Raw genomic sequence first — 106,491 nt, 5'->3', positions numbered from 1 at the left:
TGCTCTAGAAGGACCCCAGCCTGCACAACCCTGGGTATTGGCTACTGAGACTCAATTCAAGCTTCTATAAGAGTTATGTTTGTTTGTTTGTTTGTTTGTTTGTTTGTTTTAAACAACTAGTGTGGGAATACTTATAGCAGCTATAGGATTCTAATAAGACATTTATTCAATAAAATTTGTCTGAGGAAACCGAGTTTAAGCCTCTTCATTCATTAGGTTCCTTGGGTACCGAAATTTTATATTAAAGACACACATGAAGTAGAAAATAATTTTTAAATAGATTTTCAGTTGGTACAGTGAAGGCCTCACTGCATAAATGTAAATGGACTGTGCTGCCTCTGTGGCATTAAGATTTAAGGTACAACAGGTGACCTCTATTTCTCCATCTACATAACTATAGTGACTTTTTTCTCAGCCCCCTATATCTTTGCCTGGAAGTTGGCCAGTTCTCAATTTATATTCTGCAAGAACATGACAGAATTTCTCATTAAAAGTAGAGAATGCATGACCACTGGGGGAAAAGGCTGAGTGTGGGATAGGAATTCCTACTGGTTGTTAAAATAAGAAAGGATATGGATAAATAATCCAAGAATATATGCATCCTAGACAATAATAAAATAATTCAAAGCAAAACTATTTAGTATTCCTCTTTAGCCTTATTAAATAATATTTTCTCATATGAATAACCAGAATAAGAGGAGATACTGTGCTGGGATTCTTGTTCCAGAATTAAGAAGCGTTCAGCAATCTGGAGAAGGCTGTGCATAGATTAAATAGGAGTCCAGAGATGAAAGATAATTTTGAAAGGCATTTGAGGGTCAGAGGAGCCTAGTTTAAAGAAAACTAACATCTAAGTTCTAAGGTCTCCTCCTCTCAGGACCCCATACTTTTTATTAACACAACTTGTCCTGAGCCAAGGCAGAGATATACACTTCAAAGAGTATACACAAGCATTGTCAGAATGGAGAATTAGCCTACGACTGTTCAGGTGTTTTCCCAGTAGGAGGCAATAACATTTAGATTAAGATGCGCTGAGCTGTCTGGCAGCCAAGCAATCATTTTAATGGGGACCCAGGGCTCATACGGGGAGAAAGTGAACTGTCTGGCAGGCAGAACTCGGAACTTGAGGGCGGCTTTCCCTCAGAGGTACTTGCAGCAATTACCGGGACACTGAGAAGCTTGGCCCCTTAGGGCAGGGCTGAGGATCAACCATAGCTGCTTGCTCTGCCCTGTTGATTCCTAGACCCCGCCCCACCCAGGCTGTGGCAGAGGCTTTTGCGTATGAATGCCCTGGCCTTTTGCAACCTGAAAATTACCTAACAAATTGCAGCTGGGCCAGACAGACCCAGAACTTCCTAGAGAAGGCCCAAGACCTCACAGCAGTTTGCATTGCTTCACAGCTGGGCCTTATCTGGGCACCCCCAAACCCCCCAAAAGGAAGGGGAATCTTCAGATCTCTTTGTAGCTCCTGCTGGGGAACCTCAGGCAGAGGCTAAATTAGCACCTCCTTAGATCCAAGAGCCAGTGTACCCAGTGGTCAGAGTGGGACCATCCAGATTACAACTCCTCAGATCCATAAGAGACACACTCAGGGGGCAGACTCAGTGAGCACCAAAGCCCCACTGAAGCAAGTCTTGCCCCAGAAGGGTGTCTTCAGCACAGAAGTTCTCCCACTGCAGACACAGCTGATTCTCACAGCCAATTGGCCTGGAGGTCAATTCCTCCCAGTGATACCTACAACAATCAAGGCATAACTACAACAAGACTGTGCACAAAGCCCACAAGGGGGTGCACCAAGAGTGTCCACCTCAGGGAACTGGGGAGGCTGAGCCACTGGGCCCTATAGAGGTCACCTGTTGTACCTTAAATCTTAGCCACCTAGCACAAAAACACCACTCACCAACACAGGGAAGCATAAAAAATGCAGAGACAAAGAAACAGGTCACAAATGACAGAAATGGAGGAAAGCAAACTACTGGATATAGATTTCAAAACCACGTTTATAAGGTTTTTCAAGAATTTTCTGCAAACCGTCAATAAATTTAGTGAGACCCTGGAGGATATGAAAAAAGACCAACTAGAAATTAAGCATACACTGACTGAAATAAAGAATAATATACAGAGATCCAACAGCAGACAAGAGGATCCCAAGAATCAAGTCAAAGATTTGAAATACGAAGAAACAAAAAATAGCCAACCGAAAAAGAAAAAAGAAAAAAGAATCCAAAAATATGAAGATAGTGTAAGGAGCCTCTGGGACAAATTCAAGTGTACCAACATCTGAATTATAGGGGTGCCAGAAGAAGAGAGAGAGCAAGATATTGAAAACCTATTTGAAGAAATAATGACAGAAAACTTCCCCTACCTGGTGAAAGAAATAAACTTACAAGTCCAGGAAGCGCAGAGAACCCTAAGCAAAAGGAATCCAAAGAGGACCACACCAAGACACATCATAATTAAAATGCCAAGAGCAAAAGACAAAGAGAGAATCTTAAAAGCAGTAAGAGAAAAAAAGTCAGTTACCTACAAGGGAGTACCCATACTACTGTCAGCTGATTTCTCAACAGAAACCATGCAGGCCAGAAGAGAGTGGCAAGAAATATTCAAAGTGATGAATAGCAAGAACCTACAACCAAGATTACTTTATCCAGCAAAGCTATCATTCAGAATTGAAGGTCAGATAAAGAGCTTCACAGATAAGCAAAAGCTAAAGGAGTTCATCACCACCAAACCAGCATTATATGAAATGCTGAAAGGTATTCTTCAAGAAGAGGAAGAAGAAAAAGGAACTCTTACCATTTGCCACAGCATGGATGGAACTAGAGAGCATTATACTAAGTGAAATAAGCCAGCCAGAGAAGGATAAATAATACCACATGATCTCACTCATTTGTGGAATATAATGAACAACATAAACTGATGAACAAGGACTGATCCAGAGTCTGAGAGGCATTGATTGGACTGTCGGGCCTTGGAGGGAAGGTAGGGAAGGGTGGAGGTAAGGGGGAAAGATCAACCAAAGGACTTACATGCAAGCATATAGGTCTAACCAATGGACACGGACAATGGGGGGGTGAGGGCATGAGCGGGGGCAGGGGGTAGGGGGTAACATGGGGATAAGGACATATATGTAATATCTTAATCAATAAATGTTTTTTCAAAAGAAAAAAAAAAGAATTGTCTGATTTAATTCTTAGAAATATTCATTCTCTATTCCCCATTTCAGGAATAGGTCTCAAATGAGTTTACTGATCTTCTCAGAGGTTAAACTAATAAGAGATAGGGTTTTGAACGGAATTCTCTCAAGATGCCTCTAGCTTTCACTGTGGGACAGTGGTTCTCAAGTGGAGATGACTGTGCCTCAGGGGCTATTTGGCAATGTCTGATGGATGCTGCTGTACACCAACAATACCCAACACACATAATTATCCTGCCTCAATTGACAGCATGAAAAGGTGAGAACACCTAGTCCAGACAAGCACTTCTCCAACTTCACTGTGCTTACGAGTCACCCAGGAGTCTAGTTCAAAGGCAAAATCTGAATTATCAGGTCCCGGTGGACTTGAGATTCTGAGAATCACACAATCACCCAGGTGATAAGATGCTGCAGGTCCTGGTCTGAAAACCACTCTTTGAGTAGAAGGCTGTGGTTCTCTGTTAGTATCAGGTGCAGGTAGTTTTAGATTTCTGAACAACAACAAAATCATAGTTGCATGTAATTTTTAAAAAATAGGGTATTTAATAATTTGAGTGGCTGTTATAAATTCATTGTCCATTTACTTTATTTAAGGATTCTTGAAGAATACAATATGATATACTCCTGAAAATGCCTCCTTTAATTATTTTATGTAGGGTGCTTGAGAGACCAAATAATGTATAGTAGGCAGAATGAGCATGTCCAAAACATGCTAGCATCCTAGCCCCAGAAAATTGTAATATGTCATTTCCCATAGTATAGGACAATTAAGGTATTAAATGAGATATGTTTGCTAATCAGCTAACTTTAAGATAAAATTGGCCAGACATCAAAAACAAAAATAAACAAAAGGCAGAGGAGGGTGGGCAGATGAGAAGAGATCAACCAATGAACTTTTATGCATAGATGCATAATCCATGGACACAGACAATGCAGGGGTGGGCAAACATTTTTACTCGAGGGCCACAATGGATTCTTAAACTGGACCGGAGGGCCGGAACAAAAGCATGGATGGAGTGTTTGTGTGAATTAATATAAATTCAAAGTAAACATCATTACATAAAAGGGTACGGTCTTTTTTTTTTTTTTAGTTTTATTCATTTCAAACGAGCCGGATCCAGCCCACGGGCCATAGTTTGCCCACGGCTGCAATAGGGGGTTGGAGGCCTGGGGTTGGGGACAGGGAAGACTATACGTGGTCAATGGGGAAAAAATGGAACATGTGTAATACTTTCAACAATAAAGGTTTTATTTATTTATTTTTATTTTTTTTTAATTGCTTAAAGCATTACAAAGGGTATTACATATGTGTCCTTTTTTTTTCCCCCCCGCCCTTGACAATACCCCGGCTTCCCCTACACCCCAGTGTCTTATGTCCATTGGTTATGCTCATATGCATGCATACAAGCCCTTCAGTTGATCTCTTAACCCCCTCCCTCCTGCCCCCCAACCCTCCCCGGCCTTCCCGCTCCAGTTTGACAATCAGTTTGAGGCAGCTCTGCCTCTGTATCTATTATTGTTCAAAAGTTTATAATGGTCTCTATTATCCATGAATGAGTGAGATCATGTGGTATTTTTCCTTCATTGACTGGCTTATTTCACTTAGCATAATGCTCTCCAGCTCCATCCATGCCGTTGCAAATGGTAAGAGTATCTTCTTTCTTACAGCAGCATAGTATTCCATTGTGTAGATGTACCACAGTTTTCTAATCCACTCATCTACTGATGGGCATTTAGGCTGTTTCCAGATCTTAGCTATGGTGAATTGTGCTGCTATGAACATATAGGTGCATATATCCTTTCTGATTGGTGTTTCTGGTTTCTTGGGATAAATTCCTAGAAGTGGGATCACAGGGTCAAATGGGAGTTCCATTTCCAGTTTTTTGAGGAAACTCCATACTGTCTTCCATAGTGGCTGCACCAGTCTATATTCCCACCAGCAGTGCACAAGTGTTCCTTTTTCTCCACATCCTCTCCAGCACTTGTTGTTTGTTGATTTGTTGATGGTAGCCATTCTGACAGGTGTGAGATGGTACCTCATTGTTGTTTTGATTTGCATTTCTCGGATGATTAGTGACTTTGAGCATGTTTTCATATGTCTCTTGGCTTTCTGTATGTCCTCTTTTGAAAGGTGTCTATTTAGATCCTTTGCCCATTTTTTGATTGGATTGTTTATCTTCTTTTTCTTAAGTTGTAAGAGTTCCCTATAAATTTTGGAGGTTAGGCCCTTATCAGATATGACGTTGGCAAATATGTTTTCCCACGCAGTGGGTTTTCTTGTTGTTTTGTTGATGGTTTCTTTTGTTGTGCAGAAGCTTTTTATTTTGATGTAGTCCCATTTGTTCATTTTCTCTTTAGTTTCAACTGCTCTAGGAGCTGTATCAGTGAAGAAATTGCTTCGGCATATGTCTGAGATTTTGTTGCCCTTGGATTCTTCTAGAATTTTTATGGTTTCCTGTCGTACATTTAAGTCCTTTATCCATTTTGAGTTTATTCTTGTGTATGGTGTAAGTTGGTGGTCTAGTTTCATTTTCTTGCATATATCTGTCCAATTTTCCCAACACCATTTGTTGAAGAGACTATCTTGGCTCCATTGTATGTTCTTGCCTCCTTTGTCAAATATTAATTGAGCATATTGGTTCGGGCCGATTTCTGGGGTCTCTATTCTATTCCATTGATCTATATGTCTGTTCTTGTGCCAGTACCAGGCAGTTTTGAGAACAGTGGCTTTGTAATACAGCTTGATATCTGGTATTGAGATCCCACCTACTTTGTTCTTTCTCAGGATTGCTGCAGCTATTCGGGGTCTTTTTTTATTCCAGATGAATTTTTGGAGTGTTCGTTCTAGATCTGTGAAGTATGCCGTTGGTATTTTAATGGGAAGTGCGTTGAATTTATAGATTGCTTTGGGTAGTCTGGACATTTTAATGATGTTGATTCTACCAATCCATGAACACGGTATGTTCTTCCATCTGTTTATGTCTTCCTCTATCTCTTTTTTCAATGTCCTGTAGTTTTCTGAGTAGAGGTCTTTTACCTCTTTAGTTAAGTTTATTCCTAGGTAGCTTAATTTTTTTGGTGCGATGGTAAATGGGGTTGTTTTTCTAATCTCTCTTTCTGCAAGTTCACTATTGGTGTATAGAAATGCCTCAGGTTTCTTGGCATTAATTTTGTTTCCTGCTACTTTGCCAAATTCATGTATTAAGTCTAGTAGTTTTTTGACGGAGTCTCTAGGGTTTTTTATGTATAATATCATGTCATCTGCAAATAAGGACAGTTTTTCTTCCTCTTTTCCAATTTGGATGCCTTTTATTTCTTCTTCTTGCCTAATTGCAATGGCTAATACTTCCAGGACTATTCAACAATAAAGGTTTTAAAGAATAAATGTGACTAAATCAAACCAAAAAGCTTTGCACAGCACAAAACAACAACAGCAAAAACTAAAATACCAACAAGACAAAAAAGAAAAACCTAATAAATGCAAGAAGATATTTGCAAATGATATAGCTTGTAAGGGGTTAATGCAAAATATAGAAATAACTTATACAACTGAACATAAAAAACACAATTCAGTTAAAAAATTGAAAGCTACAAAAGAGACCCTATGCCCCTTTTCCCTGAAATAATTCACAGTAAAAAAAAATCCATAAGGGAAAATACAACAGGATAGGACAAATACAGTTCAACAATAAGACACCTTCCATATAAAACTAATTTCACAGATATGAGATGATTATACTAAATGAGACATGTAGTAAGAACAGGACCACAGTTGTCTAATGATTATTCACCTACTAACTATAGACAAAAGGTTTTCTTACAGACCCTGGGAAACAGACGGACATGTTACAAGGAGATCAGGCCCTGGAGACAAGGTATCCTGGAGCCCACATCAAGGATGGAACCTATCTGAAGGGAGAGAGCATTCCAGGGCTAATCTTTGCAAGGACAATGAAAGAAGGCAGACTCTGGGAATTCACTAGCTTTAGATTTTTCCCCACCCACTAACTCTATGTAAGAGTTTGTTTAAAATTAAATGTTAGAGCAGAATTTCCAGGGTGAGCAACTGCTCTCTCCATACTGCTAGCATGATTGAAATAAATGCTCATATATCTGTTTCAATAATAAATAGATGGTTTCATTTGGCTCAAGTAGTGATAGGCATCCTTGGACCCATTGTATCTGCTATTGTAACCGGACAAACAATAGGTTCTTGCTGCCTGTCACTACATGAGCCAATTAAGCAGAGACAGGGTTGAATCATATTTGATCATTTATTCCAATATTGCTGGCAGTATGGGAGAGCAGCAGGTTATCCATCAAAATCTGCTCTGCAGCCCACCATAAACCAGCTGCTTATATAGGTAGAACTACAAAGGAAGTCTGCAAAAGGGCAGTTTACAGATATGCAAAAGGACTAGGGGGGTCTTCAAAGGCTTAGTGATATGCAAGGGCTGGGGTTACATAGGGAAATAGCCAAAGGGAGTGCCAAAATTAACATAAAAGCAGGATGGAGATAGACAAAGGCCTGCAGGTATGCAAAAAAAAGGCTGAGATCTTCAAAGGGCTGGAGATTCTGGTTTCTGTCACAAATCTTTGTTTATCTTTAAATGTAATAGGCAGCTCCAAATGGGGAGGAAGTGCTGCATCTCCAGGTCAGCTCCAGCCAGGGTAGAATGTGCCTTCTTTAATCAGAATAAAACACTCATGGTTAACAGAGCATGATTACTATTTCTTACAATACTAGCTGGTTCCCAACATTCTATTGCTGCCCCCTTTCAGTACCACAGTCATGTATTTCAGCTAAAATCCAAGCTCTGCTTAACATTTATTAGTTGGCTAGTCTAGCAATTTTAATAGTTCAAGTTCACATGAGGAAGAAAGTAAATATCTAATGTTATTTTCACAAAATTAGTAATACTAGAGAAATAATTGAAGTCCAAGTGTGTGGATTCCCTAAGACCTTGAACCAGCTCTCCCTGTTTACCCTTCGTAATCTTTACCATCAAGCACTGCCTCTGGGTAATGCTGCATCCCTTCAGCTTAGTCAGAATGCAATGGCAGCTGTTATGCTAGCTTTTACCAATGTCTGGAATATCAGATTTGGTAGTCTGCTTAAAGAAACATGTCTCTTTATACTATACTCTTTTCCAATTTCAAATGAAAGTCTAACTTGCTCTACTCCAGGCTTATGAGCTAAGACTAACTTGCAAAACATTGTTTTGCTTAAGTTATGATGGACTGAAATTTACACAACAACTTGAAACTCTCAGACAACATATAATACCCTATTTAGGACATAATACTGCAGAGGCTCTTAAGCTCCTCCTCCCCCTCTTCCTCCTCTTCCTCAAGTGTCCTTAACAGCAGAGGAGTGTGAAATCTTCAGGGGCTTGGAGTAGTTTGTCACCAGCTTTCAATACCTTTAAGGTGTTTTTTCTAATATGAAAATATCAAGTGTTTTTGCATATGACTTCATGATATGTTCATGTTTGTTTTGACATTTCAAAATATTTTACATTGTCAGGTAAATTATGTAACTTTTCCTTCTATATATTTTTTTCCTTCTTCAAATGTTTCTTTTTAATTAATTTTTTATTTTTTAAAATATATTTTATTGATATTTTACAGAGAAACATAGATGAGAGAGAAATGTTGATCAGCTGCTCCCTGCACACTCCCTAATGGGGATGTGCCCGCAACCAAGGCACATGCCCTCGACCAGAATCAAACCTGCGACCCTGCAGTACGTAGGCCATGAAAGGACAGTGCGGGACTGATTCCATTTTATACTGCGTCCTCCACCTTGTGTAGCTGTGTCCCTGACATGACCCCTCTTCCAAGAAAAACCACAGAATGTGTCAGTGACCCAGCCCGCCCTGAAATCAGTCAATGCGAATGCAAGGGGAACTTACCTAAGGCCAAAAGTATGCTGACCACCTCCTGCCTTTGTGTATCCAGACACTAGCTGCACCCTGCCTTTGCATCACTAGCCCCTAGCCCTCACCCAACCAATTGGAATCGGCCAACTCAGTGGTCCAAGTATGCCCCACCTCCCGACCCCAAGCCCTATAAAATCTTTGTTCTTTTGAAACTCGGGGCTCTCTTGCATCCTGCCGCTGCGGAGAGACCGAGCTCGAGCTTGAATAAAAGCTCTTTGCTTTTGCATCGGACTCGGCTCCCTGGTGGTCTTTGGGCATCTTGAAATCTGGGCATAACAGCCAATGCTCTATCCACTGAGCCAAATCAGCCAGGGCAAATGTTTCTTTTTTAAAATTTATTTTTATTCTTGAGAGTATTAAAGATGTCTGCCATTTCTCTCCCCCCGACCCCCCGCCTTCTGTCCCAGCTTCCACCTCACCACAAGCCTTCATTGCACTATGCCTGAGTCCTTGGCCTCTGCATATCTATAATAATAAAAGCATAATATGTAAATCAACTGAAGAGCTGAACGACCGTCCTGACGACCAAGGCGGGTGCAATGTGATTGGTCACGGCCCATGCCATCACCCCATGATCACCCCAAAGAGGGAGGCCCAGACCACCAACGCCCCCCCACCACCACCCACCGTTTGATTGCCCCACTGGCCTGAGCCTCCCTCTGCAGGGTGATCATGGGGTGATCAATCACATTGCACCTGCCTTGGCTGGCCTGGCGCCAGTGCATGTCATAGCATGGTGGTCCAGAAGGTCACTCTGCTATTCAGCCATTCGTTCAATTTGCATATTATGCTTTTACTATTATAGATAAATTAAATTTAAGTCTTTTATCCATTTTGAATTTATTGTTATGTGTGGTGTAAATTGGTGTTCTAGTGTCATTTATTTTGTATGTACCTGTCCAATTTCCCCACCATCATTTTTGAAGAGATTGTCTCTACTCCATTGTATGCTGTTGACTGCTTTGTGTAATACTAATAGACCAGAATGCTGTGGGTTGATTTATTGGGTTCTGTTCTCTTCCATTGATCTATATGACTGTCCTTATGGCAGTATAAGGCTGTTTTTATTACAGAAGCTTTGTAGTATAATTTGATATCAACTGTGTTCTTCTTTGTCAAGATTGCTAGGGTTATTCAGGGTCCTTTTTTGACATTGTTCATATAAAATTTCAGAATATTTGTTCTAGATGTGTGAAAAAAATTGATGGTGTTTTAAGAGAGATTGCATTGAATCTATAGATTGCTTTGGGTAGGTATGAACATTATAATGATGTTAATTCTTCCAATCCATGAACACAGTATATGTTTTCACTTATTTGTATTTTACTCTATTTCTTTTTTCAACATCCTGTAGTTTTTCAAATACAGATGTTTTAACTCTTTAGTTGAGTTTATTCCTAGATATCTTTTGTTGTTGTTGTTGCAATGGTAAATGGGAATATTTTTTTTAGTTTCTCTTTCTGAAAGTTCATTATTGATGTCTAAAACTGCCATTGATTTCTGCATGTTAATTTTGTATCCTACTGCTTTGCCGAATTCGTTTATTTAATCTAGTAGTTTTTTGGTGGTGTTTTTAGGGTTTTCTATGTACAATATGTAATCTGAAAATGACTACAGTTTTATTTTCTCCTTTCCAATTTGGATCCTATTATTTTTTTCTCCTTATCTGAGCATTGTGGCTAGGACTTCCAGTACTATGTTGAATAAGAGTTGTAAAAGTGAACAAGATGTCTTGTTCCCAGTTTTAAGTGAAACACTTTTAGTTTTTGCTAATTTAGCATGATATTAGCTGTAGATTTGTCATATATGACCTTTATTATATTGAGAAATGTTCCCTCTATTCCCATGTTGCTGGGGCCCAGCCCCAGCAGGTCCAGGGGTCCCCAAAGGTGTGGACGGAGTCGGCAAAGAAGGAATGACATGGAGAAAGCATTCAGTTGATCAGCAGCCTAGCCAGGATCTCTAGCCAAGTTCTGGTCAGGATCTCCAGCCAGGTTCTGTGTCCATGTTCTCTTGCTAGGTTCTCCAGCCAGGTTCTGTCCAGGTTCTCCAGCCAGGTTCAGTCACCCGGTTCTATCCAGGTTCTGTCTCTAGGTTCTTCAGCCAAGTTCTCTTGCTAGGTTCTGTTTCTAGGTTCTGTCTAGGATCTCCAGCCAAGTCCTGTCTCTAAGTTCTGTCTCTAGGTTCTTCAGCCAGGTTCTCTCGATAGGTTCTGTTTCTAGGTTCTGTCTCTAGGTTCTGTATAGGATCTCCAGCCAAGTCCTGTCTCTAGGTTCTGTGTCCTGTTGTCTTGTTACATCTGTATTTATACCAGTTGATTTTAATCCTATCAATTTCTATTCCAAAGGTTAGGGCATTTCTTATCTCTATTCCAGGGAGTAAAGATTATGTAGTTTAAGCGTGATTGTTCTTAGTTAAAGTGATTAACTACCCACCTGGCACTTAGTTAAGGGATTCTATTCCCTCCCTAACTTCAGGGAAAAATCCCTACGTGGGAAAACAACCTTTCTCAGAGAGGTGACCTTGGTTAAAACACATAGCGCTAAGGGGAAAAACATATTAAGAACAGTATGCCATATACGCCAGGTTCCTTGACACATATGCAGTGCAGATGTTTCTTCTCTGCAGCGACTGTGTCAAGCAGCAAGGATGGACTGGCTCCCGGCACCATGTTGCTGAGAGTTTTTATCAAAAATGTATACTGGATTTTTGGAATGCTTTTTTGTATCTATTTTTATAATCTTGTGATTTTTATGCTTCATTTTATTTATGTAATGTATCACTTTTATTGATTTGTGAATATTGTATCAGCCTTGCATTCCTGGAATAAATCCCAAGTGGTCATGGTATATTTTCCTTTTAATGTATTGTTGGATCTGATTTGCTAAAATTTTATTGAGAATTTTTGCATCCATGTTCATCAGGGATATTGACCTACAACTTTCTTTCTTTGTGGTGTCTTTATCTGGTTTTGAATTAAAATAATGCTGGCCTCATAAAAAGAGTATGGATGTCTTCCCTCCTCTTGCAATTTTTTTAAAAATATATTTTATTGATTTTTTACAGAGAGGAAGGGAGAGGGATAGAGAGTTAGAAACATCAATGAGAGAGAAACATCGATCAGCTGCCTCCTGCACACCCCCTATTGGGGATATGCCCTCAACCAAGGTACATGCCCTTGACAGGAATTGAACCCAGGACCCTTGAGTCCACAGGCCGATACTCTATCCACTGAGCCAAACTGGTTAGGGCTCCTCTTGTAATTTTTGAAATAGTTTGAGGATAGGTTTTAGTTCTTCTTTGAATGTTTGGTAAAACTCGTCTATAAATCCATCAAGTCCAGACTTTTATTTGCTGTGAGTTTTGTGATTACTGCTTCAATTTCCTCAGTTGTTACTAGCCTATTCAGGTCTTGTGATTCTTCCAGATTGAGTTTTGAAAGATTGCATTTTCCAGAAAGTTACCAATTTCACCCAGGTTGTTTAGTTTGTTCGCATATAGATATCCACAGCATTTCCTAACAATCCTTTGGGTTTCTGTGGTGTTAGTTGTTACTTCGCCCCTTTCTTTTATGATTTTATTTATTTGGGTCCTCTGACTTTGTTTCTTGATGAGTCTGGCTGTAGGTTCATCAATCTTGTTTATCTTTTCAAAAATGAGCTCTAGGATTCGTTGATCTTTCATATTGTTGTGGTGTTTTTATTTTTTAGTCTCTATGTCATTTATTTCCACTCAGATCTTTATTCTTTCCTTCCTTCTACTTACTCTGAGCCTTACTTGTTGTTCTCTTTCTGGTTTTTTTTTTTAAGTTATAGGGTTAGATAGTTTAATAGATATATTTCTTGTTCTTGAGGTAGATCTGTAATGCTCTGTACTTCCCTCTCAGGACCATTTTTGCTGTGTTCCATAGATTTGGGGTTGTTGCATGTTTATTTTCATTTGTTTCCAGGAAGTTCTTTATTTCTTCCTTGATATCATTAGTAACCCATTCATTGTTTAATAGCATGCTATTTATCCTCCATGTGTTTAAATGTTATTGAGAGTTTTTATTGATGTTGATTTCTAGTTTTATGCCATTGTGATCCAAGAAGATGGTTGGTATGATTTCAATCTTCTTGAAATTGTAGAGACTTGTTTTTTGTCATAACGTGGTATATCTTTGAGAATGTTTCATGTGCACTGGAGAAGAATGTATATTCTGCAGCTTTTGGATGAAATGTTCTATAATATCAATTAAATCCATCTGATGTAGTATGTCGTTAAGGTCACTGTTTCCTTTATAATTTTTTGTCTGGAAGATCTATCCAGTGTAGTCAGTGGGATGTTAAAGTCCCCTACTATGATTGCATTGCTGTCTATCTCTGCCTAAGTCCTGCAAGTGCTTTTTATATATTTAGGTGTTCCTATGTTGGGTGCATATATGTTTACCAATGTTATATCCTCTAGTTGGATTGATCCCTTTATTATTACTAGTACAGTGAGTCCTCGGGTTACATCGGAGATCTGTTCCTACAGCATGACATAACGCAATTTTCACTGTAAGTCAGAACCCACCTACATAAGCCCCTATGTCAATCACATGGAGCACATACATAGCAGTAAGGAAGTTAAACAGTAAAAAAACTAAAAGAAAGATAACAATTCCTGACCTTTACTTGTGGTAAATAAATAATAAAAAACATAAAGCACATATGTACATACATCAAAATGACGAAAAATTTTTTTTTATAAATAAATGGGAGATGGCGACGTAACCACAAAACGACATATGTCAAGTCCAATGTATCCCGAAGACTGCCTGTATGTAGTATTGTTCTCTGTCTCTTGGTATAACTTTTGTTTTCAAGTATTGCTTCTCAGATATAAGTATTGTTTCCCCAACTATTATATTGCATGGAATATATTTTTCCATCTCTTCACTTTCATCCTGTGAGTCTTTTGTTCTATGTTGAGTCTCTTGTAGACAGCATATATAGGCTTCATATTTTCTTAACCATTCGCCTACCCTATGTTTTTTTATTGAAGCATGTAATCTATTTACATTTAAGGTTACAATTTCTAGGTACTTATTTATTACCACGTTTATTCTTTACACCTATGTTCTTCTCTCTCTCTTTCTTCATCTTCTCACAGCAGTTCCTTTAACATTTCTTGCAAAGCTGGTTTGTCTTAATAAACTTCTTTAGTGTTTGTTTGTTTGTTTGTTTGTTTGGTGGTGGTGGTGGATTTTTGGTCTGGGAAGCTCTTATTTCACCTTCAATTTTAAATGATAGCCTTACTGGATAGAGGAGTCTTGTTTACCATTTCTTTTTTTTTTTTTTTTTCGTTATTTGAATACTTCATGCCATTCCTTTCTGGCCTACAGTGTTTCTGTTGAGAAATAAGCTAACAGTCTTATGGGAACTCCCTTGTAGGTAACTGATTGTCTCTCTCTTGCTGCACTTAAGAATCTCTTTTTGTCTTTAATGTTTGCCATGTTAATTATCATGTGTCTGGAACATTCTTCCCCAGATATCTTCATAGCTCTTGCCTCCTCACTTCCTTCATGTCTTTCCTCAAATGTCACTTTCTTAGGGAGGCCTCCCCAGCACTCTACTTAGTTTGGCAAACCCGCCCCACCAGCATCCCCCTCCCTCTTCATTAATGTTCCCATTCCTGACATTCTCCACAATATTCTCATGTATCACAGTCATGATCTCCCACGTGGGAATATCAGCCCCATGGGGTAGAGACTTTGCTCTGGCTTGTTCCCACATGCACCCCCAGAGCCTAGAACAATGTCTCGATGCAACATTTGTTGAGTGAATAAGTGACTGTCAGATCTGTAAAAGGAGGAGGATACCACCTACTTCATCTCAGATAGTAGAAAGATGAACTAAGGAGCAACCTGTGAGGTACAAAGAAGACTGTGACAGCACAGATGGTGGGGGACAGTGCCATCACCCACTCGGGACTTTTAAAAATTAGGGTGAGATTCACAATGAGGTGAAATTTACCATTTAAAAGTGAATATTCAGTGGTATTAAACATTTACATGCTGGATGGTCACCACATCTATCATTACTTCATTCATTTTGGTGGTTGAATACTATTCCATTGTGTGGATGGATCGCATTTTGTTCATCCATTCATTTGTCTATAGACCCTGGTTTGTTTCCACCTTTTGGCGATTGGGAATCTTGCTGCAATGAATATGGGTGTACAAGTATTTGTTGGAGTCCTTGCTCTCAGTTATTTTAGGTATTTACGTAAGAGTTGAGTTGCTAGGTCATGGGGGAACTCTTTTCAACTTTTTAAGTAAGTGGAAAATGTGTATACAACTGCTGAAGGGAGACCCCAATTGATAGAGTGCTGGCATGGATTTACTCTTACTGAAGCCCCTGGCTCTCAGAATACATCACTTCTTTCTGAGCCTGGTCATAACCATCAGCATCATTGCCCAAGACCCCAAAAACCTGTGATGGAGGATGGGTTCAGCTGCGGAAACTGAGGCATGAAGAGAGGTTGACTTGGGCACTCACCCTACAACCCCTTCCTTCCACACCCTGGCCCACATTCTAGGACCCTTGCAGGGTCCCTGGGAGGCAGGAACCCATCATCACTGGGCACTGTCAGCCCTCAGCCCACCACTCCCAGGAGCCCTTGCAGAATAGGGAAGAGGCTGTGAGCTTCAATAAAGAGACCAAAACATCACTGAGTGTTATCAGCTCTGTACTGCACAGCTTCCTGTTGGCTTCTGTCAGTTCCTCCACTGCCCACCACCCTCCACGCCCCTCCAGCTGATACCTTCCCCACTGGGGCCACCCCCAGCCTGGGCACCTCTTTGCTTCTCACATTCCTGTTCTTCCTCTAACCACTTCTCATTAGAAACTTAAACATTTTTAAAGTTCCAAAAAAAGTTTTACAAGGTCTCAGGTTCAGAGAATCAATTTCCCATGACCAGTCCTAACTGGTTTGGCTCAGTGGATAGAGTGTCATCCTGTGGACTGAAGGGTCCCAGGTCTGATTTCAGTGAAGAACACAGGCCCAGGTTGAGAGCTCAATCCCCAGTATGGGGCATGCATGGGGCAGCGAATCAATGAGTCTCTCTCATCATTGATGTTTCTATCTCTTTCTCCCTCTCTCTCTCCCTTCCTCTCTGAAATCAATATTCTTGTAAATATATTTAAAAGAAAAAATATGTTTAAAATATTCCTCATGACCAGCTTTAGTTTACTTTATTTTTAATCCTATAAGGACCCCAAACTTCAGTCCCCCACTAAGAACTGGGATTACCCTGCTCTCTCCCTCCACCACCTCAAATTTTGTTTCCTATTCTCTCATTCATTTTTGTTTGTTTGTTTTCTTATACATCTGTATGCCAAAACTTTGTTTCATTTTCTCTGTGCCTAAGCTTTATGACAAAGGTGGCTTTTGTATGGGGCTCTGGGGACTTCTTTTTGCTCAAGATTCTACTACAACCAAATCATTAGGTCATACCTTTTCTATATATTTTAATTTATTTGTCAATTGTACCTCAGTAAAGCTGAAAAAAATAAGATTATACTACAAAATCCATTGAGCAAATTAACATGTTTGTATGTAACTCTGTGATTAGAATAGACAAAGAAGTATGTTGTTAAGACTCAGCTATTTCATTGCATATCCTTGTGGTTCTTTCTCACAGTTGTGTAATATTCCAATCCACTCTATCCAGTGTCTGAGAAGGTTCCATTGAAGTCTTCTTTTAAATATATTTTATTGTTTTTTTACACAGAGGAAGGGAGAGGGATAGAGAGTTAGAAACATCGATGAGAGAGAACATTGATCAGCTGCCTCCTGCACACCCCTTACTGGGGATGTGCCTGAAACCAAGGTACATACCCTTGCCTGGAATCAAACCCGGGATCCTTCAGTCCTCAGGCCAACGTACTATCCACTAAGCCAAACCAATCAGGGCTTCCATTAAAGTCTTAATTACCATCATTTTCCTGGGATGCCTTGAGGATCATTGGTATGCCCAAATGGTGGGACTCAGTAACTGAGCATCAACCTATGAACCAGGAGGTCATGGTTTGATTCCTGGCCTTGGCACATGTCCAGGTTGCTACATTGGTCCCCAGTGTGGGGTGTGCAGGGGGCAGCTGATAGATGATTCTCTCTTAGCATTGTGTTATGGGTTCAATCAGCGAGATAGACCACCGACTCAGAATTTAAATTTAAGAGCCTTTATTAAGCTGGCCAGCTGTCTACAGTATGTCCCTCCTCTCATAGGAGCCCCGTACTGCAGCCACGACCAAGGGTACAGCAAAGCCTTTTATCTGCAACACTACAAAGTATTTTTTTTAAAAAAGAGAAAACAAACTGCAAAGCGGTTCATTAGCCGTTCCTGGTACTGGCAGGGTAAAAAGTTTACATAAAATTACAAGCAGGGTCACACCTGGCTGGGTTTAATCATAACACATTGCTTTTCTAGCGAGATGATTAGCAATTTTTCTTTGCCATGGTCCCTGCCCCTCAGCCCACTCAGCAATTCTTCTCTGCCAGGCCCCTGCCCCTAGCACAATTGATGTTTCTATCTCTCTCTCCCTCTTCCTTCCTCTCTGAAATCTATATAAATTTATTTTTAAAAAGATATTAAAGATCATTGGTGTTGCCCCTTTTAAATAATTCACCCTTCAGTTGGCTCTTACTTCCCTATATCTTGTTGATCACTGGGAGGGAGTGAAGCTGGGGACACTCTGAGGTACAGCTGCCCCTTTAGGAGCTCTCAATGCTCCACCTGGAGAGGACAGGGGCAGGGCACCCGCTGCCCAGATGTCTTGCAGCTGTTTATAACCCCACTCCACCCAGAGCCCATGTCCCAGCCCCCAGTGAGCTCAGCGTTGATGGAGAAAGGGAAGTGGGTTGCTAGGAACTGGGGTTTGTTTGGATTTTGTGGGTGTCCCTGCAGCTTCCTGAGGCCTTCATTTCCTAGAAGCAGAGGGCACGCAGGGGTGACAGCTCACCGTCCATTTTCCTACCACAATAGGGACTTGGGGTGAAGGAGACAGAAATGTGTCTTCCCGCTTAAGGCATCACAGCCTCTTGCTTCTCTTCTCATCACTTTGGGTTCCACCACCTAATCTCCATCTATGTCCACATTCAAGCAAACACACTCCTTACCCTCCACCCAGAGATTCCCCAAGTCTCAATCCCAGAAACACAGAAGCCTGGACTAACCTTGGGGACCCAAGCCCAGAGGCACACATGTGGTCCCCCCACCCACACTCTGCCTCAGGCCAAGGCCTCAAATAGCTGGGCTTCTATACAGGGTGTCCCAAATAATGTATGCACAATTGAACAGCTGACAGCTCAATTTTGAAAATGAAATGTATTTTATTGAACACTGCCTTTATAATTATTCAAAGTGTGTGTATACATTTTTGGAGGGAAACTCTATATTTAGGAGTTCCCTCAGCAGTGCCAGGGAACTATAAACATGGTCAGCTCAGTGCTGCCTCCCAACTCCCTGGGTCTGGCTAGGCTGGGCTGGGCTGGGTAGGGGTCAGGGCTCAGGAGGATGCCAGCTGGGGCTGGGCAGGGTCTGACCAGGAGTATGTGGTCAAGTGGATTCTGAAAACCTGGCCTGGGGGGAACCAAGGTGTCCAACCTGCAGGAGGAGACGAAGGGTCCACTGACCCACCTGATCCTGGGTCTGGGGTCAGGGCTGGCCAGCAGCCTCCCAACCCCTTTCCTCACTCTCTGGTGCTTCCTGCTTGGGGACAGCTGTCTGGCCTCACAATAGCTGTGCCGCCCTCTTATGCCCCCCTCCACCCAGAGACCCCAACTGACCCTCACCTCAACTGGGGCTTGGAAGGGTGCTGGACGTGGGCTGGTGGCACAGGAAGGGGCCAGAACATTGAGGTCCCCTCATCTTCCACACAGTGGAGGGCATTGGAGAGAGGACAGTCATCCTAACAGCCACGGCTGGGGGTGATCATCTGGGCAGTTGGCCACGAAGCTACAGTTTCAGGGCCCTCAGGGAACCACTGTCCATTCCCTGCAGATCACTTCACTGGGGGAGGGATTGAGCAAAGGGGGAGAGAGGCACCTGCGCAGTGAAGTCAGGTGAAGAGGGAAGGTGGTTGCCTGTCAGTCTAGCCTGGGGAACAATGGATTAGCTAGCAGGGGTGGGGACTTCAGACCCTCAAAATCATTTGGTCTGGCCCTGCCAAGGCATTAGGGGTGAGGAAATTAAATGTTTGACCAAATATTGCAGGCTAATTTTTAAGTTGCTAATTTTGTATGGCCTATGAATGATGTTATAAATATCCAAATGGCCCTTGGCAGGTAAAGGTTCTCACCCCTGGGCCAGGGGATGGAAACACACACAATGTGAGAAGGTTCAAATCCCCAGAGTCCTCTGTCTCTTCTTCTTGTGCTCCCTGTTGGTCTGTGACCTGCACTCACACCTGTGTTCCAGTGCTTCCACCCATAGCATGGACCTTAAGCAGCCACCGGACCCATGGCTGACTGGACTGGACTGGATTTTAATAGGGAACAGAAGTTCTGGGCAATGACCTTAACTCTGGCCCTGCAGAAGACAAGCTTGGACTTCTTCCCTGAGAAGATGGACAGAGATGGGGCCTTGGAGGGGAACTCGCTTAAGTTTTCATCATCAATAAAGCTTTCCGGGAAACCCCATCTCCCCCTGCCTGGGACTTCAGCAAATCTTTTCCTTGCAGCACCCCAAGAACTCCACTTCCACTGATAACAGTGGGATAGTCTGAAATAAAAACTTTTAAACTAAAAACTAGTCATGGAAGGTAGTCAAGTCTTAGACTTGTATCTTCCCTGACAAGGCCAATCTTTACCTTAAACACATTTCATACCGCATAGAAATCTCTAAGACATACGCCAGGGACCGCACATTTTTGGGCAAACTGCACGTTATTTAAATCATCATAACTACAGATCATAATGCACTTTAGGTGTTGTTTTTCAATAATTATAACATTTTTATTTACAAAAACAATTAAACAAAGTTCCTAGTACTTTTTAAACATATGGTACTGCGTAAAACATTTTCCTCTATGAAGAGGGACCAAACAAAATTTACATAAGTATCTAGATTCACTCCTTTTTCCATGGGAGGCACAAACTCTGCAGGCTCTCATAGGAAATTTTTTCTTTCCACTCGCTGGAATACACGTAGGTTCATGCTGCTTCATATCACCTGACAACCTTTTGGGTGGATCTTTATGAGGTGCTCTCCTTGCACCCCCAAGGGAAGGGCTGGACAGATTTGTCTCTGGTTCCGGAGAGCCTTCATTATTGTCATCCATTATCCAGTCTCTCGCCACCGATAGCAGAAACTGTTTATATTTCATTTTTGCTTGTGGATTGAGGACGTTGTACACTCTAAATGAATTGAAAAGTCCACAGTTTATAAGGTACAGCATCACTTTTTTTGTGCATTTCATCGTTTTCCTTAGAATGGAACAACACGAAAGGAAGTGTATCAGTTTCGTTGGTTTCCTCCCTTTTTTCTGAGAGAGGGCATTTCTAAAAGTGCCAGGAACTTGAAGACGAAGACTATTCGAATGACAAAATACAATGTAACTGCAATGCTTTATGGGTTCGTGCAATTATATAGTTTTTCGTAGATTGACCTGCACGATTTCCACCAATGATATCGCTTCATTCGATGTGGACAAGATAGTGTGTTGACATCTAAGGTCCATAACAGATGGCGCGCGAAACACGAGAAAGCTCGTGAGCTGTACGAAAGGTGTTAACTGAGCTTGTCTATTGTCTTTTGGCATCTACATAACATACCTTTGAAATGACAGGGTAATTTCCTTTTTTTCCAGACCCTCTGGAGCACAATCTCCCACCTAGACAAGAGATCACACAGCCTCTCACTGTTATTGTTACCATGTGAATTGTGAACTCTTACCTCTCTTGTACCCACCTCCTTAAAGGAGTTTGCATCTGTTCCTTTAACTTTTTATCCAATCCCAGAGATTTCTGCGCCTGCCTCCCTAATCTACCACCAGTGGATTTCTTATAACACACTTATGCCTCTTCCTTTGATTATAATGTATAAAATAATGTGCAAAACTGCCCTTCTTGGGAGAATTTTCTCAATCTGTTGGGATTTTGCTTCTAGGCAATTGCTGTCAGTTTGGCTTAAATAAACTCATAAAAATTCTCTACAGACTTGAATGTTTCTTCGGTTGACAGAGGGGAACAGACTGTGGGGACAGGAGCCAGGGTGAAGAAGTCAAAATAATAGATGATTCTGTGGAGGGTGTGGAGACAACGCCCTGGGGCAGTTCCCCCTCCTCCCCTTCACACACTGTATAAGGGTCAGGAGGATACAGAAGGATGCACAGCTTCCCAGCGTGGTGACACGGAACCACCCTGCCCAGACCATGGGAGGCTCCCACCTCAGCGCCTTTCACATCCTACAGGGTGAGAATTTGGGGACCCCTATGGGAGGAGCAAGGGAACCCCTGGCAGTACCCCTTCCGTGCCTCTGCTTGTCTGCCCACCCCCCACTGAGGACAAATAGGAGGCACCTCTGGAAGCTCTGGGCCTGACATGGAGGAAGCCACATGGTTAGCCAGGAGCCACAGCACATGGGAGAGCAGCTGGCAGTGCCCGGAACCCCCACGCCCAGCAGGAACCCCCGGGTGCTCTAAGGGTCTGTTCCCCACCCCAGAGGGATCTCCAAGCTCCTTCCAAATCCACTTTGGAAGCTTCCCCCTAAGAGGGGAAACTGAAGCAGATGGAAGAGAGGGGGCGAATGAGTGCTGTGACCCTCTCAAGAAGTCACTCTTAACAGATGGCAGAGTGGGGGCTAGGGAGCTAAGGGGGGACTCTTCCACGGCAGGGTGAGCCCCACACTTCTCCCATTGTGTGGCAGAGGATGCCCCGGAGACTCCCCATTTTTGCTCCCAGAGACCCAGCTGGGCCTCAGGTGTGCCTTGAAGGGCTTTGCTGCTGTGGGTTTAACCTGAGCTCTTCTGTGACTTCCCCCTTGCCTCCCTTCCCGCCCCACCCAGGGTGGCTCTAGCAGTGGTTCTCAATCTGTGGGTCGCAACCCCTTAAATACATCCTGCATATCAGATATTTACATTACAATTCATAACAGTAGCAAAATTACAGTTATGAAGTGGCAACAAAAATAATTTTATGGTTGGGGGTCACCACAACATGAGGAACTGTATTAAAGGGTCGCGGCATTAGGAAGGTTGAGAACCACTTTGCAAGGATTATCAGGTTATCAGGGCAGCTCATTGCCTGGGCAACCAGGCAACAAAGAGAGTTAAGAAATGACATTTGGGGTGCCACTCAGAACTTCCCCAGGCCACAGGGATGGGGCTGCCTGTGATGGCCCAGGGTGCCAGGAATGAACTGTTCTTGTTTGTTTGTTTTTATCAAGGTGAAGTGTAATTTACATAGCACATAATTCACCAGTTGTATGATTACAATTAGATGATTTTTAGTAAATTTGCCGAGTCCGTGTGGAGCACAGCTGAAGGCGGCGATGTGTCAGGGCCCAAGTCACAGAGCCCCTGATCCTCACTTTCCACGTCTGTGAAATTGGGCAGAGCAAGGCTGGTCTCCACTTCACAGGCTTGTGTTAAGGGTTGAGTCCTGGTTCACAGTAAGGATTAAGTAACGTTATTGTTGTTGTTGTTGTTGTTGTTGTTGTTGTTAATGTTACTATTATTATTATTTCACTGGTGGGTCTGGGGTATGGGCTGCAGGAGGGGGATCATTAGCAGGAGGAGCAAGGAGAGAATGACTGCCCCACCCCTGCCACAGGGGCCCAGGCAGGAATCTGACTGCCCAGGGCTCAGCTAGGGGAATGCAAACCAGATGGGACTGGGAGCAGCAACCTCTCTAGGCTCCTGTTTGGGTGACTGCCTGGGCCCCAGGTGGAGGTCTGGCCCAGCAGTCTCTGTGGTGGGGCAGGAAAGCCCAGCTCAGCACAAAGAACCCCCTTCCTGTAGACTCTGGGGAACTTGACCCCTCACTCCCATCTTCCCCAGCCCCCTCTTCATCAGTTTCTCCATAAGCCTTTTCTGGGCTCTGAGCCTCAGTGTGTCCATCTGCAGAGTGGACATAAACAGAGCTTCTGTCTCATAGGGCAGTTGTGAGCATAAATGTTGCTACTGGGGCTTTGGGAGCTGGGGACAAATTGGCCCAGGGCCCACCCTGCCAGGGAAGGTCATTTTGTGGTCTGTCCTACAAAGAGGAAGTGGGTTTCCACCAAAGGGAGAACTAACCAAACCCTGTGGCCAGAGAGGAGGAAGACAGGAGTTCTAGCCTGTTCACCGCATCTTCAAGGGCCTTGGGGAGGGTGTGATGGACTTTGCCCACTGCTGGCCTGAGGGGCATCAAGTTTGAACATTGGGACTGAGTGCGCAGGAGACCCCCCAGTCTGTACCCTCCACAGCTCCTCCGTTGTGCTCACAATGACCGACCCCCAAATTCCCCTGGGAGCCCCTCTATGCGCTACTGGAGCCCCTCCATGGGTGACTGGGAGCCCCTCTATGTGCGACTGGGAGCCCATCCTTGGGAGCCATGAGTTATTTCTTCATTTGCCCAGGAAGTGACTCACTCCTGCCCTGCCTCCCTGGCTCCCATCCCTCCACCTGCTGCCCCCTATCTGGCCTCCCTGTATATCTGGGTCTGGGATGCCCCCGCAGCATCTCTAGATCTGCAGAGACTGAATGGATAGCTCAAGCCCTCTCCATACCCCACCCGCTGCCCAGGTGCCCGCACTCACTCTAGCCCTCCCATTCCCTTCTCTGTTTCTCTATCTGGCTCTCCATCTCTCTATCTCACCATGTCTCTCTGGCATCATTATCTCTCTCTTTCTAGGAGTTCCCTATTTCTCTGTCCATCTCTCTAGATCACTGTCTTCTTAACTCTGCCTCTCTGTTTCTCTCCATTTCTGTGTCTTCTGTCTCTCTCTCATCCATTCATTTTCCCTCATCTCTGTCTCCCTCTTGCTCCTCCAAGTCTCTAGTGCCTTCTCTATCTTTCTCTCTCTCTCTCTCTCTCTCTCTCTCTCTCTCTCTCTCTCTCTCTTTCTCTGTCTCCTCTTTATTTTCTCTCCATTTTTGTCTCCTTGTCTGTTCCTCTGATGAACTGGTCCTCATCTCTAGACCCCCTGCTGACTTAAGAAGAACCCCAGGACATGCCCTGGGATGGGGTGCCTTAAGCAGCAGGAAGTGCAGGATTAGGGGGCCCGTGCAGCACACCCCTAACATGAGCCCCCAGCATCTTCCTGTGTGCAGGGAGCCAGGGCGTGAAATGTCACCACTGGGTCCCAAGCTGGTTGTTGTGGTGGACAGATGTGGGTGCAGTGTGCTTGCACCTGTGTCCCTGAGGAAGTGGTGTGGGCCGGAGCACCTTAGATTTGGGAGATCTGAAAGGACTCCTGGCCCAACCCCTTCATTTTTACATAAAGAAATGACGACAGTAAGCACTCTGACACACCAGGCAGTACTTGTCTGCTTAACTCTCACACTCTGGGAAATGGGCCCCCTCTTCATCCCCATTCTACAGAAGGGGAAACTGGGGAAATGAGGCATCTGACCAAGGTCTGGGAATGGAACCAAGGCCAATTGACTCCAGTATGTTTCCTGAACTGCTGCCCACGGGTCAATAGAAGCCAAGACCCTTGCCAGGCTCAGGACCCTCCCCATCCTTCAGTTACTGAAAGACACCCTCAGGCGATGGGTGCAGACCCTCTGGCCATGGGCATTGGAGGCCAGGGAGGTGCCACCTGCCCACTCTCTCCTTGAGAAACAGACAGAGCCCGAGCCTGGGAGGGGTGAGCAGGCCCTTCCCTCAGATGTTTCACCCTTAGGCCTCCATTCCCTCTTCTGTGTCCCCCCTGACCCTCCATCTCTCTGTTCCAGCGCTGTGTGTCTTGCTGACTCTGTTGGAAGATGGACCCCAGAACACCAGGGGTGAGTCTGCTGGGAGTAACTCAGTCCACAACCAGAGTCCCATCCCCCACCTCACCTCTCAGCCCAGGCAGAGAAAGGCCTGTTGCAGAGGAAGCTCAAGATTTCTCCTCCCAACACCCCTCCCCAGCCTCTGGCTCAGCCCTCATCTTCTGACCATGGTCTCTATCCCACAGCCTCTGCCTGTAAGCTGTTGTGTCCTTCAAACTCCATATGTGGCGCTGCCATTTCCTGTCAATGCAATCCGGGATTCAAGTCTCCAGCTGGGGAAACCATCATCCACCCCTGGGAGACTTGTGAAGGTACAGAGGCTTAGGGTGGTGAATGGTACATGGAGACAGAATGGTGGATGGTGGCCTCAACCTTTATTCTCAGACCATCATGAAGGACAGAGAAAAGAGAAAGAAAAAGATATGAAGGTGGAAAATGAGAAGTGAATAAACATGGCTTTGTAGAGAGAGATGAGCTGAGTCTCTAGGAGTCTGGAATCTGTGCCTCAGTTTACCCTTCCAGGACTTGGGAGGGGGATGCAGAGCTTCCATCCACCTACCACTTCAGCACTTGCTCCTGTATTCTAATCCAGGTGGCAGACAGAAAGCTGAGCAGAGCAGAGCCAATTTGGTGGGTTTCAGGAATGACTTGCTCCAGGCACAGCCCAGCCACAGCAATATTCCCTGAGAGTCTAATTATTTCCTAAAAGACACTGATTGAGCATCAGGCTCCATGCTAGGTGTGGGATCAGGCTCTCTGCCCGGAGGGCACTCATGGCTTTGGGAGGTGACCCTTTATCCCGTTTTGTTGCAGACGTTGACGAATGTGAACAACGTGGAGCAGTGAGTGCCTGTGGAAAAGACGCAGACTGCCATAACACAGAGGGGAGCTACCACTGCACATGCAAACCAGGATACAGCCTTATTTCTGGGGCAACAAAGTTCAGTAATGCTAGTGAGAACATGTGTCAAGGTAAGAATGACTACTCATGAAGTTTGGAGTCACCAGAGTCATTCCTGTGGCATGCAGGGTGCCAGGACCTGGTTCCAGGTGCAGTCCCCAGGTCTGAGTGAGGACAAGTGTGCCTGTGCCTGTCCCACTGGCACTAAGAGGTAGGGTGGCCTTTGAGCCAGGACCGAAGTCCTGGTTTTGCACTTTGACAGCTGTGTATGCAACACCAGCCAGGACACTTATTCAGAAATCACTGGTAATGTTCGAGATGTGATAATATTACTGTGATTGTGTATGTGTGTGTGTGTGTGTGTGTGTGTGTGTGTGTTTAAAAGAGGGCCCACCTTTACAGATTAAAAAAAAAAGTAGCTATGCCTACCTTTACAGATAAAAACAAAAGCAGCTATGTCTTTTGTTAACTGTATGATAATAGACACATTCTTCACTGCTGTGTGCCTCAGTTTAGCCATCTGTAAAAGGAGTGACAATGGTGCTTACCTCACAAAAATCCTGGGAAAATATATGAGATCATAGAGCACAACACAGTGGAGGCTGTTGGGTTTTTAGACTACATTCATTCTTTCTCTTTATTTCTTATCTTTATTATTGAAAGTATTACATAAGTCCTCTTTTTCCACCATTGACCTCTACCAGTGTGCCCCCACCCCGCCCCCCAGGCCCTCACCACCTCATGGTCTGTGTCCACAGTTTATGCATAAGTTCATTGGTTGATTTCCCACCCTCCCCTACCTTCCTTGGGAGATTCAACAGTTCATTCCATGTTTCTATGTCTCTGGGTCTATTTTTGTTCATCAGCTTTTTTACTTTTCTATCTCTGACTGGTTTATTTCACTCAGCAAATACTCTCCAAGTCAATCCATGCCATTGCATATGGTAAGAGTTCTTTCTTTCATACAGCCATGCCGTATTCCATTGTGTAAATCAAGCATGTCAAACTCAAAGGCTAACAGGGCACAAATAAACAAGGCATGCAGCCAGCGGCTGTGAGTTTGACATGCTTGGTGTAAATATACCAAAGATTTTTATCCACTCATCTGCTGATGGGCACCTAGGCTGTTCCAAATCTTAATTATTGTAAACTAGAGACCCAGGGCACGAAAATCATGCTTGGATAGGGTCCCTAGCGACTGCCGAATGCCAGCTGGGGCCTTCCTTCGTTCTGTGCTGCCCCCTGGTGGTCAGCACATGTCATAGCGAAGGGTCAAGCTCCTAGTGGGTCAAACTCCCGCCAGAGGGGACAATTTGCATATTAGCCTTTTGTCATATAGGATTGCACTGCTATGAACATAGGGGTGCATATATTCTTTCTGATGAGTATTTTGGTTTTCTTAGGATACTAGAGGCCCAGTGAAAGAAATTTGTGCATGGGGGGGGGGTCCCCTCAACCCAGCCTGCACCCTCTCAAATCAGGGAACCCTCGGGGGATGTCCGAGTACTGGTTTAAGCCCGATCCCCAGGATCAGGCCTAAACCAGCATTCAGACATTTCTCTCACAATCTGGGACCAATGGCTCCTAACTGCTCACCTGCCTGCCTGCCTGATTGCCCTAACTGCCCCCCTGCTGGCCCCCTTCCGGCCTAGTCACCCCAACTGCTCCCCCCACTGGCCTGGTCGCCCCTAACTGCCCCCCCCTGCTGGCCTGGTCACCCCTCACTGGCCCACTCTGCTGGTCTGGTCTCCCCTCACTGCCCCTCCCTGCCAGCCTGGTTGTCCCCAGCTGCCCCCCACCCCGCAGGCCTGGTCGCCCCAAGCAGCCTGCTGCTCAGTTGTTTGGTTGCCCCTTACTAACCCCCCTGCTGGCCTGGCTGCCCCACTCATCCTGCTGCTCAATCATTTGGTCACCCCTCACTAACACCCCTGCCACCTGGTCGCCCCATGCAGCCTGCTGCTAGGTCATTTTGTTGCCCCTCACTAATCCCCCTGCCGGCCTGGTCGCCCTACACAGTCTGTTCAGTCATCCGTTTGGTTACATTGGTCGCTTCAGCTTTTATGTATATATATTTTCCTAGAAGCGGGATCACTGGGTCAAATGGAAGTTCCATTTTTAATTTTGGCTGCTCCAGTCTGCATTCCCACCAGCAGTATACTAGGGTCCCCTTTTTTCCTCATCCTCACCAACACTTGGCATTTGTTGATTTGTTGATGATAGCCATTCTGCCAGGTGTGAGGTATTATCTCATTGTTGTTTTGATTTGCATCTCTCTGATGATTAGTGACTTTAAGCATTTTTTCATATGTCTTTTGGCTTTCTGTATGTCCACTTTGGAGAAGTGTCTATTTAGATCCTTTGCCCAATTTAAGTGGATTGTTTATCTTCCTTTTGTTAAGTTGTATGGGTTCTCTATATATTTTGGATATTAACCCCTTATCAGATGTATCATTGGCAAATGTGTTCTTCCATGCAGTGGGCTCTCTTGTTATTTTGGTGATGGTTTTTTTGCCATGCAGAAGCTTTGTATTTTGATATAGTCCCATTTGTTTATTTTCTCCTTGTTTTCCATTGTCCTAGGACAGTGGTTGGCAAACTGCAGCTTGCGAACCACAGGCGGTTCTTTGTCCCCTTGAGTGTGGCTCTTCCACAAAATACCGACTTCTGCGCATGGACCACGAAGTTTCAATCTCACTGTATGTGTGCGCCCGAACATGGTATTTCGTGGAAGAGCCACACTCAAGGGGCCAAAGAGCTGCATGTGGCTCACGCGCCGCAGTTTGCTGACCATTGTCCTAGGAGATGTATTAGCAAACATATTGCTACAAGAGATGTCTGGGATTGGGGTGCCTATAGTTTCGTCTAGGGCTTTTATGGTTTCATGTATTGCACTTAAGTATTTTATCCATTTTGAGTTTATTCTTGTGTATGGTGTAAGTTGGTGGTCTAGTTTCATTTTTTTTTTTTTGCATGTATCTGTCCAATTTTCTCAACACCATTTATTGAAGAGACTATCTTGACTCCATTTTATGGTCATGCCTCCTTTGTCAAATATTAATTGAGCATAGTGGCTTGGGTCAATTTCTGGGTTCTGTATTCTATTCCAGTGATCTATATGTCTGTTCTTGTGCCAGTCCCAGGCTGTTTTGAGAACAGTGGCTTTGTAATACAGCTTGATATCTGGTATTGAGTTTCCACCTACTTTGTTCTTCTTTCTCAGGATCGCTGCAGCTATTTGGGGTCTTTTTTTATTCCAGAGGAATTTTTGGAAAGTTGGATCTAGATCTGTGAAATATGCCATTGGTATTTTAATGGGAAGTGCATTGAAACTATAGATTGCTTTGGGTAGTATGGACATTTTGAGGATGTTGATTCTAGCAATCCATGAACACTGTATGTTCTTCCATCTGTTTATGTCTCCCTCTATCTCCTTTTTCAGTGTCCAGTAGTTTTCCGCATATAGGTCTTTTACCTCCTTAGGTAAGTTTATTCCTAGGTATCTTAAATTTTGGTGCAATGGTAAATGGGATTGTTTTTTAGTCTCTCTTTCTGTAAGTTCACTATTGGTGTATAGAAATGCCATAGGTTTCTTGGCATTAATTTTGTATCTAGCTACATTGACAAATTCATTTATTAAGTCTAATAATTTTTTGATGGAGTCTTTAGGGTTTTCTATATACAGTATCATGTCATCTGCGAATAAGGACAGTTTTACTTCTTCCTTTCCCATTTGGATGCAGTTTACTTCTTCTTCTTGTCTAATCGCAATGGCTAGTACTTCCAGTACTATGTGGTGAGAACAGGAGTGGTGAGAGTGGGCATCCCTGTCTTGTTGTTGTTCTTAGGGGAAATGGTTTTAGTTTTTGCCCATTGAATATGAGGTTGTCTGAGGGTTTGTTATATATGGCTTTTATTATGTTGAGGTATGATCCTTCTATTCCCACCTTGCTGAGAGTTTTTATCAAGAAAGGGTGTTGGATTTTGTCAAATGCTTTTCCTGCATCAATTGATATGACTGTGATTTTTAGCTCTCAACTAGTTCATGTGATGTATCATGTTTAGTGATTTGCAGATATTGTACCATCCTTGCATCCTCGGGATAAATCCTACTTGGTCATGGTGGATGATCTTTCTGATGTACTGCTGCATCTGATTTGCTAGAATTTTGTTGAGGATTTTAGCATCTATGTTCATGAGGGATATTGGCCTGTAATTCTCTTTCATTGTTTTGTCTTTATCTGGTTTGGGTACTAAGGTGATGCTGGCTTCATAGAATGAGCTTAGAAGTGTCCCTTGTTCTTGAATTTTTTGGAATAGTCTGAGGAGGATAGGTTTTAGTTCTTCCTTGAATGTTTGGTAAAACTCCCCCGTGAAGCCGTCTGGCCCTGGGCTTTGTTTGCTGGAAGCTTTTTGATTACTGCTTCAATTTCTTCCATAGTTATCAACCTATGGAGATTTTTAAATTCTTCGTGATTGAGATTTAGAAGGTTGTATTTTTGTAGGAATATGTCCATTTCCTTCATGTTGTCTAGTTTGTTGTAATAGAGTTGTTCATAGTATTTTTTAACAATCCTTCGTATTTCTGTGGGGTCTGTTGTTATTTCACCTCTTTAATTTCTGATTTTGTTTATTTGGGTCCTCTCTCTTTGATTCTTGGTGAGCCTGGCTGGAGATTCATCAATTTTGTTTATCCTTTCAAAGAACCAGCTCTTGGTTTCATTGATCTTTTGTATTGTTTTTTTGGTCTCTATGTCATTTATTTATGCTCTGATCTTTATTATCTCCATCCTTCTGCTCACTCTGGGCTCTTCTTGTTACTCTCTTTCGAATTCTTTAAGTTGTAGATTTAGATAATTTACTATTATTTTTTCTTGTTTTTTGAGGTAGGCCTGTAGAGCTATACACTTCCATCTCAGGACTGCTTTCATTATGTCCCATAGATTTTGGATTGTTGTGTTTTTATTGTCATTAGTTTCCTGGATGATTTTAATTTCTTCTTTTATCTCATTGGTAACCCAATCATTGTTTAATAGAATGCTATTCAGCTTCCAAGTGTTTCAATTTTTTTTTTGTTTTTATTGTAGAGTATTTCTAATATTATGCCATTGTGGTCTGAGAAGATGCTTGTTATGATTTCAGTCTTCTTGAATTTAGAGAGACTTTGCCTGTGACCCAATATGTGATCTATTTTTGAAAATGTTCCATGTGCACTTAAGAAGAATGTATATTCCATGACTTTGGGGTGAAATGTTCTGAAGATGTCAATTAAGTCCATCTGATCTAGTGAGTCATTTAGGATTGCTGTTTCTTTGCTGATTTTTTGTCTAGAGGATTTATCCAGTGATGTCAGTGGTGCATTAAAATCCCCTACTATGATTGTATTCTTGTTGATCTCTCCCTTAATATCTTCCAGGAGTATTTTTTATGTATTTGGGTGCCCTGGCATTGGGTGCACATATGTTTTTCAGGGTTATATCCTCCTGTTTTATCGATCCCTTTAGTATTTATGAAGTGGCCTTTCTTTTCTCTTGTTATGGCCTTCACTTTGAGGTCTATTTTGTCTGATATAAGTATTGCTACCCCAGTTTTTTTTTCATTTCCATTTGCCTGAAAGATATTTTTCCATCCCCTCACTTTCAGGCTGTGTGAATCCCTTTTTCTGAGTTGCGTCTCTTGTAAACAACATATATATGGGTCATGTTTTTTTATCCATTAAGCCACTCTATGTCTTTTGATTGGAGCATTTAGTCCATTTATTTTTAAAGTTATTATTGAGAGGTACTGTTTTGTAGCCATTTTTATTTTTTGTGTCTGTTTTCCTTCTTACCTTTCTATTTGTTATTTTTACACCAGTCCCTTTAGCATTTCTTGGATTGCTGGCTTGGTAGTGATAAACTCCCTTAGCCTTTTTTTGTCTGTGAAGGTCCTTATTTCCCCTTCAATTTTGAATGATTGCCTTTCTGGATAGAGTATCCTTGGATTCAGTCCCTTGCTTTGCATCACTTTGTAAATTTCCGTCCATTCTTTTCTGGCCTGATATGTTTCTGTTGAGAAATCATTTGATAATCTAATGGGATATCCCTTGTACATAACTTTCTGTCTCTCTCTTGCAGCCTGTAATATTCTCTCTTTGTCCTGAACATTTGCCATCGTAATTATGATGTGTCTTGGTGTGGATCTTTTTGGATTTATCTTGTTTGGGACTCTCTGTGCTTGGGTGACTTCTTTCTTCCCCACATCAGGGAAGTTTTCTGACATTATTTCTTCAAATATGTTTTCTAACCCTTGTTCCTCTTCCTGTTGTTCTGGCACCCCTATTATTTGTATGTTGCTTCGTTTCATGTTGTTCCATAGCTCTCTTAGGCTCTCCTCCTGTTTTAATTTTTTTTCTCCAATTGCACTTCCGTTTGGGTGTGTTTTGCTTCCCTGTCTTCTAATTCGCTAATTCACTCCTCCACTTCTCTTAGTCTACTGTTGAAACTTTCCATGGTGTTTTTTATTGCAGCTATATCATTCTTCATTTCTTCTTGACTCTTACATAAGTTGTTGATTTTTTCCTCCATCAGGTTTATGAACTGTATGACCCTTATTCTGAATTCATATTATATGCCTCTGTTTCAGTTAGCTGCTTTTCTGGTGATTTCTCCTTTTCTTTCATTTGGTGGTTTCTTTGTCTACCCATTTTTTATCTCAGTGATGGATCTAGATGTCTAGTTGTGCAGGGGGTGCTCCTTGGGTATCAATGGCTTCTTGGGCTGCAGTTGCTCCTCAGGCAGTCGCAGCAGTGGCTGATCCTCAGTTGGCAGCAGTTCCTATGGTGGGTGCTATTCGCAGCAGTGGTGGCTTCTCTGGCTAGTGGGGGCAGGCTGCTCGCACAGCTGCTGCTCCTCAGATGGTGTTGGGCTGATCACAAAGCTGCTGTTCCTCGGATGGGGGCAAGCTGCTCGTGTGGCTGCTGCTCCTTGGACCAGAGCTGGCTGTGTGCAGCTGCTGTTCCTCAGACAGGGCGGGCTGCCTTCATGGCTGCGTTCCTCAGATCGGGGATGGGCTGATTGCATGGCTGATACTCCTTAGACAGGAGTGAGCTGAACATTTTGCTGCTGCTCCTCGAATGGGTGCATGCTGTGTATGGCTGCTGCTCCTTGGACCAGTGCAGGCTGTGCAGGGCTGCCACTCCTCGGACATGTGCGGTCTGCTCGTGTGCCTGCAGCTCCTTGGACCAGGTAGGGCTGCACAGGTGGCTGATGTTCCTCAAATGGGGGCAGGCTACTCGCGGAGCTGCTGCTGCTTGGATGGGGGAAGGTAGCTTGCGCAGCTGTTGTTCCTTGGACGAGTGCAGGGTGCAGTCTGCACACAGCTGCTGCTCCTCAGACAGGGGCAGGTTGTGCGGGGCTGCCACTCCTCAGTCGTTGGCGGGCTGCTCATATGGCTGCTGCTCCTCAGACGGGGGAGCGGACCACTCACACAGGTGCTGCTCCTTGGACAGGGGAAGGCCACATGAGGCTGCTGCTCTTAGGCCTGGGGTGGTCTGCTCGCAGGGCTGCTGCTCCTTGGGCAGGAGCGGGCTGCTCATGTGTCTGCTGCTCGTGTGGTCACAGTGCCCTGGGCTAAAGTGTTCGGCCAGTCAGAGTGGAGCATGCTTCATGCTTCGGAACTCACAGGAGCCTGTTCCAGGGGTGGATGGAGACTTGGTGACCATGGGACCATAGCCAAGGTGACAGGTCCCTGGCAGGGGTGGCTGTAGAGTCCCAGGTATTATCTGAGGGCACCATGGGTGGAGGTGAGGCTGGGCTCCCAGTTACAGCAGCTCCCCCTTCAAAAAGGCGAGGCCTCTGAGGAAGAGCCAGCCTCCCGGTACTGTTTACAATGGTAACAGAGGCTGCTTAGTGAGGTGAGCCCAGTTAGCCTGCCCCTGAAGGTCCTGTGGGATCTAACTGTGCCTCACTCACACACACACACACCCACACACACACACACACATTCCACACAACCACACACTCCTCTTTTGCTCCCTCACTCACTGCCACCTTCTTCCTGCCTCTGTACTTGGGTCTGGGGTGTTATTGACCCGTTCATGGATGGAGTTTTCTCTCCAGGTGTCTGGTTACGTGGCTCGCTTTCTAGCATATTGGCCTGACAGGATAAAATTCTCCTCAACAAGACACGACACAAAGGGAAAAAAACACAATTGTACTCACGACACCAATAACCCCAATATAAATGACCACCTGAGAAAAGAGAATTAGGGGAGAGAAAAGAGAGCACAAATGATATCGAAGAGAGAAAAAAAAGATAAGAGAGAAAAGATAAAGGAAGAAAAAGGAGAATATATATATATATATATATATATAGAGAGAGAGAGAGAGAGAGAGAGAGAGAGAAAACACCACAGAACAAACAGATAAACCAAAAAAATGCTAACACCAAACACCCAGCAAAGAGGGTGGGGGCAGAATCTGTAGAGGCTGAACTTATTTACAGAAAATAAGGTTAAGAATTGGATGAATATGGGGAGGACCTCAGTTCAGTATAGAGGAAGTAGAAAGGGGATGAGTGGATAAGAAGAAAGAGAATGAGAAGAAAATAATAAAATAATAATAATAATAAATTTACATAAAAATTGATTTTAAAATGGTATAAAAAATAAAAAATAGCAAATAAAATCGAATGATGGAAAAATAATGTCAAAAGAAATAGAAAATAAAGCAACAAACAAAAAAGAAAAAAGAAAGAAAGAGATAACACAATAATAATAAAATAAAATAAAAATGAAGAAGTGAAGTGTTGTTCCTTTGGCTGACTTAAGATCCCAGTCTTCTGCAGTGTCTATGGTTTCTGTTTCCTGTTTCTGGGACTGAAGGCCTCAGTTTAGGCCAGTCCCTTTGGACTCTCAAGGACTATTCAGATTTTTTTTTAATCTTTTATACCAAATAGGGTGTATTCTGGGTGCGGCTGTATTGGTTGCCCTGGAGATTGGAGGGAGGGGCTATCTCTTGAGGAGAAAATGGCTGCCCAGGTCCCATGCTCAGGCATGACTCAGTGCCAGACTCACTGCCTCTTCTCCTGTACCTCCTTCCCAGCCTCTCCCCAGACTCTACAAGTCTACACCTTCTCCTGCACCCCAGCCACGGATGAGTGTCCGTATCCGAAAGGTCCTATGAACTAGGTTCAGTGAAGAAAAGCACAGGCCACAGAGAGGGGGAAAGACTGAGCCTCTGCAAGCTTCTCTCCTGCCGGCTCTGCACGTTCTGTTCAGCCATTCAGGCTGCCCCCTCTGAGCTCAGTCTTTTGTGACTGTGGACCCAGATCTAGAACCCCTGGTACCAGCAGTCCCATGGGCCTCTTTTCCACAGTCAGATGCAGTGAGTAGCCCAAGGGACGTGGCTCGGTGCCATTTCCCTCGGACCCTCTGGGCTCAGAGGTCTGGCAGATCTCTCCTGCCCAGATCCTTGATTTTACCTTTCTCCAGGGGTCCTCTGCTCTTCCCTGCTGCAAATTTTCTCACCAGCTGAGTCTCCTTTGCCAATTCGAGGTGGGTGTTATTTGTTTCAGCTGCTCATTCTATCTGCTCTGGGACAAGGCTCAGGCATGTCTGTCTATTCCTCCACCACTTTGTCCTCCCCATAACAGGTCTAGTTTCATTTTTTGCATGTATCTGTCCAATTTTCCCAACATTATTTATTAAAGAGATAGTCTTGTCTCCATTGTATGTTCTTGCCTCCTGTCAAATATTAATTGAGCATAATGGCTTGGTTGGATTTCTGGGTTCTCTGTTCTGTTCCATTGAACTATATGCCTGTTCTTGTGCAAGGACCAGGCTGTTTTGAGAACAGTAGCTTTGTAGTATAACCTGATATCTGGTCTTGTGATTCCTCCAACATTGCTCTTCTTTCTCAATATTGCTGCAGCTATTTGGGGTCTTTTGGTTTCATATAAATTTTTGGAGTGTTTGTCCTAGGTCTGTGAAATATGCTGTTGGTATTTTAATACACATTGCATTAAATATATAGATTGCCTTGACTAGTATGGACATTTTTATGATGATTATTCTACCAATCCATGAACATGGTATATTCTTCCAGTTGTTTATATCTTTCTCTAGCTCTTTTTTTCAACATCCTGTACATTTCTGAGTACAGGTCTTTTACCTCCATGGTTAATTTTATTTCAAAGTATCTTAATGCTTTTGTTGCAGCAGTAAATGGATTTATTTTTTTAGTTTCTCTTTATGAGAGTTCATTATTGGTGACTAAAAATGCCATGGATTTTTGGGTGTTAATTTAGTATCTTGCTACTTTTCTGAATTCATTTATTAAATCTAGTAGTATTTTGGTGGAAGCTTTAGGGTTTTCTATGTACAGTATCATGCCATCTGTGAATAATCAGAGTTTTACTACCTCCTTTCCAATTTGCGTGCCTTTTATTTCTTCTTCTTGTCTAATCACTATGGCTAGGACTTCCACTATTATGTTGATCAACAGTGGTGAAAGCAGATATCCCTGTCTTGTTCCTATTCTTAGGGGAAATGCTTTTAGTTTTTGCTCATTGAATATGATATTGGCTGTAAGTTTGTCATACATGGGTTTTATTATCTTGAGGTATGATCCCTCTATTCCCATATTTCTGAAAGTTTTTATCAAAAAAAGGTTGTATTTTGTCAAATGCTTTTTCTGCACCAATTGATATGATCATGTGATTTTTGTCTTACAATCTGTTTATGTGCTGCATCACATTTATACACCTGTGAATATTGTACCAGCCTTGCATTACTGGAATAAATCCCACTGGGTCATTTTGTATGATCTTTTTAATGTATTGCTGGATCTGATACGCAAAAATTTTGTTGAGGATTTTAGCCTCTATGTTCATCAGTGAAATTGGCCTGTAATTCTCTTTCTTTGTAGTGTCTTTATCTGGTTTTGGTATTAGGTTAATGCTAGCCTCAAAGAAAGAACTTGGAAGTGTTCCTTCCTCTTGGATTGTTTGAAATAATTTGAGGAGGATAGATGTTATTTCTGCTTTGATAAATAACCAAATAAATATTTGGTAAAACTCCCCTATGTAACTGCCTGGACCAGTGCTTTTGTTTGCTGGAAGTTTTTTGTTTTTGTTTTTGTTTTGTTTTTTGTTGTTGTTGTTTTTTACTTCAATTTCATCAGTAGTTATCCACCTATTAAAGTTTTCTGATTCTTCCTGATTGAGTTTTGGAAAGTTGTATTTTTCTAGGAATATGTCCATTTCCTCTAGGTCAGCCGTGGGCAAACTACGGCCCGCGGGCCGAATCCAGCCGGTTTGAAATGAATAAAACTAAAAAAAAAAAAAAAAGACCGTACCCTTTTATGTAATGATGTTTACTTTAATTTATATTAGTTCACACAAACACTCCATCCATGCTTTTGTTCTGGCCCTCCGGTCCAGTTTTAGAACCCATTGTGGCCCTCAAGTCAAAAAGTTTGCCCACCCCTGCTCTAGGTTGTCCAGTTTGTTGGAATAAAGTTGTTCATAGTATTTTTCTATGATCCTTTGTATTTCTGTGGGGTCAGTTGTTACTTCACCTCTTTTCTTTCTGATTTTCAGTCCTCTTTGCTTCCTGGTGAGTCTGGCTAGAAGTTCATTAATCTTGTTTATTCTTTCAAAGAACCACCTCTTGGTTTTATTGATCTTTTGTATTGTTTGTTTGTTTGTTTTTGGTGGTTTCTTTGTTTGTTTATTTGTTTTTGGACTCTGTGTGAAATATTTTCTACTTTCTACTTACTCTCAACTTTTCTTGATGTTCTCTTTCTAATTCTTTAAGTTGTAGTGTTAGATAACTTATGAGCTATTCTTGTTTTTTGAGATAGGCCTATAGTGCTATGAATTTTCCTCTTGGGACTACTTTCACTGTGCCCCATAGATTTTGGATTTTTGTGTATTCATTTTCATTTGTTTCCAGGATGTTTTTTATTTCTTCTTTGGTAACCCATTCATTGTTTAATAACATGCTATGTAGCCTGCATATGTTTTATTGTTTTTGGGTGCTTTTATTGTACCTGATTTCTAATTTCATGTCATTGTGGTCTGAGAAGATACTTGATATGATTTCAATCTTCTTGAATTTATAGAGACTTAGCATGTGTCCTAACATGTGTTCTGTCTTTGAAAATGTCCCTTGTGCACTTGAGAAGAATGTATATGCTGTGGGTGCAATGTTCTGAATATGTCAATTAGTTTCATCTGCTCAAGTGTGTAACTTAGGATTGCTGTTTCATTGTTGATTTTTTTGTCTAGAAGATTTATCAAGTTTTGTTAGTTGGATATTAAAGTTCCCTACTATGATTGTGTTGCTGTGATATCTCCCTTGATATCCTTTATAAGTATTTTTTATATATTTGGATGCTCCTGTTTGGGTATATATATCTTTACCAGAATAATATCCTCTTGTTGTATTGATCCTTTTAGTATTATGAGGTGGCTTTCCTTATCTCCTGTGATGGCCTTCACTTTGAGGTCTCTTTTGTGAGATATAATTATTGCTACCACTGAGTTTTTAAAATTTCCATTTGCCTGAAAAATACTTTTCCATCCCTTCACTTTCAGATTTCATGAGTCCTTTGTTCTGAGGTGGATCTCTTGTAAACAGCGTATATATGGGTCTGTTTTCTTATCCATTCAGCTACCCTTTGCCTTCTGATTGGAACATTTATTCCATTTACATTTAAGGTTATTATTGATAGGTACTCATTTTAGCCATTTTTATTCTTTATGCCTGTGTTCCTCCCTCCTTTTAGATTTCTTCTTTTAACAACAGTCCTTTTAGCATTTCTTCCATTGCTGGTTTGGTGGAAATAAACTCCTTCAGCTTTTGTTGTCTGAAAGTTCCTGACTTCACCTTCAATTTTGAATGACAGCCTTGCTGGATAGAGTATTCTTGGATTCAGTACCTTGATTTTCATCACTTTGTATATACTTCATGCCATTACCTTCTGGCCTGATGTGTTTCTTTTGAGAAATCCATTGATAGTCTAATGGGAGATTCCTTGTAGGTAACTTTCTGTCTCTCTCTTGCAGTCTTTAAGATTCTTTTTCTGTCTTTTATATTTGCCCATTTAATTATGGTGTATCTTGGTGTGCGTCATTTTTGGTCCATCTTGATAGGGTCTCTCTGTGCTTCATGGACTTGTGTGACTTTTTTCTTCCCCAAGTAAGATATCATTTCTGTCATTATTTCTTTGAACAGGTTTTCTATTCTATGCTCAGGTTCCTCTCCTTCTGGCACCCCTATTATGCAGATGTTGCTTTGTTTCATGTTATCCCATAGCTGGCTTAAAGTTTTCAGCTTTTTAGTGTTTTTTTGTTTTTTTCCAGTTGTTGCTCTGTTTGGGTATTTTTTTCTACCTTGTCTTCTACCTCACTGATTCCATCCACAGCTTCTTCCAGGATACTGTTGAAACCATCCAAGGTGTTCTTTATTGCAGCTATGTTATTCTTCATTTCCTCTTGATTCTTATTCAAGTTTATGTACTTCTCATTCAGCTCCTTATACTTCTCATTGAGTTTCTGTAATTCTCATTCAGATGTTTGAGCATCCTTATAACCATTACTTCGAATTCTTTATCTGACAAATTACTTTCCTCCATTTCATTTAGTTCTTTTTCTGGTAATTCCTTTTATTTCATTTGTGGATTGTTTCTTTGCCTCCCCATTTTTGCTGTTCCTTTATTTGTTTCTATTTATTAAGTCAAATTGCTATACCACCTAGATTATTTGGGTTGGTCTTATGTAATAGGTGTTTTATGGGATCCAGTAGTGCAGTTTCTCAGATCTCCTGGGCTGGGTGTCCTAGGAAGACACCCTACTTTAGTCATTTGGATTCTCCTGTTTTTCTTGGGTCTTGATTGTTATTGTCCCATTTGTGGATGGAGTCTCCTTTCAGGGTGTCTGATTATGTGACTCACCCCTGACCCTGTTGTACCAGCTTTTGTGGAGGTGCTGATTGAACAGCACAGAATACAAAAAAAAAAAACCAAAAAATGAAACAGAAGAAACAGAACAAGAATGTACACAAGACCCTCATAGCCAAGACAAAAGTGACCACCAGAGAAAAGAGAATTAGGAAAGAGAAAACAGAGCAAGAATGATAGAAAGAAAAGGAAAGAAAAAATATGGGAAGAAAACACAACACAACAAACAAATAAACAAAAAGCACAAACCAAAAACACCAAATAATAGAGGGAAGAACCTGTAAATACAGAACTTAATTAAAGAAAATAAGAATAAAGAATTAGAGGAATAGGATAAGGAGCACGGTTTAGAATTAATGAGGGTAAAAAGAAATGAGAAGATAAGAAAAAAATTGAAAAGGAGAAGAGAGCAGATAGACCTAAATTAAGGAAGTGAAACAAGAAATTAGGAGAAAAAGATGAGAAAGAGAAGAGAAAATAAAATTGAGTAGTCAAAAAAAAAAGAGAAAGGAAAATTGAATAGGAACAGGGAAGAGGAAAATTAGATATATGAACAAAACAACAGAGACTAGAGTAATTACAAATCAATATAGCAGAGAGATAAAGATGATAAATTTTAAAATGGGGGAAAGGAAAGGAAAAAGAAAAACTAAAAAGGATCAAGGAGAATAAAAACAGAAGTAAAAAGGAGAAAAGAGGAAGGAAAAAGTTGGGAGGGTTGTGAAGTGACATTCATTTCAGTTGAGTTTCAATGCCCCATGGGAGCTGGCTTAGGACCCTACTTTTTTGTTCTGTCTGCCAATTCTGGGTTCCTGTTAGGTACTTAGGTGCTAACTACTGTCAGGTACTGTCAGTTGTCTTTTAGGAACCTGATTGAAGCTCCAAGCAATGCACTGGTCTATCGCTTGTGTCTGTCTCCACAGGACTTGGCTGTAAGCATGAGGGGCCAATCTGCCCTCTGGAGTAGGTTTGTTAGTTGCCCAGGGCTGGGGCTGCTTCAGCATACTTCCCCGATTCTCTGAGTTCCACCTCTGCCCACCTTGGCCTGTCAGCCAGCTGTCAATCTTAATCACTCTAAAGTCCGTTTCTAGCAGCGCTTTAGGTGGGGTAGGTGCTCCTTTGCTTTCTGGGAATATGATGAGTGTGTTTTCCTATCCCAGAGCTACTCTTCCATGAGTGGCCCAACATATTACTCTGCCCTTGGCTGGACAGAGATCCTTGTATGGAGACCAATGTGGTCATCTGGGACCCTGGAGTTTTTATCAGTGTGGTTCCTAGAATAGTGGGGCAGATGGCCCCTCCTCCAATCAGCTCACGGAGGGCTCCTTGAGACTGTTGTACCCTTAAACTTGGCCTCTGCCTTTGTCCCCCCAGTAAAGCTCAAAATTCTGGGTGTGGCAGGCTGTATCACCTAGAGCAGGGTTTATTTCTTTATCTGCCCTCTGGTGTTGGAAGCAGCTAGCTCCTCCCAAGAAAAATGGCCATTTTGGAAGTGTATGAATGACCCAAGGCAGGACTCCTGGCTACTGTTTTTTCAAGTTTCCCTTCACTGCTTCCCACCTCAGCCTCTCTTCAGGCAACTCAAGTCCTTGCCCCCCTCCTGTGCCAATGTCCAGGTGTGTAGTTGCAAATGAAAACTCCTGTGTTCTGGGTTTAGAGATTTTTTTTTAAAGCAACAAAACTACCTCAGAGGGAAGGTAGGGAGTGTTGGGGTAAGATAGAGAGATCAACCAAAGGACTTGTATGCATGCATATAAGCCTAACCAATAGACACAGACACCAGGGGGGTGAAGGCTTGGGGGGGGGGGGCAATGGGGGGATAAGGACACATATGTAATACCTTAATCAATAAAGAAAAAAATAAAAAGCAACAAAATTGCCGCATTCTCTCCCACTGGCTCTGGTCTGTTGGATCTAGACCAGTGATGGCGAACCTATGACACGTGTGTCAGAGGTGACACTCGAACTCATTTTTTTGGTTGATTTTTCTTTGTTAAATGGCATTTAAATATATAAAAGAAATATCAAAAATATAAAACTTTGTTTTACTATGGTTGCAAGTATCAAAGAATTTCTATATGTGACACGGCACCAGAGTTAAGTTAGGGTTTTTCAAAATGCTGACACGCTGAGCTCAAAAGGTTCGCCATCACTGGTCTAGACTCTGCTACTGCCAGCAGCCCTGCTACCTTTCATAGCTGATTGGATGATATGTGTGCCACAGGTCACGCCACAGATGTGTGGATCCCAGCCTGTGCTCCTGGCTTCTATTTTCTGAGGGAATAATTCTCCCCATAGCACAGTGCTACCTCCTCTCTCAGCTCGCCTCCTCTCATAACCTCTCCCTTCCTACCTGACTCCAGATGTTTACTGTTCTTCCTGTTATAAGTCACATCCTCAGCTGGACCTCAGTTGGTAATTGCAGGTGAATGTTCTCTAATTTAATTGTATTTCCAGTTTGGCCCTGGGATGAGGTGCCCAACAGGTCTGCCTATTCGGGCTTGGTCAGGAAGTTCAGCCCTCATGACTCAGTTTCCCTCCTGGATCTTCCACCTATAAACTGGAGACTATGGTCCCTGCTATGTCCATCTTGTAGAGAGGCCATCATAATGTATTTTGAGGGTGAAGTTGAAGGTCACCAGGTGGTGGCATGTGTACTAACAGTGGGATACTCAGACGATGAGAAGTGGGTGCGGGGCTCCTCAGATGTGAATGAATGTATCTCAGGGAAAAAACACCTGCCACAGGCCTGGTCGGTGTGGCTCAGTTTTTGAATGTAGACCCATAAACCAAGAAGTCAGTGATTTGAATCCTGGTTTGGGCTCATGACCAGATTGTGGGCTACATTCCCAGTAGGGGATGTGCAGGAGTTTGCCAATCAATGTTTCTATTTCTCTATCCTTCTCGCGTCCTCTCTCCCTAAAATCAATAAAAACATATTTTTAAAACACACACACAAAAAGAACCGTGCCTCATAACGACCCACTGCCAAAACATTGTGGGCTGTTCTGAGTGCCACTGCCATCATGGCTGGAAGCTGATTCCTGGGACCCCAATGGCCCACACAACACCGTCTGTGAAGGTTCGGAGTTCAAATCCCATAAATGAGCCACATCTTCATTACTTGGCTGAGCCATCTTAAATGAAGCTGCCATAAGGAGCTTTGGCAGAGAAGGGGCAGCACTTTCAGCAATGGTGTGTACCCAGTGCAGGCAGTGAGAAGAGGGGAACTGGGCCAGGCAGGGCTGAGCTTCAGATTCTGTTCCAAAAAAGGTATGAGTGCAGCTCTGGGTGCAGCGGTGCAACAGCCCACAGCCCACAGCCTCAGCACGTGTTAGTTATCAGTGTGGCATCCTCCCAGGTTAGAAGTCCATCACAGGTCCTCCCCCAGTTCATCCTGCCCCACAGATGAGACACACACCTTTGTGATAACACTTGCACACACACAGTCCTGCCTTCTCCACCTAACTGGGGGACTCTGAGCTAATGGTGCTCTTACACTGGAAAATGTCACCACAAGTTTGTATATGTCAGGCTAAGTGACAGGTAAGCGGGGCATAGTGGGGTGACCTCGGTGTAACTTATGAGAAGGGGAAGCATCGTTATGTGCAGGGAATGGAGAAAGGGCCTGACACTCTCTCTGGTTTGTCCTCAGATGTGGATGAATGTACCTCGGGGCAAAACTCCTGCCACAAATCCACCCAATGCCACAACACCGAGGGCAGCTATGACTGCCGCTGCAGCCCTGGATGGAAGCCAATTCCTGGGTCCCCCAATGGCCCAAACAACACCGTCTGTGAAGGTTCGGAGTTCAGATCCCATAAATGAACCACATCTTCTTTACTTTGCTGAGCCACCATAAAGGCAGCTGCCATTAGGGGCTTTGGCAGAGAAAGGACAGCACTTCCAGCAATAGTGTCTGTCCAGTGTAGGCAGTTAGGACAGGGCAGCTGGGCAAAGCAGGGCTGAGCTCCCATTCTGTTCTAATAAGGGCAGAAATATAGCTCTGGGCACAGTGGTGCCACAGCCCACAGCCTCAGTGCAAGGGAGCTATCAGTGTGGCAGCCATCACAGGTTAGAAGTCCATTACAGGACCACCCACAATCCATTCTGCCCCACAGAGTGGGTCACATCTTTGGGATGACACTTGCACACACACAGTCCTTCCTCGTCCACCTTGCAGGAGCACTCTGAGCTTAATGTGGTCTTACGGTGGAAAACGTCATCACAAATTTGTATATGTCGGGCTAGGTGGCTTTTAGGCAGGGTTTAGTGAGGTGGCCAAAGTGTACTCTGGGAGAAGGGGCAGGAGCTTTGCATGCCGGGCATGCAGGGTGGGGCTGAAACTCTCTTTGGTTTGTCCTCAGATGTGAATGAATGTACCTCGGGGCAACACTCCTGCCGCCAATTAGCCATATGCCACAACACCGAGGGCAGCCATGAGTGCCACTGCCCCCCTGGCTGGAAGCGGATTCCTAAATCCTCCCATGGCCAACAATACATCATCTGTGAAGGTTCGGAGATCAGATCCCATAAAGAACCACAACTTCTTTATTTGGCTGAGTCTTCTTAAAGGCTGCTGCCATAAGGTGCTTTGGCAGGAAAGGGGCAGCACCGTCAGCAATGGTGTGTGCCCAGTGCAGGCAGTGAGGAGAGGGCACCTGGGCTGGGCAGGACTGAGGTTCTAATTCTGTTCTAATAAGGGCATGAGTGCCACTCTGGGCATAATGGTGCCACAGCCGACAGCCTCGGCACATTGGAGCTATCAGTGTGTCAGCCTCCCTGGTTAGAAGAACATCACAGGTCCTCCCACAGTCCACCCTGCCCCACAGGTTGGGGTCCACGTTTGGGATGACACTGGCACACACAACATAGCTCTGCCCTGTCCACCTTGCAGGGGTGTTCTGACCTTATGGTGCCTCTACAGTGGAAAATGTCACAACAACTTTGTATACTGTAGGACTAGGAGGCTGTTAAGCAGGGTGAACTGGGGGTGTCCTCTGTGTACTTTGAGAGAAGGGACAGGAGGGTTGTGTGCAAAGTGGAGGGAGGGCCTGAAACTCTCTCTGATTTGTCCTCAGATGTGGATGAATGCACCTCCGGGCAAAACTCCTGCCACAAATCCACCCAATGCCACAACACCGAGGGCAGCTATGAGTGCCGCTGCAGCCCTGGCTGGAAGCCGGTTCCTGGGTCCGCCAATGGCCCACACAACACCATCTGTGAAGGTTCGGAGTTCAGATCCCATAAATGAACCACATCTTCTTTACTTGGCTGAGCCATCTGAAAGGAAGCTGCCATAGGACTTTGGCAGAGAAAGGGCAACACTTTCAGCAATGGTGTGTGCCCGGTGCAGGCAGTGAGGAGATGGTGAACTGGGCTGGGTAGGGCTTATCTTAGATTCTGTTCTAATACGGGCAGGAGTGCAGCTCTAGGCACAGGGGTGCCACAGCCCACAGCCTCAGCACTTCGGAGATGTCAGTGTGGCAGACTCCCTGGTTGCAAGTCCATCTCAGGTCCTCCCCCAGTCCCTCAGGCCCAACAGGTTAGGGCACATCTTAAGGATGACACTGGCACACACACACACACACACACACACACACACACACACACAGTCCTACCCTGTCCACGTTGAAGGGGCTCTCTGAGCTTATGGTGCTTCTACAGTGGCAAATATCACAGCAACTTCATATACTGTCAGACTAGGTGGCTTTTAGGCAGGGTTTGGAGGGTGTCCAGAGTGTAATTTGAGAGAACTGGCAGGAGCTTTGGGTGCAGGGAATGCAGGATGGTCCTCAAAATCTCTCTGCTTTGTTCTCAGATGTGGATGAATGTACCTCGGGACAAAACTCCTGCCACAAATCAGCCCAATGCCACAACACCGAGGGCAGCTATGAGTGTCGCTGCAGCCCAGGCTGGAACCCGATTCCTGGGTCCCCCAATGGCCCTAACAAAACAGTTTGTGAAGGTTGATATTTTAGATCCCATAAATGTACATCTTCTTTACATGGCTGAGTTTTCTTAAAGGCAGCTGCCATAAGGTGCTTTGGCAGGGAAGGGGCAGCACCGTCAGCAATGGTGTGTGCCCAGTGCAGGCAGTGAGGAGAGGACACCTGGGGCAGGCAGGGCTGAGCTTCGGATTCTGTTCTGATAAGGGCATGAGTACCACTCTGGGCATAGCGATGTCACAGCCCACAGCCTCAGCAGGTTTTAGCTATCAGTGTCAGCCTCCCTGGTTAGAAGAACATCACAGGTCCTCCCACAGTCCACCCTGCCCCACAGGTTGGGGTCCAGCTTTGGGATGACACTGGTGCACGCACACACACATATTTCTGCCCTGTCCACCTTGCAGTGGCGCTCTAAACTTATGGTGCTTTTACAGTGGAAAATGTCACCACAAGTTTGTGTACTTTTGGACTAGAAGGCTGTTAAGCAGGGTGTAGTTGGGGTATTCTCGGTGTACTTTGAGAGAAAGGGCAGGAGGGTTGCTTGCAGAGAGTGGAGGGAGGGCCTGAAACTCTCTCTGATTTGTCCTCAGATGTGGATGAATGCACCTCCGGGCAAAACTCCTGCCACAAATCCACCCAATGCCACAACACCGAGGGCAGCTATGAGTGCCGCTGCAGCCCTGGCTGGAAGCCTATTCCTGGGTCCTCCAATGGCCCACACAACACCGTCTGTGAAGGTTCGGAGTTCAGATCCCATAAATGAACCACATCTTCTTTACTTGGCTGAGCCAAATGATAGGAAGCTGCCATAGAACTTTGGCAGAGAAAGGACAACACTTTCAGCAATGATGTGTGCCCGGTGCAGGCAGTGAGGAGATGGTGAACTGGGCTGGGCAGGGCTGAGCTTAGATTCTGTTCTAATAAGGGCAGGAGTGCAGCTCTAGGAGCAGAGGTGCCACAGCCCACAACATCAGTACGTGGGAGCTGTCAGTGTGGTAGCCTCCCTGGTTACAAGTCCATCACAGGTCTTCCCCCGTCCCTCCAGCCCAACAGGTTAGGGCACATCTTAGGGATGAAATAGGCGGGTGCGCGCTCGCACACACACACACACAGTCCTGCCCTGTCCACTTTGTAGGGGCACTCTGAGCTTATGGTGCTTCTACAGTGGAAAATGTCACCACAAGTTTGTATACTGTAAGAGTAGGTGGCTTTTTGGCAGGGTTTAGTGGGGTGTCCAGAGTGTAATTTGAGAGAATTGAAGGACCATTGTATGCAGGGAATGCAGGATGGTCCTCACCATCTCTCTGGTTTGTCCTCAGATGTGGATGAATGTACCTCGGGGCAAAACTCCTGCCACAAATCCACTCAATGCCACAACACCGAGGGCAGCTATGAGTGCCGCTGCAGCCCAGGCTGGAAGCCGATTCCTGGGTCCCCCAATGGCCCTAACAACACCGTTTGTGAAGGTTCGGAGTTCAGATTCCATAAATGTACATCTTCTTTACTTGGCTGAGTCTTCTTAAAGGCAGCTGCTATAAGGAGCTTGGCAGGAGAGGGGCAGCACTGTCAGCAATGGTGTGTGCCCAGCGCAGGCAGTGAGGAGAGGGCACCTGGGCCAGGCAGGGCTGAGCTTCGGATTCTGTCCTAATAAGGGCATGAGCACAGATCTGGGCACAGCGATGTCACAACCCACAGCCCCAGCAAGTGGAAGCTCTCAGAGTGGCAGCCTCCATGGTTAGAAGTTCATCACAGGTCCTGCTACAGTCCATCCTGCCCTAGAGATGGAGGCACAGCTTTGGGATGACACTGTCCCCTCCCACATCCACACACACACACAGTCCTGCCCTGTCCACCTTGCAGGGGCACTCTGAGCTTATGGTGCTTCTACAGTGGAAAATGTCACCACAGGTTTGTATACTGTAGGACTAGAAGGCTATTAAGCAGGGTGTACCGGTGGTGTCCTTGGTGTACTTTAAGAGAAGGGGCAGGAGGGTTGTGTGCAGAGAATGGAGGGAGGGCCTGAAACTCTCTCTGATTTGTTCTCAGATGTGGATGAATGTACCTTGGGGCAAAACTCCTGCCACAAATCCACCCGATGCCACAACACCGAGGGCAGCTATGAGTGCCGCTGCAGCACTGGCTGGAAGCCGGTTCCTGGGTCCCCAAATGGCCCACAGAACACCGTCTGTGAAGGTTCAGAGTTCAGATCCCATAAGAGGACCTAAAATTCTTTATGTTGCTTGGCCATGTGAAAGGAAGCTAGAATAAGGCTCTTTGGCAGAGACAGGCCAGAACTTTCAGCAATGGTGTGTGCTCGGTGCAGGCAGTGAGGAGATGGTGAACTGGGCTGGGCTGAGCTTAGATTCTGTTCTAATAAGGGCAGGACTGCAGCTCTAGGCGCAGGGGTCCACAGCCCACAGCCTCAGCACTTCGGAGCTGTCAGTGTGGCAGCCTCACTGGTTACAAGTCCATCACAGCTTCTTCCCTAGTCCCACAGGCACAACAGTTTAGCGCACATTTAGGAATGACACTGGCACCCACACACAGAGTCTTGCCCTGTCCAATTTGCAGGGGGGCTCTGAGCTTATGGTGCTTCTACAGTGGAAAATGTCACAACTTTGAATATGTCAGGTTAGGTGGCTTTCAGGCACGGTTTAGTGGCGTGTCCAGAGTATAACTTGAGAGAACTAGCAGGAGCTTTGCGTGCAGAGAATGCAGGGTGGGCCTGACACTCTCTTTGGTTTGTCCTCAGATGTGGATGAATGTACCTCGGGGCAACACTACTGCCGCCAATTAGCCATATGCCACAACACCGAGGGCAGCCATGAGTGCCACTGCCCTCCTAGCTGGAATCCGATTACTAAATCCATCCATAGAAAACAATACATCGTCTGTGAAGGTTCGAAGTTCAGATCCCATAAATGAACCATATTTTCTTTACTTGCCTGAGTCTTCTTAAAGGCAGCTGCCATAAGGTGCTTTGGCAGAGAAGGGGCAGCAGCATCAGAAATGGTGTGTGCCCAGCGCAGGCAGTGAGGAGAGGGCACCTGGGCCAGGCAGGGCTGAGCTTCGTATTCTGTTCTAATAAAAGCAAGAGTGTCACACCGGGCACAGCGGTACCACAGCCCACAGCCTCAGCACGTTGCAGCTATCAGTGTGTCAGCCTCCCTCATTATAAGAATATCACAGGTCCTCCTCGAGTCCATGCTGTCCCACAGGTCGGGATCCCGCTTTGGAATGAGACTGGCACACACACACACACACACACACACACACACAGTCCTGCCCTGTCCCTGTCCAACTTGCAGGGGCGCTCTGAGCTTATGGTTCTTCTACAGTGGAAAATGTCACCACAAGTTTGTATACTGTAGGACTAGGTGGCTTGTAGGCAGGTTGTACTGGGGGTATCCAGAGTGTAATTGGAGAGAACTGGCAGGAGCTTTGTGTGCAGGGAATGCAGGATGGGCCTGACACACCCTTCGCTTTGTCCTCAGATGTGGATGAATGTACCTCGGGGCAAAACTCCTGCCACAAATCCACCCAATGCCACAACACCGAGGGCAGCTACGAGTGCCGCTGCAGTCCTGGCTGGAAGCCGATTCCTGGGTCCCCCAATGGCCCTAACAACACTGTTTGCGAAGGTTAGGAGTTCAGATCCCATATACGGACCTCAAATTCTTTATGTTGTTGGGCCATCTGAAAGGCAGCTGCCATAAGAGGCTTTGACAGGGAAGGGGCAGCACCATCAGCAATGGTGTGTGCTGGGTGCAGGCAGTGAGAGAGGGAACCTGGGCCAGGCAGGGCTGAGCTTCGGATTCTGTTCTAATAAGGGCATGAGTACCACTCTGGGCACAACGGTGCCACAGCCTCAGCACGTTGCAGCTATCAGGGTGTCAGCCTCCCTGGTTAGAAGAACATCACAGGTCCTCCCACAGTCCATCCTGCCCCACAAGTTGGGGTCCAGCTTTGGGATGACACTGGCTCACGCACATACACACCTTCTGCCCTGTCCACCTTGCCGGGGCGCTCTGAGCTTATGGTACTTTTACAGTGAAAAATGTCACCACAAGTTTCTGTACTATAGGACTAGAGGTCTGTTAAGCAGGGTGTAATGGGGGTGTCCTCGGTGTACTTTGAGAGAAGGGGCAGGAGGGTTGTGTGCAAAGTGGAGGGAGGGCCTGAAACTCTCTCTCTGATTTGTCCTCAGATGTGGATGAATGCACCTCCGGGCAAAACTCCTGCCACAAATCCGCCCAATGTCACAACACCGAGGGCAGCTATGAGTGCCACTGCAGCCCTGGCTGGAAGCCGATTCTTGGATCCCCCAATGGCCCACACAACACCATTTGTGAAGGTTCAGAGTTCAGATCCTATAAATGAACCACATCTTCTTTACTTGGCTGAGCCATCTGAAAGGAAGCTGCCAAAGGACTTTGGCAGAGAAAGGCCAGCACTTTCAGCAATGATGTGTGCCCGGTGCAGGCAGTGAGGAGATGGTGAACTGGGCTGCGCAGGGCTGACCTTAGATTCTGTTTTAATAAGGGCAGGAGTGCAGCTCTAGGCACAGGGGTGCCTCAGCCCACAGCCTCAGCACATGGGAGCTGTCAGTGTGGCAGCCCCTGGTTACAAGTCCATCACAGGTCCTCCCCCAGTCCCTCCGGCCCAACAGGTTAGGGCACATCTTAGGGATGACATAGGCACACACACACACACACACACACACACAGTCCTGCCCTGTCCAACCTGTAGGGGTGCTCTGAGCTTATGGTGCTTCTATAGAGAAAAATGTCACAGCAACTTTGTATACTGTCGGACTAGGTGGCTTTTAGGCAAGGTTTAGTGGGTTGTCCAGAGTGTAATTTGAGAGAACTGGCAGGAGCTTTGCATGCAGCGAATGAAGGGTGGTCCTCACTCTCTCTCCGGTTTGTTCTCAGATGTGGATGAATGTACCTCGGGACAAAACTCCTGCCACAAATCCGCCCAATGCCACAACACCGAGGGCAGCTATGAGTGCCGCTGCAACCCAGGCTGGAAGCCGATTCCTGGGTCCCCCAATGGCCCACACAACACAGTCTGTGAAGGTTAGGAGTTCAGAACCCATATACGGACCTCAAATTTTTTGTTGTTGGGCCATCTGAAAGGAAGCTGCCATAGGGGCTTTGGCAAAGATGGGCCAGCACTTTTAGCAATGGTGTGTGTCCAATGCAGACAGTGAGGAGATGTTGAACTGGGCTGGGCAGGGCTGAGTTTAGATTCTGTTCTAATAAGGGCAGGAGTGCAGCTCTAGGTGCAGAGGTGTCACAGTCCACAGCCTTAGCATGTGGGAGCTGTCAGTGTGGCAGCCTCCCTGGTTACAAGTCCATCACAGGTCCTCCCCCAGTCCCTCCTGCCCAACAGTTTAGGGCACATCTTAGGGATGACACTGGCACACACACACACACACACACACACACACACACACAGTTCTACCCTGTCCACTTTGCAGAGGCGCTCTGAGCTTATCGTGCTTATACAGTGGCAAATGTCACAACAACTTTGTATACTGTCAGACTAGGTGGCTTTTAGGCAGGGTTTGAAGGGTGTCAAGTGTGTAATTAGAAAGACCTGGCAGGAACTTTTCATGCAGGGAATGCAAGGTGGTCCTCACAATCTCTCTGGTTTGTTCTCAGATGTGGATGAATGTACCTCGGGGCATAACTCCTGCCACAAATCCACTCAATGCCACAACACCAAGGGCAGCTATGAGTGCCGCTGCAGCCCTGGCTGGAAGCCGATTCCTGGGTCCCCCAATGGCCCTAACAACACCATTTGTGAAGGTTCGGAGTTCAGATCCCATAAATGTACATCTTCTTTACTCAGCTGAGTCTTCTTAAAGGCAGCTGATATAAGGAGCTTGGCAGGGAAGGGGCAGCACTGTCAGCAATGGTGTGTGCCCAGCGCAGGCGGTGAGGAGAGGGCACCTGGGCCAGGCAGGGCTGAGCTTCATATTCTGTTCTAATAAGGGCATGAGAACTGCTCTGGGAACAGCGATGTGACAGCCCACAGCCCACAGCCCCAGCAAGTGGAAGCTCTCAGAGTGGCAGCCTCCATGGTTTGAAGTCCATCCCAGGTCCCGCTACAGTCCATCCTGCCCTAGAGATGGAGGCGCAGCTTTGAGATGACACTGGCGCACACACACACACACACACACACACACACACACACACATTTCTGCCCTGTCCGCCTTGCAGGGGCACTCTGAGCTTATGGTGCTTCTACAGTGGAAAATGTCACCACAAGTTTGTATACTGTAGGACTAGGTGGGCGTACCGGTGTGTACCGGTGGTGTCCTCGGTGTACTTTAAGAGAGGTGTAGGAGGGTTGTGTGCAGCGAATGGAGGGAGGGCCTGAAACTCTCTCTGATTTGTCCTCAGATGTGGATGAATGTACCTCCGGGCAAAACTCCTGCCACAAATCCGCCCGATGCCACAACACCGAGGGCAGCTATGAGTGCCGCTGCAGCCCTGGCTGGAAGCCGATTCCTGGGTCCCCCAATGGCCCACACAACACCGTCTGTGAAGGTTCGGAGTTCAGATCCCATAATGGACCTCAAATTCTTTATGTTGCTGGGCCATCTGAAAGGAAGCTGGCATTATGTGCTTTGGCAGAGACGGGCCAGCACTTCCAGCAATGTGTGTGCCCGGTGCAGGCAGTGAGGAGATGGTGAACTGGGCTGAGCAGGGCTGAGCTTAGATTCTGTTCTAATAAGGGCAGGAGTGCAGCTCTAGGCGCAGGGGTGCCACAGCCCACAGCCTCTGCATGTGGGAGCTGTCAGTGTGGCAGCCTCCCTGGTTACAAGTCCATCACAGGTCCTCGCCCAGTCCCACCAGCACAACAGTTTAGAGCACTTCTTAGGGATGACACTTGACACACACACAGTCCTGCCCTTCCACCTTGCAGGGGCGCTCTTAGCTTATGGTGCTTCTACAGTGGAAAATGTCACCACAATTTGTGTACTGTAGGACTAGAAGGCTGTTAAGTAGGGTGTAGTGGGGGTATCCTTGGTGTACTTTGAGAGAAGGCTTATGAGCAGAGTGGAGGGAGGGCCTGAAACTCTCTCTGATTTGTCCTCAGATGTGGATGAATGCACCTCTGGGCAAAACTCCTGCCACAAATCAGCCCAATGCCACAACACCGAGGGCAGCTATGAGTGCCGCTGCAGCCCTGGTTGGAAGCCGATTCCTGGGTCCCCCAATGGCCCACAGAATACCATCTGTGAAGGTTCGGAGTTCAGATCCCATAAATGAACCATATTTTCTTTATTTGGCTGAGTCTTCTTAAAGGCTGCTGCCATAAGGAGCTTTGGCAGAAAAGGGGCAGCACCGTCATCACTGGTGTGTACCCAGTGCAGGCAGTGAAGAGAGGGCACCTGGGCCAGGCAGAGTTGAGCTTTGGATTCTGTTCTATTAAAAGCAAGAGTGTTACTCTGTGCACAACAGTGCCACAGCCCACAGCCTCAGCAAGTTGCAGGTATCAGTGTGTCAGCCTCCCTGGTTAGAAGAATATCACAGGTCCTCCTACAGTCCATCCTGCCCCACAGGTTGGGGTCCCTCTTTGGAATGACACTGGTGTGTGCACACACACACACATACACACACAGTCCTGCCCTGTCCAACTTGCAGGGGTGCTCTGAGCTTATGGTTCTTCTACAGTGAAAAATGTCACCACAAGTTTGTATCCTGTAGGACTAGGTGGCTTTTAGGCAGAGTTTATTGGGGTGCCCAGAGTGTAATTTGAGAGAACTGGCAGGAGCTTTGTGTGCAGGGAATGCAGGGTGGGCCTGACACTCTCTTTGGTTTGTCCTCAGATGTGGATGAATGTACCTTGGGACACAACTCCTGCCACAAATCCACCCAATGCCACAACACTGAGGGCAGCTATGAGTGCCGCTGCAGCCCTGGCTGGAAGCCGATTCCTGGGTCCCCCAATGGCCCTAACAACACCGTTTGTGAAGGTTCGGAGTTCAGGTCCCATATACGGACCTCAAATTCTTTATGTTGTTGGGTCATCTGAAAGGAAGCTGCCATAAGGGGCTTTGACACTGACGGGGCAACACCATCAGCAATGGTGTGTCCTGTGCAGGCAGCGAGGAGAGGGCACCTTGGCCAGGCAGGGCTGAGCTTCAGATTCTGTTTTAATAAAGGCAAGAGTGTCACTCCGGGCACAATGGTGCCACAGCCCGGGACCTCAGCATGTAGCAGCTATCAGTGTGTCAGCCTTCCTGGTTATAAGAATATCACAGGTCCTCCTACAGTCCATCCTGCCCCATAAGTTCGGGTCCCACTTTGGAATGACACTGGTGCGCACGCATACACACATACACACACACACACACACACACACACACACACAGTCCTGCCCTGTCCACCTTGCAGGGTGCTTATGGTGCTTTTACAGTGGACAATGTCACCACAAGTTTGTATACTGTAGGACTAGAAGGCTGTTAAACAGGGTGTACTGAGGATGTCCTCGGTGTACTTTGAGAGAAGGGACAGGAGGGTCTTGTGCAGAGAGTGGAGGGAGGGACTCAAACTCTCTCTGATTTGTCCTCAGATGTGGATGAATGCACCTCCGGGCAAAACTCCTGCCACAAATCAGCCCAATGCCACAACACCGAGGGCAGCTATGAGTGCCGCTGCAGCCCTGGCTGGAAGCCGATTCCTGGGTCCCCCAATGGCCCACACAACACCGTCTGTGAAGGTTCGGAGTTCAGATCCCATAATGGACCTCAAATTCTTTATGTTGCTGGGCCATCTGAAAGGAAGCTGGCATAAGGTGCTTTGGCAGAGACGGGCCAGCACTTTCAGCAATGTGTGTGCCCGGTGCAGGCAGTGAGGAGATGGTGAACTGGGCTGAGCAGGGCTGAGCTTAGATTCTGTTCTAATAAGGGCAGGAGTGCAGCTCTAGGCTCAGGGGTGCCACAGCCCACAGCCTCAGCACGTGGGAGCTGTCAGTGTGGCAGCCTCCCTGGTTACAAGTCCATCACAGGTCCTCCCCCAGTCCCTCCTGCCCAACAGGTTAGGGCACATCTTAGGGATGACACTTGACTCAACTCAAACAGTCCTGCCCTGTCAGGGCCAGCCTGATAGGTGGATCCGGGCTGAGGTAGGGAGTTGGGAATTGAGAAAAGAAAGAAAGACAGGAGAGAGGGATCGGGAGGACTACAGCTCAATCTAGAAACTGTAGCAGCTTTATTAACCACACAATGCTTTTATACACAACACACTGAATAGGAGGTCTGTCAAAGGGGTCCTCAAACTTTTTAAACAGGGGCCAGTTCACTGTCCTTCAGACCGTTGGAGGGCCGGACTATAGTTTAAAAAAAACTATGAACAAATTCCTATGCACACTGCACATATCTTATTTTGAAGTAAAAAAAGAAAACGGGAACAAATACAATATTTGTATTTGCATGTGGCCCACGGGCCGTAGTTTGAGGACCCCTGTTCAAGAGGAATGTATTCTTTGTTCCTCTTAATCTCTAAGGGAGAGACAGAGCAGAAGGACAAATTCTCGGTACAGCAATCTCAGTAAATAGTTACAGATTTCTTGGTAAGCCATGAAAGGCTGTTCTCATTCTACAAAGGTTGCTCTCATTCTACTGATAACCGCCATCCAAACAAGTCTGGGAAAACTGTGTGGGTAAGGGTCCCAACCTTGCTAGCCCCTTCAGGTACAAGGACCATGTCAGCTTAAACCTGGTCACCAACACTGCCCTGTCTAACTTGCAGGGGCGCTCTAAGCTTATGGTGCTTCTACAGTGGAAAATGTCACCACAAGTTTGTATACTGTAGGCAAGGTGTCTTTTAGGCAGGGTTTAGTGGGGTGTCCAGAGTGTAATTTGAGAGAACTGGCAGGAGCTTTGCATGCAGGGAATGCAGGGTAGGCCTGACACTCTCTGGTTTGTCCTTAGATGTGGATGAATGTACCTCGGGACAAAACTCCTGCCACAAATCCACCCAATGCCACAACACCGAGGGCAGCTATGAGTGTCACTGCAGCCCTGGCTGGAAGTCGGTTCCTGCGTCCCCCAATGGTCCAAACAACACCATCTGTGAAGGTTCGGAGTTCATATCCCATAAATGTACCACATCTTCTTTACTTTGCTGAACCACCTGAAAGGCAGGTGCCATAAGGAGCTTTGTCAGAGAAGGGGCAGCACTTTCAGCAATGGTGTGTGCCCAGTGAGGAGAGGGGCACTTGGCCCGGGCAGGGGCTGAGCTTCAGAAATGTTCTAATAAGGGCATGAGTGTGGCAACCTCCCTTGTTAGAAGTCCATCACAGGCCATCTCATAGTCTATCCTGCCCCACAGTAGGGGTCAAGGGTTTGGGATGACATTCAGCCCTGCCCTGTCCACGTTAAAGACGTGCTCTGAACTTATGGAGCTTTTACAGTGGAATATGTAACCACAACTTTGTATATGTCGGGCGAGGTGGGTTTTAGGTAAGGTTTAGCATTGTGTCCTGGGTGTAATTTGAAAGAATGTGCAGGAGCTTTGCAATCAGGGAGTGGAGAGAGGGCCTGACACTCTCTCTGGTTTGTCCTCAGATGTCGATGAATGTACCTCGGGGCAATACTCATGCCACAAATCCACCCGATGCCACAACACCGAGGGCAGCTATGAGTGCCGCTGCAGCCCTGGCTGGAAGCCGGTTCCTGGGTCCCCCAATGGCCCAAAAAACACCGTCTGTGAAGGTTTGGAGTTCAGATCCCATAAATGAACCACATCTTCTTTACTCGGCTGAGCCATCTGAAAGGAAGCTGCCATAAGGTGTTTTGGAAGAGAAGGGGCAGCACTTTCAGCAATGGTGTGTGCCCAGTGCAGGCAGTGAGGAGAGGGCACCTGGGCTGGGCAGAGATGAGCTTTGGAATCTGTTCTAATAAGGGCAGGAGTGCAGCTCTGGGCACAGTGGTGCCACATCCCACAGCCACAGCTCGTGGGAGCTATCAGTGTGTCAGCCTCCCTGGTTAGAAATCCATCACAGGTCCTCCCATACTCTCGCACCCCACAGTTGGGGGACACCGCTTTGGGATGACACAAAGCCCTGCCCTGTCACCCTTAGAGGCGCTCTGAGCTTATGGGGCTTTTACAGTGTAAAATGTCACCACAAATTTGTATATGTGGGGCTAGGTGAGTTATAGGCAGGATTTAGTGGGGTGTCTTAAGTGTAATTTGAATAAACGGGCAGGAGCATTACAAGCAGGAAGTGGAGGGAGGGCCTGAAACTCTCTCTGGTTTCTCCTCAGATGTCGATGAATGTACTTCAGGGCAAAACTCCTGCCATAAATCCACCCAATGCCACAACACCGCAGGCAGCTATGAGTGCCGCTGCAGCCCTGGCTGGAAGCCGGTTCCTGGGTCCCCCAGTGGCCCACACAACACCGTCTGTGAAGGTTTGGAGTTCAGATCCCATAAATGTACCACACCTTCTTTATGTTGCTGGGTCATCTTAAAGGCAGCTTCCATAGGACTTTGGCAGAGACGGGGCAGCACTTTCAGCAATGGTATGTGCCCAGTGCAGGCAGTGAGGAGAGGGCACCTGGGCCAGATAGGGCTGAGCCTCCGAATCTGTTCTAATAAGGGCATGAGGGCAGCTCTGTGCCAGTGGTAACATAGCCCACAGCCCACAGCCTCAGCATGTGGGAGCTATCAGTGTGGTATCCTTCCTCTTTTTTTTTTTCAAATATATTTTATTGATTTTTTACAGAGAGGAAGGGAGAGGGATATAGAATTAGAAACATCAATCAGCTGCCTCCTGCACATCCCCCACTGGGGATGTGCCCGCAACCAAGGTACAGGCCCTAGACTGGAATTGAACCTGGGACTCTTCAGTCCGCAGGCCAATGCTCTATCCACTGAGCCAAACCAGTCAGGGCTATCCTTCCTCTTTAGATGTCCATCACAAGTCCTGTCACAGTCCATCCTAGTGCACAGGTGAACAGTTTTTGAAAGGTTGGGGGTTGGGCCAGGTCACACAGAACAGACTCAAGTTTAGTGTAATCAAAATAATATTTTGCCCAAACCGGTTTGGCTCAGTGGATAGAGCATCAGCTTGTGGACTGAAGGGTCCCAGGTTCGATTCCGGTCAAGGGCATGTACCTTGGTTGCAGGCACATTCCCAGTAGGAGATGTGCAGGAGGCAGCTGATCGATGATTCTCTCTCATCGATGTTTCTAACTCTCTATCCATCTCCCTTCCTCTCTGTCAAAAAATCAATAAATTATATTTTTTTAAAAATAATAATAATAATATTTATTCATGACACCTGGGTGCAGGTGGACTGATCTTGAGGAAAAGTCAGTGCCACATGGAAAGGGGGCAGGCTTTTTATGCAGGTGGGGAGAGCTACAGGCCTTGGTGGACACTCATGTCTATACCGCACTACAGGTGGCTTCTGATAACACAATATCAGGGATGGGCCATGGACAGCTTCTGCTGATGCATATGTGGAGCGTGCTGCCAGTGGTTGTTTTATGGCCTTGCTCTTTGCCCTTCTGCGTGACGTCCTTCCTCCTAGGGGCTGTGCAAGGGTTATGGTCTCGGAAGTTCCTGTAATATATTCATTCAAAGAGGGCATGTTTCTACAATGCTTGGGCTTGCCGAATGAGTTTTCCTTTGACATTTGTTCGGTTTTGTAAGGCTCAAGCCTTGTGCTCTCCAGTTAGCTGTTTCAGCTTTGGGATGTTACTCGCACACACACAGTCCTGTGCTGTCCATCTTGCAGGGGCACTCTGAGTTTATGGTGCTTTTACAGTGGAAAATGGCACCACTATTTTGTATCCTATTGGACTAGGCTGGTGAGTGGGGTGTAGTGGGGTGTCCTCGATGTGAACTGCTAAGGAATTTGAGAGAAGGAACAGGAAGGATGTGAGCAAGGATTGGAGGGAGGACCTCATATTCTCTCTGGCTTTGTCCTCAGATGTGAATGAATGTTCCTCGGGGCAAAACTTCTGCCACAAATCCACCCAATGCCACAACACCGAGGGCAGCTATGAGTGCCACTGCAGTCCTGGCTGGAAGCCGATTCCTGGGTCCCCCAGTGGTCCAAACAACACCATCTGTGAAGGTTCAGAGTTCAAATCCCATAAACGTACATTGTCTTATTTATTTTTTAGGCATCTTAAAGGAAGCTGCCAAAAGGTGCTTTGGCAGTGAAGGGGGTGCACTTTCACCAATAGTGTGTGCCCAGTGCAGGCAGTGAGGAGAGGGGACTTGGGCTGAGCAGGGCTGAGCTTCAGATTCTGTTCCAATAAGGGCAGGAGTGCAGCTCTGGATGAAGTGGTGCCACAGCCCACAGCCCACCACCTCAGCACATGGGAGCTATCAGTGTGGCAGCCTCCCCGGTTAGAAGTCCATCACAGGTCCTCCCACACTGCATCCTGCCCCACAGGTGGAGGAACCAGCTTTGGGATGACACTTACACACACACACACACACACACACACACACACACAGTCCTTCCGTCCAACTTGCAGGGGCGCTCTGAGCTTATGGTGCTTTTACAGTGGAAAATGTCACCACAAGTTTGTATATGTAGGGCTAGGTGGGCTTTAGGCAAGGTTTAGTTTGTGTCCAGACTGTAATTTCAGAAAATGGGTAGGAGCTTTGCATGCAGGGAGTTGAGATATCACCTGACACTTTCTGTGGTTTGACCTCAGATGTGGATGAATGCACTTCCGGGCCAAACTCCTGCCACAAATCCACCCAATGCCACAACACCGAGGGCAGCTATGAGTGCCGCTGCAGCCCTGGCTGGAAGCCGGTTCCTGGGTCCCCCAATGGCCCAAACAACACTGTCTGTGAAGGTTTGGAGTTCAGATCCCATAAATGTACACCTTCTTTATGTTGCTGGGTCATCTTAAAGGCAGCTGCCATAAGGCGCTTTGGCATAGACGGGGCAGCAGTTTCAGCAATGGTGTGCCCAGTGCAGGCAGTGAGGAGAGGGCACCTGGGCCGGGTAGGGCTGAGCCTCCGAATCTGTTCTAATAAGGGCATGAGGTCAGCTCTGTGCCAGTGGTAACACTGCCCACAGCCTCAGCACATGGGAGCTTTCAGTGTGGTATCCTTCCTCTTTAGATGTCCATCACAAGTCCTGTCACAGTCCATCCTAGCGCACAGGTGAACAGTTTTTGAAAGGTTGGGGGTTGGGTCAGGTCACACAGAACAGACTCAAGTTTAGTGTAATCAAAATAATATTTATTCATGGCACCTGGGTGCAGGTGGACTGATCTTGAGGAAGAGTCAGTGCCGCATGGAAAGGGGGCAGGCTTTTTATGCAGGTGGGGAGAGCTGCAGGCCTTGGTGGACACTCATGTCTATACCGCACTACAGGTGGCTTCTGTTTACACAATATCGGGGATGGGCCATGGGCAGCTTCTGCTGATGCATATGTGGAGCGTGCTGCCAGTGGTTGTTTTATGGCCTTGCTCTTTGCCCTTCTGCGTGACGTCCTTCCTCCTAGGGGCTGTGCAAGGGTTATGGTCTCGGAAGTTCCTGTAATATATTCATTCAAAGAGGGCATGTTTCTACAATGCTTGGGCTTGCCGAATGAGTTTTCCTTTGACATTTGTTCGGTTTTGTAAGGCTCAAGCCTTGTGCTCTCCAGTTAGCTGTTTCAGCTTTGGGATGTTACTCGCACACACACAGTCCTGTGCTGTCCATCTTGCAGGGGCACTCTGAGTTTATGGTGCTTTTACAGTGGAAAATGGCACCACTATTTTGTATCCTATTGGGCTAGCCTGGTGAGCGGGATGTATTGGGGTGTTCTCGATGTGAATTGCTAAAGGATTTGAGAGAAGGAGCAGGAAGGATTTGAGCAAATATTGGAGGGAGGACCTCATATTCTCTCTGGCTTTGTCCTCAGATGTGAATGAATGTATCTCGGGGAAAAACTCCTGCCACAAATCCACCCAATGCCACAACACCAAGGGCAGCTATGAGTGCCGCTGCAGGTCTGGCTGGAAGCCGATTCCTGGGTCCCCCAATGGCCCACACAACACCGTCTGTGAACAAGGTTCGGAGTTCTGATCCCACATTCCCAAAGACCCACAACTCAAGCTGTCTGATCACATATTCATGGGGAGCCACATGAACCCAGCACAATGAATGTTGGGGGTGCCCTGCTGGGCCAGGCTTCCATTCTTTGAGACTAAATGGGAAATGATCTGGGGATCCTGCAGAAGGAGCTGGGTTACTAAGGGAAAGGCTCCTGGGGGGCCCCAGGCAGCAGCTAATTTCTAACTGAGACAAAGGTATTTAATATCTCACAACCTGTACCTCTGTGGGGGCTTTCCTGCTGTGGATTAGGCCTCTGCACACTTCCCATAACCCCTGGGTCTGCCACTCAGGGATGTGCAGTCAGCAGGTGTCATCACCTCCAGCCAAGGCGTGGGGGCGGGGGGGCGGGGCGGAGAGGAGGGGGACTGAACAAGGAAAGGGGGTGGGGCACAGAGAGGAGAGGGGCCCAGATTCCTGAATAAACAAAGGACTACTCAGTGTGAAAGTAGGGCCTGACCCTAGATCCTGCCTCCAACATACTCTCTCTCTCTCTCTCTCTCTCTCACACACACACACACACACACACACACTCACACACCGAATGAACTGCTGTTCTGTCCCCTGCAGAGATTTCCTTCCTTACCTGGAACCTGCCCCCTGGAATCAAAAGCCAGGTGAGTGACTCCAGCTGGGACCAGAAGCAAGGTCCCTCCACTCAGCCCACCGTCCACCCATTTCCTCACGCTCCCCCATCCATACATGAAGCCCTCTAAGGCCTCATCTCCTCTTTCCCCAGAGCCTCTCCCACTTCTTTGAAAAAGTCCAAGACCTGCTCAGAAACTTCAAGTCTTCCTCGGCCCAGGACACCATCCAGGTAAGGACAGGACCCAGGGGAGGCAGGTGGAGGCATCCCATAGAGACCCGAGGAAGCCTTGGTCTGGAAGAAGACCAACCCCAACACAATGGCACCCTGCTCTGAGGCCTTGCTCTCCCAGGGTGGGTGGGTAGAGCAGACCAAGTATTTGTGTTAACTCTTTTAACACCTTTCCTCTTGTTCTGGCCACTGAGCTTGCATTGTCCATGGTAGTCTTGACCAGGGGTTGACCTCTGAGTGGCAGATTGCACTAGCAAAGACCCAGGGAATCCCATTCGGTACCACCTTTATCACCAAATAGACAGGCTCTAGGGTCTGTTCTCAGAAGCTGAGTGGGCAGGATCTTCCTGAAGCTTCTCTGGCATAAGATCCACTGGTTCTGTGTCCCCATCCCCCCAGGACATCATACAGGAGGTGGATAATCTCCTGGAGAACCCGGGGGACCTGCTTACCCTGCCTCATTCAGAGCAGCACTGTGTGGCCACTAACCTGCTCACTGGCTGGGAGCACGTCCTGAGAGAGCTGAGCAAGGCCTTGCCCAATGGGCCACTGACCTTCAGGACAGCTGCAGGAACAGGCAAGTAACCCTGCCTTCCAGCAGGCTCTGCGCTGCCTGCTCCTCACCTCATTCCTCTTCCCATCACACTAGAGCTGAGTGATCACACTTGTACTTCTGCAACCTGTTGCAGCAAGGGTTCAGGAATCTGAAAAAGGGGCTGCAACATAAATGGATAAACTAGACAGGAAATATGAATTTGGAAGGCATTGGGGGAGCTAGCTGGAGACATCACCCTCTAGGGGAGTGGGTTTTCCCCCACACCCCCTCTCAGAACCCACAGCTTTTTATTCACACATTTTGCCCTTTAGCAAAGCAGATATACATATCAAAGGTAAGGTTTGGTAAACATTAAGGATGATCAGGTTAGGGGAATTGCCCTCAGCTGTTTGGCAGCAGGTAATAATATGCAAATCTTTAGCCCTGCTGAAGATGTCCATCAGCCTTCTGAACTTCTCCCATTTATTATGCTAACTACTGTTCTTAGCCTCCAGCATTGTACCTCCCTGTTATGCTCATAAACATTAAAATATAAGATTAAAAGAAAATGAAAAACATTATCAATACTACACATTTTCATTGTAATATAAATTATCAGCAGACGAAATAATTATAATAAATAATTTAAGATAAAATAGAAATGGCTTCAAAAGAAAACGAGTTATTAAATTTGGAAGAATGCAATTTAATATTACCTGATATTTAAGTTATTTGTTTTATTGTGGTAAATTTCACATAACATAAAATCCACCATTTTAATCAAAGTGTACAATTCAGTGACATTTAATACATTCACAGAATTGAACAACCATCAACTCTTTTTTTTAAATATGCTTTTGTTGATTTCAGAGAGAGGGAGCAGGAGAGATAGAAACATCAATGATGAGATAAACCAAAGAACCTATATACTTATATGCATAGGTCATGGACACCGGCAATAGGGTAGTAAAATCTGGGGGTAGGGATACGGGCTGGAAGGAGGGGGGTAAAAGAGGGGAAATGGGAGATATCTGTAATACTATCAAAAATAAAAAAATATGTTTTTTTAAAATAGTGGCTGCCTCCTGCACGCCCCCTACTGGGGATTGAGCCCAAAAGCTAGGCATGTGACCTGATCTGGAATCCAACCATGGGTTGATGCTCAACCAGTGAGCCACACCAGACAGGCCATCACCTCTATTTCTAAAGTCTTTTCATCATCCCAGAAATGAACACTGCACCCACTAAGCAGTTACTTCTTATTTCTCCCTCCCCCAGCCTTTGGCAAGCATTTATCTGTTTTCTGTTTCTATGAATTAGCCAATTCTGCACATTTCATATAAATAGAATCATACAATACATGACCTTATAGTAGCTTCTTTCACCTAGCATACTGTTTTCAAGGTTATCCACATGGTAGCATATATCATATGATTAAATACTATTCCATTGCATGTATACACCACCTTTTGTTTATCCATTCATCCTTTATGGGCATTGAATTTTTGCCACCCTTTGTCTATTGTGAATAGAGTTACTATGATATTGGTGTGCAAGTTTCTGTTTGAATAACTGTTTCAGTTCTTTGGGTCCATATGTAGGAGATGAATTGCTGAGTGATATGATAATTATATGTTCAACCTTTAGGAGCCACCACACTATTTTGCAAAATGGCTGTGTCCCCCAACCCCAACAAAACATCTCACTTCCATTTTGCTTTGGTTTTATTAAAGCCTTTCTGGTGTGGCAGGTGACAACTCATTAAGGTTTTGATTTGCATTTCCCTAATGACTACTGATATTTAACATCTTTTCATATGATTGTTCAACATTTGTATATCTTTTTTTGAGAAATATCTGTTCAAGTCTTTTGCCTATTTTTTAATTGGGCTGTTTGGCTTTTTGTTGTTTAGTTTTAAGTGTTCTTTATATATTTGCTAGTAGACCCTCATGAGACATGTGATTTGTTAATAAGTTTTCCCAAACTATAGATTCTTTTCACTTTCTTCATAGTCCTTTTAGTTTAATAAATAGGTGCATTAAGTTTTGGTAAAGCCTGTCTTACTCATTTTTTCTTTTGTTGTATATTTGTGTCATATCTAAGAACTGATTGCCAAATGCAAGGTCATGAACATTTACTCCTGTTTTCTACTAACTTCTATTTTTATTGTAGTTTTAATGTTTTTATTGATTTTTTAGAGAGAGAGGAAGGGAAAGAGATAGAAACATCGATGAGAGACAAACATCATTGATTGGCTGCCTCTTGCACACCCCACACAGGAGACAGAGCCTGCAACCCTGGCATGTTCCCTGTCTGGAAATAAAACAAGACGGGTGGGGCAGGGGGAGAAGACAGGGGTATTTGGGGCACTTCTTGGTTCCTGGGTAGATGTTCAATCACTGAAATACATGGGCTGGGCCTAACTGTTCTATTTTTAGCTCTTAAATGTATGTCTTTACCCATTTTGACCTGATTTTTGTGTGTTGTATGAGGTGTGGGTGCATCTTCCTTTTTTCACTTGTGCAGAGCCAGATGCCCCAAGACCAAATAAGGGAGAGATTATTCTTTCCCTTATTGAAGGGTCTGTTGAAATCGGTTAACCATACATAAATGGTTTTATTTCTGGACTCTCAATTTTATTTTGTTGATTTATATGTCTACTCATATGGCAGCACCATATTGCTCTGATTACTGTATACTAGTAATAAATTTTGAAATCAGAAAGTGTGAGTCCTCCAACTTTGCTTTTCATTTTCAATATTGTTTGGGTATTGGGGCCTCTTGAAATACCATATGAATTTTAAAACGAGCTTTTCTATTTTTGCAAAAAATATATATTCTTTTGAAATATTGTTAGTATTGCATTGAATCTGTAGATCACTTTTGGAAATCTTGCCATGTTTAAAATATTAAGCCTTCCAATTCATAATCACAGGAAACCTTTCCATTTATTTATTTCTTTAGCAATATTTTATAGTTTTCAGTGGACAAGTCTTGAGCCTTCTCGGATAATTTTTTTTTAATATTTTCTTGAAGATTTTTGCATCTATGTTCATAAGAGTTAATGGTCTATAGTTTTGTTTTCTTTTTATATCTTTTTCAAGTTTGGTTTTTAGAGTAATTGTGGCCTCATAAAATTATTCAGTGTTCCTTTTAATTCTATTTTTTAGGAGTGTACAAGAATTTGTGTTAACTCTTCCCTAAATGGTTAGTCGAATTCAGGTCTGAACTTTCATTTAGAAAGTTTTGATTAGAGATTTGATCACCTTGCCTGTGACAGGTCTGTTCACACTCTAGTTCTTCAGTTACTTTTATAGTTCATGGGTTTGTAGGAATTTGATTATTTTATTCAGGTTATATATTTTGTAGTTTCTCTGATAATCCTTTGAAAATTCAGATTTATATCATTATTATGTATACAAAATATGTGTATTATTATAACATATATATGGCATTATTTGGTATATCTATAATAATGTTACAGATAACATTTGGTATATAGTGTAACATAATACATATAAAAGATATCTATACATAAAAATTATAGCTACAACTGCTGGCACAGTTACTAATCTAACTCCCTTATGTAACTCCCACAACTCATAGAACTATCCCTGGAGGTGAAGGAGCAAGGAGACAAGAATGTCACCCTGAGCAATAATCAGGCAAAGATGCTGGTGAACTGGGATGTGGTGCAGGACTCAGGTGGCTCAGGTAATGACTGAAGTGGACAGAAGGTCAATGAGGCTTCAAGTGGAACAAGACACCCAAGGATGTAACAAACAGAGAATTAAATATTGAAGGGAAGTGTAGGCTGTGGTGGGTCAAAGGAGAGAATGCATCCCAGAAGGAAGGGGGTCTTTGGGACAACCCAAGATGTCAACCTTGTCCTTCTCTTGTAGGCCCTGCTGTGGTGGGCCTTGTCTCCTCTCCAGGGATGGGCAAGTTGCTGGTTGAGACCCCCCTGTTCCTGGAAACTGAGGAGCAGTCAATTCTACATGAGACACACAAGGGCCTGCTGCAGGAAGTCTCCCCCATCCTGCTATCAGGTGTCATATCCGCCTTTGTGAGCAACAAGGACACTCAGAACCTCAGCTCTCCAGTCACCTTTGTCTTCAAGCATGTGAGTGCTGGTGAAACGGGGCTGTGGGTGTGGAAGAGGCCTGAGTCCTGGACACAGTCTTGGGGTTCAGGGGCTCTCCCATGGGTGCATCATCTCCCCAGGGAAGCCCATCACAAGCAGGATTTGAGTCAGCATTTCTGAGCACCTAATTACCAGCTCATACCTTGCCCTGTTCCTACAGTCAGTGACCACAGGGCCAAGGCAGAAGGTGTTCTGTGTCTTCTGGGAGCCTTGCCAGAATGGAAGTGGTCATTGGTCCACCAAAGGCTGCTGGATGGTGGGCACCGGAGACACCAGCACCACCTGCCAATGCAGCCACCTCAGCAGCTTTGCTGTCCTCATGGCCCACTATGATGTGCAGGTGAGAGCCTCGAGAAGGGACTTTGTTCAATGTCTATTGCTATGTAATAAGTTCCCATGCAAGTTGCACCTAAAATAACATAATTTATTATTCTGCAATTTATTATTCTGGGTTGTCCAGTCAGGGTCATACACAAGCATCTCCATTGAGGATTGCTGTCCTCCATTTTCTTTATCATATTCACATTTCTGTTTTGCTCTCTGTCCTTCCCTCTTTCTCTTTCTCACATACTCACACTAAAATTAATTTTTTTAAGTTCTCCTTATGGATTTAAGATGATTTGAAAAATCAGGCAGGAAAAATTTTAATCTTTAGAAAATAGTCAGGAGCCCAAGCCAGTTTTGTTCAGTGGATGGAGCATCACCATGCAGACTAAACGGTCCCAGGTTTGATTCTGGTCAAGGGCACATGCTCGGGTTATGGGCTCAATCCCTGGTAGGGGGTATACAGGAGGCAGCCAATCAATGATTCTCTCTCATCGTTGATGTTTCTATCTTTCTCTTTCTCTCCCTTCCTCTCAAATCAATAAAAATATATTTTAAAAAACAAATAAAACATTAGGCTGGAAATATTAATTTTAAGCTACCACCATCATCAGTACTTCTCCTTCTTTAACCAAGGATCTAAATCTGTAAGGAACAGGTGTTGCAGGGATGAGGTGAATAAGTCCAAGGTGGGGAGTTGATCCCTGGACATCGAGTCTCTGGATGCAGACTCTGTCACACAGTATCACATCATGGGGATGGACTATGGTGCTCAACACAAAGCCATGTGCTTCTGTGACTGTCTCATGATAACCTATAAGCATAGTCATGAAGGAAAATCAACCCTATGGTTTCCAGGGCTTGGTCCTGAATGAGGACTCTCTTATCCCTCAGTGTTTATGGGATCTGAATGAATCAGTTCAGAACCCCCTAGAATTCTAACAGTGTCCATAAACATCACAAATTTACCTGGCTCCTCCACTCCAAATTTTGTTGAACTCTGCCCAAACTGAAAATGGTAGAAGGGTGATTAACCCAGCTTAGGAGAGTGTGACTGCTCTCTCCTCTTTCCTGGGTCCCAGGAGGACGATCCCGCCTTGGCTGTGATCACCTACGTGGGGCTGAGCCTCTCTCTGCTGTGCCTCCTCTTGGCGGCCCTCACCTTCCTGCTGTGCAAAGCCATCCAGAACACCAGCACCTCAGTCCACCTGCATCTCTCGGTCTGCCTCTTCCTGGCCCACCTGCTCTTCCTCACGGCAATCGACAGAACTGAGCCTAAGGTAACAACACTGTCCCAAACGATGCATGCCCTGACCATGGAATGAGGAGTACACTTGCATCAGACACTTTAATAAAATGACTTTGGGTTTGCGGAAGGTTAGAGGGGTAAGTAGCCAATTTTACACTGACTGTCCCAACTAGAAATCACACCTTCTTTTGACAATTCCTTCATATACAGCAGAGTTCTCCCAAATGCCAAGGTATAGGAGAGGTCCTGGGGCCATGCTCCACCCTGACCATCCCACCTGGTGACTGACTCCTCCCCAGGTGCTGTGCGCCATCATCGCAGGTGCCTTACACTATCTCTACCTGGCCTCCTTCACCTGGATGCTGCTGGAGGGCCTGCACCTCTTCCTCACTGCACGCAACCTGACAGTGGTCAGCTACTCTAATGTGAGCAGGTTCATGAAGAAGTTCATGCTCCCTGTGGGCTACGGAGTCCCAGCTGTGATTGTGGCCATTTCTGCAGCATTCAGGCCTCACCTTTATGGAACACCTGCTCGGTAAGGGCAAATTCCTGTGTTTTCTTTTTCTTCTTCCCCATGAGCATGGCTTTGTGGAACCAACATAGTATTCTGGTTATGACAGATCATATGAATAGAGACAATAAGTGATGATGGTTATGGCATCTTTCTGATGGCTATCCTATCCTATCTAATAAAAGAGAAACATGGTAATTAGCCATACGACCGCTACCCTTCCCATTGGCTAATCAGGGAGATATGCAAATTAACTGCCAGCCAAGATGGTGGCCGGCAGCCAGGCAGCTTGAAACAAACAGGGAGGCTTGCTTGCTTCAGTGACAGAGGACTCCAACGTTCCCGGCCTGAGCTGCCAGCCTCTGAGCTTGCAGTTTGAAACATTGTAACAAACATAGAAGCTACACAAAACCCCAGAAACCTCCTTTCAGTCAGCCAGGCTTCAGCCAGCAAGACCGCAACATTGTTTCGAATACAGAAGGTAAACAAAGGCCAGAAACCTGCTTTCAGCAGCCGAGCCTCAGAGAGAAAGCCGGCTCTCAGCTCCAGTGACAGGCATAGAAGGTAAATAAATGCCAGAATAAAAAAAGAAAAGAAAAAAAGGAGAGGTTTGGAGCTTCAGTTGCCCGCCAGCTTGAAAACAGCCCTCAGCCCTTCACCCAGACTGGCCAGGCACCCCAGTGGGGACCCCCACCCTGAAGCAAGAAGATGGTGGCTAATTTGCATACTGAAGGCAGGCGGCAGCAGGCAAGGCTGTCTTCGATCTGGGACCCGGATCTGTGACCCTGCCAGAGAGGGGCACCGCGGGAGGCTGTCCGCAGTCCAGGACTTGGATCTGTGACCCTGCCGGGTGGGGGGCAGTGCTTGAGGCTGTTCACAGTCTAGGACTCGGATCAGTGCCCCTGCCGGGCGGGGGCAGTGCTTGAGGCTGTCCGTGGTCCCAGGACCCAGATCTGTGACCCTGCCAGGCGGGGCGGCAGTGCTTGCAAATTAACTGCAATAGAGACAATAAGTGATGACAGTGGTCAGCTACTCCAATGTGAGCAGGTTCATGAAGAAGTTCATGCTCCTTGTGGGCTACGGAGTCCCAGCTGTGACCCTGGGTCCCAGGACCCAGATCTGTGACCCTGCCAGACGGGGCGCACCGCAGGAGGCTGTCCACAGTCCAGCACTCGGATCTGTGACCCTGCCGGGCGGGGCGGCAGTACTTGAGAGTGTCTGCGGTCCTGGGACCTGGATCTGTGACCCTGCTGGGCGGGGGCAGTGCTTGAGGCTTTCTGCGGTCTGGGACCTGGATCCATGTCCGTGTGGGCGGGGTGGCAGTGCTTGAGGCTGTCCACAGTCCCAGGACCCAGATCTGTGACCCTGCCAGACAGGGGGCACTGCAGGAGGCTGTCCGTAGTCCAGGACTCGGATCTGTGACCCTGCCAGGCGGGGCAGCAGTGCTTGAGGCTGTCCGCTGTCCCTGGATCCAGATCCGTGACCCTGCCGGGTGGGGGTCAGTGCTTGAGGCTGTCCATGGGACCAAGACACGGATCTGTGACCCTGCCAGGCGGGGGGCAGTGCTTGAGGCTGTGCACAGTCCCGGGACTCGGATCCGTGACCCTTCATGGTGAGGAGGCAGCCATCAGCTGCCCTGGAGTGACTGCGCAAGATCCGCCTCCTGGCCCAGAAGGTGCAGGATCGCAGGGACAGCCACCATGGCGGGCCAGACTGACGTCCTCCTGGCCGCACCACGGGGGTTTACGGATCTGCAAAGCCAGAGGCTTCTGGTGTGCACATACCCCCCTGGTGTGCGAACATCCCCCAGCACACTGTCACCCTCCCACGCCTGTAACAGTTGCAAACCAAGGCGTGCACAAGTTCCCCCTGCCTCTCCACCGCACTTCCATCAACCCGGCATGCCTAACACCCCCACAGGATGTGCACACATCCCCTCTGATGCGCTCACGTCCTTTGGAGAGTGTCTAGGTGTTCTAGGTGCTGAGAGTGGGCACCTGTGAGATGACCGTGAGAGGGTGGAGTGGTGATGCCCTGTTCCCACGGAGGCCAGTGCAGCTACGAGATCACCTCTGGGGAGATAATGCAGGTGCTGAGGCAGGAACAGGTGCAGACAGACACACCTGGTGGGCGCGGGCAGCCCTCTCTGAGGTGCCTTCGGTCAGCGTTCAAGATCAAGAGCCCAGAGGCAGAGAGGAATTCCATTCTCTCAGTGAAACAGTGGGATAGTCGGGGCGACTGTAGAGGAGGAATGTGCACTTTGGGTGCCAGCACCCATGAGTGAAGGCTGCCCTGACTGACCCTTGCTTGCTTGAGGCCTAGCGTACTCCTGCCGGGCAATGGGTGACAGGACGTGCTTTTCCAAATTAATGAGAGAAAACATTGATTCTCCTGCTGCCCAAGAAGGTGGAAAGTGAAGTGGGGAGACATGTGGGGAATGAGCAAGGTTCCCTGTCTGGGGGTTCCAAATCTGCTGTTGGTTTCTTTCACCACTGACTAGAGATATACAGGGTGTCCCCCCAAAATGTATACACACTTTGAATATCTACTAATTCCAATGGTTTTAAGCATAAGAAAGGAACAACAATGGAGCTGTTATCTGTTAAAAGTGTGGCCACAAACAGGTAGTTGGACATTCCCTGAGGGGTCTCAGATTGGAGAGGGTGAAGGCCAGACTGAGAGGCCCTTCTCCCCCTCTACCCCAGTGCACGAATTTCGTGCACTGGGATACTAGTCCTATATAATAAAAGGCCAATATGCAAATCAACCAAATGGCAGGATGACCAGTTGCTATGATGCGCACTGACCACCAGGGTGCAGATGCTCAATGCAGGAGCTGCCCTCTGGTGGTCAATGCCCTCCCCCTGACCCCTCCCACCTCCATGGCAGCGCTAAGGACCCCTCAGGGGATGTCCGACTGACAGCTTAGGGGAGCAGTCCGAAACTGGCATTCGGACATCCCCTGAGGGGTTCTGGACTTTGAGAGGGCACAGGCTGGGCTGAGTGACCCCCCTCAGTGCACAAATGTCATCCACTGGGCCTCTAGTTTATAATAATTAAGAAAAATATCTCTAAAACTCTCCTTAAAATAACAAAGGTGTCATGAAAAAAGGTGCTTAGGACAACATTATAAACAATTTAACCTACCTCTTTATCCAAATAGTACAAGTTGTCCCTAATTTATGTTTGGAAAAATAGAGCTGATTTAAATAATCTAAACTATAAATTGTAACATAGTTGAGATTAACATGGTGCTTACTCTGTGCCAGATACTTTTTAAAATATTTATTTCAGAGAGAAAGGAAGAGGGAGAGAGAGAAACATCAATGATGAAAGAGAAATAATAATCATTGATAGGCTGCATCCTGCCCCCTCCACACTGGGAATTGAGCCCACAAACCGAGAATCGAACTGTGACCTCCTGACTGGGAATCAAACCATGAACTCCTGGTTTATAGGTCGACGCTCAACCACTGAGCTACGCAAGCTGGACTGTGCCAGGCACTTTTCTATCTCTTTTTAAAAAATATGTTCCTGTTGATTTTTAGAGACAGAGGAAGGGAAAAGAGAGAGTAGAAACATGGATGGGCTGCCTCCTGTGTGCCCCCTACTAGAAATGGAACCCACAATTCATTCATGTGTCCTGACTGGGAATCAAACCAGCGACTTCTCAGTGCATGGGATGATGTTCAATCCACTGAGCCATACCCGCCAGGCTGTGCCAGGCACTTTTCTAACCATTTTTATATTATAAAGGAACAACAATGGAGCTGTTATCTGTTAAAAGTGTGGGCACAAACAGGTAGTTGGACATTCCCTGAGGGGTCTCAGATTGGAGAGGGTGAAGGCCAGACTGAGAGGCCACTTCTCCACCACTACCCCAGTGCACAGGACCCATTTTACAGATAAGTCACTACCAATAGAGGCACAGAGTTTAAATAAATGCCCAAAGGGGCACAGCTAGTAAGTAGCAGAGCTGGGATTCAAATCAAGGGAGTCACTCTCCAGAGCTTGCACTCTTTTATTGTCAGCTTTTTACACTAAGTTTAATGTTTTCACTTCTTTTTGAAATACATTTCACATATCTTTAAAAGGTTCTCACAATAATTACAGAGTGGTACAGCTATCACCACAATCAAATTTCACAATGATTTCAAATCCCTAAAGAAAACCTCATGCCCTAGCTAGTTTGGTTTAATGGACAGAGTGGTGGCCTGCAGACTGAAGGGTCTCAGATTGGATTCCAGTCAAGGGCATGTACCTCAGTTGCAGGTTTGATCCCTGGTCAGCCCCGTTTGGGACCCAGTTGGTTGGCATGCTTTCCGGAGGCAACCAATCAATATGTCTCTCTCACATCAATGTTTCTCTCTCTGTGTCTCTCCCCCTATCTTCTACTCTCTCTAAACATCAATGGAAAAATATCCTCGTGTGAAGATTAACAACAACAGCAACAACAAAAAGCAAGAAATCTTGTACACAGTATCATGCAGTCCTCCTTCCTGTTACCACTGACATACCACTGACAGTCCACATACCTCAACCCCTGACAACCACTAATCCATGGATCTGCCTATCCTGGATGATCCCATAAATGAAATCATAAATGCTGTGTTTTGTGACTGGATTCTTAACATAATGTGTTCAAGGTTCATCATGTTGCAGCAAGTATCATGACCTGTGGGTTACGGAGTCCTGGCTGTGATTGTGGCCATTTCTGCAGCTTCCAGCCTCGCCTGGAATTGTTGTTGCTGGTATTGTTGTTTTGTAAATAACATTCCATTATATAGATATATCACATTTTCTATCCATCCAACAGATGACAAACATTTTTATTGTTTCCATTTTTTTACTACTATGAAAAATGCTGCTATAAACATACATGGACAAATTAAAATATTTTAATTAGATTTATTGAGGTGACATTGGTTAATTACATTATATATGTTTTAAGTGTACAGTTCTATAATACATAATCTGTATATTGCTTTGTATGTTTACCATCCAGAGTCAAATCTCCTTCCATCAACATATATTTCCCCCTTTACCCTTTATTACCTCCTCCCACCCCTCTCTTCCTCTGGTAACCACCATACTATTGTCTGTGTCTATGATTTTTTGTTTGTTTGCTTGTCTAGTTTGTTCATTTCTTGCTTTCAGATTAGTATCTTACATATGAGTGAAATCATAGGATTCTTGATTTTTTTCTGTCTAAATTGTATAGCTTAGCATGATAGTCTCAAGATCCATCTATGTTATCACAAAGACAGAACTTCATGTTTCCTTATGGTGGAGTATTCCATTATATATAATAAGTACATCTCCTTTATCGAACCATCTATCGAAGAATACTTGGGTTGTTTCCATGTCTTGACCACCATGAATAATGCTGCAATGAACATAGTCATCCATATATCTTTGTGAACAAATATTTTAAAAATTATTGAATAGATATCCAAAGGCAACCCACTGAATGGGAGAAGGTATTTGCAAACAATACTTCTGATAAGGGATTAACATCTAAAATATATAAAGAACTCATACAATTCAACAACAATCCAAATAAAAAATGGGGAGAGGACCTGAATAGACATTTCTCCCAAGAGGACATACAAATGAGGGGGTTGAGCCCTGACTGGTTGGGCTCAGTGAATAGAGCGACAGCCCAAGGACTGAAGTGTCCCAGGTTCAATTCCAGTCAAGGGCTCCTACCTTGGTTGCAGATTCCCAGGCTTTGGTTGCAGGTTCATGCAGGAGACAACCAATCGATGTGTCTCTCTCACATTGATGTTTCTCTCTGTCCCTCTGCCTCTCCCGCTCTCTTCCACTCTCTCTAAAAATCAATGGAAAAATATCCTTGAGGTGAGGATTCACAACAACAAAAATACAAATACGTATTTTTTAAAAATGAAGGGGTTGGAGAAAGAAAGAGAGGGAGAATGAGAGATCAATTTTTGTTCTCTTTATTTATGCATTTATTGGTAGAATCTTGTATATGCCCTGATCTGGATTGAACCAGCAAACCTGGCGCATTGGGACAATATGCCAACTAACTGAGCCACCCAGCCAGGGCCTAAGACAAGTTCTTGTTGACACCACCTGAAATCACAGCCTTAGGCAGTTAGCAAAGTTATTGACAGGCATTTGCTATTATTTTGGCAATGCCCTAGGGGCAGGAAGTTTGTCTCTCACTGAGATGAGCTTTTAGTGGAATAAAATATACACCAAATTTGGAGAATACAGGGTTCCTGGAGAACTAAAGGGTCAGAAAAAAATACTGACGATGCTCTGGGGATAATGATGATGCTCTCAAAGGAGCTCCAAAATGTTCAGATCTCCCTGCTGTCTGCAATGCTACCAGCTTTTGGCGGCCTCACCACTAAGCTGGGGAGAGAAGGAGTGGAAAGAGTTCAGAGTTGAAACACCACAGAGTCCTTCCTCGCCAATCTTACCCAGCTTCGGTAGTTTCTCTCGGATAGACTATTTCAGTACGTTCTGAGGCTTTGGGTAGCTGTCAGAGTTTTGAAATGGTTGGTCTTAGTTGTTTTGCTTATGGATTTGTTGTTTTTAGAAGGAGAGCAAGTCTGCATACTTACATTCAGGAAGTCAGTCTCGCAGAAGCTGCACTCTTACCCACAACATGCTGCTCAAACTTACGTGCGCCTGCATCAGCTCAACTCTAGAGAGATTCCTTCCTGGACACATCAGTTCTTTCCTGCTTACATTTTTCTCAGTGTATATTTCAATGTCCTACTACAATTTCCATTGACCTGAAATGTCCTCTGTACAGGTGTAGGCAAAAGAAGGTTTACAATTATTGGTATGGAAAATAATACAATAATAAATAACAGTACAAGAATAACCTGTTTCACATACACACTGTAAGCCTACTTTTGCCCACCCCTGTTCTTACCCTCATGTGGATCAAGAGTAAATTCTGTCACAGTAAAACCTTAAGAAATAGACTTAACTAAGCCTTTTACACTTCAGTTACAAACTTAAATCATAAGAGAACTTCCGTTTAGCACTGTTGTTAAAATTAGGTGGAACAACTAAATAACAAAAGACAACCCAATTTAAAAATGGACAAAAGAAAATGGGGACGGAAATAATACTTTCAACAATAAAGATTTAAGTAGCCTAGCCAGTGTGATTCAGTGGTGGAGGGTCGACCTGGGAAACAGGAGGTCTTCAGTTTGATTCCCAGATCAGGGCACATGCCCGGATTGCAGGCTCCATCCCCAGTGTGGGGCTGATCAATGATTCTCTCATCAAGGATGTTTCTAGATCTCTCTCCCTCTCCTTTCATCTCTGAAATCAATTTTTTAAAAATTTAAGATTTAGCCCTAACCGGTTTGGCTCAGTGGATAGAGCATGAGCCTGCGGACTGAAGGGTCCCAGGTTCGATTCTGGTCAAGGGCATGTACCTTGGTTGTGGGCACATCCCCAGTTGGGGGTGTGCAGGAAGCAGCTGATCGATGTTTCTCTCTCACTGATGTTTCTAACTCTCTATCCCTCTCCTTTCCTCTCGGTAAAAAATCAATAAAATACATACGAAAAATTTAATATTTAAATAAATAAAATAAAAAATAAATAAATGAAAATGGACAGTAGATTTGAATAGACATTTCTTCCAAGATATGTAAATGACCAGTGAATGTATGAAAAGTTGTTCAACATCATCAGTCATTACGAAAATGAAAATCAAAAACATCAAAATGAGATGTCACATCACAGCGATTGGGTTAAAGTGTTAAAATAAAAAAACAGCCCTAGTTGGTTAGGGTCAGTGGATAGAGCATTGGCCTGCGGACCAAAGGGTCCTGGGTCAATTCACATCAAGGTCACGTGCCTTGGTTGCAGGCTCCTCCCAGGCACTGGTCTGGAGCGCCTGCAGGAGGCAACCATTCGATGTGTTTCTCTCACATTGATGTTTCTCTCTGTCTTTCCCTCTCTCTTCCACTATCCCTAAAAAAATCAATGGGAAAATATCCTCAGGTGAGTAATAACAACAAAAATAAGAAGAAGAATTTGTAAAAATATTATTCAGCCATAAAAACTTGCTGCAACATGGATGAACCTTGATTGAAAACGTGCTGGGTGACAGAATCCAGTCATAAAATACCACGTATTGTACGATTCCATTTATGTCCAAAATATGCAAATCCATAGAGACAGAAAGTAGATTAATGATGCTGTGGGCTATGGGCGGTGGGGTGCCTGGAAGCAGGAATGAGGAATGACTGCTAGTATGAATGAGTTTCTTTTAGAGGAGTTAGAAATGTTCTAAAGTTAGATTGTGGTGATGATCGCACAACACTATGAATTTTTTGAAATATATTTTTATTGATTTCAGAGAGGAAGGGAGAGGTAGAGGGAGATAGAAACATCAGTGATGAGAAAGAATCATTGATTGGCTGCCTCTTGCATGCCCCCTACTGGGGATCGAACCTGCAACCAGGGCATGTGCCCTTGACCAGAATCAAATCCAGGACCTTTCAGTCTGCAGGCCGATGCTCTATCCACTGAGCCAAACAAGCTAGGGCAACTCTATGAATATTTTAAAGGTCACTGAACTGTACAGTTTAAATGGGTAAATGTTATGGTATGTAAGCTACCTCTCAAAAAAAGCCATAATTTAAAAAACTCCGCCCTAGCTGCTTTGGCTCAGTGGCTAGAGCGTTAGCTTCGCATTTTTATTTTGTTGTTGCAGTGTGTCTCATTGTATGTCTGTGAGATGTGTGGGATTGAAGACCATGCTTACTTTCTTCGTGATGGTATCTTCAGAGCCAATCACAGAGCCTATCACAGAAGAGACACTCCATGTTTGTTGATGAATGAATTAATGAATTAATTTGCATAATTGTTCTACATTTCTAAGGACCAATGCATTTTTAATTCTCTCTCTTTCTTAGCTGCTGGCTCCACCCAGAAAAGGGATTTATATGGGGCTTCCTTGGACCAGTCTGCGCCATCCTCTTTGTGAGTGAAGATATCAGAGCATCCTTAACGCTCACCTGAGGGTCATTAGACTTATGAGGAGGTGGGAGAATGACATGAGCAAGAATGTCCCTGGGCTGTCTGGGTTTGCTTTGGTTTTCTAAGACTCCTCCCAAAACTACAAGCTCTAACACTGTTACTAAATATGAAAACTACTTAAATGTGGAATTTCTGTTGAATGGGCTAGACTAGAGATAACAAACTAAAATGTTATTCACTAAACCTTGTGTGTTTTTCTAAAGGTCAATCTAGCTTTCTTTCTGATGACCCTCTGCATTTTGAAAAGCAAACTCTCTTCGCTCAACAGTGATGTGTCCACCCTCAAGAATACAAGGTAAAATGGAGAAGAGGGTGACAACCCCACAGATATGTGTGGTCCCAAGAGCAAATCCATGTGCCTCAGCAGCCCTGACGTCCCTTCTCGGGGTCTTCTGAGGGAACCAAGAGTAAAGAGATGCAGCTGTCCTCCAATGGCAGCCAGCTTGGATTCAGTGGTGGGCTGCTGACTTCCCGGCCACAGTGTTCTGTCTCTAATCCCATCTTATAACTCCCTCAGCAACAGGAGGAATTGACATTGGTTGATAAACACTCTTTGGACTTTTGTCAGCAGTCCTACAACAAAAGTACAAAGAACCTGTGTGCCCTTAAAAAACTGTAACTCCTCCCACAACCCAGTCTACGCTTCCATACCCACTCTCAGTCAGGCTCCTTCTCACCCCTCTCCAGTATCCTTTCTACATTTTGCATGTCATTATTCTGCTATATTAGTCATTGGAATAGCCTGTGACCTTTATGAAAATGGAAATCTTCCCTCTGTAACTTTTAATGCCCAGGTCCCAGCACACAGCCTGATGCACAGAAAACACTTGGTAATGTTGGTTAGATGAAATTAGGCATTGCCATGGAGCATTATAGAATTGTTTTTTTAACTTACATTCTGAAGTGTCGAGACCCTACTCAATTCAATCCAAATGCCACCCTGGACCCAAGTAGCATTTCTATTGTGGAGAATCATTGACAGTAAAGGTCAAAGCTGAACACAAGTCTGTCTGTGAACTCATCACCCACAGGGGTAGGCAGGAGCATTCACTGGGTGGAGATGAGAATGGCCTTGATTCTGTTGTTCTGGGTGCATATGGGCCTCTCTTCTCCTTCTACCCAGGATGCTGACATTTAAAGCGATAGCTCAGCTCTTCATCTTGGGCTGCACGTGGTGTCTGGGAATCCTGCAGGTGGGTCCAGCCGCTCACGCCATGGCCTATCTGTTCACCATCATCAACAGCCTGCAGGGCGTCTTCATCTTCCTGGTGTACTGTCTCCTCAGCCAGCAGGTACCACTGTCCACCTCCCACCCAGGACTCTTTCCATTCACACTCCTCTCAGTGAGCTGATTCAGAGCATGCTTTGCCTCTGCAGGTCCGGGAGCAATACAGGAAATGGTTGAAACGGGTCGGGAAAATCCAAGTGGAGTCTGAGCAATACACCCTCTCCAGCGGACTCCTGTCGGATGCCCGTAAACACAGTGTGGTAAGGCCATGCATTCCTCCCAGAGCACTTCACTAACTGATAGAGTACCTCATGCCCAACACACTGGACAACCTGGGTATGCAGCAGGTGATGCCCTAGGATGGCTCCCACTGAATTTACTCTTTGATTTCTTAACCATTAGCAATGGTCTCACTTAGAAAATATATATTTTGCTCTTGCCCCTGAGGAACTGTGTTCATGTTGACTTTTACCCATTAGCACTTTTATTGAACACCTGCCCTGTGCCATGCATGGTTAGCTAAATAAGCAAGAATCAATGCTCTGAAGCAGGGATTCACATTCCACTCAGTCCCACATTATCTTACCCTCTATCCACCTCTATCTTGTAGTCACTCAGCACCAAACAACAAACGTCAAAATTGGAGGAAATGATGTACATGTTTAAGAAATAAAAGGTAATACGTGTTAGCTAGCATTTTAGACTTAAGGAGGCTGCGTGATATGTTCAGCACCCTCCCATCCACTGTAAAACCAGGAAGGAAAAGCCATCATTGCATGTGATAATTCATGACAATAATTACTAAGAACCACCAGTGGTTTGGATTTACCAAATTCTTTTAAAAAAATTTTTTAGACATAGACAGTTCTTTTACTTACAATTTCTTAGCTCTTCCATCTTCCATTAAACCCCGTGTGTCTTCTTTCCCATTTAAAGGAGCCTACTATGCCTGCCTACTGTGGCTCAGTGGTTGAGCATTGACCCATGCACCAAGAGGTCCCTGGTTCAATTCCTGGTCAGGGCACACTCCTGAGTTGTGGGTTTGATCCCCAATAGGGGGCATGCAGGAGTCAGCAGATAAATGTTTCTCGTTCTTTATCCCTCTACCTTCCTCACTCTCTCTCAAATAATAAAAACATATTTTAAAATAAATTTTTTTAAAAAGAAGTCTAGTATACACCCAGTAAGTTCTATATATCTTTCACCTGTTCATTCATCTTCCACAAACACTGGTTTCACAGTTGAATCTTCTATCCCCTCTCACTTTCTCAGCAAATATTTGTACCATATATTCCACAGAGAAAATCTGAGTAATTGCAATCACTCTGTGAAGTGCACCCTCTGAACACACATAAATTAGCAGGCACCTTCTCCACATTGCCAAATCATTCACACCATTTTCCTTCTCTCTGAAGACAACATTCACCTTCACTTTGAATCCCATCATTCTTGCCTTTTCAATTCTTCTTACACTATTGTTCACACATTCTCTCTCCTCCCTCTTGGCCTTTCTCCCACCCTTAACCCCTTCATTCTTCCCTCACCATCTAAAAAACATTCTTCGAATGTTGTAGCAACATGTTTGATTTTTTTCCATGTTACAAACATGTACCACTTGGCCTACCATTTCCTTCTAGTTACCAGTGAAGAATTGACTTTTCTTTGTCGCTCTTTCCTTGTCTTAAATTCATTCCCTCAATTCATGTATTTTGGCTTCTTTTCCAAATCATTCCACCAAAGCAAATATCTCTTAGGTTTACAATGATCTCCGTGCCCCTAAAGTCTTTCCAGAAACTTCTTAACTATTTATCACTCTTTCTCATGAAATACTCCATCCTTATCCTGTCTAGAATCTATTCACATGCCCTTCCTCCATGTCTTTCGCCATTATCTCTAGCTTTTCTCTTTGTTTCTTTTATAGCTTCCACCAATTTAAATTCTCATTAAATTCTTTCTTCCTAGGCAATATAATTCATTCCTTAGTGTCAGTCACCATATAGATGCAAATAATGGCCACATATGTTTCTCTAGCTCTGAGAACTAGAGGAGTATTTCCAATTACTTGACATCTTTGATATTACCAAGGCACCTTAAACTCAGCCTTCCAATTTATGACCTCCATCTTCACCCTAATCCCACCTTTTTCCATGGTGTCTTTCCCTCTCTGAATGGCACTACATCCATTCCCTTGCACAAGTTTGAAACCTGAATGTTACTCCACAGTTACCTTATTTCCCCTACAACCTAGTCATTATACAGCCCTATTGTTCTTATCTTCTCAGCATATGCCTCATGTGCCCAGATGGCTCAGTCTCCATCACCCTCTCCTGAGCCAGGCTGCCATCTTCACGTCTGAACCACTGCAATTCCCTTCTTACCAACTACCCTTTCCTACTCTTGTCTCCTTCCAATTCCTCTTTACACAGAAGTCAGAGGGATTCTTTCAAAACACAAATGAAATCTAGACACTGCTGTGTTAAACCTGTTACATGTACTTTCTCTTGTGTTCAGTCCTAAATAATTTCCTGAAGCACAGTATTTATAAACTTCTGGTTGAATTTGGGGTGATATTGGTTTAAAAACAGACAGGTGTCAAGTGTGCAGCTCAATAAAACATCGTCTGCACAATGCATCGTGTGCTCACCGCCCAAAGCACATTCTCTTTGCATCCATTTATCCTCCTTTGCCCACCTCCACCTCCCCCGACCCACCTTTCTCCCTTGCTATCACCATACTTTTGTCCATGTTTATATGTCATATGTATCTACTTTGTTGCTTAATCTCTTCACCTTTTTTCACCCAGCTCCCCAAAACCCCTCCATTCTGACAGCTGTCAATCTGTTCTAAGTATCTACGCTTCTGTTTCTATTTTGCTAAATTATTTTGTTCATTAGATTCCACATATAAGTGACATCATATGGTCTTTGTATTCTTATTTCACTTTGCATAATAATATCCAGGTCCATCCCTGCTGTCATAAAGGATAAGATTTTATATATCCATATATATATATCCACATAGTATTCCATTATGTAAATGTACCAACAGCTTTTTTATAAATTCATCTACTGTTAGACACTTTGGCTGCTTCCAAATCTTGGCTATCTATATATATAAACAGCCAGGGGCCATCACATCCAAAACCGAACTTAGAACCAAACAGGCTGAGTGGGGCGACAAGGCCAGCAGGGGGTTAGTGAGGGACAACCAAACGACTGAGCAGCAGGCTGCATGGAGCAAAAAGGCCAGCAGGGGGGGGCAGTAGGCGGTGACTAGGCCAGCAGGGGGTGACCAGGAAAGCAGGAAGGGCAGTTAGGGGCGACCAGGCTGGCAGAGGGGGCCAGTGAGGGGTGACCAGGCCAGCAGGGGGGACAGTTGAGGGCACAAGCCAGCAAGGGGTAGGCAGTTGGGAGAGAACAGGCCAGCAGGAGGGTAGTTGGGGGCAACCAGGCTGTCAGAGAAGGGCTGTTGGGCGTGACCAGGCCGGCAGGGGGGTAGTAAGGGGCAACCATGCTGGCTGGGGGGGCATTTAGGGGCAACCAGTCCGGCGGAGGAAGGGACAGTTGGGGGCGACAAGGTTGACAAGGGGGTCAGTTGGGGGCAACGAGGCCGGCAATGGGGAGGCCATGAGGGGTGATCAGGTTGGCAGGTAGAGGCGGTTAGGGGTGCTCAGGCTGGCAGGGGTCTAGTTAGGGGCAATCAGGCAGGCAGGCAGGTGAACAGTTAGGAGCCAGTGCTCCTGGATTGTGAGAGGGATATCCAACTGCCAGTTTGGGCCCAATCCTAAGGATTGGGGCCAAATTGGCAGTCGCACATCCCCTAAGGAGTCCCAGATTGGAGATGGTACAGGCTGGGCTGAGGGGTCCCCCACCCCTTGCATGAATTTCATGCATGAGGCCTCTAGTTGTATCTAATACAGCAATGAACATAGAGCTGCACACATTCTTTTGAATTAGTGTTTTGGATTTCTCTAGATATGTTCCCAGAAGTGGAATCTCTGGGTCATATGATAGTTCCATTGTTGTTGTTTTATTTTAATTTTTTTCTAATACTCACCCAAGAGCATGCTTAGAGAAAGAGGGGAAGGGAGAGAGAGAGACAGAGAGAGTTATGAGGATGAAACACTCGCTGCCTCCCATACTCTCCCTGACTAGGGATAGAAGCCACAACCCACTTATGTGCCCTAATCAGGAATCAAACCACAACCTTTCACTGTCTGGGACAATGCTTCAACTAACTGAGCCACACTTGGCCAGGGCCCATTTTTAATTTTTTGAGGGAACTCCATACTGTTTTCTACAGTAGCTGCACCATTTGTTCTTCATTTGCTCTGTGCTAAAGTGTGGAAGGGCCAATGGGCAGAGAGTGTGTGCTGGTCCAATCCATCCCCTTTGTTCTCAGTGACCCCAACTTGTGGCACTTTCCCATTGGTGCTCATTCTCAGGCGTGAAGAAACTCACTCTCAGGCAGCCCCTCAAAAGGTTAGAATGTTGACGGTACAATTCAGTCATCTCCTGTGGCAAGATGGTGCCATGAATCTTCCTACCGGCTTCAATGTAGCTGGTGTCCTACTCAATTGGGGTGCAGGATCCTCTCAAGTAATCTCTGGATTTTTCACAAAGGAAACGGATTCATGTATTGTTGGTGAATAGATGTGTCCATGAGGGGAAGGAAGTCTGAGCTTCCTATTCTGCAATCTTGCTGACATTACCTTAATCTCCCTCCTTTGAGTAAGGACACAAGTCATATTGGGTTAGAGCTCACCCTAGTGTCCTTATTTTAATTTAAAACCTCTTTTAATAACCTTTGTCTAAGTAGAGTCATGTTCTGAGGTCCTGGAGGTTAGGATTTCAACAAATGAATTTTTAGGGGATATAATTCAACCAATAACAATGCTATAACATGAATGACCCTCTAAAACATTAAGCTAAGTAAAAAAAAATCAGATATAATCTACACTAATAAAAGAGAAACATGGTAATTAGCGTATGACCGCTACCCTTCTCATTGGCTAATCAGTGAGTATATGCAAATTAACTGTCAGCCAAGATGGCGGCCGGCAGCCAGGCAGCTGGAAGTGAACATGAGGCTTGCTTGCTGTGGACTCCAACGTTCCCCGCCTCACTTTCCGGCCTCTCAGTTGCAACTCTAAGAAACTATGTACTATGTTGCAAATAAGAAGATAAACAAAACACCAGAAACCGGCTTTCATTCAGCCGGGCTTTAGCAACATTGTATCGATGTTTTCAGCGGCGAGGCCTCAGAGCTAAAGCTGGTCCAGGATAAAAAAAAAGAAAACAAGGAGCGGTTGGAAGCTTCAGTCACTCCCTTCCGGAAAACAGCCCTCAGCCCCTCAGCCAGACTGGCCAGGCACCCCAGTGGGGCTCCCCACCCTGATCCAGGACACCCTTCAGGGCAAACCAGCCGGCCCCCACCCGTGCACCAGGCCTCTATCCTATATAGTAAAAGGGTAATATGCCTCCCGGCACCGGGATCAGCGTGACAGGGGGCAGCGCCCAAACCCCCTGATCACCCTGTGGCTCTGTGTGTGATAGGGGGCGGGGCCACAACCTCCCTATCCGCCCTGCTCTGTTCATGACAGGAGAAGGCACCCCAACCCCCTGATTGCCCTGCTCTGTGCGTGACAGGGGGGAGCTCCCCAACCCCCTGATCGACCCTGCTCTGTGTGTGACAGGGTACGGAGCCCCAACCCCCCTCCACGGGCCTTGCTCTGTGTGTGACAGGGTAGAGCCATAACCTCCCCATTGCCCCTGCCCTGAGTGTGACAGGGTGCAACGCCCCAACCCCCTGATCCGCCCTGCTCTGTGTGTGACAGATGGTGGCGGCCCAACTCCCTTATCGGCCCTACTCTGTGAGTGACAGGGGGGAGCTCCTCAACCCCCTGTTGGGCCCTGCTCTGTGCGTGACAGGGTACAGAGCCCCAACCCCCCTAATGGGCCCTGCTCTGTGTGTAACAGGGTACAGAGCCCGAACCCCCTTAATGGGCCCTGCTCTGTGTGTGACAGGGGGCAGCGCCCCAACCCCCTGATCAGCCCTGCTCTGTGCGTGACAGGGGGTGGCGCTGCAACCTCCCCATCGACCCTGCCTTGAGTGTGACAGGGGGCGGTGCCCCAACCCCCCAATCAGCCCTACCCTGAGCGTGACTGAGGGTGGCATCGCAACCTCCCTATCCGCCCTGCTCTGTGCATGACGGGGCGGTGCCCCAACTCCCAATTGGCCCTACTCTGAGCCTGACCAGGGGCTGCACTTAGGGATTGGGCCTGCCCTCTGCCACCTGGGAGCAGGCCTAAGCCAGCAGGTCGTTATCTCCCGAGGGGTCCCAGACTACGAAAGGGCACAGGCGGGGATTGGGGACCCCCCTCCCCCTGCCCACCGAGTGCACAAATTTTTATGCACCAGGCCTCTAGTAGGTTATATATTGGACAATTCTATTTATATGAAATATCCAGTATGGGTAAATCTGTGGAGACAGACAGTAGATTGGTTGTTGCTAGGAGCTTGGAGACAGTGATGGGAAATTTCTACCTAATGAACATGGAGTCTTCATGAGGTAATGAAAATGTTTTAGAACTAGATACTGGGGATGAGTGCATATAGCAAATGTACTAAATGCCACTGAATTGTATAATTTAAAATGAGTTAATTTATGTTATGTGAATCTCATGTGTTACATAAGTTTGTAAATTTGATATTAAGTGAAAGTGTGTTTGTGTGCATAGAGATAAAACAATGTGACACAAGAATAATTGGTTGAAGGTACATGAATGTTTCTTTAAATTTTCCAGAAAAACTGAAAAAAGACTTGAATATTTATTTATTTACTTACTTATTTATTAGCCATTTCCATCATTTAATTTTATCTCTTCCTCAGGTAAAAGATGATGGAACAACAGCAGAAAGGAGAAAATTAAGTCAATTCTAAGAAAACTAAAGGTGAGTGATTAAAGAAAAACAGGTAAAATCATGTGATTTTGATCCTTTTCTGTCTGACTTATTTCACTTATTTCCTAATACTCTCAGAATTGATGTTTCAAATGGCAATATTTGATCTTTTCTATGACTGAATAGTAATCCATTGCATATATGTACCACATCTTCTTTATAAATTCATCCATCAATGGACACACGTTGTTTACATATCTTGACTGTTGTAAATAGTACACTGAACATAATGGCATACATATCTTTTTTAATTGGTTTTTTATACTCTTCAGATAGATACTCACAAGAAAAATTGATGAATTATATGAAATTATATATAATGTTAACATTATAACGTATAATGTTATTAACCAATGCTACCTCAATATGAAAGAAAGGAAGAAGAAAGAAAGAAAGAAAGAAAGAAAGAAAGAAAGAAAGAAAGAAAGAAAGAAAACACACACACACACACAAAACACATGGGTATATTCCACAGACTATCCCCCTGGTTAAACTTTTCCCAGCAAAAAGCAGTTGTTGTTGGTTTTATTTTGTTTTTGTTTTATTTTGTTTTTTTTGTTGTGGTTTTTTTTTTGGCAATAATGTCTGAACTTTTAAAAATGTGTGTATCTCTCAATACAATATTTTCTGGCCCATGATTACACAGGAAAAGCTTATACCCTGAGCTAAATACACGATTTCAGATAAAACAATATGTAGAAAAAGTGCCCCAAGTGAAAACAAAGTAAAGTGTGTGTGTGTCAGATATTGCTGGTGCTAAGAGAGGTCATCATAACATCACACTCGATGTCAGTCATTTCCTACTACAGTGGGTTCGTCCTGAACTTGTTTCCTCGGGACTTTCTACATTTTGCCAAAAGCAAAGGTTATTTTCTACAATGAGTAAGTCCTCCAAAAGTTGAGGGAGTAAAAAGAACATCTTGGAAATGTGACCAATGGAGTAGAAATATGACTTCTTACCAAAATAATGTTAGCAACTATTTTCATTTGGCAGTCAAAAGGAAGCCATGTTATGAGTATTTTATATCCTAACATGGTATTTTATTACTGACACATAAATCTTTAATTGGTTTTAGCTATACTTCAGGAAATTGGTGGAGAGTTATAATACAATCTTTCCCATCCTATATAATGAAAGCCTGATATGCTAAGTGTCTGGTCTGCCATTCAACCAATCAAAGCATAATATGCTAATGATATGCTAAGGTCACTCAATTGTTCGCTGTGACATGCACTGCCCACCAGGGGGCAGATGCTCTGACCAGTAGGTTAGCTTGCTGCTGAGTTCAGGCTGATCCAGACTGGGCAACATGGGCGGGAAATGCCCTGGAGCCCTCCCGCAGTTCCTCCCCAGCTGGCCAACCTCTCGCATCTCTCCCCAGCCCTGATACTGCTCTGGTGGGGTCCCTCAGCCTGGCCTGCACCCTCTCACAATCCAGGACCCCTTGGGGGATGTAGGAGAGCTTCTTTTGGCCCAATCCCACAAGCCAGGTCAAGGGATCCCCACTGGTGCACGAATTCATGCACCAGGCCTCTAATTTAAAATAATGGACTATAGAGTCAAAATGGACCTTTTCGTGTGCATCTGCTTTTCAGGAATAACTGACATTAAGCAATAGATACCTGAATTGAGAAAATGTCAGTGTGGATAGCATATGGAAATGGCATAAATATGAAGGTGTATGCAAAGAATTAAAAATTGAGGCACACATCTGGAGTACTAACAATTTCTTTGCCATCTTTTTCTCTTACCCTGTTCTTTAGAACAACATGACTCAGTCACAAATAACTTTTTGTGTGGCTTGTTCCATCCGTCCATCCATCCAATCATCATCTTTGAAGCAAGTCAACATGCCAGGTGTTGAGAATCACCACTGCCCACTTCTCCACATCTTAATTTTTCTTTCCAAATTTCTGCCTCCTCTAGCCCTTCCTGTGCAATACACATTGCTATGTCCATGTGCCTTGGCTACCAGTTACAAAAAAATTAATATAGCAGATCCTGGCAAGAACCTGGCTAGAGAACCTGGCTAAGCTGCTGATCAACTGAACGCTGTCTCTGTGTCATTCCTTCTTCGCCAACTCTGTCCACACCTTTGGGAACCCCTGGACCTGCTGAGGTTGGACCCCAACAATAGTGTAAGGAGCCTCTGGGACAACTTCAAGCGTACCAACATCCAAATTGTAGGGGTGCCAGAAGAAGAGAGAGAGCAAGATAATGAAAACCTATTTGAAGAAATAATGACAGAAAACTTCCCCTACCTGGTGAAAGAAATAGACTTACAAGTCCAGGAAGCCCAGAGATCCCCAAACAAAAGGAATCCAAAGACGAACACACCAAGACACATCATAATTAAAATGCCAAGAGCAAATGACAAAGAGAGAATCTTAACACACTTCATACCGCCCAGGAGTTTTCTCGTGTTTCACGCGCCATCTGTTAAGGACCGCTCACAAGTGTTCTCGTTTTTCATGCCCATGGAAAAAGGAGCCAATCAAGATACTTATGTAAATTTTGTTTGGTCCCTCTTCATAGAGGAAAATGTTTTACGCAGTACTATATGTTAAAAAAGTACTAGGAACTTTAATTGTTTAATTGTTTTTGTAAATAAAAATGTTATAATTATTGAAAAACAACACCTAAAGTGCATTATGATGATTTAAATAACGTGCAACTTGCCCAAAAACGTGTGGTCCCTGGCATATGCCTTAGAGATTTCTATGTGGTATGCAATGTGTTAAAAGCAACAAGAGAAAGACAGTCAGTTACCTACAAGGGAGTACCCATACGATTGTCTGCTGATTTCTCAACAGAAACTATGCAGGTCAGAAGGGAGTGGTAAGAAATATTCAAAGTGATGAATTGCAAGAACCTACAACCTAGATTACTTTACCCAGCAAAGCTATCATTCAGAATTTAAGGTCAGATAAAGAGCTTCACAGATAAGGAAAAGCTAAAGGAGTTCATCACCACCAAACCAGTATTATATGAAATGCTGAAAGGTATCTTTTAAGAAGAGGAAGAAGAAGAAAAAGGTAAAATACAAATTATGAACAACAAATACACATCTATCAACAGGTGAATCTAAAAATCAAGTGAATAAATAATCTGATGAACAGATAAACTGGTGAATATTATAGAATCAGGGGCATAGAAAGGGAGTGGACTGACTATTCTCAGGGGGGAAAGGGGTGTGGGGGGTGTGGGAAGAGACTGGACAAATATCATGCACCTATGGTTGAGGACAGTGGGGGCGGGGGGTAAGGGCAGAGGGAGGGGGAAAAACCGGGTGGAGGGGAGCTATGGGGGGAAAAAGAGGAACAACTGTAATAATCTGAACAATAAAGATTTAATTTAAAAAAAATAAATAAATTTAATGCAAACACTCCCCATCCACTGCACTGTTCTTCCCACCTAATACCCAATTACCTCCTCCCTGAAAAACAAATCTCAGATACATTTTCATTTTTCTGCAATCACTTTATGCATTCACTCATTCTACAGTGTCATTCAACTATACAGTGGGGCCTTGACTTACGAGTTTATTTCGTTCTGAGACCGAGTTCGTTAAGGAGCTCATTAACTCAAATTACTCTATCAACTCAATGCAAAAAATCAGCTGAGAGACAGCTGGTATCTCAAAAAACTCGTTAGTCGGGACACTCATAAGTCAAGGCCCCACTGTATATGCATATCCCTCACTTAATTGTCAACTATGGCCCTTGTAGTGCAAATTAATCAAGCACATCTTTCTTAATGTGTTCAATAAATTACAAATTGTTACTTAACCAAGAATGCAGACAGAGTGATCTATTGTCTCTGGGCTAGGCTGTTTGTGCTCCCAGGTGTGTCAGGTAAAGGCTGACAGGTTCCATTCTCTCCGACCCTCTCCTGATGTACTACTGGCCTCCCAGAGTCATTGGGTCTCTGAGAGGAAGGTCTCCGTGTGGAAGTCTGAATTGCTCCCTGGATGGTTGATGATGGAAACTGAAGCTCTGCCCCACAGGAGACAGCAGGACGGAGTAAAGCATCCATTTCAGAGCCAGTTTAGAAATCAAAACCAACAGCCATTCCCTGTCCCCCAGCGTTGCATAGGCTGATGAGGACTGCGGGGCGGGGGCCGGGGGGCAGGGTGGGGGAGGGGGATATTTACAGCTTATCAGGCACATTTCTCTCATGTTTTTCCAAATTCTAAGCACATGATTTCTCTCTGGGCCTCTGGAAAAACAAAGAAAATTTTTCCTAATGATTCTCTGATCCTAAAAGGCCAGGTTGGAAGTCGTTAATTCAGTTTTTATAATTCCTTGTCTTAACCTTACAGGCTTTCTACAACCCTATCCCATCGCTGACTTCACATTTTCTTCAATGTATGATTGGGGTGGATCACTGACCTGGTATCTCTGGAAAATTGCTATTCTCCTCTTCAACAAGGCAGAACAGTGCTCCTTTGGTATGCAATCCAGGGTTCCACATTCTTTGGCTTCCTGACACATTTGTCAAAATCATTAGGGATTTTATACTTATATCGCATGTTAAGAGCTGTCATTTAGTACCTCATAATGTATTAATTACCAAGGCCAGTATGGCTGGTGGAATTCGAGTGGAAGAAGGGACAGTTGAACACTCAGAGGTTTAGGAAAGTAAGCCTTTATTCAATGCAAAGTTGATGGTTCAGTGAACTCAAAGATCCAGATCCTAAACAACTTAGACAATGAGATTTTCTCCTTATATATTTCCGAGTTTCTTTGTTTCCTAACTCCCAAGCTTCTGTGGTGGACTTTCACAGCCCCTCCTGAGTCAGTTAGAAAGGTTAATTTAGATTGTATCTAATGTCTATCCTGGATGGTGCCAGTGACCTCCCTCTAGTTAAGCTGTTATGTCCTTGGTTTGTGGCCCTTGAAAATTGAGAGTACTTAGTTAAATAGGTCTTGCAAGACCAGATAATTAAGGAAGGGGCAGTGACTTGATTATGAGCTAACAGGAATGTGCATTAGGGATACTGATTAACTAGGTACAGAGTCAGGCTGCTAGTCTCCTGCATTCTTTCACAAATGGAGTTAATTATCGGCTAGCAAGAGTGCTTTAGAAGGCAGGTTACTGGCACAGATTCAGATTCCTAGGCAACACCCCCCCCCCCCCCCCCGGAAAAAAAAAATCTTATGTTCCCCATCTGCTCAGTTAGTTGAGATGATCCAGAGCACTGAGAAGATGCTGGTTTGATTCTGTCTGGGCATATGTCCCAGTTGTGGGCTTGATCCCCAGTAGAGGCCATACAGAAAACAACCAATCAGTGTTTCTCTATCATCGATGTTTCTCTCTCTCTCTCTCTCCCTCTCTCTCTCTCTCTCTGTAAAAAAATCAATAAAAACATATTTTTAAAATAATAAGAGATTTACTTAGATATTGTTATGCCACATGACTTGACCTAAACATTTTATAAAAATTGTCTGATTTAATTTTTAGAAAAGTTCATTCTCTATCCCCCATTGCATGAATAGGGTTCAAATGAGGTTACTGATCATCTCAGGGGTAAAACTAATAAGAGATAGGGTTTTGAATGGAATCCTGTCAAGATGCCTCTAGCTTTCACTGTCGGGCAGTGGTTCTCAACTGAAGATGACTGTGCCTCAGGGGCTATTTGGCAATGTCTGAAGGATGCTGCTGGACACCAACAATACCCAACACATAATTATCCTGCCTCAATTGACAGCATGAAAAGGTGACAACACCTAGTACAGACAAGCACTTCTCCAACTTCACAGGGCATACGAGTCACCCAGGAGTCTAGTTCAAATGCAGAATCTGAATTATCAGGTCCCGGTGGACTTGAGATGCTGAGAATCGCACAATCACCCATGTGATATGACGCTGCAGGTCCTGGTCTGAAAATGACTCTTTGAGTAGAAGTCTGTGGTTTTTTGTTAGTATCAGGTGCAGGTAGTTTTAGATTTTCTGAACAACAACAAAAAATCATAGTTGCATGTAATTTTTTAAAAATAGGGTATTCAATTATTTGAGAGGTTATTATAAATTCATTGTTCATTTACTTTATTTAAGGATTTTTGAAGAATATAGTATGATATATTACTGAAAATGCCTCCTTTAATTATTTTATATAAGGTCCTTGAGAGACCAAATAATATATAATAGCAGGATGAGCACCTCCAAAACATGCTAGCATACTAGCCCCAGTATTTTGTAATATGTCATTTTTCATAGCATAGGATGATTAAGGTATTAAATGAGATATGTTTGCTAATCAACTGACTTTAAGATAAAATTGGCCAGACATCAAAAACAAAAATAAACAAAAGGCAGAGGAGGGTGGGCAGGTGAGAAGAGATCAACCAATGAACTTGTATGCATAGATGCGTAACTCATGGACACAGAAAATAGGGGGTTGGTTGGAGGCCTGGGGTAGGGGACAGGGGCAGACTAGAAGGGGTCAATGGGGAAAAAATGGGACATATGTAGTACCTTCAACAATAAAGGTTTTAAAAAATAAATGGGACTAAATCAAACCACAAAGCTTTGCACAGCACAAAACAACAACAGCAAAAACAAAAATACCAACAAGACAAAAAAGCAACCTACTAAATGCAAGAAGATATTTGCAAATGATACAGCTGGTAAGGGGTTCGTGCAAACTACAGAAATAACTCATACAACTCAACATAAAAAACACAACTCAGTTAAAAAATTGACAGCTACAGAAGAGACCCTATGCCCCTTTTCCTTGAAAGAATTCAGAGTCAAAAAATCCATAAGGGGAAAATACAACAGGACAGGACAAATACAGTTCAACAACAAGACACCTTCCATGTAAAACTAATTTCACAGATATGGGATGATAATACTAAATGGGACATTTAGTAAGAATAGGACCACAGTTGTCTAATGATTATTCACCTACTAACTATAGACAAAAGGTATTTTTACAAACCCTGGGAAACAGACAGACATGTTACAAGGAGATCAGGCCCTGGAGACAAGGTATCCTGTAGCCCAAATCAAGGATGAAACCTATCTGAAGGGAGAGAGCGTTCCAGGACTAATCTTTGCAAGGACAATGAAAGAAGACAGACTCTGGGAATTCACTAGCTTTAGATTTTTCCCCACCCACTAACTCTATGTAAGAGTTTGTTTAAAATTAAATGTTAGAACAGAATTTACAGGGTGAGCGACTGCTCTCTCCATACTGCTAGCATGATTGAAATAAATGCTCATATATCTCTTTCAATAATAAATAGATGGTTTCATTTGGCTCAAGCAGTGATAGATATCCTTGGACCCATTGTATCTCCTGTTGTAACCGGACAAACAATAGGTTCATGCTGCCTGTCACTACATGAGCCAATTAAGCAGAGACATGGTTGAATCATATTTGATCATTTATTCCAATATTGCTGGCAGTATGGGAGAGCAGCAGGTTATCCATAAAAATCTGCTCTGCAGCCCACCATAAGCCAGCTGCTTATATAGGTAGAACTACAAAGGAAAAGTAGGCAAAAGGGCAGTTTACAGATATGTAAAAGGACTAGGGGGTCTTCAAAGAGCTTAGTGATATGCAAGGGCTGGGGTTACATAGGGAAATAGCCAAAGGGAGTGCCAAAATTAACATAAAAGCAGGATGGAGATAGACAAAGGCCTGCAGGTCTGCAAAAAAAGGCTGGGATCTTCAAAGGGCTGGCGATTCTGGTTTCTGTCACAAATCTTTGTTTATCTTTAAATGTAATAGGCAGCTCCAAATGGGGAGGAAGTGCTGCATCTCCAGGTCAGCTCCAGCCAGGGTAGAATGTGCCTTCTTTAATCAGAATAAAACACTCATGGTTAACAGAGCATGATTACTATTTCTTACAATACCAGCTGGTTCCCAACATTCTATTGCTGCCCCCTTTCAGTACCACAGTCATGTATTTCAGCTAAAATCCAAGCTCTGCTTCACATTTATTAGTTGGCTAATCTAGCAGTTTTAATAGTTCAAGTTCACATGAGGAAGAAAGTAAATATCTAATGTTATTTTCACAAAATTAGTAATACTAGAGAAATAATTGAAGTCCAAGTGTGTGGATTCCCTAAGACCTTGAACCAGCTCTCGCTGTTTATCCTTCATAATCTTTACCATCAAGCACCGCCTCTGGGTAATGCTGCATCCCTTCAGCTTAGTCAGAATGCAATGGCAGCTGTTATGCTAGCTTTTACCAATGTCTGGAATATCAGATTTGGTAGTCTGCTTGAAGAAACATGTCTCTTTATACTATATTCTTTTTCAATTTTAAATGAAAGTCTAACTTGCTCTACTCCAGGCTTATGAGCTAAGACTAACTTGCAAAACATTGTTTTGCTTAAGTTATGACCGACTGAAATTTACATAACAACTGGTGAAACTCTCAGACAACATATTATAATACCCCTATTTAGGACATAATACTGCAGAGGCTCTTAAGCTCCTCCTCCCCCTCTTCCTCCTCTTCCTCAAGTGTCCTTAACAGCAGAGGAGTGTGAAATCTTCAGGGGCTTGGAGTCGTTTGTCACCAGCTTTCAATACCTTTAAGGTGTTTTTTCTAATGTGAAAGTATCAAGTGTTTTTGCATATGACTTCATGATATGTTCATGTTTGTTTTGACTTTTCAAAATATTTTACATTGTCAGGTAAATTATGTAACTATTCCTTCTAGATATTATTTTCCTTCTTCAAATGTTTCTTTTTTATTAATTTTTCATTTTTTAAATATATTTTATTGATATTTTACAGAGAGGAGGGGAGAGGGATAGAGAGTTAGAAACATCGATGAGAGAGAAACATCAATCAGCTGCTCCCTGCACACTCCCTACTGGGGATGTGTCCGCAACCAAGGCACATGCCCTCGACCAGAATCAAACCTGGGACCCTTCAGTCCGCAGGCCGACACTCTATCCACTAAGCCAAACCAGTCAGGGCAAATGTTTCTTTTTTAAAATTTATTTTTATTCTTTAGAGTATTACAGATGTCTGCCATTTCTTCCTCCCCACCCCCAACCCCGCCCTCTGTCCCAGCTTCCACCCCACCACAAAGCCTCCATTGCACTATGCCTGAGTCCTTGGCCTCTGCATATCTATAATAATAAAAGCATAATATGTAAATCAACTGAAGAGCAGAATGACTGTCCAGACGACCAAGGCGGGTGTGAGGCCATTGGTCACGGCCCCTGCCATCACCCCATGATCACCCCAAAGAGGGAGGCTCAGACCACCAATGCACCCCCCCCCCACCACCACCCACCGTTTGATTGCCCCACTGGCCTGAGCCTCCCTCTGCAGGGCGATCATGGGGTGATCAATCGCATTGCACCTGCATTGGCTGGCCTGGCGCCAGTGCATGTCATAGCATGGTGGTCCAGAAGGTCATTCTGCTATTTGACCATTCGGTCAATTTGCATATTATGCTTTTACTATTATAGATAAGTTAAATTTAAGTCTTTTATCCATTTTGAATTCATCGTTATGTGTGGTGTAAATTGGTGTTCTAGTTTCATTTATTTTGTATGTACCTGTCCAATTTCCCCAACATCATTTTTGAAGAGATTGTCTCTACTCCATTGTATGCTGTTGACTGCTTTGTGTAATACTAATAGACCAGAATGCTGTGGGTTGATTTATTGGGTTCTGTTCTCTTCCATTGATCTATATGACTGTCCTTATGGCAGTATCAGGCTGTTTTCATTACAGAAGCTTTGTTGTATAATTTGATATCAACTGTGTTCTTCTTTGTCAAGATTGCTGGGGTTAGTCAGGGTCCTTTTTTGTCATTGTTCATATAAAATTTCAGAATATTTGTTCTAGATGTGTGAAACAAATTGATGGTGTTTTAAGAGGGGTTGCATTGAATCTATAGATTGCTTTGGGTTGAATGAACATTATAATGATGTTAATTCTTCCAATCCATGAACACAGTATATGTTTTCACTTATTTGTATTTTACTCTATTTCTTTTTTCAACATCCTGTAGTTTTCCAAATACAGATGGTTTAACTCTTTGGTTAAGTTTATTCCTAGATATGTTTTGTTGTTGTTGTTGCAATGGTAAATGGGAATATTTTTTTTAGTTTCTCTTTCTGAAAGTTCATTATTGATGTCTAAAACTGCCATTGATTTCTGCATGTTAATTTTGTATCCTACTGCTTTGCCGAATTCATTTATTTAATCTAGTAGTTTTTTGGTGGTGTTTTTAGGGTTTTCTATGTACAACATGTAATCTGAAAATGACTACAGTTTTATTTTCTCCTTTCCAATTTGGATCCTATTATTTTTTTCTCCTTATCTGAGCACTGTGGCTAGGACTTCCAGTACTATGTTGAATAAGAGTTGTAAAAGTGAACATGATATCTTGTTCCCAGTTTTAAGTGAAACACTTTTAGTTTTTGCTAATTTAGCATGATATTAGCTGTAGATTTGTCATATATGACCTTTATTATATTGAGGAATGTTCCCTCTATTCCCATGTTGCTGAGAGTTTTTATCAAAAATGTATACTGGATTTTTGGATGTTTTTTTGTAGCTATTTTTATAATCTTGTGATTTTTATGTTTCATTTTATTTACGTAATATATCACTTTTATTGATTTGTGAATATTGTACCAGCCTTGCATTCCTGGAATAAATCCCAAGTGGTCATGGTATATTTTCCTTTTAATGTATTGTTGGATCTGATTTGCTAAAATTTTATTGAGAATTTTAGCATCCATGTTCATCAGGGATATTGACCTATAACTTTCTTTCTTTGTGGTGTCTTTATCTGGTTTTGGAATTAAAATAATGCTGGCCTCATAAAAAGAGTATGGATGTCTTCCCTCCTCTTGCAATTTTTTAAAAAATATATTTTATTGATTTTTTACAGAGAGGAAGGGAGAGGGATAGAGAGTTAGAAACATCAATGAGAGAGAAACATCGATCAGCTGCCTCCTACACACCCCCTACTGGGGATATGCCCTCAACCAAGGTACATGCCCTTGACCGGAATTGAACCCAGGACCCTTGAGTCCACAGGCCGACCATCTATCCACTGAGCCAAACCGGTTAGGGCTCCTCTTGTAATTTTTGAAATAGTTTGAGGATAGGTTTTAGTTCTTCTTTGAATGTTTGGTAAAACTCGCCTATAAATCCAGCCAGTCCAGACTTTTATTTGCTGCAAGTTTTGTGACTACTGCTTCAATTTCCTCAGTTGTTACCAGCCTATTCAGGTCTTGTGATTCTTCCAGATTGAGTTTTGAAAGATTGCATTTTCCAGAAAGTTACCAATTTCACCCAGGTTGTTTAGTTTGTTGTCATATAGATATTCACAGCATTTCCTAACAATCCTTTGTGTTTCTGTGGTGTTGGTTGTTACTTCGCCCCTTTCTTTTATGATTTTATTTATTTGGGTCCTCTGACTTTGTTTCTTGATGAGTCTGGCTGTAGGTTCATCAATCTTGTTTATCTTTTCAAAAATGAGCTCTAGGATTCATTGACCTTTTATATTGTTGTGGTGTTTTTATTTTTTAGTCTCTATGTCATTTATTTCCACTCAGATCTTTATATTCCCTTCCTTATACTTACTCTGAGCCTTACTTGTTGTTCTCTTTCTGTTTTTTTTAAGTTATAGGGTTAGATAGTTTAATAGATATATTTCTTGTTTTTGAGGTAGGTCTGGAATGCTCTGTACTTCCCTCTCAGGACCATTTTTGCTGTGTGCCATAGATTTGGAGTTGTTGCATGTTTATTTTCATTTGTTTCCAGGAAGTTCTTTATTTCTTCCTTGATATCATTAGTAACCCATTCATTGTTTAATAGCATGCTATTTATCCTCCATGTGTTTAAATGTTATTGAGAGTTTTTTTGATGTTGATTTCTAGTTTTATGCCATTGCGATCCAAGAAGATGGTCGGTATGATTTCAATCTTCTTGAAATTGTAGAGACTTGTTTTTTGTCATAACATGTGGTATATCTTTGAGAATGTTTCATGTGCATTGGAGAAGAATGTATATTCTGCAGCTTTTGGATGAAATGTTCTGTAATATCAATTAAATCCATCTGATGTAGTATGTCGTTAAGGTCACTGTTTCCTTTTTAATTTTTTGTCTGGAAGATCTATCCAGTGTAGTCAGTGGGTGTTAAAGTCCCCTACTATGATTGCATTGCTGTCTATCTCTGCCTAAGTCCTGCAAGTGCTTTTTATATATTTAGGTGCTCCTATATTGGGTGCATATATCTTTACCAGGGTTATAACCTCTAGTTGGATTGATCCCTTTATTATTACTAGTACAGTAGGTCCTCGGGTTACATCGGAGATCCATTCCTACAACACAACATAACGCAATTTTCACTGTAAGTCAGAACCCACCTACATAAGCCCCTATGTCAATCACATGGAGCACATACATAGCAGTAAGGAAGTTAAACAGTAAAAAAAATTAAAAGAAAGATAACAATTCCTGACCTTTACTTGCGGTAAATAAATAACAAAAAGCATAAAGCACATATGTACATACATCAAAATGATGAAATTTTTTTTTATAAATAAATGGGAGATGGCAACCTAACCACAAAATGACATATGTCAAGTCCAACGTAACCCGAAGACTGCCTGTATGTAGTATCATTCTCTGTCTCTTGGTATAACTTTTGTTTTGAAGTATAGCTTCTCAGATATAAGTATTGTTTCCCCTGCTTTTATATTGTATGGAATATATTTTTCCACCTCTTCACTTTCATCCTGTGAGTCTTTTGTTCTATGTTGAGTCTCTTGTAGACAGCATATATAGGCTTCATATTTTCTTAACCATTCACCTACCCTATGTTTTTTTGATTGAAGCATGTAATCTATTTACAGTTAAGGTTACTATTTCTAGGTACTTATATATTATCACTTTTATTCTTTACGTCTATGTTCTTCTCTCTCTCTTTCTTCATCTTCTCACAGCAGTCTCTTTAACATTTCTTGCAATGCTAGTTTGTCTTAATAAACTCCTTTAGTGTTTGCCTTTTGTTTGTTTGTTTGTTTGTTTGGTGGTGGTGGTGGATTTTTGGTCTGGGAAGCTCTTATTTCACCTTCAATTTTAAATGATAGCCTTACTGGATAGAGGAGTCTTGTTTACCATTTCTTTTCTTTTTTTTTTTTTTTTCATTATTTGAATACTTCATGCCATTCCCTTCTGGCCTACAGTGTTTCTGTTGAGAAATAAGCTAACAGTCTTATGGGAACTCCCTTGTAGGTAACTGATTGTCTCTCTCTTGCTGCACTTAAGAATCTCTTTTTGTCTTTAATGTTTACCATATTAATTATCATGAGTCTGGAACATTCTTCCCCAGATATCTTCATAGCTCTTGCCTCCTCACTTCCTTCATATCTTTCCTCAAATGTCACTTTCTTAGGGAGGCCGCCCCAGCACTCTACTTAGTTTGGCAAACCTGCCCCACCAGCATCCCCTTCCCTCTTCATTAATGTTCCCATTCCTGACATTCTCCACAATATTCTCATGTATCGCATTCATGATCTCCAACATGGGAATATCAGCCCCATGGGGTAGAGGTTTTTCTCTGGCTTGTTCCCACATGCACCCCCAGAGCCTAGAACAGTGTCTGCGATGCAACATTTGTTGAGTGAATAAGTGACTGTAAGATTTGTAAAAGGAGGAGGATACCGCCTACTTCATCTCAGACAGTAGAAAGATGAACTAAGGAGCAACCTGTGAGGTACAAAGAAGAGACTGTGACAGCACAGATGGTGGGGGACAGTGCCATCACCCACTCGGGACTTTTAACAATTAGGGTGAGATTCACAATGAGGTGAAATTTACCATTTAAAGGTAAATATTCAGTGGTATTAAACATTTACATGCTGGGTGGCCACCACATCTATCATTACTTCATTCATTTTGGTGGTTGAATACTATTCCATTGTGTGGATGGATCGCATTTTGTTCATCCATTCATTTGTCAATGGACCCTGGTTTGTTTCCACCTTTGGCGATTGGGAATCTCGCTGCAATGAACATGGGTGTACAAGTATTTGTTGGAGTCCTTGCTCTCAGTTATTTTAGGTATTTACCTAAGAGTTGAGTTGCTAGGTCATGGGGGAACTCTTTTCAACTTTTTAAGTAAGTGCCAAAATGTGTATACAACTGGTGAAGGGAGACCCCAATTGATAGAGTGCTGACATGGGTTTACTCTTACTGAAGCCCCTGCCTCTCAGAATACATCACATCATTCTGAGCCTGGTCATAACCATCAGCATCATTGCCCAAGACCCCAAAAACCTGTGATGGAGGATGGGTTCAGCTGCGGAAACTGAGGCATGAAGCGAAGTTGACTTGGGCATTCAGCCTACAACCCCTTCCTTCCCCACCTGGCCCACATTCTGGGGTCCCCGTGCAGGGTCCCTGAGAGGCAGGAACTCATCATCACTGGGCACTGTCCGGCCTCAGCCCACCACTCCCAGGAGCCTTGCAGAATGGGGAAGAGGCTGTGAGCTTCGATAAAGAGACCAAATCATCACTGAGTGTTATCAGCTATGTACTGCACAGCTTCCTGTTGGCCTCTGTCAGTTCCTCCACTGCCCACCACCCTCCACGCCCCTCCAGCTGATCCCTTCCCCACTGGGGCCACCCCCAGGCTGGGCACCTCTTTGCATCTCGCATTCCTGTTCTTCCTCTAACCACTTCTCATTAGAAACTTAAACATTTTTAAAGTTCCAAAAAAAGTTTTACAAGGTCTCAGGTTCAGAGAATCAATTTCCCATGACCAGTCCTAACTGGTTTGGCTCAGTGGATAGAGTGTCATCCTGTGGACTGAAGGGTCCCAGGTCTGATTTCAGTGAAGAACACAGGCCCAGGTTGAGAGCTCAATCCCCAGTATGGGGCATGCATGGGGCAGCGAATCAATGAGTCTCTCTCATCATTGATGTTTCTATCTCTCTCTCTCCCTCTCCCTTCCTCTCTGAAATCAATATTCTTGTAAATATATTTAAAAGAAAAAATATGTTTAAAATATTTCTCATGACCAGCTTTAGTTTACTTTTTTTTAATCCTATAAGGACCCCAAACTTCAGTCCCCCACTAAGAACTGGGATTACCCTGCTCTCTCCCTCCACCACCTCAAATTTTGTTTCCTATTCTCTCATTCGTTTTTGTTTGTTTGTTTTCTTGTACATCTGTATGCCAAAACTTTGTTTCATTTTCTCTGTGCCTAAGCTTTATGACAAAGGTGGCTTTTGTATGGGGCTCTGGGGACTTCTTTTTGCTCAAGATTCTACTACAACCAAATCATTAGGTCATACCTTTTCTATATATTTTAATTTATTTGTCAATTGTACCTCAGTAAAGCTGAAAAAAATAAGATTCTACTACAAAATCCATTGAGCAAATTAACATGTTTGTACGTAACTCTGTGATTAGAATAGACAAAGGAGTATGTTGTTAAGACTCAGCTATTTCATTGCATATCCCTGTGGTTCTTTCTCACAGTTGTGTAATATTCCAATCCACTCTATCCAGTGTCTGAGAAAGCCTTAAGGTTCCATTAAAGTCTTTTTTTTAAATATACTTTACTGTTTTTTTTCCGAGAGGAAGGGAGAGGGATAGAGAGTTAGAAACATCGATGAGAGAGAAACATCAAACAGCTGCCTCCTGCACACCCCCTACTGGGGATGTGCCCGCAGCCAAGGTACATGCCCTTGCCTGCAATCAAACCCGGGACCCTTCAGTCCTCAGGCCAACGCACTATCCACTGAGCCAAACCAGTCAGGGCTTCCATTAAAGTCTTAATTACCATCATTTTCCTGGGATGCCTTGAGGATCATTGGTACTCCCAAATGGTGGGACTCAGTGACTGAGCGTCAACCTATGAACCAGGGGGTCATGGTTTGATTCCTGGTCTGGGCACATGACCAGGTTGCTAGCTTGGGCCCCAGTTTGGGGTGTGCAGGGGGCAGCCGATACATGATTCTCTCTTATCATTGATGTTTCTATCTCTCTCTCCCTCTCCCTTCCTCTCTGATATCTATATAAATTTATTTTTTAAAAGATATTAAAGATCATTGGTGTTGCCCCTTTTAAATAATTCACCCTTCAGTTGGCTCTTACTTCCCTATATCTTGTTGATCACTGGGAGGGGGTGAAGCTGGGGACACTCTGAGGTCCAGCTGCCCCTTTATGAGCTCTCAATGCTCCACCTGGAGGGGACGGGGGCAGGGCACCCGCTGCCCAGATGTCTTGCAGCTGCTTATAACCCCACTCCACCCAGAGCCCATGTCCCAACCCCCAGCCCAGCCCCCAGTGAGCTCAGCATTGATGGAGAAAGAGAAGTGGGTTGCTAGGAACTGGGGTTTGTTTAGATTTTGTGGGTGTCCCTGCAGCTTCCTAAGCCCTTCATTTCCTAGAAGCAGAGGGCACGCAGGGGTGACAGCTCAAGCCCCATTTTCCTACCACAACAGGGACTTGGGGTGAAGGAGACAGAAACGTGTCCCCCCCTTAAGGCATCACAGCCTCTTGCTTCTCTTCTCATCACTTTGGGCTCCGCCACCTGATCTCCATCTATGTCCACATTCAAGCAGACACACTCCTTACCCTCCACCCAGAGATTCCCCAAGTCCCAATCCCAGAAACTCAGAAGCCTGGGCTAATCTTGGGGATCCCAAGCCCGGAGGCACACATGTGGTCCCCCCACCCATACTCTGCCTCAGGCCACGGCCCCAAACAGGGTGTCCCAAAATAATGTATGCACAATTGAACAGCTGACAGCTCAATTTTGAAAATAAAATGTATTTTAATGAACACTGCCTTTATAATTATTCAGGGTGTGTGTATACATTTTTGGAGGGAAACCCTATATTTAGGAGTTCCCTCAGCAGTGCCAGGGAACTATAAACATGGCCCAGCTCAACACTGCCTTCCATCTCCCTGGGCTAGGCTGGGCTGGGTTGTGTGGTGGTCAGGGCTCAGGAGGATGCCAGCTGGGGCTGGGCAAGGTCTGACCAGGAGTATGTGGTCAAGTGGATTCTGAAAACCTGGCCTGAGGGGAACCAAGGTGTCCAGCCTACAGGAGGAGACAAAGGGTCCATTGACCCACCTGACCCTGGGTCTGGGGTCAGGGCTGGCCAGCAGCCTCCCAACCCCTTTCCTCACTCTCTGGTGCTTCCTGACAGATTGTGCCCCGATGGGTCTGGAAAAAAGGAAATTACTCTGACATTGCAAAGGTATGTTATGTAGATGCCAAAAGACAATAGACAAGCTCAGTGAAGGTAAAGATTGGCCTTTGTCAGGGAAGATACAAGTCTAAGACTTGACTACCTTCCATGACTAGTTTTTAGTCAGCTATCTGGCCTCACAATAGCTGTGCCACCCTCTTATGGCCCCCTCCACCTAGAGACCCCAACTGACCCTCACTTCAACTGGGGCTTAGAAGGGTGCTGGACGGGCTGGTGGCACAGGAGGGCATTGCGGAGAGGACAGTCATCCTAACAGACACTGGTGGGGGTGATCATCTGGGCAGTTGACCAGGAAGCTACAGTTTCATGCTCCTCAGGGAACCACTGTCCATTCCCTGCAGATCACTCCACTGGGGAAGGGATCGAGCAAAGGGGGAGAGAGGCACCTGAGCAGTGAGGTCAGGTGAAGAGGGAAGGTGGTCGCCTGTCAGTCTAGCCTGGGGAACAATGGATTGGCTAGCAGGGGTGGGGATGTTGGGCCCTCAAATTCATTTGATCTGGCCCTGCCAAGGCATTAGTGGTGAGGAAATTAAATGTTTGACCAAATATTGCAGGCTAATTTTTAAGTTGCTAATTTTGTATGGCCTGTGAATGATGTTATAAATATCCAAATGGCCCTTGGCAGGTAAAAGGTTCTCACCCCTGGGCCAGGGGATGGAAACACACACAATGTGAGAAGGTTCAAATCCCCAGAGTCCTCTCTCTCTTCTTCCTGTTCTCCCTCCCGGTCTGCGCCCCACACTCACACCTGATTTCCAGTGCTCCCACCAATAGCACGTGACCTTAAGCAGGCTGACTGGATTTTAATAGGGAACAGAAGTTCTGGGCAATGACCTTAACTCTGGCCCTGCAGAAGACAAGCTTGGACTTCTTCCCTGAGGAGATGAACAGAGATGAGGCCTTGGAGGGGAACCCGCTTAAGTTTTCATCATCAATAAAGCTTTCCGTGAAACCCCATCTCCCGCTGCGGCTTCAGCAAATCTTTTCCTTGCAGCACCCCATGAACTCTACTTCCACTGATAACAGTAGGATAGTCTGAAATAAAAACTTTTAAACTAAAAACTAGTCATGGAAGGTAGTCAAGTCTTAGACTGGTATCTTCCCTGACAAAGGCCAATCTTTACCTTCACTGAGCTTGTCTATTGTCTTTTGGCATCTACATAACATACCTTTGCAATGTCAGAGTAATTTCCCTTTTTCCAGACCCATCGGGGCACAATCTCCCACCTGGACAAGAGACCACAGAACCCTTCACTGTTATTGTTACCATGTGAATTGTGAACTCTTACCTCTCTTGTATCCACCTGCGTAAAGGAGTCTGTGTCTGTTCCTTTTACTTTTTATCCAATCCCAGAGATTTCTGTGCCTGCCTCCCTAATCTACCACCAGTGGATTTCTTATAACCCCCTTAGGCCTCTTCCTTTGATTATAATGTATAAAATAATGTGCAAAACTGCCATTCTTTTTTTTAATTAAATCTTTATTGTTCAGATTATTACATTTGTTCCTCTTTTTTCCCCCCACAACTCCCCTCCACCCAGTTCCCACCCCACCCTCCGCCTTTACTCCCCACCCACTGTCCTCATTCATAGGTGTGCGATTTTTGTCCAGTCTCTTCCGGCATTCCCTACACCCCTTTCCTCCCCAAGAATAGTCAGTCCAGTACCTTTCTATGCCCCTGATTCTATTATAATCACCAGTTCATTCTGTTCATCAGATTATTTATTCCCTTGATTTTTAGATTCACTTGTTGATAGATGTGTATTTGTTGTTCATAGTTTATATCTTTACCTTTTTCTTCTTCTTCCTCTTCTTAAAGGATACCTTTCAGCATTTCATATAATACTGGTTTGGTGGTGATGAACTCCTTTAGCTTTTTCTTATCTGTGAAGCTCTTTATCTGACCTTCAATTCTGAGTGGGAGCTTTGCTGGATAAAGTAATCTTGGTTGTAGGTTCTTGGCATTCATCACTTTGAATATTTCTTGCCACTCCCTTCTGGCCTGCAAAGTTTCTGTTGAGAAATCAGCTGACAGTCGTATGGGTACTTCCTTGTAGGTAACTGACAGTCTTTCTCTTGCTGTTTTTAAGATCCTCTCTTTGTCTTTTGCTCTTGGCATTTTAATTGTGATGTGTCTTGGTGTGGTCCTCTTTGGATTCCTTTTGTTTGGGGTTCTCTGCGCTTCCTGGTCTTGTAAGTCTATTTCTTTCACCAGTTAGGAGAAGTTTTCTGTCATTATTTCTTCAAATAGGTTTTCAATATCTTGCTCTCACTCTTCTTCTGGCACCCCTATAATTTGGATGTTGGTACGCTTGAAGCTGTCCCAGAGGCTCCTACAACTATCTTGGTATTTTTGGATAGTTTTTTAATTTCGCTTTTCCGGTTGGGTGTTTTTTGCTTCTTCGCGTTTCAAATCTTTGACTTGATTCTTGCGATCCTCTGGTCTGCTGTTGGGAGTCTGTATAGTATTCTTTATTTCAGTCAGTGTTTGCTTAATTTCTAGTTGGTCCTTTATCACAACATCAAGGATCTCACTAGATTTCTTGAGGATCTCACTACATTTATCGGCGGTCTCACCAGTCTTTTCGAGGGTCTAACTAAATTTATCAGCAGCTTCTAGACAATTCTTGAAAAACCTTAAAAGTGTGGTTTTGAACTCTATATCCAGCAGTTTGCTTTCCTCCATTTCTGTCATTTGTGTCCTGATTTTTTGTCTCCGCATTTTTTATGCTTTCTTGATGTACCCCCTTGTGGTCTTTTTGCACAGTCTTGTTGTAGTTAAGCCTTGCTGGTTGTAGGTAACACTGGGGGCGATTTTTCCTCTAGGCCAATTGGCTGTGAGAATCAGCTGTGTCTGCAGTGGGAGAACTTCTGTCCTGGATCTCTAGGGAGGTGCTAATCTAGCCTCTGCCTGAGGCTATCCAGCAAATGCCTCTGTGCAAGGCTTGGGCGGGGCGGGTCCCAGGGGATTAACAGGGCGGGTGGAGCAAGCAGTTATGGCTGCTCTCAGTCCTGCCTTCAGAGGCTCTGCTTCTCCGTGTCCTAGCAATTATGTAAGTACCTCGGAGAAAAAGCTGCCCTCAAGTTCTGACCAAGGCCAGACAGTCCCGCTTCTCCGGTTTGAGTCTGGGTCCCCAGAGACTCACCCCGAACTGGAACTCAGAGCCTGAGACTACCTCCCAATTGAAAACGACCACCGCGCCATCAGCCGCCAGCCCGTTCCGCATGCACCTCTGCACCTTTGTATTTTACTTCCGCACTGCGCCTCCTCTGAGTCTCGGTATGCTTTTCTCTTTCCTTCTAGTTGTAGAATTTCCACTCAGCCAGCCTTTCTGTGGTTCTGGGTGATGTCCGTTCCGTCTTTTAGTTGTATTTTTGAAGTGGTTGTACGAGGCAGCAAACTCCAGTGTTTGCCTATGCCGCCGTCTTGGTTTCTCTCCTCCATTGATTTTTTTCAAAACTGCCATTCTTGAGACAATTTTCTCAATCTGTTG

The 106,491-nt window shown here is 44.5% G+C and overlaps 1 protein-coding gene across 1 annotated transcript; it reads left to right on the top strand.

Moving 5' to 3' along the window:
* Window positions 1–21,536: 21,536 nt before the first annotated feature.
* On the top strand, window positions 21,537–81,637 carry LOC139011466 (adhesion G protein-coupled receptor E2-like). The gene is made up of 26 exons (XM_070417000.1): window positions 21,537–21,576; window positions 25,044–25,094; window positions 25,268–25,393; window positions 25,896–26,054; window positions 43,579–43,725; window positions 44,291–44,437; window positions 45,005–45,151; window positions 46,462–46,608; window positions 47,191–47,337; window positions 49,366–49,512; window positions 53,718–53,864; window positions 56,460–56,606; window positions 58,832–58,978; window positions 61,537–61,583; window positions 61,706–61,783; window positions 62,183–62,360; window positions 65,925–66,032; window positions 66,221–66,441; window positions 66,623–66,802; window positions 67,869–68,066; window positions 68,335–68,570; window positions 77,459–77,525; window positions 77,786–77,877; window positions 78,706–78,874; window positions 78,960–79,070; window positions 81,614–81,637. Exons 1-26 carry the CDS (start codon window positions 21,537–21,539, stop codon window positions 81,635–81,637), a joined length of 3,408 nt encoding a protein of 1,135 aa, XP_070273101.1.
* The last annotated feature ends 24,854 nt before the right edge of the window (window positions 81,638–106,491 follow it).

Source organism: Myotis yumanensis, unplaced genomic scaffold (genome assembly GCF_028538775.1).
Source record: "Myotis yumanensis isolate MYYU_CA2020_CCGP unplaced genomic scaffold, mMyoYum1.0.hap1 SCAF_5, whole genome shotgun sequence".
NCBI lineage: Eukaryota > Metazoa > Chordata > Mammalia > Chiroptera > Vespertilionidae > Myotis > Myotis yumanensis.
The sequence above is the reverse complement of the archived record's forward strand: the minus strand, read 5'-3'. Positions and strand labels throughout refer to the sequence as shown.

What these genes read in the sequence shown, in the direction of transcription:
- LOC139011466 (XM_070417000.1), top strand. Translation starts at nt 21,537, where the DNA reads ATGGGAGGCTCCCACCTCAGCGCCTTTCACATCCTACAGG. An exon ending in TCGACAGAACTGAGCCTAAG is followed by an intron (nt 68,067 to 68,334) that starts GTAACAACACTG and finishes ACTCCTCCCCAG; the next exon opens with GTGCTGTGCGCCATCATCGC. An exon ending in CTTTATGGAACACCTGCTCG is followed by an intron (nt 68,571 to 77,458) that starts GTAAGGGCAAAT and finishes TCTCTTTCTTAG; the next exon opens with CTGCTGGCTCCACCCAGAAA.